The sequence below is a fragment of the Xenopus tropicalis genome, chromosome 3 (assembly GCF_000004195.4).
Source record: "Xenopus tropicalis strain Nigerian chromosome 3, UCB_Xtro_10.0, whole genome shotgun sequence".
Classification (NCBI taxonomy): domain Eukaryota; kingdom Metazoa; phylum Chordata; class Amphibia; order Anura; family Pipidae; genus Xenopus; species Xenopus tropicalis.
In genome coordinates this window covers 67415436-67559614 of record NC_030679.2, presented here as the reverse complement: position 1 = coordinate 67559614, position 144179 = coordinate 67415436, and the positions used below count along the sequence as shown (strand labels likewise).

Below are 144179 nucleotides of genomic sequence, written 5' to 3'. Positions count from 1 at the left end.
TTCGGACTTTAATGAATGGGTCCCTTGGGGTAGTTTTTCAAACAATGGCTTCATATTTTTGAGAATGGTCCTCAAGTAAAAGATGAAGGATAGACAGGTAGATAGAGATAAATATATACACATACCACTATGCTTTAGTAAAAAAAAAACCCATATGCAATGATGTATGCAGGCAAGAAAAATGGAGAAATACAACCTAGGGTAAGTAACCAAATGCGTTTCATGGCAAATTTTCCTATTATTTTGCAATTTTTTTAGCAAAGCAAAACGGGACAGATTCGCTCATCACTAAATCCTAACCATTTTAGTACCATTTGTACATTGATCATTACCTTCCAATTATACACAGTACATAACGGACTTTATTGTTAACCTTGTATGAGTGTACATGTACATGTAATAATTGCTTTGCAAAGCAATTTGCTATGTAAAATATGGAGTGTACTTATGTAAATAACATATATAACAATAAATGCAAGTGCTATTTGATTCTGACCATTAAATGTCAGTCTCTGGCCAGATGTAATGTTTTTGCTTTTTTTATGTAGCTGCTAGTAATCTGCCCTATTTTTTAAGTCAATGGGCTTTTTTCACAGTGATTTTTTTCATCATTGTTGACAAACTGTTATTCATATATTACACCAAATGGTAACTAAACTGCACGAATGATGAAGCTGCATATTGGTAGCAAAACAATATTATTGGCTTTATTAAATGTTTTTGAGCAAACTTAAAGGAATACTATTGTAGGAAAACATATATTTTTTAAAAAAAACATGAGTTCTACAGCAGAATCCTGCACTGAAACCCAATTTTCAAAAACACAGATGTTTTATATTTAATTTTAAAAATTCACATGGTGCTAGCCATATTCTTCATTCCCCAGGGTGCCACAACCATGTGACTTGTGCTCTGACACACTCAGAGCACACTTTACTGCTGAGCTGCAAGTTGGAGTGATATCACCCTACTCCCTTTACCTCCAGCAGCCAATCAGCAGAACAATGGGACGGTAGCAATATAACAGCTCCCAGTAGATATCAGAATAGCACACAATAGTAAGAAATCCAAGACCGGCTTGGGACTCCTCCAGTAGGAGTAGGAGAAACAATAGGTTACCTGAAAGCAGTTCTAATCTGTAGCACAGGCTCCTGCTGAAAGCTCAGACTCAGGTACAATGCCCTAAGATGGCTGCCTACACACCTATATTACAGATAAAAAATACATTTGTTGTTCATGAATAACATTTTAAATGGTAGAGTGAATTATATGCTATTTAAACGGTGTGATTTAGAAATGGTGATCCAAATCATAGAAAGATCCCTTTTCCTTAAAACCCCAGGTCCCATTTATTCTGGAAAATATATTCCATGCCAGTATAACTGATAGCTTCAACTGTAAGAATTTGAAACGCCTCACCAGCTGCTCTCTCTGCCACTTTGCCAGTCTGCAACCTTTCAGGATAAAATTCTGACCCGGACTATCCAAGAGATTCACAATGCAGCTCCACTTTCCATAGCTTAAATTATAGATAAATCTATAATTGCACCCAGCAAAACCTTTAGGGAGGAGCTACATGTATGTTACATTCATATGTAATATCAGTGAGAATTGCTTTTCTCAGTAATTCTTTATCTCAAACCATAAATAAATGTACTCATCCTATCTAAGAGAATAAAATCAATTGTCATGTAAGTAATCTTTACAAATCTTGCAAATCTTTTATACAAGTTGTACAAATCAATGATGGAAAATACATGTCTTTATAGTCATGACAGGAGAACAAAATTTAAAAAGAGACTCATAAGAAAAGCCTTCAGGTAAGTTAATTAAACTTGAATTGTTTTAGCAACACATCAGTGATTTTCATTTTATAATATTCTTTGCATGGTAGGTGTAGAAAAAGTGCTCATTTTTGATTAAGGTTTACTGATTGCCAACAATTTACTCCATACAATACATTGTATAATTAAGATACAAAAAGTAGTAATAAAATGGGGACAATCTTTTCAGGAAAGAAGATAACAAGCTCATTCTGCTAGGACCCCAGGGTCATTGGGAAAGCAATTAGATGTTCTCCTGGGGTACATTTTGAAAGAGAGAGTTTTGATGGGTGAATAGCCTTTTCATACTCCCCTAGTTTTTTAATGTTGTTGGTAGCTTTTTATGGAGAAACACACTGCGAAATACAAAATAGCTTTTATGATGTGACCCAAACTATGAATGTCTATTATTTACATGAAATATAAGACAAACAGCAACAGCAATTATATTCTTTTTCAAAGGGCATGGTGATCAATTTTAACATGTCGCTTTACCTGTATGTCATAAGGGAAGCGTAGCAAGCATCATTTTTAATGGATTTGTAATGGCATGTTGAAAGAAGATGAGAGTGGAAATAGCTGAATGGCCAAGGTTTCTCTTTAAATATAAACAATTCATCAATGGAAATAATTGCTCTGGATGCACACAGAGTAAAATTAAGCAATTACTATATTCAGTTGCTAAAACTGTTCCTAGAAAAGTACATTCGGCAAATGTAGACGAGATACATTGACAAGGAACAAAGGGGCTCTTCATTAATAGGGTTCTTAGATGCTGAGTGGAGTTATTTGCTGTAACATTTCAGCAGAGCTTTGAGATGGCTGCACAAAAATGCTAGGTTATACGCACACTCATTTACAAAGGGTTTTTAATTTGTTTTTTGTTTTGCCATGTTTGTTTTGATATCTACTTAATCTACATTTGGAAATCTATGTAATTTATTTATCACCTTTATAAGTTCTTCTGATGTTTTAAGACATGTATTTCATTTGTACTTTACGATACACAAATGTATTTAAAATAGTTTTAACCTTAAAGGAAAACTATACAACCAGAATGAATACTTAACCAACAGATAGTTTATATTATGTTCAGTGACCTTTCCATTGATCCACCATTTAGTGATGGGCTGGGTGCTCCCTCAGAGATCACATGACCAGAATTAATGCAGTTCTAACTGTAACAGGAAGTAGTGTGGAAGCAAAAGGCAGAACTCTGTCCATTCATTGGCTGATGTGGCCTAGCATGTATGTGTGCCTTGGCTTGTTTGTGTGCAATGTGCATCCTATGATCCCAGGAGATCACAGGCAGATGATCTGAATAAAGCAGCAACCCACCTCTCCTTTATCAATCTTGGTCTATACAAATATGCCAACTGTATTTCAAACTTTCAATGAAAGCAGCATTAAATAGTAATCAGCAGATCTGTCCCATTTCACATCAGCGAAACATTCACAAAACTGCTGAAAAGGTCCAAAAACACACTGAAGCCAATAGGCAACAATAGCAACTTTTTTGACTCTGCAACATTTTTGTCTTGGCGACTTTTTTGTGTTTGCCACATTTTTGTCTTTGCAGTGAATTTTTGCCACAATTTCGCTAAAAAAATTGTAGATGGTGAAATATGGAATTTTGCTGTGAATCCATGCCTGGTGAAAAAATTCATTTATTAGTTGAAATGTAACTTTGCCCTTCAAGTGCCTGTCACCTTTGAATTATTTCTATTAAAAACTTGCATACATTTTGCCTAGGACAACTCCCACTGACTTTACATTAACTCACAAGCTTTGCTCACGAGTCACTGGTTGGGGATAATTGCCCTACATAGTAGTTTCCAGGCTTGTTGTTTAATTCTACTTATATTTGTGGGGTTAAGCTTAACTGTACAGTATATCTAATTCAGAAATGTTAACACAATTTGTTTACATGTTGTATGCATTAGCATTTAAAATCCTTCAGCACTTTGGAGCTGGATCTCACCAACAATGTGATAAAAAGTACAGTACATATTACTATGTAGAAATCTAATGTTTAAGCTTAAGTTCACTAGGATCTGATTTCAGGGACTGTATAAATACAGTAGTGGGTATATCTGCGCATTGATACTTTTAGTGGCAATCAAACTATTTTCAGTTAGTTGACCAATGATGGTGAAAAAGCTATAGAGGAAACAAACCTAGCCAGGAACCCACCTTTCTTGTTTTCTTGGCCTACAGGGCACAATAAGATTAAGCTAAACCTACCTAGGCGGTCAAAATTTACTTTTTCTTTTAGTCGATGTTCATATTTACTTCTTCACATAAAGCAACATCGGCTGTGAAAATATTCTGTTTTTTGAAAATGGGAAATTACTGACAATTACTGTACATGCTCTTTTAACAATGGTTTGAGGAAATTAGCTTCTTATGTGACACAGAGAATGACTATGAAAAAAAATGGTATTCTAGAAACAGCCAAAGCGTCAGTATATTCATCCTGATTTATAAAATCATAGGCAATAGCATTATTCCATTAGATCTAAAGAACAGCTATAATTTTTGGTCTTACACAAAACTCAGAAATTAACATAAAAGACTTGGATGAAAAATGTATCAATTATTTTAAACACTGTGAAGCAATAAATAAAAAAAGGGCTTCTTAAGTAGGTCATCATGATGTCAGGTGGCATGTCAAATGTCATTTGCTTCTATTAAAACGAGGAACTCTTAAAGTTATAATACAGGTACATTTTTATTGCATTTAAAAGCTGCAATTAAGACTATGCTTTGTTCAAGTCTTCATAAGATAGACTTTTGTAATGCATTGTAAATTACTATTAATGTAATCCATGATTAACACTTAGGGCAACCCGAATGCTTTCACTCATTGTATCCCTGTAAATTAAGGCAAATTATGTGTGATTTCTTTTTGTTGTTATTTTTTGTATGGGGTCTTCAAGCTCAAGTTCAACAACTCTGACAATGCACACGCAGGCACCTGACCCTGTATCAAAATGGACTAAGACCAGCGTTAAATAGCCTTTTGTAAAAGCCTTGCCGTTTGCCATAACACATCATTTCACAAATAAATGTATAGTACTTTATTTCACATTATAAATTGTATCTGTCACTTGCTTTTTTAAGATAGCTACTTGAATAGATTCTACTCTTTAACTCCCACTATGTTAGTGAAAGATTTGTGATTTTTCTGCTCTCTAAAAGTTCCTACTTGTGTGTTCTCAAAGGCGCTGTAAAATCCTGACCATTCTCGTTAATTTCAATCAGCATTATAGCCATCAAAAAGAAGGTATTTTGCCATACGACTCTCGAGAGTTTTCTCTACTTAAGGTAGGAATGGTTATTCACATTACCACAACTCAGTTGGAAAATAGATAGTAAGTGAATAAAAACTATTCTGCGTTATTCCTCATCTAAGCTTCACATAAAAACAACTTTTTCATTTTTTATTTGAAATGGGACTTAAAGCTCAAGTTACCCATTTCCTCTACCACTGCAGCGCTTACATTGTATAGGTAGATTAAATAAGTAAACATGGCCAGATATTAGTCTATTTATTAATGTAACAGTTATAAAAAAGTATAATAAGTATAATTACTGCAAATAAAAATATATTGATTTAAGCCAAAATGTAATCAAAGAGCTAAGGAATTATATATTTATATATAGATTTTTTTAATGTGTCACATTATACTTCATTAGTGATGAGTGAATCTGTAAAATTTGCGAATGCTAGGAAAATTTGCGAAACGCGTGTCACGAAATTTTTTTGTCGTACACATCTTTTTTTTACTAATTTGACACAACTTTTTTTGACATGTGACAAATTTGTCCATGGCAGATTTTCACTGAAGTTTCATGAAACAATTCGCCAATGGCAAATGTGGAAATTCGCTGCGAATCCATGCCCGGCGAAAAAATTCGCTCATTACTATACCTTATTAAAATAGCAGAAATTTGTACTATACACTGTCAACAACATGGCCATGATAAGCCACCTTAGACAACATAAGACTGGAAAGCCAAAAGGAGGATTGTAGAATTATTTTCAAGGTGCATTGGTATCAAAATAAAAGGGTTTGTTTGAGCCTGAATACTATTAGTAACAGTCACATAAAGCAGTTTAGTTCTGGGGGAAAATAAGTTCTTAAATGCTTATAGTAATTTTTGAGTCACTTTTTTGCTTGTACGCAGAGTTTTATTTCCTAGTGTGCATGTCAAAGTCTGTCTTGCTTTTCCGCTGGTATATTATACAGTATATACGGGATCAAAGGAATGATCTCCCAAGACTCATGGCAAGATCTATTATCCTTTAACCTCAGAGACCCAATTTCAGCAATGCTGCCTGGAACACTTGTATATTCTTTAAAATATGTATTACATTTATTTTTACTGGGCATTTATGAAACTAGACTCTGGATGCTTCAAGAAGTTCTTTGGTCAGATTTATTGCCTATAGAAAAGATTTGTGCTCAATGATCAGCAACAAAATATGATTTTCCAATCATTATCTTTTATGGCAAAAACTGTTATGAGGTGTAAAGCTTCATGGTGGTGGATGCTCACAAAACCAAAGACAAAATGCTACTGATGACTTTTCAATATGAGCTCCTTACTTTCAAATTAGGTAATGCATATTTGCATTTAAAGGGACTACACAGAAAAAAGGAACATTTCTAAACACCCAAACTGACACATGTTTAGATTTCATGCTTCACCATGGTATCATTACCCAAATGGTGTAAAGTGATAACATTTGTAAAGAGGAATAAGCGTATAAATAGGAACAAAAAAACACATTTTACAATGTAATAATCTTCATTAAACAGAAACGATATTGCAAATGACTGCTTAAAGGCAGTATTTGTTTGGCATGAAAATGACATCCTTTGCTGTAAGAGATTTTATTAAATACAATGTGCAATTCCTTTTCCACTGCTGGATGGATCAGTTTTGCTATGTTAATTTTTTTTACAAATGGTGACATTTTTAGTAAATAAGAATATAGAAAATTTGATATCAGTTTGCAAATGTACAATCTATCTCATTCATCTGGCATGCTGAATTCTCTCTTTTTTTTATCTTGTTTCATTTTTGTTGCTTAAAGGAGAACTAAACCCTACAAATAAATATGGGTAGACATGCCAAATTGTATATACCAAACTTATTGCACTAACCTAAAGTTTATCATCTTGGTAACAGGAATGATCCAGGCCTTGAAGTTTATCACGGGAGCTCCCCATCTTGGACTTAAGTACACATGTCAGTGACACTCACATGCTCAGTGAGCTCTGAGTAGCTGTTGAGAAGCTGAGCTTAGGGGTCATCGCAAGCACAAAATGAGGTTGGCCTGTCATATAAGCTGATGCTACAGGGCTGATTATTACATTCTGCTGCAAGTTGCACTGGTTTCTGAGCTGCCATGTACTAATAACCTGCATTATTTATTAGCCTTATATTAGTCTTAGTAGCCTTTATCAGCTTTATATTATGACATTTATATTCTGTATATACAGTATGTGAGTCGGCCCCTAAGCTCAGTAAGTGACAGCAGCACTGAGCATGTGCAGTGAAGCAGCAGAAAAGAGGATGGGGGCTACTGGGGCATCTTTGGAGGCACAGATCTTCCCTGCTAAAGGGCAGTGGTTGCCTTGGGCTGGTACAGAAGCTCAAAACATAATGTGCAGCATTTCTACCCTACTTTTTTAGGTTAGCTTTAGTTCTCCTTTAAGGTAGCCATACATGACCTGATTTGTATTTTACCATCATGTAATCAGGTTCAAACTAATTTGAGCTTTTGTGTCTGTGTTTAATGCCTATTTTGAGAATATTTTAGGTATCTGGAAGGAAAAAACCACCATAAAATATTAAGCCCTACGTCAGCAAACGACCAAACGCTTGAATAAAAAAGGATAACATTTACCATTGCATTTTGATAAATGAAGTATACCAGATAAAACATTTAGCCATGATTGTGTTATATCAATAGTACGATGACAATGGCATTATTGCTGTTTATATATTAGTACCACACTGGCATTGATTTGCATAATATATTGTAGCTCCATGCTCTAGGGAGCTTCATTGTAACATATTGGTGCTTAATGAACTCTGAAAAAATTGATTTTCCACAGAGTAAATTAAGAAATGCATTATAGCTGTTAAAGCAATCTTAAGGGAAATCTGAGGCTTCCACTGCAGCACCATGCTTAGTAAGTAATAAATTACATGTTATACTTATTTGCCTTAATTCATGCTAATTTCGACCAATTAATGTATCACAGTAATTCAGAAGCCTGTCACAGGAGAGCTAATTATTTATTGGATTTTTGTGTTTGTCTCCCTTGGAGTCTACCAGCAAACAAACTTGCCACTGTTTTTTTGTTTGGCCTTCAGTGACATTTTTATGTCTTTCTGTAGGCTAGCAAAACGGCATATCCATTATTGGTAGAACAAGTGACCTATATATTTTTACTGAAATATTTTATCACAATGACAGAATGTTAGTACAGTAAAACCAATTTTATTTCCGAGGTCAGTGCAGGCTAACAGGCTATAGGTTTTCTAGTGATACATTGCCTTAAATCAGATATCGCAATCTCATTGCTCTGTGGTTGTTCTGAACTTGGAGGGTCGTAAGTCAGCGCTGAGAAAGAGAATCTAAATTTAGCCCTCACAGTAACAGGGTAGGCCCAATTATACTTGTATAGGCAGTTATGTATTAACACTGGGAAAATGTGCAACAGTCAAGGAATCAATAGCACACATGACAGCAAAGTAGCACTTGTATATTTTTTAGTGCATGTCAATAAAACAATTTTAAATACATGACACTGTAATTTCTACAGATGTACCGAATTCAAGATTTGGTACAAAGATCAGTTTAGGATTTGCCCAATTTCTAGAACTTTTATTACATCTAGATTTGGCCCACTGCTAAGTGTTCTGCCAAACTGAATCTAAACCCTTAAATATATCTATATATCTTTATCCACAGTGTTTGATAATAGCGCCAGTGATATAACATCCTCTCCAGTATAAGGGAAAGGATGCTGGAAATATTCCAAAGAACAGATGATTTTCTCAGTATTCTAAGTATTTCACAAATTTGCCCATCGTTCAATAGTAAAGGTTTGTCCAGGCTCTGCTACCTGTTCCAGAATTTGAAGGATATTTAAAAGTTAGTTTGGTTCTCAAACACATAATGACATTTGGATAGTATTTTTGGTGCTTTTGGGTTTATTCATTGTAAATTGCTTTCTGTAATTCAGCTGTCACAAAGCTATCTAGTTATGCATTCATGCTGTATATATATATATATATATAAACATCCAAAAATCACAATCTAGTCTTGCCCCATTTGACAAAAGCATCTAACAAATTACTCCTGCATTGTAAGCTTAATGAGGTTCTAAAATTATATCAGCACACTAACAAACCCAATATATATATATATATATATATATATATATATATGCCTTGTTAAAAAATGCATCAATAACACACAATAAACAGCTGGAATATTAATAACATGGTTGCTGTGCTGTTAATGTAAACTGTTTGCTCTTTCTCACATGCATTTTAAATCAGTAAACTCTTCCACCTGCTTCAACCCCCCTGGGCATTGTTTATGTTATGGTACCTTGTTCTGTGTTGCATTCTGCCTGACTGGCAAGAGGATATTTCATAATGGTGTCTGATGTATATATCCAGGTTTTCTCATTTGTTTCTGTCATAACATATTTATTGCTGCTAACATATGTATTTGTACTCCTTCTGACCAGGCAGCAGCAGCAGACAGCGCTTTACAGCGCTTTAGAATTGTACAATGAAGCTATAAAGCTAATTTGTACCAATTCAGTTGTCTAAAATCTGCATATACAGTATTTGAATCAACCTAAAATCACTGCAAAGAAATTGTGAGGCAATATGCAATATATAAAATTACTGTTCCTAATGTATTATGTAATGTACCATGCACATCTCTAACAATGTTTCATGCATACATTTTAATATTTTACTTTACTGAATAAAACTATTTCCATTATTCTTTGTACTGTAGGTTAGCTACTTGCCCTTGTTATTTAACATTCTCAGATGTTTTTTTAATCCCCCTCAACTGATTATACCCTTATTTGTTTACTCACTGAAGTAATGTTTAGCCCACTCCAAGAATGCCTCTGGTTGGATCTGTGAGGCTGAACATAAGACAAATACTGGCAGGGCTGATTTGGCACTCACCCTCACCACCTCACACTTACTTTTAAGTGTTGGAGTGGGTCATGGTGGGGCCACATCACTAAAAGTTACAGGCTTTTTGCCACCCCTAGTGACTTGTGGGTCTATGCCACCTGATACTAGTTTAAAACTCATGGCATCAGCACCCCTGTACATTGGGCAAATGAACAGTAAACCATAGCAAACCATCAGTAATTAGCTTTGTACAGTAAGCTGTATGAAGTCATGAAAGTCAAAGTTTGAGGAGTGCAGTGACATCTAGATAGTGCACAATGGAATGTGAAAGTAAATGCTCGCTCCATCTGTAGGTCTAAGGAATAGAGGTGGGGCAGGCAAAATATATAATTGATAGCTACGATTTTTAAATTGGGCTTGTTTATTTTTTTAAAAAAAGGAATTTTATTATGCAGCATTTTTATGTCTGTGTGAGAGGTCCCCTTCAAATTTCCTATTGACTTGAATGGGTTATCTCATGTCGGAGATGGTGTAAAATAACACATACATTTTAGAGGTCAGGCATTATACAATAATATACACATCATAAATACTGCAAAAGTTATTTTGGATGAATGATAAAAGGGATGACAATGTTCATTTTGTTTTCCCTTGAGAAAGGTCACAAGTAGTAATCGAAAAACTACTAAACAATACATTATTTTTTTGGATTAAAAACCTAGTGAGTGCTATACATTTGAACTTGCATAAACAATTGTTATTAATACCCAGGCAGGTAACTTGCACACTGCTCATTAGTAATTGTGGGCCACTTAGTCAAGCAGATATGCTTCATACCATTCAGATTAGTTCAATGACTCCTAAGTAGTGATGAGTGAAATTTTTCGCCAGGCATGAATTCACGGCGAATTTCCTCATTTCGCCATTGGCAGATTTTTTGTGAAACAGGCACAAGTATTTGGCACAGAAAAAATGTGGTGAGCGGCAAAAAAATTGATGCATGCATTAAAAAAAATGATGCGCGCCAAAAAAAGATTGTCGGTTGCGTAAAACAAATTGTCCCACACGTATTTTTTGTGTTTTGAGATTTTTTTTCCATTTCACAATTTTTTTGGCAAAGCGAAATGGGACAGATTCACTCATCACTACTCCTAAACACATCACATTCTTTGTTGGATTTAGATATGAGTGGATCACGGTTGGACTTTCCCTTTTTGTTCTTAAGCATTGCCAATGTTATTTTTGCCTTGTGCTTGAAATCATTATCTTTTTGAAACTTTCACCCAAGTTTCCAGTTTAGTAGACAAGTATCAATCCATGATTCCTTCTATTTTATCAAAATTCCCAGTTGCTGCTGATTAAGAGCAATAACAAAGCATTAAGCTATCAGCTGCCATTGTGTTCCTATTGGCTTTTGATCCTGCTCCCCTCTTCTTCTTTTCCTAACTTGTTTATCACTTTTCTTCCACTTATCCATTCCTATACTACCAATAAGTGTTCATAAATTGTTTTATAACGACTTATATTCAAAGCCACTTATCCATGGAACTAAAAAGCGGCTGCAAATCTGTCATCTAGTTTATATAACTGAACTATGCAATGTGTAATCATAGGCCAGCAGGTTTACATAGCCCATAAATCACAATGCCACAGCTCTGTTTGGGAGTATAAACAGAAGATAAGCCTCTCCAAGTACATTAAAATTTTAATAGCCCAATTAAATAACTGCATTCGATTACTATGGCATTTCTTAAATATTTACGCAGCTGCCCTACTAAACTCACAGGACATCATAAGTAACTTACCATGTACTGTATCTTTGCCATGCATATATTTGTTTCTCCTCTGCTACCATAAAATGCTACTTTAATTTTTGGTCAGCTGAAAAATTTTTGTCTGTTAAAAATTAAAAAAAAACAAGTTATAAGAAACTAGGCAAAACAGTAAATACAAATCTTTGAATTTCCTTAAAATATTTCCAGTTTTCCAATTACTGTGATTCTACTGAGTTCTACTGATTTTATAGAGTTCATAACCTGTATTTGTTATATCCATATAATTTTAATAAAGGTGAAGACACATGGAGCTACTAGTAGCAGCTACTTGTCATGGCTATAGACATGGAAAAAGACAATGCTGATCATTTACTGATATCTGTCTCTACATGTGTTTTAGCAGAGGCAGTTCTCAGTATTGTCTATGGCAGGGTATTTTCTGGCATTTAGTAGCTGTGACAAATAGCTGCTTCTAAGTAGCTCTGTGTGTGTCTTCACCCTAATGCTGTTGGGACCCATAGGGTTAACAATCCCTATGGATGTAAATCCCTTATTGAATGCTATTTCCCTAACTAATAGCCAGAAGTCAATATAGTGATTGTAAAGGGTTGGTTCTTTTTCTTGTCCTTCCATCCTCCCACCAGGGGAGCCTGGTGTCAACTAGGCCCAGTAAAAAGAGACAAAGATTCTAGTGAAAATCAGGTAATAGAACCCAGTGAATGAGTTGCTTTGTCAGGAGTACATTCTAGGAACATAAGAAAGTACAGCAAGCTAGAAAGAGCAGCATTGCCTCCACCTAAGGATTGATAGCTCGAAGCAGCTCTCCCTTAGACAATACTGGCCTAAAGTAAAGGGACCATAGTACTGAAGAGGAATTCAAGCTATTTCATCTCACACCCTGGTACATAAAGGGCTACTCAAAATTAATGTGTACAAGGCACCAGGGCCAGATGGAATACACCCTGGGGTACTGAGACAGCTTAGTTCAGTGCTAGCCAGGCCTCTATTTCTGATATTCTTAGACTCTTTTTCCTCTGGTATGATACCTATGGATTGGAGGAAAGCTGATGTAATTCCTATATTTCTAAAGGAATTTTGATTTCAGCCAGGATATTATAGGCCAGTAAATTTGACATCAGTGGTGGGCAAGTTATTTGAAGGCTTGATAAGAAATCACATTCAAAATTGTGTTCTGGAGAATGGAATTATGAGCAGTAATTAGCATGGCTTTATGAAGGGAAAGTCACATCAGGCAAATTTGATTGCTTTTATTATGAGGTTAGTAAAAAGCTACACAGTGGGGTTGCAGTAGATGTGATCTATTTTGATTTTGAGTTTGGGTTTGATACAGTACACTACAAACAACTGCTTTTAAAACTAAGGGCTGTTGGCCTTAGTGAAGTCGTTTGCACATGGATAGCAAACTGGTTATAGAATTAGGTACAGAGGGTGGTTGTTAATGGTACATTCTCTACTTGGAGTAAGTCTCTTAGTGGGGTCCTGTACTGGGTTCACTTTTATTTAACTTGTTCATTGACCATGGGGAGGGTATTGTAAGTAATGTATCAGTGTTTTGAAATTACACAAAACTCTGCAGCCCAATTAATTCCATCCAGGATGTGGCATCCTGCCCAGAAGGATCTTGACAAACTAGCAATCTGGTTAGCTAAGTGGCAAGTAAGAGTTAATGTGGATAAATGTAAGGTCATGCACCTGGGATGTAAAACTATGCAAACCACTTATAACCTTAATGGGAATGCCAATATAGGCAAATCAATAATGGAAATGGACCTTGGAGTTCTTGTATAAGTTTATTATCTTGATAATAAACTTGGCTGTAGCAAGCAATGCCAGGCAGCCGCTGCAGAGGCAAACTCATCTAGAATATGCCATGCAGTTTTGAATTACAATGGGTACAGAGTAGGCAACTAAGCTGGTAAAGGGTATGGGAAGTCTCAATTATGACAAAAGACTGGCCAAGTTGGGATTGTTTACACTGGAGAAGAGTAAGGGATAATAACTAACTAACTAACTATGTTTAAAATATAATAATCTCTCTAATGCTTTACCAATAGGTCCTTCCAGCACACTCAAGGGTACCCATTCATTATAGAAGAAAGGCTAGAAGAAAGGAGGTTCTGTCTGAGTAATTCAGAAAGGGTATTTTTACAGTGAGAGCTGTGAGGTTGTGGAATTCTCTTCCTGAAACACTTGTGCTGGCTGATACATTAGATAGCTTCAAGAAGGGTTTGGATGGCTTTTGAATTGCCATCTTTTTTCCCCCCTCTGCAGCAAATTAGAGAGGCATCAGAAGGGTTTTTTTGTCTAACCTGCAGTTAGGCAGGTTATATATAGGCACATAATGTTGAACTTGATGGACGTGTGTATTTTTTTAACCTTACTATGTTACTATGTAAGAAGGGGTTGGATGACCTTTTAGCAAGTGAAGGAATACAGGGTTATGGGAGATAGCTCTTAGTACAAGTTGATCCAGTGACTGCTCTGATTGTCATCTTGTAGCCCAGAAGAAATTGTTCCCCCTCTGTGGCAAATTAGAGAGGCTTTAGAAGGGTTTTTGCCTTCCTCTGGATCATGTAGCAGTGAAGCAGGTTATATACAGGCATAAAAGGTTGACCTTGATGTTTATGTGTCTTTTTTTCAACCTAACTTACTATGTTACTATGTTATGTTACGTATTTCAAAAGTGACTCAAATAAGTCTGTTACAGTTAGCATTAATCTGGCCTTATTGCCCAAATTAATCAACTAAGTGTGGGTTCAAACAGTAAACAGCCAATATCTGCCTTTGAAAGTACACCTAAGGGGGCTGATTTACTAACCCACGAATCCGACCCGAATTGGAAAAGTTCCGACTTGAAAACGAACATTTTGCGACTTTTTCGTATGTTTTGCGATTTTTTCGGATTCTTTACGAATTTTTCGTTACCAATACGATTTTTGCGTAAAAACGCGAGTTTTTCGTATCCATTACGAAAGTTGCGTAAAAAGTTGCGCATTTTTCGTAGCGTTAAAACTTACGCGAAAAATGCGCAACTTTTCGCGTAAGTTTTAACGCTACGAAAAATGCGCAACTTTCGTAATGGATACGAAAAACTCGCGTTTTTACGCAAAAATCGTATTGGTAACAAAAAATTCGTAAAGAATCCGAAAAAATCGCAAAACATACGAAAAAATCGCAAAATACCGATCATTACGAAAAAAACGCAATCGGACTCATTTCGACCCGTTCGTGGGTAAGTAAATCAGCCCCTTAGTCTAAAAACAAAATGAAAAGATACCATTAAGAAGTCTTAAAGCTTGGATCCCTCCATATGATCAATTAGTTTACCCTGGAGTCAAATGAAAAACAGCTTATTTAGCCACTATTTAGATGGCTAAATAAACCAAATATCTGGTTATTTGATTACCTTACCACTTCAAGAATAATATGTATATGGTCAGCCTTATATAGTGTTAGTAGCTAGCTGCTTCGGTCTTAATAGAAGAGCAAAGCATGTATCTTTAAACAGGTTTATATACTTTTTCTAATATAAAATATATATCTCCCAATTTGTTTTGAGTGGGGCTTCTAAATTAATAGTGTGTGTTAGTTTGCAGGTGTGTGAAAGTGTGCAAATAAGTGTGGTAGCATAGATGGGCTGGGCTGGTGGGACACCTAGGGGCTGATTTACTAACCCACGAATCCGACCCGAATTGGAAAAGTTCCGACTTGAAAACGAACATTTTGCGACTTTTTCGTATGTTTTGCGATTTTTTCGGATTCTGTACGAATTTTTCGTTACCAATACGATTTTTGCGTAAAAACGCGAGTTTTTCGTATCCATTACGAAAGTTGCGTAAAAAGTTGCGCATTTTGCGTAGCGTTAAAACTTACGCGAAAAGTTGCGCATTTTTCGTAGCGTTAAAACTTAACGCTACGAAAAATGCGCAACTTTTCGCGTAAGTTTTAACGCTACGCAAAATGCGCAACTTTTTACGCAACTTTCGTAATGGATAGGAAAACTCGCGTTTTTACGCAAAAATCGTATTGGATCCGAAAAATTCGTAAAGAATCCGAAAAAATCGCAAAACATACGAAAAAATCGCAAAGTACCGATCATTACGAAAAAAACGCAATCGGACTCCATTCGACCCGTTCGTGGGTAAGTAAATCAGCCCCCAGGTGTTGCCCAAGGATATATCTATGTAAATATGCATATGTATTTTTATATACACATGTACATGAATATTCATGGTTATAAGGGTTCTTTAATGAAAGAGATAGTTCAATAAAAAAATAAACATTTATTAACAAACACTACTGACACACATCTACAGAAATAACAAACATGCAAAATACAAAACAGCACTAAATGTAAATACAATATATAACTGATATTTACAAAGATAATTATAAATGATGATATGTTACATATAATCACACTGCCTCCCTTATACTCCTCCTTCCAAAGAGTCTGGCACCTCTGTCCTCCCTCCAGGAACTCCAGGAGCTCCCTAACTAAAACTTAACCCATGTTATTAACCTAGAGATTGACCATAGGTTCATATGTCAAGTTCTGATTGGTCAATGACTATTAAGTTAATTTTAGGGAGTTGGCCATGGATTCCTAAATCAGGTTGGACAATAGAATTTGGGAAAATACAACTGAGGACAAAAGGGATTGAATTTCCAACTACCCTTGGTCAAAGAGGAGGAGACTTAGCACTGTGTGCTAAATAGGATGTGTTTGCTTGCATCTGTTGTAACCTGATTGTATCTAATATGTAAATTACACAACATTCTTAAATACACAAGTCACAATGTATATATAACATACACACATATTCTATTTAATAAAAATATGACACAAGCAAGTCTCCCTGAGTTAACATCAGGAGAAAACCCCAGTCCTCATGGGCCCCCACCGACCCACACCTGCTCCCCTGGCTGTGCTGCCCAACAAAAGATTTCGAGTTGAAAGGAAAAAATTACACAATGTAGCATATGCGCGCGCTCACGGTGGGGGTGTACAACAGCAGGGAGGTTCTAAAGATTGTGAGGGGAAGGCCTTCAAGTCACAGGCCCGGTGCACCAGAGCTTCACCAGTCCGATACTATGTTGTGGTATTCTGGATAGTTTCTACATATGATCTACCACTCTTGCAATGTTTAGTACCCTTTTCATCCAGCACAGGTTGGGGGTGGTTAAGGAAAACTTCTGCTTTTTAGAAATAAGAGTTATTTGTTAGTGTTCTAAATTAAACTCAAAGTATTCTCTGTCTGCAAATATGTTTGAACTGTTACTAAAAATGCCCAGTGTTCCTGTTTGTGTATTTTTCTTTGCTGCTGAACACTAAAAAAATAACATAAAGCATATTATTCCTGTGTTTCTTCTTTACTGAATTCTAAAGCTGACAAATTCTAAATCTGACAAAACTTGCATTGTGTTTTATGAATACTTCTGTTCCATTGTACTTTTATATGCATGTCCTTTGGCTATGGGAAGAAATAGCCCTTAGGTGCTGTGAAAATGGAAGGCTCTTTGAAATGTCTGGCAAGGCTAGTGGAAAATGTTAATTTACTGTAGAAAGGCTATTTTGTTAAGAGTTATATTACCAAAACAGAGATTTGTGTTGTGAAGAACTGAAAACAATCCAACAAAAGATAAAAAGGAAATAACATGCAGTCATCACTATGTATGATTTCCTTCAGAACATAAATGTCTGACACGCACCATTTTATTATGTAAAGAGTCTAAGCAGGTTGCTTTGAAATAATTATCAGATATGAGTGTTTTCTTTTCTTGTATGTGTGGTTTACAGGATTAGAAAAAAATAATTCACAGCACATTTACAGAAGGCTCTCTTTTTAAAAGTCCCAAGTGGTGAAGGATTAAGCCTGTGGAACCAATGCTTTGGTCTTGGCAATCTTTCTCCTAAAAAAAGTTAGGGAGGATTAAGCCTATGACTGGGACAAATGCCCTGGTAAGAAGACACTTTTTCCAATAAATGCTACCATGCAGGAGGTGCCAGCTTATGAAAAATATGACCTGAGGTAAATAGTTAGGACCACCATATGGACAGCATTGGACTGTGCCGCTGGGGTACCGGGAAAAAACGCGCTGGGCCCCAGCCCTAGTGTGCCCTGGTGGCCCAGATCCGATCCCTCCAAGGGGGCTCCCACGATCTGCTGTCTCCCACCCCCGAAGGGGAGCTACTGGGGCATCTTTGGAGGCACAGATCTTTACTGCTAAAGGGCTGTGGTCGCATGTACAACATTTTTACCCTACTTCTTTAGATAAGCTTTAGTAGCTAGCAAAAAGCCAGCTTTTTCAATCTAATGTACATGTGGTAGCCCTGGGCAACAGATGAAGTGGAAGAAGATCTCTATGTGATGCTTCTGCAGATTTACCCCAGGCCATACACTTTCCTTCTAACAGGAGCACTAGCCCAGGGTATTAGGTAACCTATAATAATTACTGCAGGGTGCTAACATTTGGCACAGTAATTTTAACTTTTGTTATCCTTTAAAGGGGCATTAGGATGTTTTAACTAAATAGTAATATATCATTTTCATATAACATATAAAACATACAGTTGCAACAAATATCTAAAAAGTCAGATTGGAGAACTCATATTCTGTGCATACATTTATGGAGTATTTTTATAATTTTCCTTTTTTTAATTAGGTACCTATTTTGCCAGTATAAAAAAAACACTGATCCATTTTACAGCAAAAAAAGAAATGTTACAAAAGCAAATGAATTTAAATTACAAATTGTGGACAACTTTCTTTATAAGCAGACATTTCATGCAAGGCAGTTTGCTTAATAATGGCTTTTAAAGAAGGAATGTTCACTTTTATGATCATTAAAAATTCAGCTACCTACAAGGAACGATTATTTTCACCCAAAGAAATTTTTACTTGTATCCAAAACCAACAGGGTTTTCCCATTCTCAGGCAGTTGTATTACTGTGAAATGGTTGTTAGGAATCCATCGGCTTACTGTTATTTTTTATTAGCAAACATCTTTGGCAGGCACTGAACAGATCATATCCTTTCAGCGTGAAGTTTACTGAAAGACAAGAGCAAGAAGAATTTGTTTCACATGAACTGTTTTCTTTTAATGCACTTTACAGATAGCTAAAGTTATGTCATTTAATGAAAAAGTCAAAGATTAGTAAATATTTTATACTTTTATTATAAAGATCAGTAGTTCTTAGCATAAAAGCTCTTCTGCACTAATAGCTTATTTGTAGCTCCACTTTTAATTTCTTGTGATGGCATACAGAAATATGCAAAATGTTGTTAAATGTGAAAGTCAGTTTTCCTAGAGTTTCTCAAAAACAGAATCAAATGGGAAACGAGAACATTTTACAAATGCTTAATAAACGTACTGTAAATTGACAGTAATTACAATATTCCACACTTCCATAATTACAGCAAAAATATACAGATGAGAATTTATTCTAGGACTGCATATTACAAACAATTATATAAAAAATTATAGCTTCAATATCTCACTATCAATGCTCTTAAGGCTTAGTTACTATAGCCAGTGTCAGGCTGAGGGGTGCAGGGCCCACTGGTGCAGTCGCCCCCAAGGGAACCCTGCCGTGGCCCTCACACCCCCCCGGGGGCCCCCGCCACCTACCCAACCCCCTCCCCCAAGCGCACATACTTTATTGCGCCTCGGGAGAGGGGGCTCTTTAGGTTGGAGGAGTGATCAGGTCAGACTATAGCCCTTAAAGAGATAGCAACAACATATTACTGCGTATAAACCTATTGTTTCTCCTACTCCCATGTAACTGGAGGAGTCCCAAAATGGACTTGGATTTCTTACTATTGAGTGCTTTTCTGATATCTACTGGGAGCTGCTATATTGCTACATTCCCATTGTTCTGCTGATTGGCTGCTGGGGGGGAAAGGGAAGGGGGTGATATTATTATTACTATTAACATTTATTTATAAAGCGCCAACATATTCCGCAGCGCTGTGATATGACTCCAACTTGCAGCTCAGCAGTAAAGTTTATCAACGCACAGGTCACATGTCTGCCGCACCCTGGGAAATGAAGTATATGGCTAGCCCCATGTGAAATTTCAAAATGAAATATAAAAATCTGTTTGTGTTTTTGAAAAATGGATTTCAATGCAGGATTCTGCTGGAGAAGTGCTATTAACTGATGCGTTTTGAAAAAAACATGTTTTCCCATGACTATTCCTTTAAGCCTACAAAAAAAAATAATTTAAACATTAAATAAACACAATAGGATTGTTTTGCCTCCAATGAGGATTAATTATATCTTAGTTGTAATCAAGTACAAGGTACTGGTTTATAATTACAGAAAAAAGGAAATTACGGGCAGATTTTTGGAAGCATATTTATTCATTCCAAACACTGTTAGTACTTTGTGCAAATTGTATTAAATTCACAACTTCTGTTTAGATTGTATAACAAGATATTATTCTGGTTTTGTATGGCAGGTTCTCTAGTCACTCTTCATTCCTCATAGCTGCAACATTTTCATTTCTGCAATGTACACAATACCCTTCAATAGCTTTTAGTATTTGTGGTGGAATATATTAATCTTATGCCATTCTATACATATCATCATACAGTGTATCATTTATCAATTCACCAGTTCATATTAGAACATACAGGTATAGGACCCTTTATCCAGAATGCTCGGGACCAAGGGTATTCCAGATAAGGGGTCTTTCCGTAATTTGGATCTTCATACCTTAAGTCTATTAAAAAATCAATAAAACATTAATTAAACTCAATAAGATTATTTTGCATCCAATAAGGATTAATTATATCTTAGTTTGGATCAAATACAAAGCACTGTTTTATTTTTACAGAGAAAAAGGAAATCAATTTTTAAAATCTGAATTATTTGCTTATAATGGAGTCTATGGGAGACATGCTTTCCATAATTCGGAGCTTTCTTGATATCGGGTTTCCAGATAAGGGATCCCATGTCTGTACTAAGTGGGTATGATCTTTCGATTTACTTGATATGACCATCTTATATACACTTCCCAAGGCTTTTGGAAATTACCTGACATGGGAGGAGAAAAGAGGGGAAAATATCCCCAATACAACTCAAATGCACAACCCACATATTTTTTACAACGTTTATACTTGTAATCTTAAGAGGGTACATACAGAGAGCATCACGTGTATATACTGTATGTACATGTATATACTGTATACTATATACATGTATATACTGTATGCACATGTATGTGCCCTTCTCCCAGGGTCCCAGGCATTCCTAGCTCAGATTTATATTAACACATGCACAATAGACTAACACTGCAAGTAAACGATTGCCCAAGCTCACGAATGGATGACTGTGAGGTAAATAAATGCCAGCAATGGATTTGTAGTCACTGAAAACCTCTATATAAATTCCATCTCATTTATTTTATATTTTGACTCCTCCTTTCTTTTTCATTTACCAAAGTGTAGATTATAAATGCTGATGCCTTTATAAAAAAAATATTTTCTTTTAATAGTAAAAATATTCACCTTTTTATTTATTTCATTTCCTCTTCTTATCACAATTTCAACAATCACTTTTTGAAAGGTTCTATGATTAGCTATTATTCTTACACAGTTGGGCTCCCAATGTATAAATTAATTTATCTTACTTTGTTTCTATTTATCTACAAGGCATATCAGTTCATCTAATTTTCAGTAACTGAATGGCATTAATGGAGGTGTGCAAAACAGCTTTCATCTGATGCCTGAAAAGCCCGTGGGAAACATCCATATACCGCTTTCCATAATTTACCTACAATAATTAGATTTCCTAAAGATAGTGCATTTGCCTGCTTAGCTGTTTTTTGTGTACTTTATATAAAATGTATCAGTTTTATTTGCATGAACTTCAGACATTTGTGTTTTCTTTGGTTTCACATTTCTTTTGTAGATGTTCCTAAGTGCATCTAGCTTGTGTCACATGGAAATTAAGACATATTTTTCTATTAACTATATAAGTGCTATTCAGGGATGATAAAATGAACCCAAATCAAATGTAAATGTGACTTTATACCTAAATTCTTCTTTGTTTTAGTTTATGAGATCAAACTGCAATGTCATCTCAAAAATTGTTGTAACCCAAGATAAATACATATTTATATTTACAGAATTGCATGGTAATAGAGCAGACTTTCACTTTATTCAAGGGGACTCTGTTTTAGCCACTTATTTCACTGATTCAATCTATTACACTGATTTATGTAATCCTCTTTACTATTGCATTAGATTAGTGTTTTATCTCCTGTTGCGAGAAAGAGAGTGACATGTCCCAAATGACATTTATGAAAAATGCTGTTGCTCAGTTTGTTTTTAGTATTAATAAATTTATGTTATGGAATTGTTTCAAAATGTGAAGCCCAACAATCTCTTAATTTGAGAAATTCATGTATATAGTATTCTAATGTTATTATAATCCCCTCTAATGTACTTGTAAAGAACCATCATGTCCCCGCGCAAGCATCTTCTTTTTTCTCCAGAGAAAACAACCCCAACAGTCTTGACAGTCTATCATCATAGTTTGTTTACTCCATTCCATTTACTGGTTTCTTTGTCTCCTTCAAGACAAGGCAAGCCTATTTTACTAGGGCTGACAAACTGTTCGGCACCACCCCAGTAAAATAAATGGCTACGTTTTTTCCTGGCATGGTGCTGCCTTTTGGAGCTGAAGGAACAATAACACCAAAAAATTTAAATGTTTAAAGTAATTAAAATAGAATGTATTGCTGCCCTGCACTGGTAAAATGTGTGTGTTTGCTACAGAAAGACTACTATTGTTTATATAACCAAGCTGCTGTGTAGCCATGGGGGCAGCCATTCAAGCTGGAAAAAAGGAGAAAAGACACAGGTTACATGGCAGATAGCAGAGAAGCTCTATAAAATACAATGGGAATCAACTCAGCTTATCTGTTATCTGCTTTGTGACCTGTGCTGTTTCCTACTTTTTTCCAGCTGGAATGGCTGACCCCATGGCTACACAGCATATATATATATATATAAGCTATATAAACTATAGTACTGTTTCTAAAGCAAACACACAACTTTAACCAGTGCATTGCAACAGTACATAATATACTGTATGTCATATCAGCATAGTATTTCCCTGGCAACATTTGGCTTTGTGTCCACAAGACACCCTTAATTAATTCAATACACAACAAGGGACCGTGGAAGGTGACCAACCTATCTGGGGCATCAGACAATGCGAAACCATATGGGGCAGGAAACTGGGGCCATTGGTTTCTTTGATCTGTTGATCAAAGCAAGGCAAAGTGTTGACCTAGGAACAGCAGGGGGTGGAGCTAGGAGAAAACAGGGATTATAGAAAGGGATTCATATCTCCTTTGCTTTAAGGTTCACATCCTCATAAATCATATATTGGTTATGAGGAGGTCCCATGCTTCCCAATGATACCAAACAGGGACTGCCTATATCCACCAGTTAGGAGGGATAGTTTCTGGGGGACTGGTACATGAGACACCCCTCATGTTTGGTATCATTTTCATCACCCACATATGGGTTAAAACAAGTGCCTATTTTCATAATAATATTGGGTACTGGCAAGTACTAATATTATATGCCAAAAAACTGGCATGAGAATTGCAGCTCTCTACAGGGGGGGGGTCATGTGACAAGTTGCTGGACACTCCCTCCTCATGCATACGTTAATGAGGGAGGGGCGCAGCAGGGGATAAAAAGCACACATGCCCAGGTATTCTTCAGCTCATTCTGGAGGTCCCAACTTATGTTGGGGGATGGGCTCAGGATTTCCAAACTCTTACCTCAGGAGGACACAAAAGATAACTCGGTAACGTACATAGGATTTTCTCTGTGTTTTATTCCCTTTTATTTTATTTACTGTTTCTATGTATATGTCTCTTTTTGTAAAACCTTTTTAAATGCACTGTTTACCTTTGTAATATTAACTATAAAATTTAATATGTTCTGTCCTTTGGCTCTATAAAGATCCCCATGTACCTTGTTTATACGTGAATATATTAACTGCTTGGCTGTGTGTGTGTGTATTGAGTAGGGGGGGCAAATTCTGTCTAAAGGCTAATTAACTAGTTGACTGTTAGCAGGAAAGTGTGTTTGTAAAATAACCCTTTGGCTGCTAGTGTGCTTGTGGAATTAGTTTAAAGCTAACCCTACTTACAGTGAGAGGAAGTGTGTGACAAAGTTTGTGTATTGGGAAATAATACCTGTTGTAGAGAGCAGGGAGATATTTAGATTAGGTTTCTATCGCCTGTTAATGATAGATGGTGGCAGTGAATAGTTATTTGGGGCGGTGGTGTGTTTGGGGGTGCTTGATGTTAGTCTAACCTGTGTGAAAGGTGACTGAGTGTAACCCATTGTTGCTCCGTCCCCGTGTCATACCCGTCTGAGAGTGGTGTGTTTGTGACACTGTACTTATAATTTTGATACAATTTCATTTTTTGGTGTTACTGTTCCTTATCTACACCAGTTCCTAGAAAAAGTGTCTAAATGCTGTATTGGGTCAACACTGTATCTCTCTAAAACAGCAACTATGAGTAAGCACATAAAAAAAAATAATAAAAAAAATAATAATATAGTGTAGTATATTCGACTGATAATAACACCACACTGTGTAAATGATTATAAAAGTTTCACTAGATATTTAACCTTTCCAAATGAATTATACTGAGCAAAAAATCTGTGAATCCTCCACTAGTCATATGGTAAGCATGCCTATTGACCAGACATACAGAGGTAAATGCCAAATAATGTCCAAAGTGGGAATACAGAGGCAAATGATTTGCCAATAAGTGTGATACAGTTTTCTTAAATAAAATCCCCTGCAAAATGCAGGTTATTCACAAGCTTCTAAAGAATCACAAAGCCAAAAAAAACCCTGTTTTGCTTAAAGGGGAGGGCATTATTTAGCAGCTTTATGTCCAAAATGTCTTAATATCCTTAAAGTGATACTGACTAAAAAAACCTTTGTTCAAAATATGAATGTAAATTAAAAGTTCGCTATAGGTCACGTTGATCATTTTTCACTGATAGGGCTGCTTTTGTAAGTAATTGTTACTTGAACTTCCTAAACCTGATTGTCCCTTCTCAATGTGTCAATTATCCTTTCTAATGCTAAGGGACTACTCCTGCACAAATATGGCTGCCCCCTCATAAAGGAAAATGGGGGACCAGATAGGGAATGTAAAAGCAGCAGGCAAATACGTTTAAGGCAAAATTATAAATAGCAAGTAAATACAAAGTTATGCTAGCTGTAAAAAAAAAGGTTTAATATCTGGTGTCAGCATCTCTTTAATATATTGTATATGGGTGAGTGCAGAGGCTTTCTTGCCTTTGTCTGCATGAATTTTGAAGTCACACCCTCATTGCACCCCTGTGCAGATGGTTAAAGATTGTTTAGTGGTGAGCACAACTTTCCACATTTGCTCTAGTCTCTATCACCCCTGTCAGAGATGAGAAGAATGATTCTTTCCTAGCACCCCTGTAATAGGTTAACAAAGTGATTCTCTTCCTAAGAAGGTATGTCTCTTCATGTCATAAATCAGCAGAATTTCTTTCACCAGCATTCCCTAGAAACAAATTAGCACTCCTTATTTCTCAGAGTACTCCCTGCAATGAAAAAGAGCATTTTCTATAACCTCTCTCCCCTTGATAGTACCCAGCATACTAAATAAATACACTGGTACTGTTACTCTTAATTTGTTTTATTCTTCTGCCCCCCTATCTGGCTGGCAACGCTGTCAAAGTTAAAATACAATATAAATATGTTGGGATTATGCTAACGTTCAGTAATAAATCACCAGGTACCCCTGGTTAAACCCCTGTGGGTAACAAGTTTACAAGGATATTTCATAACTACAAACAAAACAAAAGAGTACCCTAAAAAAGGGCTAATTATTCAACTCACTGCAGGAGGTGCCCATTAAAAACACAACTATTGTAATAAAAAAGTTAAAAACCACATCTAATTATAAATTCAAGGCAAGGGAAACACCTCTAGTAAAGTTGTTGTTCACAACTGCAGTGCATTTCCATCAGAGGGGCAACATGCATCACTGGAATTACTGTCAACACACCACCACACATATCACACACATATACCCAGGTACTCACCCCAAAATATGTATCAAGTAATAATGTAGGATAAAATTGAATGAAATCAAGTAGGATATAAATAAACTAGACCAAATGTATCCTCAGTAGGCACCAACCCTTGTAGTTTGTCTTAGAGATGCAATGATTAAGTTAAAAAATTGTTGAAGATTTTCCTGTGCCCAGATGTCCTTTCCTGTACCTTTTTACAGAGGCCATTTCAAGAGCTTAACCGATACAAGACCATACAGTGACCATATTCATAGGGTGCAGGTGATGGCCAGCACACAGGAACACCCCTTAAATTAGCACTGCAAAAAATAGAATGCTTTGTGCCTGTTTTTGCCATTTGTAAATTGGCGATCCAAAAGTCATTAAATTTTTGTACCGAACCATTGCAAACAGCGGCAGAGCCTTTCCGAATGTTTTGCGCAGGCGCACAAAAAAATCGTGCAAGTGCTCAAAAAAGTCGCGCAAGCGTGAAAAAATCGGCGAGACTATGCTCGGAGCGTTCATATGTACGCTCCGAGCATTCGTGTCTTGGTAAATTTCCCCCTTAGTCTCTCCCCACCACCAAACTACTAAAATCTGTCTCCTAGCTTCCAGTCAAGTGGCACATTAAATACAAAATTCTTATCCTGTCTTTCAGAGCCCTTCATCATTCTGCTCCTCTCTATATATCAGCTCTCACCTCATGCACTCCCTCCCAGGCCTTGCGCTCAGCTCAGAACTATTTACTGACCATACAGTTCACCAAAACAGAGTAAAGTCACGCATAAAACCTTTTTCACTGATTGAGACCCGCTTCTGGAATGCTCTCCCATGTTGCATCAGGAAAGCTCCCACACACAACTTTTCTCTAAGCTCCTTAAAGGGATTCTGTGATGATTTTTATGTTGTAGTTTTTATTTCTAAATTACACTGATTACATAGCAAATAACTTATTCTACCATTTAAAATTTTATTCTTGAACCAGCAAATGTATTTTTTTTAGTTGTAATATTGGTGTGTAGGTGCCATCCCAGTGCATTGTGCCTGAGTCTGAGCTTTCAGAAGGAGCCAGCACTACACATTAGAACTGCTTTCAGGTAACCTGTTTCTCCTACTCCCATGTAACTGGAGGAGTCACAAGCCGGATTTGAGTTTCTTACAATTGAGTGCTATTCTGATATCTACTGAGAGCTGCTACCTTGCTACCTTCCCATTGTTCTGCTGTATCACTCCAACTTGCAGCTCAGCTGTAAAGTGAGACTGACGTTTATCAGAGCACAGGTCACATGGCTGTGGCACCCTGGAAAATGAAGAATATGGCTAGCCCCATGTGAAATTTTAAAATTTTGTTTTTCAAAAACAAATGTCAATGCAGGATTCTGTTGGAGAAGCTCTATTAACTGATGCATTTTGAAAAAAAACCTGTTTTCCCATTGCAGTATTTCTTTAAAAACCACCTTCTAGATGAAGCACTTCACTAGGCTTCCACTGCAGCAACACACCCTTATCCTATGCACGTATACCTCACACCCTTTTGGTTTCTGTTTGTTCTCTTCTTCCTAACAGATTGTACATTCTTTGGGGCAAGGGTAACATCCAAACTGTGTATTAAAATCTTTTTGCTCTTAAGCACTGATTTATATATTGTGACTATATAACATAATATAACTATACCCCTGTTTGTGGCCACACCTTGTAAAGTGTACATTGTGGTGCTATATAAATAAATACATACATAATAAAAAAAATAAAACACTGCATGGACCAGATTTCTGTGACAGTAACACTGCATAATTACTGGAAAATACATGCTCTTTTGTGACTTTTTTTTCATCATTTTGTAAATTCTTCTAAACTAATCACTTCATCTTTTTCTTCCTGTTATCTGTTTTAGGATTCCATAAAAAGCTAATGAAATCCCTTTAGTCAAAATACATTTCTCCTTAGCCATTTTTTATTAAAATGTCAACTTGTACAATACTTTTTTCCTACTACACAGTCTTAAAACTTATTTTAGCTTTCACATTATACTTTAATAATATTGCAAATCCTATGAACACTGGCTCACATCAGATATTTAGCCTGGATGCATAATACTTGAGAATCCACATTGATTCTCTTCACGGTTTTACTCTACATTCTAAGATTTATGAATATTAAGTTCTGCTTGCCCCAAAGCAAAAGTATACTCACTAAGATATTTGCTGAGATCAGGACTCTTGATTCTCCCTTCAAAAAAGCATTAATAAGGTGTCACTATAAGATGTGTGACATTCAAAATTATAAGGGAATTATGAAATCTGTTTAAAAAAATGAAAAAATATTGCTTAAAGCATTTGCTTTTTAAGGACTTGCTTTGCACATGAAACTGACAATGATTACAGCAATGTTTTCTCCCCTTAAAAAAATCTTGCAAAATAATTAAGTCAAAATGTGCTTATAAAATATAGATTTTCCAAGTAATGTGATATGTGGATGTAAGGGCTCCTTTACAAAGCAAGTGAAGGGGTAACGTTTACATGCAATGCCCTGTTTTTTCCCACACTGTGGTTTGAATGACATTGCTAATGGGTTACACTAAATGCCATCAAAGGTTTATTATAGTGCTGGGTGCAATACCAGATCCATAAGATCCAATAATGTTCAAGCAATACAATCGATATCTAGGTTCCTAGTGCCATTTCTAAATAATGGCTGTGTAGTCAATAGTCCTGTATGCTCTGGTTCTATGGGACATAGAGATAATCAGATTCATTGAGAAGCTACAATTGAAATAATAATAATGATAATAAAGCAGGATGGGCCGAAAGGTCATTCCCATCGTCTTGCTTAATGAAGGGTCATTTACCTTTTCACCTATTCAGCCTTTTATCTGCTGCTCCTGTGGAAAAAAAGGATGTTTCATACCCTGTGTGTAATTGTTTTTGTGTTCAAGCATAAAACCCTGGCCATGAAGAAATAACTGAATAGTTAACCTAGTGTTGATTGAATGAAAACTTGTATCTTATTGTTTAAGAACTGGCAACACCCAGCAACATCTATATTTGATTCTGGGCTTCTTCTGATGTTAAGCTACCTTTAAAATTATTTCGTTTTCCAAAGTAAGTGAACATTATTGTATTAAAAGCTTTTTTTGGCTTACAAACATGCACAAGCATTTACACAACATCTGCTTGCTCATGCTTGTCCTCTTCTCACATATTAACAATTATTCTGCCAGTTCTGACTATGACACACATTTGGGATATTTTTCTGCACTACCCACATGTATTATTACCATGTCTTAATGGAGAAAGCGTGTAACAGACACACTGGGGCTCATTTATCAATGCTGGGCAAATTTGTCATGGGCAGTTAACCCATAGTAGCCAATCTGTGACTGGCTATTTTTCAGCCAGCTGCAGGTAAAACAATAAATGCAACAGTTTGATTGGTTGTCATGTTTGTCCTGATCTCTGTAAGCATAATTATGTAGACCATGGAACACTGTAATCTAAGAGTCATTTTAGATAAGGCTGTCTCCCACAATAGCAGGTATTGGGACCACAGTGGCCCCAAAATGCAACTCTTATTATATAAAGTTAAAAATGCACTTCTACAATTACAAACAATGCATCATTCTAACAGGATATATTGAGTCAATGGCATTACATTCTTACAACCCTGTTAGTTAAAGTAAAAAGTGCAGCAGACAGAAGATAGACCAGGCAGGTGATTGTACAAGGAGAATTATTACTGAAAATGTTACCAGAAAGAGCTTGGTGACAGCTAAATCAGGCCTTTTCTCATTGTTCACAGTTCAAAGCTTATGAGCAACAGAGAATGTCTCCTTCATATGTTAATTTCTATAAATGACTGAATGTGTTACATTTTATTCTTTACACTTTAACGTCAATTGAATTTCTTTATGTGTGAGAATTCTTGCTGTGGAGTTGATTGGTTACACTATATCAGTCACAATCAACAATGTTTTTCCTTTTTCCTTAGTAATTGCAATAAGAAAGTCTCCTTCATTATTAGTGGGTGCTCCTGTGGAGACATGACAACATGCAGATGCCAAACAACAATACCAGTAGTGATATGATACTAAGGGCACTGGAATCTTGCCTCCACAAAAGCATTTCTGTTTTTCAACCAATGTTCAAAGAAATACTTTGGCATTGTAATGTGATTCTTGACAAGGGCAAGGTAAATTCATCATGCTAAATTGAAATGTTTCTGGCAGGTGTCTACTCTATAACAATCAAATCCTATGTACCGTAATATTCAAAAACCACAGTGCCGCTTCTGCAGATGCAAAAAAGTAATACTTTATTTATGATACATATTAAATTGCATATAATGAAATGAATGCATGCATTCCGCTGCCTATCTCTTACTAAAATGACTTTTAAATAAGCCTATAGATTGTGAAAACATTACCAGGCTTGACTGTTAATAATGGAAACGACTCGGAACACCTTTTGAGTAGTTCATGTCATGAAATGTCATCATTCTGTGTACAATAAATATAAAAATACCCTTGGTAGGAATATTGAGCAATTAAAGTAATAGGTTCTGGTCTTAAAGACAGAAATGAGACACATATCACAGTCTAACAAAAATCCTGCCTAGTGCCATATCACAACACAGCACACAACATTATTTAACTATTTCATGATATGCAGTATAAGCTCTTTTCATGACTTATATAGTATGTACCAATATTACTACTCCAAAGAAGAACAGGTGAAGGTACATTAGTGCAAATGAAAAACATCTTAGCTTAATGTCTAGCTTGATGCAAGTTTTCAGTAGGGCAGGATAAGCTTCTATCATGTTTGCAGAGCAAAATCCCCAGCCAAGGCAAGTGAAGAACCAACAGAACTTGGAAAAAATATAATGGACCCAACTTGAGGCCTGCCATACAGGCGTAGAGCTCCAAAGGGTTTGTATAGTCCCCAGCTTATTTGTATATTATTATACACTGTGTCTCAAATTTTATCATTTAGTATGGTAAGTTAGGTAATTAGCCTACTACATGTTAGGATCGCTAGCCGAAGAGCCCAACACCATGTAGAGGATGTCAGCAGAGCATGAATATTATGTTTGGAGCAGTACCTGCAATTTCAAAACGGCGGCCTTGGCAGAATATTGGAGATCAAACTGATATGTAAGTAGCACTGATAATAAAAAAAAGGGGGGTTGGTTAACCCCAGGGCTCATTAACTGACTGCTTGCATCTGGGGCATAGCTGCGCTCTGGCAATTGAATGGCATGCAAGCTAGGAGGATGGAGGACACTTACATTGTAGCGGGGTGCAAATGCAATAAACCTGCAATAAACCTGTCAAAAAGAAATTGACGCCCGACAATACATTAGACATGCGACAATTCTTTTAGACGCGGGGGACAATTCTTTTTGATGCAAGACAATTCTTTTAGACGCGGGGGACAATTCTTTTTGATGCAAGACAATTCTTTTGCCTGTTTCGCAAAAAATCAGCTAATGGCGAAAGGCAGAAATTCCACGCAAATCCATGCCTGGCAAATTTTTTCACCCATCACTAGTGTTATTCTCCTTGTTTTTAGGCTTTGGTTATCCAGAGAATCTGTCTTGCCACATCTGCATGACATTAAGCATATTGTTTGTCCTTTATTAAAGGAACAGTATTACCAAAATGTGATAGTGTTTTAAAGTAAAAAAATAATGTACTGTTGCCCTGCTCTGGTAACACTGATCTGTTTGCTTTAGAAACCCTACTATAGTTTACATAAATACCCTGCTGTGTAGCCATGGGGGCAGCCATTGAAAAGGAGAAAAAGCTCAGGTTACTTAGTAAATAACAGATAAGTCCTGTAGAAAATAATGGTGTTTTATCTGGGTATCTGCTATGTAACCTGTGCCTTTTATCCTTTTTTTCAGCTTGATTGGCTGCCCCCATGGCTACACATCAGGATATTTATGTAAACTATAGTAGGGTTTCTGAAGAGCCAATCAGATTTTACTTATTGACTTTCAATGGGGGAAGATCAACCTGATGCCATTCTCAGACTAAGAACGAGTTAGAAACCAGGTAACTGCGGTTCAAGGTTAGAAAAAGTGGGCAGAGCCACAAACAGCCAATCAGATTTCACCTATTGGGTTTTATTGGTTTGATGCCAGGGTTCCTAAACTTTGCACAGTCACTCACAGGGTGAGAAAGTGGGCAGAGCCACCAAGAGCCAATCAGATTTTACCTATTGACATTCAATGGGGAAATTCAACCTGCTGCCATTCTCACAGTATTAACACCAGGGTCCCCAAACTTTTCACAGTTGGTAAGGGCTGGATTTGTCTTCTGGGCGCACGAAGCCGCCCCTGTTGGTTGCCACCCCTCCACCCATGCGCATGCACGAACGCGCGACCCCCCACCTTCCCCGCCAGTCGTGAGTGTGCATGTGCTCCTTTAAACTCCCAACTGCAACATATTTTGTTGCAGCGGGGCAGCATGCCACCCCTAAACTTCTGCCGCCCTAGGCCATGGCCTTTGTGACCTCTCCACAAATCCAGGCCTGCAGTTGGTCACTAGGGGACTGCAGTTTTAGTCTTGAAAAAGTGGGCATAGCCACTAAAAGCCAATCAGATTTCACCTATTGAATTTTATTGGTTTGATGCCAGGGTTCCCAAACTTTGCACAGTCAGTCAGTGGGTGACTACGTACTCAAGGTTAGAAAAAGTGGGCGGGGCTGCCAAAAGCCAATCACATTTCTTTCATTGTTTTCAGTGGGGAAATTTTAACTGCTGCCATTCTCACATTATTTATGCCAGGGTTCCCAAACTTTGCACAGTCAGTCACTGGCTGACTACGTATTCAGGGTTAAAAAAGTGGGCAGAGCCACCAACAGCCAATCAAATTTCTGTAATTAATTTCAGTGGGGAAATTTTAACCGCTGCCATTCTCACACATTTAATGCCAGTGTCCCCAAACTTTTCACAGCTGGTCACTGGGAGACAAAGGTTTAAGATTAGAAAAAGTGGGCGGAGCCACCAACGGTCAATCTATTTCCACCCATTAAATTTCATTGGTTTATATTTAAACTGATGCCATTATTTAAGTATTAAGTCTAATGTTGTTAAACTTTGCAAAGTAAGTTACTGGGTATTTGCAGTTCAAAATTAGAAATAGTGGGCGGAGCCACCAACATTTCATTTATTTACTTTTTTTTTACACGTGAGTCCCCAAACTTTGCAGAGTTGGTCACTGGGGGACTGCAGTTCAAAAATAGGAAAAGTGGGTTGGGCCACTAAGAGCCAATCAGATTTAATTTATTGAATTTCATTGGCTTAAATATAAAATGCTCTCATCCTATTTATGCCAGGGTGCCCAAACTTTGCAGTTTGTCACTGGGTGATTTCAACTCAAGGTTAGAAAAAGTGGGCACACCCACCAATCACAATTCACCTATTGACTTTTATTGGTTTAAATTTAAACTGCTGCCATTCTTAAACTATTAATCTTAGGGTCCCTAAATTTGCAGTGACTGCAGTTTCAGGTTAGAAAAAGTGGGTGGAGCCACCAACCGCCAATCAGATTTCACTCATTGACTTTCAGTGTGGAAATTTAAATTGCTGCCTTTCAAACACCATTAAAACCAGGGTCCCTAAACTTTGCACAGTGGTTTTTACTTTATAAATGACTGTTGTTGGCCCAACAATTATACAATCAGATTTCATTCAGTGACTTCATGTTTTTTAAACCAACTGTAACTTACTGAGTGTCATTTAATTAGTTAAAGGAGAGAGAAAGGCATTTTGGCATTTTATTGCCAATAGATTAGTGCAAACTAGAATGCAAAATTTATTCTGCAGAAAGCATTACCATACCTGAATAAACAGCCCTAGAAACTCCTTCTGTTTGTTTAAGATAGCAGCTGCCATTATGCCATTAGCTTGGTCTCAGTAGCTTCTGTGCTGCAGCTCTGCTGTGTAATCTGAGCTACCTGCAGCCACAGTTAGCAGGTGTAGAGAGATGAAATGGGAGGCGGAAAGGGAGAAGGGATGGGGAAAAGCAGAGAGGAGCAGACTGAGCAGGCTCGTGCCATGCCCTCTGAGAGAAGGGAAGTGTGATACAAAAGAACATGTATACACAAAAGAAGAAAATAAATCCTGTGTTTCTTTTGTTTATGGTTTAATTTACATAGACCTTTCTGATAACGCTTACTTATTTTTTTACCTTTCCTTTTCTTTTAGAGCAAGGCAGGAGATGATAAAATAATGGATGTCTCATAAAGTAAAGGGGTTGTAGGAAATGTTCTAAAGGTACAATTGAAGTGAATTGAATCAAAAGATCAAATTTAGGATATAGGCATGAATGAGAATTACTGTGGGTTAACTGAGAGCATACAGTAATGAGGAAAAATGATAGACAATGAATTTAGTGTAAATGATGTTTTATATCAGATATGGTTAGGTTGGACCAATGATGGCGGATCCCTATGCTTGGTGCTTACTGTCACAATTTCAACTAAGATTTGGCCCCCTTCAGATTACCAGACAGCTACGACAGCTTAAAAAAATGTATGGTGTAACATTCGCATATAGGGGTATATTTATCATGCTGTGTAAGAAGTGTAGTGAAGCATTACCGGTGATGTTGCCCAGGGCAACCAATCAGCAATTAGATTTCAACAGGTAGAAAACCAAAGCAAAGCATCTGATATAAGCAACATCACCAGTAATGTTTTACTCCACTTTTTACACAGCATGATAAATATACCTCTAAATGTTTGTATATATAACTGTATAACATTTCCAGTGCTCCGTGAAGATTGTGTACTCATAAGACAGCAGAAAACCAGGTAACCAGAGGTGTATCTAACCAGAGTAAAAGGATGTAGCAGTGAAACCAAGATGGTTAGGATGAGAAGGGATAGAAGGGATAAAAGGAGCCAAACAGCCATTCACTGTGCAATACATGCAGTAATTTGCTTGTCTTGACATGTAATTCCCCAAGAAATTTTTAAAGCCTTTCATTTTTGGCTTACAGGCAGTGCTATGTGTGTAGCGTGAGGCATGGGAATGTCCTTGTGTTTGAAGAAGACTCACTACAGAAAATCTAGTCAGTCAGAGCCACACACAGTTGCCCCGGGCCCGGATGATCGTCGCTTTAAAGGGGCCCTGACCGTGATACAGTTAATTAGCTTTGGCCCCCTTTAAAGAATTACGGGCCCTCTCATTGGTGGTCAGCGGGTAATTCGATTGGTTGCACCCTGTGCGTACGTGTGACATCAGTATGCATGGGGTGCAACCTTATAAAAGTGTGCAGATGCAACGGGGAGCCAGGGGACAGATCAAGAGGACGCAGCTGGAGGAAGCTGCATGGGAGCTGAAGGATGCTGGGAAGGACGCAGGGGGTAGCTGGGGGATGCTGTGGGGGGGGGTAACTGGAGGATGCTGGAGTGAGTTTGAGGATGCTGGGGGTGGAGCTGGAGGATGCTGGGGTGGAGCTGGAGGATGGTGGGGGGGAGCTGGAGGATGGTGAGGGGGGCTGGAGGATGGTGGGGGGGAGCTGGAGGATGGTGGGGGGGAGCTGGAGGATGGTGAGGGGGGGAGCTGGAGGATGGTGGGTGGGGGGAGCTGGAGGATGGTGGGGGGAGCTGAAGGATGCTGGGGGGGATACTGGAGGATGCTGGGGGGAGCTTAAGGATGCTGGGGAGGTTACTGGGAAGGACGCTGTGGGGAGCTTGAGGATGCTGGGGGGGAGGCTGGAGGACATGGGATGAGCAGGAGGAAGTAGTGGGGGAGCAGGCCACAGTATGAGGACACTGGGGGAGGACCAGCAATGTCTTAGGGGGCCCTGTGCTGGCTAGCAATGTTTTAGGAGGTCCCTGCCCTGGAACTAAACCAAAACCTAACCCCTGGCTACCAATATTTGAGGGGGCCCTGGTTATCAATGTCTGTGTGTTCTTTGTAGTGATGGAAGGGGTCACTGGGGGAGGGGCCATTGGGGAGCAGGATGTGGGAGGAGAGGAGGGGGGGCCCAGAAAATTTTGTTGTGAGGGACCCCGTGACTTCTGATGGCTGCCCTGTAGTCAATATAAGGCATTAAAGTGTGTATCCAGGCCAAGGGTTGTGGCAGACAGACATTAAGGCAATTTGTGTAGAAACCAGCCAATTAATGTTTCCTTTTTCATAGACCCAATTCTAGTAATATAACTACTAACGCACTTGGGAGGATATTCAAAAGAGACTTGAACATGTAAAGGTAAACAAAGGTCCAGGACCGGATGGTATTCATAACAGGGTACTAGTTCTGTGATTACTAAACCTTTTCACTTACTTTTTAAGGATTCATTGAGGCCTGGCATAGTGATGAAAGATGGAAAATTGCTAATGTGGTGTTAAAAAAGGGATTCCGTTCTCAGCCTTAAAACTATAGGCATGTTAGTCTGACATCAATGGTAGGAATGTTTTGGAAGGGGTAATAAGGGATAGGATACTTGATTACAAACCACAGTACTGTGAGTTTTATGAGGAGGTGAGGAGGAACCTCAACTCTGGGAGGCAGTGGATATCATCTACTTGGACTTTGCTACAGAACCTGATATAGTATCGCACAAAAAGTTAATGACATTGGCTGGGAACATCTTATACTTATACTTGGATAGATTACAGAGAGTGGTAGTAAGCACTCTCTGTAATGGGACCAGTGTTGTTAGTGGAGTACCGCAAGGGTCAGTCCTTGGTTCTTCGCTTTTTTTGTTTATTAATGACCTGGAGGTGGGCATAGAGTACTATTTTTTCAGATACTAAATTTTGCAAAAAGGGTTGAACTTAATGGGCTTTCTTTTTTCAACCCGACATAGCTACTGTATGTAACTTTGTGGATAGACAAAAAGGGACAAAACCAGCAGAGAAAAGGCATCCCTGAAGAGTACTCTAGCAGGTCATTTAGCAAACTGACATCACAGGGGCAGAGATTATAATAAGGAACTTTAAATATACTTTACAAGGAGATTTGTGACCAACAGGCACTCTGCAAGACACATGCAAACATATAAGGCACACAAGTCAAGTGGTTGGCACAAAACTCTCATGACACATATTAACATTTTTACCTTTATGTGTAGCATTTAAGTACTCAGAATTTTGCATTTTCATTTAAAAATGAGTCCTGATATATGTCAGGGGCACAAGGTGAAGTACACATTGATAGTCTCTTCCTTCACTTGTAATACTTTTTGTCTACCTGCTTAAAAAAGAAATGAAAAATTTCACTTTCACTAAATTAACTATTTGCTATCATTGATAGCTAAAATGTTGCTATTATGTAGTAATCTGTGACCTTGATGCTAATAAGGGCTTTTCAACTGATAAAGACTGAACAAGAGTTCATACATACAATCTAACTCCTATCACAGTTACACATACTATTGTGAACTTTATCAGGAGCCATTTAACCTGCAAGTATGTTTTTTGTGGAAGGAAATCAAAGTACTCAGAATAATTCAAGGATGAAAATGCAATCTTCCTGCAGATAGTGCCCTGGCTGGAATAGAACCTAGGACTCCAGAACTGCATCATAAAGAAAGTTGATTAAGAGTTGAATTGTACTTGCTTTCCATAAATATAATGAAAAAAGTTTTTCTTTGGCAAAGACGCTTACATGCTATTTAAAACATGCTGAAGCATTATTAAGCAACATCATTCTTGATTAAGTCCATTAGACATAAGTCTTTTTTTTCTTTTAATAACTATGTATACACAGTAATGTACTAGTGTAGCTTAGTATAGCATGCAGCTTAGTTAAGAGCAAGTACAAGGTACTGTTTTATTATAACAGGGGAGATCATTAAAACATAGAATGATTTCCTTAAAGGAACAGTAACACCAAAAAATGAAAGAGCTTTAAAGTAATAAAAATTTAATGCACTGTTGCTCTGCACTGGTAAAACTGGTGTGTTTGCTACAGTAACACTACTATAATTTATATAATAAGCTGCTGTGTAGCCACGGGGGCAGCCATTCAAGCTGGAAAAAAGGAGAAAAGGCACAGGTTACATAGCAGATAACAGATAAGCTCTGTAGAATACAATAGTGTTTTATCTGTTATCTGCAATGTGCCTGTGCCTGTGCCTTTTCTCCTTTGAATGGCTGCCCCCATGGCTACATAGCAGCTTATTTATATAAATTATAGTAGACTTTCTGAATTAAACACACAACTTTTACCAGTGCAGGGCAGCAGCACATTATATTTTAGTTACTTTTATACACTTTCATTTTTTGGGGTTACTGTTCCTTTAAACTGGACTTTAATGGAAATTATTTTTTGTAATTCAGGGCTTTCTGGATGATGGGTTTCCAGATAAGGGTTCCCATACTTGTATATTTGTTAATCAAGCATCTGTAAATAAAGTATTGTGCCAATGATACAGATTGTATAGAGTTTGTAAAGAGTTTTGTACCATAGTTATGCAAGGAAATCTTCTGCAGATGGAAAGCACAGAGTTTTGCATCAGATTCATTTTCTCTTAGATATGTTTATAATTTATCTTACAAAATCACAACTTCAAATAAGACATATTGGGCCCGATTCACTAAAGTGCAATAAAACGTGCGCTATTTATAGCGTGCGGTAAAAATTTTATTGCATCCTAATTTTCGCGACTTTTTGCATGATTCACTATAAGCATACTTGCGCTATTTTACGAGTGGTATTTCATGCGATATTTTTGTCGCGATAAATAGCGTGCGCGGTATTTTTCGCATGCACGCTATTTATCGCATGCACTAATTGTCGCGACATTACGTATGCGACAATCGGCAGCATAAAACTGGCGACATTTTGCCCTGGGAGAGCACAGAGTGCTAGAGAGGTGCTGTATAAATGTTTATTTTCAAACCCCCCCCCCCCAAAAACCAATACAAATATAAGTAAGAAAAAAAAAGAAGTGCTAGAGTTATCACACTCGGCAGAAAATACGCTACGTACTAATTAACGCAAGTTGTTGCCCGCGACTATTATTTTTTGAAGCCTTTGTCAATTTTTGGACGTGTGGGGAATTTTTTTATGGGTTTTGCCATTGGCGGATTGTTTTGTGAAACGCATGAAAAAATTTGCTGCGGAAAAATTCACCGCACGTCCAAAAATTCACTGCGAATCCATGCCTGGCGAAACATTTCATCACTTGTAGCCGCATATAAATAGTCGCGCAAATGAACGCACGCCATGTTAGCCATACACGCCAATACTTTCGTAAAAATTAATGTATTAAAAATGACCATTTCCCTGCAAACTGGCGGCTGGTCACTCTAGGGGAAACACATACTTGAATAAGTAGCACTTCAAAGCCCATATTTTATTGGCAAAAGCTCATTTACTGTACTTTTCTATAATTATTATACCTAGTAATGTATTTTGTGCGACTAAAGATTCACTGCTATTGTACTGTATAATATCGCGACTATATATTTACCACTATTATACTGTATATTTTGGTGACAACATATTCACCGCTATAGTACTGTATATTTTGGCGACTAAATATTCACCGCTATAGCACTGTATATTTTGGCGACTAAATATTCACCGCTATTGTACTGTATATTTTGGCGACTAAATTTTTACCACTATTGTACTGTATAATAGTAGCGAAATTCCATACATGCCAAGACTTTAGTAAAATTGAGTAAAAAGACACATACTTGAATAAATAACACTGTAAGTCCATATTTTATTGCCAAAAACTCATTTACTGTACTTTTCTATAATTTTTTGCCTGCCTGTAGTAGGTGTTAATTTTCGCATAGCCGAATGCGATATTTAGCGCGCCTAAGTTATAGTGAATCATGCAATCGTATACTTTTCAACGCGGAAATTAACGCATGCGTTAAAACTAGCGAGAAAAATACTGCATGCAAAAATGGCGACTTAACGCACGTGATAATACTATGGTGAATCACGCGCTAATTATCGCAACTTATTTAACGCAAAAAGCGTGCAATAATTTTTATTGCACTTTAGTGAATCGGGCCCATTGTATTTAAATTGTATTATAAAAGATGCTGCATGCAACATTTTGCCTTACACTATATTTTAACATTTATTTAAAGGAAACAAAATGCAAGATATACCCAAGACACACAATGGGGTATATTTTTCTTTGAAAAATATATGCATCACACATAAAATTTTATTTTTGTATGGTATAGTATGTATACTACCTGCCAAAGTAGATAATGACTACGTTAGATTATATTATGCAGACATGAACTTATGGCTGCACGCAATGTGGCTACAGAGATATAAATCTTATATGTTTAAGTATATTTGCAGCAGTCAGTGTTCATTGATTCATAACATTATTTTTTTCTGTGCATAGAGTCAAATTGGTCGGTTTACAAATTTAATAAAATGGGAGTCTAGTAAATATTTTGCATAAAGTCAAATTGAGCAAGGCCATGCTAGGTGTTGTTTAGTGTCTGCCACTAGCTAATTAAGGAATATCTTTCCAGTGAAGGGAAACAAAGTAGTGTACATATGACAATCAAATATATAGTAAAATGTGTACAAGAGATTTGTTTTGAGAGGAGAATTTCATACTCCCAGTGTCATTCCCAATTAAGTTCTCCAGGTAATGACCCCATTTGCATAGAGAGCTGAACCCACATGTGGGAATTTTAATGGGCACACCACCTAAGTACACTAATTGAGAGTGACACTACTTGAACTAGTTTTATGCTTAGCCCACTGAAAATTCTACTCATATTATTTTTAATGTCAAGCTACAAGTCAAATTTCAAGATGATGGATTTGTTCTTTTTTAAGCACAGGGTGTGAATAAAGGAATCCTATTATACACTGCACATCTTTACTTACCGACTAGTAGATCAGAATTTGATCTTTACCATGATGGTTCAGCAGTATGCATTCATTTGTACACATAAGAGTTGTCCCGTCGCTAACAATTAGCAAATTAAAGGCGTTTCGTGAATCTTTATATTTGCTAATTTGTTTATCAGCAAGATCGTCTATAGCAAGACACCAATTAATTGTTTTCAGGAATTATGGTAAAGTTTGCCCCCAGGTGTCAATTTTTAGGTTGTTTTGATGTAATGAATGCGTAGTAGCTGCAACAGGAACATAAAGCTGCAGAATACAGGATAAAAGATACATGGAAATATATTCTCTATGATGATTTTGTCATAAGGAACACACACATTTTTTTTAATGCTTGACCACTTGTCCTGTCTTGATTTAGGTACAAAATTAACATTGGCTTGCCTACCTTTAAAACTCCTCAGGTCCTAGATACATTGTTACTGCACTAAATACTCAAAAATGAGGCATTACCAGGGATCTGTATAGAGGCAAAATATGTTTTCCCTTTTTTATGCAAAACAGTATTTGCTTTAGTAGTCACTGACACAGCCTAGAGTTACACCTTGTTATCCACAAAAATCCCCAGATCCTTCTCAATTTAGTTTTTTCCCAACACATTTACATTTAACATATAACTCACATTTATATTATTTCTACCAAAGTCCATAACCTTGCACTTCCCAAATTTGAACCTCATTTACCAGTTTGCTGCCTAGTTTTCTATATAGTCAAATGGCAGCATCCTGAATGGAACTTCTAATTTTCAATAATTTAGAATTACCAACAAAATCGGAGAGAGAGAGTACTTTAAAATGCTGACCTCAAGGTCATTAATAAACAAATTAAAAAGCAAAGAGACAAGGACAGATCCCTGCAGTGCTTTGCTAACAACACTGGTCCAATTAGAAAATCTTTCATTTACCATCACTCTTTCAAGTCTATCCTTCAGCCAATTCTCTACATACAAATATACAGGCTCATTTACAAGTGCAAGTGCAGTTTACTATGGGTGCAAGTCACCCTGTTTTGACTCTCAATGCATAATTGTAGCTGAATGCAGCCTTATGTTTGTCACAATTAGTTACATAGGGTTGAAAAAAGACCAGAGTCCATCAAGTTCAACCCATCCAAGTAAACCCAGCACACACAACCCACACCTACCAATCTATACACTCACATACATAAACTATATATACAACCACTAGTACTAACTGTAGATATTAGTATCACAATAGCCTTGGATATTCTGCTTGTTCAAGAACTCATCCAGGCCCCTCTTAAAGGCATTAACAGAATCTGCCATTACAACATCACTAGGAAGGGCATTCCACAACCTCACTGTCCTCACCGTGAAAAACCACCTACGCTGCTTCACATGGAAGCTCCGTTCCTCTAATCTATAGGGGTGACCTCTGGTGCATTGATTGTTTTTATGGGAAAAAAGAACACCCCCTATCTGCCTATAATCCCCTCTAATGTACCTGTACAGAGTAATCATGTCCCCTCGCAAGCGCCTCTTTTCCAGAGAAAACAACCCCAACCTCGACAGTCTAACCTCATACTTTAAATCTTCCATCCCCTTTACCAGTTTAGTTGCAGTCTCTGCACTCTCTCCAGCTCATTAATATCCTTCACTGCATACTCAAGGTGAGGCCTTACCAAGGACCAATAAAGGGGCAAAATTATGTTCTCATCCCTTGAGTCAATGCCCTTTTTTATACAAGACAGCACTTTATTTGCTTTAGTAGCCACAGAATGACACTGCCTGGAATTAGACAACTTGTTATCTACAAAGACCCCTAGATCCTTCTCCATTAAGGATACCCCCAACAAACTACCATTCAGTAGAAAGTTCGCATTTATATTATTTCTACCAAAGTGCATAACTTTGCACTTATCAACATTGAACCTCATTTTCCAGTTTGCTGCCCAGTTTTCCAATTTTTTCAAATTGCTCTGCAAAGCGGCAGCATCCTGCATGGAACTTATAGTTTTGCACAATTTAGTGTCATCAGCAAAAATAGAAACAGTACTTTCTATGCCCACCTCCAGGTCATTAATAAACAAGTTAAAAAGCAAAGGACCAAGGACTGACCCCTGCGGAATTCCACTAACCACACTGGTCCAATTAAAAAATGCCCATTTACCACCACTCTTTGTAATCTATCCTTCAGCCAGTTCTCTATAATATTCCTCAATTTGATCATTAACCTTCTGTGAGGTACTGTATCAAACGCATTAACAAACTCCAAGTAAATGACATCAACTGCCATTCCAGCATCGAGGTTCCTGCTCACCTCCTCATAAAAGGTGAGTGGCAAGATCTGTTACGCATAAAACCATGCTGGCACAAACTTATAGTATTGTGAACTGCAATGTATTCAAGTACCCTATCCCTTATTACCCCTTCCAAAAGTTTTCCTACTACTGATGTCAGACTAACAGGCCTATAGTTTTCAGGCTGAGAACGGGATCCCTTTTTAAATAACGGCACCACATTAGCAATTCACCAGTCTCTCGGCACCATGCCAGACTTCAGCGAATCCTGAAAAATTATGTGAAGAGGCTTGGCAATCACAGTGCTCAGCACATTTAATACCCTGGGATGAATCCCATCCGGTCCTGGACCTTTGTTTACCTTTACATGTTCAAGTCTCTTTTGAATTTCCTCCCGAGTGACCCATGCGTCAATAGCTAAATTACTAGAACTGGGCATATTAAAAGGAAAGTCTTCATTAGCTGGCTCCTCAGATATATAGACAGATGAAAAATAAGAGTTCAAAATTTCTGCTTTTTCCCCGTTCTCATCAACCAACTTACCCCCCCGTGATAATAAGGTTCCCATCCCTTCTTGCTTAATTTTTTTACTATTCACATAATTAAAAAATAATTTTGGATTCTTCTTACTCCTAGCTGCAATATCCCTTTCCATCTCTATATTAGCTTGCCTGATAGCTTTTTTGCATGCTTTATTTGCTTCTTTGTACCCGATGAAAGTTTCTCCTGTCCCAGCTAACTTGAATGCTTTAAAAGCACGTTTTTTCTTACCAACCTCGACAGTAACACTTTTATTCAGCCATAAAGGTTTTGCTTTGTGATGCCTCTCCTTGCTTACAAGGGGAATATACTGTTGTGTATACCTGCAAAGCAATGTTTTAAAGATGTTCCATTTTCCTTATGTGTCTAACCCTATGAAAAGCCTTTCCTAGCTGACACATTGCAGAGATGCCCTTATACTGGCAAAGTCTGCACGTCTAAAATTGAGCGTTTTAGTTACTCCCTTATAGAGCTGTCTCTGCAGCATTATCTCAAAGGAGACCATGTTGTGATCACTGTTCCCCAAATGCTCACCCACACAAATGTTAGAGATGAGTTAGTTATTACCAGGTCCAAAATAGTCATTCCTAGTAGGTTCTTGAACCGCCTGAAATAAAAAGTTGTCATTTAGCATATTTACAAACCTACTAGTTTTTCTGACTTAGCCACCCCATTACTACAGTCAATGTCCGGATAATTAAAGTCCCCCATAATAACAACTTGACCCAGTTGTGAAGCCTCCTCCATTTGCAACAATAGCTGGGTCTCATCCCCCTCATCTATACGGGGTGGTTTATAGCATACACCAAAGATCATTTTCTTTGTGACCTTCAGCCCTACTGAAATTTCTACCCAAAGAGATTCAATGTTTTCATTAGTAATCTCTATTACATGGCTTTAAATCTGACTTTACATAAAGACAAACCCCTCCACCCTTTTTAATCTCTCTGTCCCTCCTAAGGGCTCTGGCACACGGGGAGATTAGATTCAACCCGATCAACCACATGCCGAACCCTGGCACCAGGAAGACAGCAAACTGTTCGGTTGAAGCGATCCGCTCGACAGATTACCCTGTCCACTTTCCTAATGATTGAATACCCTATAACCACCATCTGTTTAGGCCTAGCTCTGCTCTTCTCCCCACCACTACTAGAGAAACTGGTCTCCCGGCTGTTAGAGAGATCAGGCTCATCTAGAACCGCCAGTCCAGAATTCACACTCCCATCTTCTTCACATCTGGCAAATCTGTTGGGATGCGCAAACCATGGAGCAGCCTCCCTTTTCCTTTTCCCCACACTAGATTGTTTAATTGTCACCCAGCTTACTGCCTATCATCCTTTCATTGCTCCCCTCCCCCCATACTATCTGACCCCGCTAGCTCTTGTTCAGTAAGCAAGAGACTTCTCTCAAGATTGTCAATCGAATGCAGTGTTGCAACTTGTTCCTCTAGTGCTCTAACGCGAGCCTCTAAAGTGGCAATTCGCTCACATCCACAACAGAGGAATGCACTTTGGAACTGTTGTTCCACAACTGCATACATGTGGCAGGCTGTGCACTGTATCAGACCTTCAATGTTGCTGCCACTCATTCTCCCAGTTACAGGAACAGTTAAACCAAAATAGGTGAAAGGACTTGTAGTAAATACAAACTTAGTACCTTGTTTTTAACTCCTGTGTTTCTAACTCCACTTATAAAGCCCCCACTTAAAGAGCAATCACTTACAGAGCACATACCACCAGAGCAAGCTCACTGGAGTGCCAGTGGTTCTATTTATACAGTTTGTTAAGGTCAACTAATCATACCCCACCCACCTCAAATTGAGGGTGATTACAAAGGAATGCAACTTCTGGCAAACCTGCTTGTAAGCCTTATAGTTCACCAAACTGTAAATTAGCACCAAAAACAATTACTTTTGGAAAAAATTAAACCCAACAGTTAAAAAACACAATGATTTTGAATAAAGTTAATAAAGAATACTTAACCCTTTTTTGTTGAATTCAACCAGCCACCAGCCTGTTAGTAAGCAATTGCATTATGTAAGCATTCATTCATGAATTGGTGCAAGTTTTAGATACATTTTCGTATTCTATATAAGAGGAAGGATGAAACAGCAGATGCTCAGCACAACTATGCCAAGTTGAAAGGAGAGCACCAATTCGTGCAATGCCAGCTTGAATGTTCTTTTACAACTGCGGTTATACAGTTGTCTATCTGTCTCCTGAAACCATAATCATTGTAGAAAATACAGAAAGAATGAGTATTTCAAAAGTTAAAATAAATTTCTTTATTTTAAAATTGTGTCTAGCATATGTCCAGTTACATACGATTAGAAAACAACATAACATTTAGGATCCTAGTAAAATGTTACTGTGTTCTACAGTTAAATAATAAAGTAAGAAAAAGTAACAGTAAGCAATGATTTGAGTTCAGCAAACCTGAACCCTTCATAAGATACATGTTCACATTTTTAAACTTTTAGTTGTATGCACATCTACTGTATGACAGAGTGCAAAAGACTCTATCAGAAGAAAACTAACTTGAAAAGTAAGAAGGCAAATATACTGTAAAAATTACATTATCCATACACTTGTATTCTCTGCTACAGAGACAAACGATACAATTTCTAATCATTCTAGAGAGGAACAGTAGCATAGTACAATTCAGTTGCTAGAAATAGAACAGTTGGTATTCTTATTATTTCTGAATCTAAGGAATATACAGTAACTTTATCATAGCTTAAAATATACAATTTTGGGACAAGTTTAATATGATTGTCTGTAAAAGAAATGCTATATGCTGTTGATAACAAGTAGTTACATACAATCCTAAAAAAAAGTATTTCATATCATAGATCAGAAATATAGTCCTATTATTGAATGCATTTATTAACTTTTTTGGTGTATTTTTTATACAAAGTTTTATACTTCAACAAGAATGTTTTTAAGGGGATTTAAACCTCTCTAATCAGTAAGATATTATTTTGTAGATGTTTCACCCTTTCATAAATGTGAAAGCTGTTACCCAGAAAATAATAAAACAGTAACTCGTACTTGACCCTAATTAAGCTGCATGAATCCATGGACCTTATTGGTGGCAAAACAATCCTATCAGGTTTACTTAATGTTCAAATGATTTTAGTAGACTTAAGGTATGGAGATCCAAATTATAGAAATATCCATTATCCGTAACACCCCAGCATTCCAGATACTGGACTGGTATATAAATATATACAAAGACAGAAAAATAAACATACACAAATACATACATGTACACACTCACATCTGTAAACTGGGAAACCCACAATCCAGAATGTGCATCCAGAATGTGCTAAAAACCAGCAATGCCATTTCCCACAGATCTTAAACCTTCTTAATCTGGTGCTCCTATGTACTAAAGAGGCCTATATGGTGCTAATTTGGATCTGTGATAAAGCTTGTGCCTTGCCACAGCAGCATCTACAGTTAATAATACTTCATCAATAAGATAGCAAAGTGCTGTAAATGCAATAGATCTCTGTATTTTTCACTAGTTGTTGGCCAGACATTAACTTTTTTTGCACTAACTAAATCAAATGCAAATACAGGCTGTGCAAAGGAACACCCATGCCCGTTTGACTTGGTTATTGACTATAATATTTCGGTAAATTACTTACAGCTGGTATATTATCCCATAGCAACCAATGAGATGCTTGCAGTAATCACTGCCTGCTAATGCAGCCCACACTTTTGTTGGGGAAAAAAATGCTATTTCTGAAAAAAAGTAGTGAGCCCTATGCCGCCTGCACCAGGAGAGAGCTTCTGGCACAGGCAGCCATGTTAGGATGCATGCATGCAAATGAGGCATAGTGTCCCAGCTTGATTATGTACATGTGTTTAATGTGCATAATGAGCCAGTAGGTTCTCTCATTAGGTGTAGTATTATTAAACATGGCCACCCACAGCAGAAGCTCCTTCCCAATGTGGGCAGCACAGCATTTGCTACTAGCATATTTTGCATAAAATAATATTGTTTCTATACATTTCCCCTGATACGTGCCTTTTAAGTAAGAGAAAAAACAAGCCTAACCATTCCAGCTGTCTGTAATAATGTATATGTATTGTGAAGTTACTGCTACTTTTTTTTGCTTTAAAGGAGAAGGAAAGGTAAAAACTAAGTTAGCTTTATCAGAAAGGTCTATGTAAATACAGCCATAAACACTCACAGAAACGCTGCACTATGCTCTCTTTAAAAAAATAAAAAAAAGAGACATGATTTATTTTCCACTTTTGTGTATACATGTTCTGTGTCAGAATTCCTTCTCTCAGAAATACTTCAGGGCATAGCAGGAGTCTGCACAACTTGATCATCTCTCCCTCTCCCCCTCTCATCTCAACTCACTCCCCCTCCTAACTGTGCTGTCTAATGTGAGCTACCAGCAGCTAGAGCTGCAGCACGGAAGGTACTTAGATCAAGCATGGCAGCTGCTATCTTAAACAAACAGAGGAAGCTTCTAGGGCTGTTTACTCAGGTATGGTAAAGCTTTCTGTAGAATAAACTTAGCGTTCTAGCTTGCACTACTGTGGCTAATCTACTGGCAGTAAAATGCCCTTCCTTCTCCATTAAAATTGGCCTTGCCTTAGAGAGATATTTTTTAATCCCATAATCATCCTTAATCCCTTTTACACTCATTTAATGACCTTGAAGGAGCAAATCTTAGAACTGGCCAGTCAAATAAAGCTGATCTGATTGGCCAAAGGCTGCATTTAAGACTTGATATAATCCTCAGCAGATGAGCAGTGTGTGCCATCCCACCGGCGACTTACATTTTCGTCGGTGGGATGGCAGTTCGGGGAGATTGTCACGGGTGACTAATCTCCCCGTGTGCCAGAGCCCTAAATCAGGCTGCCAATAGACTGCCAAACTGTGCACGAGTCTGAATGCCATGTCTTAGCGCTATGATCTACAGTACAACATCAATGATGTTATAGATCATAGTATCAGGGGAAGGGGAGGGATATTTTGATAAAATATGGGAGACAGCAAGTACTATGGAACCTAGTTATAAGCACACAAAACACCCAGGAGAAACTTCCCCAAGATTATAAATGGCATTGTAAGCCTAAAATGTCTAACAGAAGCCGGCAAAGGTGAGCCATAATATTCTAGTTTTATTTTGTTGTTGACCAAAAATCTAACACTGTGTGTAGCCCAGGTATTCCCTTACACTAGCCAAAATTAAACAAATGATATTTTGAGGTTCAAATATCTTTATGGCTGTCCCAGTACTTGCTTGTACATAACTGGCAGTTTATTTAAACTTTACCCTAACAATGTCATATTGAGGTCTGCTATATTTAAAGTAAATAAAGTGGAAATTATGAAGCATTATAGATGGCACAGTGACAATGTAATAATATATGCACCACCCTTTTACAGTAGAAACTTTACATTTAGCTTCCGATTCATTCGAAAACAAAAGAAAACAATTCTTTGGCATATTTTAAAGCAATTTGTATAACATGAGGCGATTGTTGGAGCCTGGTGTAAGTCTACAACAGCTGCTTGCTCTACCAGCGTGTCTGGTAAGTAGAACATAGAAAGTACTTTGGGTGCATCCTAGACATTTTCCTAGTATCTGACAGCTTGTGAACAAATATTAAACATAATTTTGCCTTTGCAGGTTTACAATTATTTTTAAAATGAGGGCAAACTTTTATAAAATGCATTTAAAAAATTAACAAGCACCAGTAGACAGGTGTGTGTGTTTGAATAATACTCTATAAAATGTAGCAACGTTGACAATACAACACACTGAAAGGTTACTATTAACATACATACCGTGTTTTATATTGTTGCTACAGATATCTGATATGCAGTTATGGTATAACACTATAAATGTTTTCAGATAAAGCCCTCAGCAAAATAATTCTGTTGTATGGTTCTCCAGTAACAAAAGAAATCATACAGGTAGCAGTGCAAGTAGGATGTTGGCAACATATCTGATCAAGTGTTTCTATAGAAAAATTGACTCCAGTTGTTACAAAGAAAGTTTTTCAGGATGGAAAACATATCCCACAGCATTCCATGCAGATTTCCAAACAGTCTGAAGATTCACAGCAGGCGTCCATAATTCCACAGTCCATGTCACAAGGGCAGTTACAGTCATCTCCCATTTCCTCACTGCAGCAGCAGCAGCAGGCTTCAGATGTACAGATGCCACAAGATGCTTGTCCCAGTACAATGTTACACAGTGTGAGAAACTCACAGAATAAGCAGGCTAGGATACAGTGAACACAGCAATCTTCACATGTTGGGTTATTAAGGAAGTTCCCAAGGTTGATCAATGCACATAATAGGAAAAATGAAAAAAGAAAAATATTTGTTAGAAAATATGATAAAATGGAACACAGTCTGTTAGAAAAGGGTGACTAGTGCAAGCTTGTCAGAAAGTAGTACATAGTAGCAGAGACAGTTTTAAAAAGGGCACCTCACATTCGCAAAACGTGCTTTCTATTTTTTGTTGCAATGTTTCTAAAACACAAGTTTTTAAAAGAAATTTGTTTCATTCTCCCTAGTCCAGGACTAGACTTCCTCAACTACTACTGGTATATATCAGAGAGGGGAACATAACTAATGTATTTTTAAAACAAAAATCTTAGGGGGAAAAAGTAAAAAAAAAATCTAAATATCTAAATTTGTATATATATATACAAAAAAAGGTAATTTGGAATTAAAATGTTGAAAGTTTTATTTTGTGAATGCGAACTGCCACTTCAATATTTCCTTCACTCTGTGATTAACATGTTATTACAGATATTGTAACGTTTTAGTAGCACTAAAGGGAACAATACAATGAGAAAGGCTTGCGTTAGATGTCCTGCAAACAGGCTACAGAAATACACATACCTAAAAGAATTATAAAAACAAAAGCATGTCAGATAAGGAAGCTAAGATCTGGTAGGAAGGTGCTCTATAAATATGTTTATCCTATGTCAAAGCATAATATATGGTAAAAAAAGCAAAGTGAACTATGTGATGTAGCAGCTGACACTTTTTTCCTTTCTTTCCTATATTCAAAGGAAACTGAGGCAACTTGGAAAGCTTCCTGCAATTATGTCAACAACAAAAAACAAACCCTTAAGACTTTGTTTAAGAAAATATTATGTATAAACTGTCAACGGAATTCTCAAATACTGGTAAAGGAAAAGGACAATTGAGAGTCATTTACTAACATTTGGATGAATTTGCACCAGGATATGTACCACTAGAAGACAATAGACAATAAACCTTGATTAGTCTGCTGTAGTTAAAACACCAGAGAGTTGCACTATAGCAATGTTGCCCAGTGTTACTAAAGTCATTTAAAGCTTATTTATCAAGGGGTGTATAGTCAATCTGACACAAATACATAATTGATAGATATGTGTATTTATTAAAATGTTAAAACCTTTCTTTTACCAACTCTTCTGACCTGGACACAACAGTGAATGGTGATCTTCCCTGTGTGATGCCTCTACCTTTTATTATGCAAACACATTGGGCTCATATACTAACACTGGTTTTTAATAGCACAAGTGCAGCTGCCAATAGCAAACAACAACTAGTTTTGAACAAAACTACAAATTACAAAATTAAGATAAAATGTAATTTGTCACTATAGGTAATTACACTGGTGCAACTTAGTACCCCATCTAGTCCATATGATAGACTGTAAACATGCAAATCTAAAGAGACAAAAAAAAACAAAAAAAGCCCTAAGGGCTGTGACAGACGGGGAGATTAGTTGCCATGCGACAAATCTCCCCGAAATGCCATGCCACCGGCAAGAATGTAAATCGCCATGTGCCATCCCACCGCAATTTACATTCTAGCATTCTACATTCTTGTTTATCCTTTATTTACATGTTATTTATTGTAAGACACAAAATCTACCCATAATTGCATGTAAAGCACAAAAGTGTTACAGCTAACCCTGTAATAATGATTTTACAACGCAATTTTATTCTAAACATGAAAGCAATACACAGGAAGTAGAATATGGACTGTAAATAGTCAATCACCATTCTGCTTAAAACCCAGAAAAGGTGTAGATTAGGTCCCAAAGTGACCGCCCTCATACATGTATTATGCAGATTTTTAAAGGATAACTAAACTCTAAAATTAAATATGGGTAGAAATGTCATATATTCTATACTGAGTTTAAATTTATTGCTCCAACCTAAAGATTCAGCATCTTTATAGTAATAATGATCCAGGCCTTCACAGTTGTCACAGGAGCTCCCTAACCTTAATTCTGTTAGAAGTGTACGTGACACTCACATGCTCAGTGCGCTCTGAGCAGCTGTCGAGATGCTAAGCTTTGGGGTTGTTGCAAATTATCAAGCATAAATTAAAGGACAAGGAAAGGCAAAGTCACTGGGGGGTGCCAAAATGTTAGGCACCCCCAAGTGACTTAAATCGCCTACCTTTTATCCCGGGCTGGTGCCCCTGTTGGGAGAGAACAACACCAGCCTGGGGTACCTGCTGTGCTTTCTTCTTCCTGGTTCACGAGCGCGCGCATGCGCAGTAGAGTGAAAAGCCGAACTTTAACAGAGAAGTCGGCTTTTCACTCTACTGTGCATGCGTCTATCGTATCGCAGCTTAACAAAGCAGGAAGAAGGAAGTGCATCGCTCCAGGTACCCCGGGCTGGTACAATGTAAGCGATTAAAGTCACTTGGGGGTGCCTAACATTTTGGCACCCCCAAGTGACTTAGCCTTTCCTTGTCCTTTAAAGTTTGCCTGTCATATAAGCTGATGCTACAGGGCTAATTTTGAAATTCTGATTTTAATTTCACTTGTTTCAGAGCTGCCATGTACTAATAATCTGTATTATTTTCTTATCAGTGCTATATTGTATATATATATTCTATATATAGAGTATATTGTGCATTTGTCCCTAAGCTCAGATAACTGACAGCAGCACAGAGGGAGGCACAGATCCCTTACTAAAGGGCTGTGGTTGCCTTGGGCTGGTACTGAACCCCAAAAAATAATGTAAAATACTTCTTTAGTAAAGCTTTAGTTCTCTCTTAATAGAGATAGTATGTATAGGTTCTGATTGTGGTGATCAAAATGCATCAACCCATCAGGTTACTGCCCATTGAATTAAATTCAAAATCCAAACAATCCAAAAATCTGCACTAGCAGGTTTTCTTGTGAAAATTTCCTGTGCTTGGTGCAGATGTTTCTGTGAGGGCATTCTGTATTGTAATGACCTTGCCAGACTGATCTGAAACAGCAATGTTTTTGTAAAACAGATGCTTACTACAATAAATAATGTTGATGTACCTGTATAGATATACAGTAGCTAATTAACTTCCTTTCCGTCACAGCCACGAGAGTTGTATTTAACTGCCAATGTACATGAATGCAAATAATGCAGCAATAACAGATCATCATTTTATGAAAGAAGATAATCAGGTTATAATAAATAATAAGAAAGCTTTTTGCTATCACAATCTACTTAGATATAGCTACTTTACACAAAGCTGAATGCACTGTACAGGTATGGAACGCATTATCCAGAATGCTCGGGACCTGGGGTTTTCCGGATAAGGGATCTTTCCGTAATTCGGATCTGCTATTTTAAATCTGCTAAAAAAATTATTTAAACAGTAATTAAACCCAATAGGATTGTTTTGCCTCCAATAAGGATTAATTATATCTTAGTTGGGATCAAGAACAAGGTACTGTTTTATTATATCAGAGAAAAAGGAAAAAGGTAAAATGGTTTCTATGGGAGATTACCTTTCCGCAATTTGAAACTTTCTGGATAATGGGTTTCCGGATAAGGGGTCCGATACCTGTACAACACATATGACTTATTATGACTAGTGCCAATTCCATACCTCCGTTTCATATCAGAAAAACATCCAGGACAGTTCTTTATTCTTCTATCATTTCTTTTCATACTGATTAAATTATCTTATTTTATCTTAGCTATTATTAAAAAAGTCAATTAAACACTATGAAGGAAAAGCTAAATTAATAAACACTAAGGAAAATAGTGTTCCCAAAAACTCTGCTTTCTACACCACAAGTGCCAATTGTTTAAAAAATGTTTACTCTTATTTTAAACACAGGTTTAAATAAGGCTGGTTTTAGATTTTTATAAAAGTTTAAGCATTTCAAGAGCATTGATATTTTTGCATTACTACTGAAATTTAAACAACAGTAACTTTTTTTTTGCCATATTGTATTGATTTTGTAGCAAGTGTTCTGCTATTCACACTATATTATAAATTATAGTTATAAATGTTAGATCTAGAACCTCTGTCATAGATGATGGGATTGCCTTTGGAAGTGAAAGATGTAGAAACTGTCTCACAACTATTGGCAAATATTATATTATTTTACACTATATAATAGATTGCTTTTACAAACAGATAAAATATTATTTATTCTGGTTTTAAACTACATTGTTTAGGAATACCACTTTCATATTTGAGGATCTTATAATCAATGTGACAACTCCAGGTAGTGTATTTGATCTGTGACAGTTAACCAAGTGTGAGATACCGAAATCTGAAGTGTTATGGTAAAAGCGATGACTGCAAATGAAACTCATTCTTACATGCTGTATCTAGAGATGCTTATCCTCTACTACTGTTTATGTTATTGGAAGGAAAGCACCACTGATTAACATGTGAGTAAGTAGTATTTTTGTGACTGGTCTTGTAGTGTAGTATTCAAGTTCCTTCCAACTGCATCATGAATCTAAAAGCTGATTTTTTTTTGCTACCAGCTTCGCATCTTTAGGGTTATAGCAGAGTGAGCTGTTTAGGGAGCCTGACATGCCAGAGATTATTACATATAAGCAGTCTGTTGCTTTACAAGCATTCTCTCCTGCTTGTTAAGGTGGCCATGCATGGGCAGATTTAAACTGCCGATTTGGGTTCTTCAGACTGATTTAGCTGCTTATTTGCTGTGAATGAGGCCCTCCGACTGGCCCACCTGACCAATATCTGGCCAGTTCATGATCAGGCAGGTTTGATTTTCCACATTGGATTGAGTATACCTTGGGCCCTTTAGTAAATTGGAAAATAACCCGTGTGCTAGTAAGGAGTTTCACACCAATAGAAAAATACAGACGCACTGATAACAGTGATTACCTTATGTATTAATTTCTATGCTTATGCTTCTAGTATCCTTAACGGGATACAAGAATCATAGGCAGTAAACCTTAACACCTTCCTTAAACAAATCTTGTTATTAAATTAACTAAAACAAATATGGTTAGAAATGCTATATTTTAAATACTGAGAATTTCGCACCAGCCTTAAGTTTCAGAATCTCTATAACAGTAATAATTCAGGTCTTCAAAGCTGTGAACAGGAGTTCCTCATCTAGAAATGTTTGTGACACTCACATGCCCAGTCAGCTCTGGGCAGCTGTTGAGAAGCTAAGCTTAGGGGTTGTCACAAATCACCAAGCAGAAAATAAGGTTGATGCTACAGAGGTGTTTATTACATTCTAATACATATTGTACTAAGCTACAATGTGAAATTGAATTAATCACTAATTAGCCTTGTATTGAGAGATTTGTATTCTACATATAAAGTATGTTGTGCACAGGTCCCTAAACTCAGTAACTGTCAGCAGCACTGAGCATGTGCAGTGAATCAGTGGAAAAGAAGATGGGGAGCTACTAGGGCATGTTTGGAGGCACAGATCTCCACTGCTAAAGGGCTGTGTTTGCTTTGGGCTGGTACAGAATCTCAAAGCATAATGTGCAGCATTAATCTACTTCTTTGCTGGGTTTTAGTTCTTCTAAAAGACAAGGACAATTAATGGGTTTAGACACCCACAAGAACCAGAACTCATGGCACCCACCTGTCATGTCAGAGATAAGTGGGTTTGACACAAATAAATAAAAAGTAGTAGAGCGGCGGGCCGAGTTGCATTTAAACTAAAAAGTTAGGATCAGCACGGGCACATAGTTAAAAATGTCCTAAAATTCATGTTAACTACTTCTTGTGTTAGGCTGTTCCCACAAAAACACACATGCGTAATTATATGAGTGCAGTGAAGGAATAGAAAATAAATGGTTTCATTTTTGGTTAGCTATTTCATGTTCATGCAAGTCTCACAGTAAGAGCATACACTCACTGATCACTGACATAGGTCATCTTTTGGCTAGCTATATTCACAGAGTTCAGAGCACTCAAAACAGATCTCTAGCCACTCAGCTGTTTCACAGCAAGAATCACAGAGAGAAAAGTCACAATCAAAGTGGAAGTTGAGGTCCTCAGCTGGAGTCTCCTCAAGGCCCACACAGGCATGGGAACAACATCCACAGCAGGTGTTACAGGTCTCATGCAGACAGGAGGAGCAAACCTGATGAGGGCCGAGGATGAACTCTGCGCACTGGCAGAAGAGACAGGCCAGAATCAAAGAAGCACAGCAGTCTAATTCAAACAAGAAAGGAAATGAACTAAAAGAATGATACAGCTATATCAAGAAAAAATGTATTGAAAATACAAGAGTTTATGAAACACTTACTCACAAATAAATGCATAGACATATTATTCAGTTATAAGAACTTTTGGTTTACCATATCTTAAGGCTGCTAAAAAATCCTCAAATAACAATTAAAACATAATGTAAAAGTTACGATTAGTTACTTAAAATGACCTTCCCAAAATTCAGAGCTTTCTGGATAACGGGTTTCTAGATAAGGGATACCAGTATTACAAAAGAAACAGTCCCCTTTTAAACACCCCATTGATGAGTGTTCAACAAATCTAAAAGCATCTGTAAATTAAAAAAACAGAAAAAATATTGTTGCAAGACTACCCCAGTGCAGTAACTCCATCTCCTTTTCTATTACAAAGTATACACTTAAAAACACATCTACTTAAAATTAGCACAACAAATAGGACTTGTGTTAAAAATGCATTCTGGTTTTTCTTTACATTTAAAGGGAAACGAAAGGTAAAGTCACTTGGGGGTGCCAAAATGTTAGGCACCCCCAAGTGACTTTAACCGCTTACCTCGTACCCCGGGCTGGTGCCCCTGTTGGGAGAAAACAGCACCAGCCCGGGGCACCTGGAGCGCAGCGCTTCCGTGTTCTGGCTTCCTCTTCCTGAATGCCAGCGGTGGGCGCATGCGCAGTAGAGTGAAAAGCCGACTTTAATGTTTAAGTTCGGCTTTTCTCTCTACTGCGCATGCGCGCGCAGCGAAACAAGAGGAAGGAAGCGCCTGCAGCTACCCCGGGCTGGTGCTGTTCCCTCCTCACAGGGGCACCAGCCCGGGGTAAAAGGTAGGTGGTCAAAGTCACTTGGGGGTGCCTAACATTTTGGCACCCCCAAGTGACTTTGACTTTCTTTTCCCTTTAAATAAATTTCTAAAAATGTCCTAATTTTGCCATTAAAAATTTACAGTCTGTAAGTAAGTAGGTGCTTTCTAAATATTTAACACTCAAAGGGCTTAGATGAAAAAGTATGTACAGTAAATCTCTAAATAAAACATTCACCAATAAAATAAAATTCTGGCAACTTTTCAATATACCTTCATTACTAATGTTAGAGGCTTTAAAGTTACTTATAAATGAAATAGCTAATGAAAGCAGTGTCTGTCCCTTACTACACTCTGCACTGGTGGATCTGACTATTAAATCAATGTAACAGAAGCCAACTGACTAAAAGACCCCTAAAGAAGCATGCAAGGCACTGTAGGAAATTAAGTCATGGATGGGCAGGGATCATTTCTGCTTTGTTGTTTCAGCAGTCAGACAGATACTTTTAATGAATGTATATTAGAAAGTTGTGTTTTTCTTTATTTGCCAAAATTTTATTGTTAGGTATACAACCCCTTTAAAAATAAAGAACACTGTAACTTATCTTGTCTCCATTATAACAGTGTGATGGTAATGTTTCTCACAAAAGGAAGAGCATGGCAAATTCACTAAAAGAGCAGTGACAAAAAATAAAATTCATTTTTAAATTAATCAAGCTACGGTAGCATATTTTTGCCAGTGCTTTCCTTTTAGAAATATCAATAGAATGTGTACAGCGAAGATGAAAAGGCACACTTCACTGTAGAAGTTTCAATTTGCATATCAACAAGCACAAATAAGTGCGAAATTGCTGCACTACTGTATGCATATTATGCTTACAATAATGCTTAACCATTCTTGAGACAAGATACAATTGAGAGCAGCTACATAACAAGTTGAAAGATGTTGCTGACCCAGGCTCATTCTCAGTAAATCTTACAAAGCTCTATTCAAATGAAGCCTTACAAGCAGAGATGACAATGCTGCATTGCTCACACTAGCAGAACAAGATCGAAGTAGATTCATGCACTCTAGTAGCATTTTCTTCAAATAAAAATGCTTTCAAATGTACAGATCTAAATTGGCATGTCCCCGTGGAAGGTGCCATTATATATATTCTCTGCAGCATTAGCATGTAATTGTTTTATGATTTGCACATACACTGAAAAAGATTAAAGAATTTAAAAGAAATAATAGGAAACATTAACAAAACAGTTTCTGCTCTCTGTCAGATTCCAATAAAGAAAAGGATATTGGTGATGTAACGGATATACCTAATGTTGAATGGTATTTCCATCTCTAACTACATGCCCTAAACTCTTTCATATAGCTACTGATAATAACTTAAAATATTGGATAAAAACTTAACAAAGGCGTAGGCTAAAATGCTATATGTATGTTTTGGGGTCTGTATATGACACAACAGTTTTAAAGTTAACATCTGTGTCTCTAAAGATGCCCCCTCCATTTTCTTTTCTGCCAATTCACATCAAATGCTCCAGGCTAGTGTCAGTTACCTGAGCTTAGGTACTGGCAATATACAGTATATTTATAACATAAAATCACAATACAAGGCTAATTGGTAACTGCTTTAGATTCTCATTACATGGCAGGTCAGACACCAGTGATATTAGCATTCGAACATTAAAATCTGCCTCTTTAGCGTCAACTTTTATAGCGGACAGCCTCATTTTCTGATTTATGATGTGACCCCTAAGCTTAGTGTCCTATCATTTTTGTATTGTATATTCAGTTTAGCATACAGACAGGAGCACAGCTGTATAACTCCACATAGAAAGTAGCAAGCAGTTAAAAGTTACCAATGAGATTTGCTGTGCCAAAAAAAAACAGCCAGAACTTTGGTTTTAGCAATAAAAATGGATGAAACATATAAAATTCCAGTATAGGATCCCTTATTCGGAAACCAATTATCCAGAAAGCTTCAAAGGCTATGCCCCATAGAGTCTATATATAAAAAGAGTCTAATTTCTGTTTTCTCTGTAGTAACAAAACAGTAGCTTGTGCTTAATGGTAACTAAACTATCATTGATCTATAATAATAGCAAAACAGATCTATTGGGTTTATTTAATGTGTAAATGTTTTTAAGCAGGCTTTAGGTAAGAAGATTTAATTTAAGGAAAGACTCCTTATCCAAAAAAATGCAGGTCTCGTCCAAAAAAACGCAGGTCCCAAGCATTCAAAATAGGGCCCATACCTGTACAATGTAATTACTGAAAGATAGTTTTTCGTATGCTGGTCTCGAATTAAAATAAAATGTTCTTTAGTCAAAGTGTCTCTTAACAAAAAGCTAAAAATAGTTACTAGACCCTAGCATGAACCCTGTTGCCACAAAGGGTTTCTCACTGGACTTTTACTTGTATTAAGCAGCTCCTATAAACCAGGAAGGAGACTTACTTTTAATGTAATTGTTTGTCCTGTTCAAAGCAAGAAATAACAAAAACAATCAATTTTTCTAAATTAGGTAAAATGTATTGTTCAGCACAATTAAAGTAATATTTTAACATCCTTAAGAAGCATCCCTAGGTGTATGTTTATATATATCTTTCCATCTCCTTAGACTTTTAATCTTTTTCTCAGTAGAAATAAAACAGTACCGTGTACTTGACCCCAGTTAAGATATAATAAGGGGCTTGTTTATTAATTTTAGAGTTTTAGAGTTTTTCTAAAACAAATAAACCTGCATATCGAACGGTCGCTTAATTTTTAATAAGATAAACACATTCAAACAAAAAATATCTCAAAAATTTGAATTTGAGAATATGGCTTGACCTTGCCAACTCCCATTGACTTCTATAAAAACTTGCAAGGCTAATATTTACATTTGAGTTTTAGAGTTTTTTGCACTTAATAAATACATGACATTCGAGTTTTCAAATTCAGAGTTTTTTTCAACCATTCAACCATGGATAAATCACCCCCTAAATCTGTGTTGGAGGTAAAACAATCCTATTAGGTTTGTTTAATATTTGAATGATTTTTTTTAGTAAATTTAGAGTATGGAGATCTAAATTACGAAAAGATCCCTTATCTGGAAAACCCCGGGTCCAGAGCATTCCAGATAACAGGTCTCATGCTGTACCTATTTTTTTTTTTTTTACTGTTCAGTCCATGGAACACTTACAACAAAAAAGTTTTATACACTCAAATTTGCTCACATTTTATACACTTATTTACTATGGTATTTGACAGTTGCAACATTCCTGGTTTTTGTAATAATGTTTAATATGAACAATACTTTATCTCTGTTAACACCACTCAGTCTACCATTGGATTCAAAACAGCTTTGTATGACACATTAAGGGAACGTTACAGCTCTACAGGATCATATTGCCAATACCGTTTTTAAAAGTGTACACAAAAAGTGGGTTACATTTAAATTTAGTGCCCTGTTATTCAAACCAATTCCCTGTAGCACTCACCATCTACTTTTATTTCTGATGTATGAGGAGAAAAAGAAGCATTAACAGGATAACAAGTAGAAGACAAACATTCACAGTATTATTTTGTACACATATTAAGTAGGTCTAGGTTGCCAACCTCCAAATCAATGCTGATAGAGAGAAGCAGGCTGACTATTCGTGCTCTATGTGCAAAATGAAATTCCTTATTGTTTCCTTTATTTTTCACATTCTAGCCAACTCAATAAATACATCCAACACTTTAAAGCATCGCACAGCTTCTCACAGATTGACCCCTACGGTAACTGGAAAACATAGATCCTAAGGCACTGGCACTTCTGTGTTAGTGCTATAGATTCTTTGATTCCTGGCATGGAAAGTGTTATCAGTACTTCTGTTCTGATAAATTCACTACAGAGAATTACCTATAATTTTTGTCTCTTACCTTCTGGTGAAGAGCTCGGTTTCTCAGAATACGCTGAACTCATTTTGCTTTTTTTGCTCCCATCGCTGCTTACAGACAAGCTGGACTGGATCTTCCTGTGCATTTTTTGCGAAACAGGAGCAGATAACTTTCTGTGATCTGCAGGAACATGTTTGACCCCATTGTGGATTCCATTTATATTACTCAGACCTACATGACCATTTTGTATCTTGCCAGTTTCTTCCTCGCTCTGTTCCATTGCTGAAGTATTTGGCTGAGGCAAGCGCTGAGGTTGGGCTTAAAAGAAAGAAAAGAGATGAAAGGATTAAACAGAATTCTGTAAAACCACAGCCAAAAGGAACTAGGCCAGAATACATTTTATAAAGAAAACAGAATTAAAAATGTTCAAAGAAAATGGTAATGGCTAAAATTTTTCTATCTATGATATCATTTTTGTCAACCATAGCTTTTAAAAATCCTTTGTTTAGTAAAAACAAGGCAAAAAATACATGTTATATATATGTAAAGCTACGCAGCTATAGAATAAAATGTGTTCTGTATTATTAATAGTAGCAGGTGTAGCAGTAAAACAAATAACAGCAGCCTAAAGAGCATTCACAGAAACAATTAATACATTTACGTAAAGTATCTAACAGGTTAGAATTAAACACAATGATCCTGATGTGATTAAGAAAAAAGTTCCTGAAGTGATTAAGACAAAAAGTTGTCTTTAGAAAAAAAGATTAAGAATTATAAACCATTATTTATAGAGTGAATAAAACTTAAAATAAAAATGATTGGCCTATATTAGTCGGATTTCATAAATCAAATCTACCCAGAGTAATTACCCTGTTACAAATACTCTGATTGTGTCACCTTTCAGCTTCACTTTCAGGAAAATATATGGAGTTGGACCCAACTAAAGCTTTATGACTGACAGTTGGCCCAAAACCAAAACACCGATTTGGCCAAATTTTGAAATTCATCTGGACTTCCCCCAAGCAAGTGTGCATAGATGTCTATTAAATAACTGTAATTCTGTTTTGCCTAGAAAAGTGGAACATTTGTCTTCATGTTATACAGCATTTATAACACATCAAAATTTACAATAACTTTAGGCAGCTTTGGCTGTTGAAACAAATAATGGATTCTAGATATTGGACACAAAACAAACAAGAAAAAATGTCACAATTTATAGAGGAATAAGATATACTTTACCTACCTTCTGCTAGCCGAAACATCTATGGTACCTGGCTTACCTAATGCTAAAAACCTCTGACTCTCACTGACAGGTATAAAACGTTGATATATATTTGAAATATTTTGAAAGACACTGTACTGCAAGAAATATTTGAAATATTTTGGAAGACACTGCATACAAATACAACATAATACATACAAATACACCATACAAATATATGTGTTATATCATTGTTATCCTAGAGAAAACAAAAAGCAGGTCCCCAGGGAGTTAAGAAGTAAGTCAGACCACAAAGATATTTAATATCAATAATGAACTGTGTGGTTTCAGTTTTAATATATGCTATGAATGAGTTACAGAACTTTACAAAAAGTTAGTAACTAAGGGAGAGATTTACTAATCCACGAACGGACCGAAAGTGTCCGAATGCGTTTTTTTTGTAATGATCTGTATTTTTTGCGACTTTTTCGTCGCCGTCACGATTTTTCGTATGTCCCGCATTTTTTCCGTCGCCGTCGCAACTTTTTAGTATATATTAGAGGGGATTATAGGCAGATGGGGGATGTTCTTTTTTCCCATAAAAACAATCAACGCACCAGAGGTCACCCCTTTAGATTAGAGGAAAGGAGTTTCCATTTGAAGCAGCGTAGGTGGTTTTTCACGGTGAGGGCAGTGAGGTTATGGAATGCCCTTCCTAGTGATGTGGTAATGGCAGATTCTGTTAATGCCTTTAAGAGGGGCCTGGATGAGTTCTTGATCAATCAGAATATCCAAGGCTATTGTGATACTAATATCTACAGTTAGTACTAGTGGTTGTATTTATAGTTTATGTATGTGAGTGTATAGATTGGTAGGTGTGGGTTAGGTGTGCTGGGTTTACTTGGATGGGTTGAACTTGATGGACACTGGTCTTTTTTCAACCCTATGTAACTATGTAACTATTTTCCGCGACTTTTTCGTCCTCGTTGCGAAAAAATCGGATTGGTTTTTCCGCTGTTTATTATCGCTCAATACGAAAAAATCACGATGGGGGCGAAAAAGTCGCAACAAATATGAAAAATCGCGACGTCGACGAAAAAGTCGCAAAATTTTCGTTTCCAATACGATTTTTTCCCTTTCGGTATTCAGATTCGTGGATTAGTAAATCTGCCCCTAAATGTTAGCGTTCTTTACTAAGGGGGCATTTACTAATGTTTGTATTTCTTTTTCCTGAATTTTTTTATTTGTGCTAAAATTCGAACAAATTTTTTTGTAATTTATTGAGCATCAAAAACAAAAAAACGAATTAAAAAGCTTTGCCATCTAAAAGCCGTCCAGGTCATGTAGCAGTCAAGTGGAGTTGACTAGTTTGAAGTCCCATAACTGCTAATGCGCAAATCTAAAGTGGACAGTGGGTTAACTGGGAACGCAAGTCAAGATGGTGCAGCAGTGCTGTAATTCAACTTTACTTCCCCAGGATGGTGCAGTTTTTACCTAACAGGAGCAACAGCCAGGGAAACAAACAATCAAACAAAAAAAAATATTCCAGGGGGGATGGATGCCTAACATTTTTTCACCCACCAGTGAATAGTGCTTTTCCTGTTCTTCAAAAATACAACACCTTGTACTTAAGGTTAAGTTAGGTTAAATCCATCTTTATCAGAAAACAATATTACTGCATTTTTGATAATGGTTTAAATGTTATAAGACACGGGGTGGAGCATGCAATTCGCGTTTCATCCCTAAAACACTTGAAGCATCATTTACATTTACAAATTTACCAAATTTAAATTGGACGCAAGGTTGGGTATAGACAATAGTTATTAAAGGCACTCACGTCCACATGCTCCTTGCATAAATGAGCTAAGCATTTGTTTGTTTGTCTTACCCCTCTTAAAGAATCATGTACAAATGCTCCCACTGATGTTGGGAAACCCTAGTGCTACTGTCTCTAAGGGGTATATTTATCATGCTGTGTAAAAAGTCGAGTGAAACATTACCGGTGATGTTGCCCAGGGCAACCAATCAGCAATTAGATTTCAACAGTTAGAAAACCAAAGCAAAGCATCTGATTGGGTGCTATGAGCAACATCACCGGTGATGTTTTACTCCACTTTTTACACAGCATGATAAATATACCCCTTAGGGGGGGGGGGGGCAAGCTGTATTCTGTGTAAAAAAAAAATTAAAAATTAAAAAAAAGCATGGTTTACATCCCAAATAGCAATTTGGACACTGTACTTCTGGCCATTTATTAACCTTCAAGTGTTAAAACTTTCCAGTTAATAGTTTCTATAACTGTACTGTTTAATCATGCATAATACCTGATAAAGAAAAGTTTATTCTGTTATAATTTACTTGTGTTATAATTTACTTGTGTGTCACAATTTAAGCTAGTTCAAGCTAACAAAACATTATATTAAAAGAATACTGTTGTGGGAAAACATATCTTTTTTTCAAAATACATCAGTTAATAGAGCTTCTCCAGCATAATTTTCCATTGAAATCTGTTTTTTTTAAATCACAGATTTGTTTATATTTAATTTTGAAATTTCCCATGGGGCTAGCCATATTCTTCATTTCCCAGGGTGCCACAACCATGTGACCTGTGCTCTGATAAACTACAGTTACACTTTACTGCTGAGCTGCAAGTTGGAGTGATGTCACCCCCTTTCCCCCCAGCAGTTGATCAGCAGAACAATGGGAATGTAGAAAGATAGCAGCTCCCAGTAGATATCAGAATTTAAGTACGGCTTGGGACTTCTTCCTGGACTTCTCAGGTTATCTAAAAACAGTTTTAATGTGTAGCACTGGCTCCTTCTGAAAGTTCAGACTATATATTGGTAGATTGAATTATTTGCTTTGTAAACAGTGTCATTTATAAATAAAAAGTACACCACAAAAATTATGACAGAATCCCTTAAAAATACAGTGTATGAAGCCCTTCATTTTTTTTGTGTATATCAGCCACACAAAAAAAGCCTAATTAAGAATAATAGTGTTCCAAACTAAAAGGTGCGAAGGTTAAAAACAGAAGAGCTAAGAGTATAATAAATGAAACTGATAAATGAAAAGAAATAAAAATGAAATTTTTGTTATATACAAAACAATAGCCAATTACTGAATGTTCATATTAACAGTACAGTGTATAAAGCTTCACACTATCTGTAAGCCTAGATGAAAAAAGCCCAAAAAAGCAAGTACTCCCTGTGGTTATACAGATAACATACCACCTGAAATGTGGAACTTCCATTGCACACCATTTATTTAATACTTACAGTGAAGAACAGGCCACATTTTATCAATCAACAGTACACCCTTCTAATACAAATTATATATTTAAATATGCTATAGTGCACAAAGTAGACATTTGGCATTTTCAGATCGGTACCTTTATTTCATCTCACAGAAAAATGCCATCACCTGTCTGTTTTATATAAAAAATAATATATGATGTAGGACTTTTGATTTGTTTTGAATTATTCATTTTTTTTTTACTATATTCAAAGCAAATTTTACAAACCCTGCATATTATGTGAAATAATCACTAACATTAAACATACCCTTTCGACAAATCTTTTCTCAAAGTGGCATATTTATATGAACTTTCAACGTCTGCTATATGATTCTAAAGAGACTATTCCACAATTCCTTTTACAAAAGATTTCATTTTACACCGCTAAGTGCAAGCTAAAAATTGTATTCTTACTAGTCAGTAACAAATGCAATATGTGTCAAAATGTAAAATAACATCTATGTGAAAACAGCATGAGCAATGGAAGCAGCACATACGCTCCGTTACGAAGAATTCACTATTGCATTCTTAGAAAAGCAGATTCCCACTTTGCATTCACAAAGAATGGCTTCAAATGGCTTATCAAAATCTTTAAAAAGAAACATGGTATAGCCAACTGATTTCAATTTTTTAGATTTTATGGACTGTACAGCAGCGTTTAGGTACTCTGAACTGATTTAAAGAGTTGCAGTAGTTCATTTGGCATTGTACAGCAAATGAAGTTTTGATAGCATAATTATGAAGAGCTACGTTCAGTTCAGTATGGCAGTGTCATTTATGTTGGCAGACATGTATATCTATATATACCCTTTATCTAGCAGAGCAGAGAATTTGATAAAACAAAAATTAAGCAAATTACCCTTCTACAGATAAGCCACTGTGCAATAAGCTGCCACTTAAATGAAAAAAGTAACAAAGGCTTCAGCTAATTGTTTGTTTCTACAAATGAACAAATTATGCTGTTTATAGGAGGAAAAAGGTGATGAATTCAGTAAAAAACAAAGCAGTTTTCATTAGTGCTTTACAATGGGTTAACATAGGGAATTTTTTAATTAAAAAAATAGGCAGAATACATTTTGAATAAGAGTCCTATATACTTCTATTTTACATTATTTTACATGGTTTAGTGCATTGTAAAAAGTTATGGTATATATCCCCTTTAACCTTTTTAGTGCCATAGGACGTAGATTCTACGTCCTAGGTACCAAGGGACCAAAGTGCCATAGAACGTAGAATCTACGTCCTACAGCACTAACGGGTTTACAAGCGCTGCGCTCGCTTTTAAAGCAGCGCAGCGCTTGTAAAGCCTGCACAACCCCCTAGGCAACGAGCATAAGAGGTCATACTTACCGATCCGGGTCCCCCAGCGCCGCCGATCCGGGTCCTCAGCCAATGACAGCAGTGGACACGCATTGATGACGTGTCCACTGCTGTCCCTTTAATTGTCGCCGCCCCCGCCGTCGCCTCTTCACTCTGCTGCCACGTGAGACTGCTGGAGCCCCCCTGCTGCCTTCCTGCTGCCTTCCTGCCAGATTGGTCGCCCTGATCGCCTGCCTGCATTGTGTAAGCTGAACTACAACTCTCTAACCACTGTTTATTTTGCTTATTTCTATCTCAACTGTCTAAAATTTTTTTTTTTTTTTCCATTTCTTCTTCTATCTTTGTCATTTTTACACTTTTGTACACATACACACTTATTTACAACTTTCCCAAGCACACACAGACACTTACACACACACTTACACTTTTTTTTTTTTTTTTCTTTCTTTCTTTTCTTTTCTTTCTTTCTTTGCTTTCTCTGGCAGTCTTTTTTTTTTACTAAAACTTTATTTCTGATCTTGCTCTATAATTATCTGATTTATTTGGTTGCATTTTAGTGTTTTTTTTGCATTTTCATAATTGATTTCTGTTTTTGAATTATTCTATTGCACTATAACTTTTGTATTGCTATTGGGTGCTGAATTTGCAGTGACGTTGGTGGATCCAGGGCTCTGACCACCGATTTCATTGAAATAATTGTTCTTCTGTTGGTTTGAGCGGTTTTTATTTGAATTTACTGATTTTATGGTGTTTTATCTTTGCATTGTTCTTTATTGTGTATTTAGTGCCCCAAAAAGGTTGCTTTTGCAGTGACATTGGTGGATCCAGGGCTCTGATCACCGATTTCATTGCAATTATTGTTCTTTGATTGCTTTTAGTGGTTTTATTCCATTTTAACTTCATTTGATTTCAGTTGTTCTAGAAAGGTCCAGAGGTGCTAAGATTGTTCTGGTAGTTTCTATTGCCAAGGGTTAGGCTGATGCCACACATGGCGTAGGGCTGATTTTTTCAGCAAGTGGAAAAACGCTTGCCGAAAATTCAGCCCTACGCCTGCTACTTGTGCCTGCACCCGAATGAATGGAATACGCTCGGGTGCAGGCACATGTAGCCGATATACGCATGAAAACGCGAGACTTTGCATTCTCACGCGTTTTCATGCGTATATCGGCTACATGTGCCTGCACCCGAGCGTATTCCATTCATTCGGGTGCAGGCAAAAAAAAAAGGGGTGCATAGAGTGCAGCCCCAATATTATGCATTTTCAGGTTTGGCGGCCATGTACTTATGTGCACCCATACATATGGGGTATCGTTTTATTCAGGGGAACTTGCAGATTTATGGTTAGTAAGTTTTTGGTAGTTGCCATGGAGATTTTGGGGAGAAATCTAGGTTTGTATCTGGTTTTTCCTTGATTTCTGACCAAAGCGTGACTTCTGCAAGGGACTGCGGCCACAATTTTCCATGTAGAAAGAGAAGAGTGGTGTCTCTGAATAGCTGAAGGTGTGCACTTTTTGGAAATATATAGTTTGCGGGGGTTATTTCACAGGTATGGGGGTGTTTAGACTAAATAACTGCAGGTAGAGCAAAGCCCCCCGTTATGCATTGCCCCTGTTAGGGGGCATTTGGTGGCCACGTCTTTATGTGCACCCATACATATGGGGTATCGTTTTATTCAGGGGAACTTGCAAATTGAGGTTTAGTAAGTTTTTGGTAGTTGCCATGGAGATTTTGGGGAGAAATCTAGGTTTTTTATCTGGTTTTTCCTTGATTTCTGACCAAAATCTAGGTTTGTATCTGGTTTTTCCTTGATTTCTGACCAAAGCGCTGACTTCTGCAAGGGACTGCGGCCACAATTTTCCATGTAGAAAGAGAAGAGTGGTGTCTCTGAATAGCTGAAGGTGTGCACTTTTCGTAAATATATAGATTGTGGGGGTTATTTCACAGGTAGGGGGGGTTAACACTGAAAAACTGCAGGTAGTGCACATAGAGCGCAGCCCCCAAAATTTCAACTGAAATTGCCCTTATGCATTGCCCCTGTTTTGGGGCATTTGGTGGCCACGTCTTTATGTGCACCCATACATATGGGGTATCGTTTTATTCAGGGGAACTTGCAGATTAATGGTTAGTAAGTTTTTGGTAGTTGCCATGGAGATTTTGGGGAGAAATCTAGGTTTGTATCTGGTTTTTCCTTGATTTCTGACCAAAGCGCTGACTTCTGCAAGGGACTGTGGCCACAATTTTCCATGTAGAAAGAGAAGAGTGGTGTCTCTGAATAGCTGAAGGTGTGCACTTTTTGGAAATATATAGTTTGTGGGGGTTATTTCACAGGTATGGGGGTGTTTAGACTAAATAACTGCAGGTAGAGCACAGCCCCCCCCTTATGCATTGCCCCTGTTTGGGGGCATTTGGTGGACACGTCTTTATGTGTACCCATACATATGGGGTATCGTTTTATTCAGGGGAACTTGCAGATTGATGTTTAGTAAGTTTTTGGTAGTTGCCATGGAGATTTTGGGGAGAAATCTAGGTTTGTATCTGGTTTTTCCTTGATTTCTGACCAATGCGCTGACTTCTGCAAGGGACTGCGGCCACAATTTTCCATGTAGAAAGAGGAGAGTGGTGTCTCTGAATAGCTGAAGGTGTACACTTTTCAGAAATATATAGTTTGTGGGGGTTATTTTACAGGTAGGGGGGTTAACACTGAAAAACTGCAGGAAGTGCACATAGAGCGCAGCCCCCAAAATATCAACTGAAATTGCCCTTATGCATTGCCCCTGTTTTGGGGCATTTGGTGGCCACGTCTTTATGTGCACCCATACATATGGGGTATTATTTTATTCAGGGGAACTTGCAGATTGATGTTTAGTAAGTTTTTGGTAGTTGCCATGGAGATTTTGGGGAGAAATCTAGGTTTTTTATCAGTTTTTTCCTCGATTTCTGACCAAAGCGCTGACTTCTGCAAGGGACTGCGGCCACAATTTTCTATGTAGAAAGAGAAGAGTGGTGTCTCTGAATAGCTGAAGGTGTGCACTTTTCAGAAATATATAGTTTGTGGGGGTTATTTCACAAGTAGGGGGGGTTAACACTGAAAAACTGCAGGTAGTGCACATAGAGCACAGCACCCACATTTTTAGCTGTAATTGCCCTTGTGCATTGCCCCTGCTTTGGAGTGTTTGGTGCCCATGTCTTTATGTGCACCCATACATATGGGGCATCATTTTATTCAGTAGAAATTTGTCTTTCAAATTTGCCTTTGTTAGAAAATTTTTATGAGATTTTTTTTTGTCAAATCCACATTTGATCATGCGTCCAAGTTTACGTTTTAGAAAAAAAAAAAAATGTCAAAAAAACTTCCAAATTTCACAATGCACTGACAAAAGGTATTTGGCTTTTTAGTGAAAACTACATTGCACCTAGAAACCTGAAGGTCTGTAGTTTCTAAAGATACCAAACATGAGGGGATATTTTAGATTTACATATAAGTTATGCTGCATCAACTGTTACAAGCGCTTTTCCGCTTTGTTCTGGTGTGATATTGTACTAAGTATTGCTTTAGTTTGGGGGTTACTTCTGGACAGGAACTGTGGGGTACCACCACATATTTGGTATCGTTGGACTTGGGAGTATCAGGGCTTTTACAAACAACAAAAAAAAGTTTGTAAAATTAACTTTTCTATGGAAAAAAAACTCAAAATATACAGAAATTTTTCATAATTTTATTTTTTTTTTACATAATTCACCCAAAATACACATCATATCTCCAGAAAAGTTATAAAATTTGGTATGTATGTCGAAGCCCAATTAGTGACGAAAAAAACGATATATAATTTCCCTAGTTTCATGGAGGTTTTCCTACCAAAAAACATTGTTAAAGCGAATGAGTACAAAATGCTTAAAAAACGTCTGGCACTGGGGGGAACCGAAATGACGAATTCGGCTGGCACTTAAAGGGTTAAAAAGGGGTGTATACCTAAAATGTGTAAACAAAGTTGTATCTGGCCATTAAAACAAAAGTATAGTTTAGTAAGTTATAGTCTCGAATTTAACATTAAAACCTGCCAAATTAAATGATCTTTTATTAAAGCAAGCAAATATTTTCTGGTTTTGTGATGGGAGTGAGGGGGGAACCTGGTCTTCAGTTTTATGGATCATCACCATTGTTTACAAATGAAAAATATGCATAGAAAACTGCAACACATTTTGGACCAGTGAAGTAAGACTGTAAGGATCTGCAGTTGTTTGTCAGTTAAAATGAACTACAGATGACAGAAGCACAGTCTTCATTTGCATACCACCACGGGCCCTCCACAGGCAATCTCAGCATTAATTAGACAAATTATGTTCACACTTACAACATCCCATCAGCAAACAAACATAGGTAGGAATGGAGCCAGCACACCAGTTGACAACTCTTAACATCTGGGAAACACATGCAATATCTAACTAGGCATCATCAGAATGACAGAAAGAATAAAAGAAAAAGCTGAAAAGCTGATTAAAAATATTCTGTTAGTTGTCAATGTCATATAAAGCTATTGAAGTAAAAATAAGAACAGTTTAAATATTACTATATACCTATGTTTCATTGTCCAATTATTTTTGCAAAGATTTTTTTAATTTTCACTAGCTTATTTAACAGAAAGTAGAAGGTACTGTTTTATTATTCCACACAAAAAGCAAATCAGTCAAAGATAAACAATTATTTTAAGGCATATTAATGACAATGCTGCATTTAAGACATAAACAGGAAAAAGTTGAGCCAAACACCACCGATTTTAATGTATCTTGCTGTTGTAATAATGGACGTTTAACAGTACACCCCTTTGATATGAAAGTATAACACTGGTGCCTAATGTTGGTTCTGGAACTTTCACTGAAATGGTGTTGAAAGATCAAGAGGTCCTGAAAAAGTGTCTATTGCACCACTCACATGCACTGTACAAAGAGTGGTAAAAGGAGATTTATGGGGCTGAAAGAAATGAACAGCAATGTGACTTCCTATAGAAGAAGTTATTAAACCATACTTCCCAACATTTGAAAAATGAAAAGAGGGACAAAATTTTTGGCCACGCCCACTTTGTGGCCATGCCCCAATTACCACACCCCATTTTTTAAATTCATTTTAAATGCCCCCATAGAAAGTACCCTCCATACACAATGCCCCCATAGAAAGTGCCCCCAATTGCCCCCATACACAGTCCCCTCATACACAGTGCCCCCCATACACAGTAGCCCTCCTTACACAGTGCCCCCCATACACAGTGCCCCCCATACACAGTGCCCCCCATACACAGTAGCCCCCCATACACAGTAGCCCCCAATACACAGTAGCCCCCCCCATACACAGTGTCCCCCATACACAGTAGCCCCCAATTGCCCCATAGAGAGTACCTCCAATAGTAAATGTCCCCCATACGCAGTGCCCCATGCAACATTACACGGCAGAGCCTTTCCGAATTTTTCACGCGAGCGCTCGAAAAAATTGTGCGTCCGCGCGAAAAAGTTGCGCGAGCGCAAACAAAACAGAATATGCTCGGAGCGTTCGGGTCTTGGTAAATCTGCCCCCAAATATGGATTTTAAGAGGGTACTAAAGAAAAAAGCAAAAAATATACCATTGACACAGAGTATCAATGAATGAATATAAAACCCCCAATTTCACTGAGCACTTATTTGTTAGGCCACCCATCTATTGCTGTCTCTTTAATGAAGTTACTGTATGTATTTCTTGGTAATGTACCATATGGCATTAATGCCTTTGGCATACTAGGCATTTTTGACCATTGTGGATAAATTGCCATTTCTGTCTCAATTACATCTGCCATAGGCAGAGCATTTTTAACATAGGTAGTGGTGCTTTCTCTAAAGGTGGCCATACACAGGCTGATAAAAGCTGTCGATGGACCATGCTGGCAGTTTATTAACCTGAGTATGGGGCCCTCCAACAGTTATCTGGGCAGAAATAGGCCATATATTGATTGGATAGGTTTAAAAATCTTGCCAGAGGGAGCAACACACTAGCTCATTGATGCAGTCATCGTCATAACAACCTGTATCTGTCAATCCTGTCTTTGGAATGATTGGACTGTATGGTCAGCTTAAGGGTGAATACACATAGAGCTACTAGTTGCAGCTACCTGTCACGACTACAAGAACAGACAATGATGACCATTTACTGATAATTGTATCTATGTGTGTTTTAGCAGAGTCTATTCTCAGTACTGTCTATGACAGGGTATTTTCTGGCGTTTAGGAGCCGGAACAAGTAGCTGCTCAGTCTTCACGCTAAGGCTACTATGCAAGTCAAAACACATGCTATAAGCATAAAGATATGGCAACCCCATGAGCATGTACAGGTTAGTGTACATCAGTTTTATATTGCATCCCTGCCAGAATATCCTGCAATATCTTCCTGAAGCCCAGATATTATGATGACTTGTGCTGGTTACACATGGCAAAGTCTAAGGCTAAGATTTTTTTTTTCTCCATAAGAATAAAAAGTTTAGCCACTTCGACACTCTTAATTTCTTAATAAACACTGCAAGCTTGCTGAATGCAGGAGTACCTTCTCTGATCATTTATGAAAAAAAGGGGGGAAAAGGATCAAGGCAAAACCTGGCACAATACCTATTTTCTACTTATTCTTTTGAACTAATGAATAGTTGCCCATTGCATGTGTCTTTAAACTACATCAATAGGTAGATGTGCATAGCTATCTAAAACATTAACATTCAGATTACAAGATATACTTCTGAGAGGGCCTGTGAAGTGGCTTTTGTCAGCAATTATTTTTGAATATATTCAATGTAGTAAATAGCATGTACTGCATCTTCTATAACACAGAAAGCATACATTAACGTAATAACTAGGCACAATCCTTTAAGTCATTTTTCTAGTCACTGAATTTTTTATGCTTTTCTGATCTTAATAAGAAAACAAAGCAACGGTAACAGAATCACCCAGAAATGTGTTAGAAAAAAAAAAAAAGATTCTTGTACAATAGAACAGTAACGTGAAAAAACTTTTCAGATTGTTACAGAAATATTTTGTGCTTTATAATAAAAATACAGCTTCAGCAGCAAGATTCAAAAGCTTCCACATTTTCATCAAAGCACTGCTGTAACAACTGGTTGATATTATGACCAGAATTAAGCTGGATGTGCACCATTTTAATAAAGCAAAACATACAAAATATAAAAGCTTGTCCTTAATATAGAAACAGGTTTTAAACACACATGACACTGTAGCAAGGTTTTGACTCACTGGAACTTTTTCACATAATACTATTCATCTTACCAAAGGGTAATGTATTTGATTAAGCTTTGGCTTTAGGAAGATCTTACTGAATTTGCAGAGTTCTTCCAAAACCAATTTTGCAGTTGCTTGACAACCAATGCCTGCTGCCTTTTGAAAAAAATACCTTTACCTGTAATACCAACATGGTCTGTAATGACTGAAAGAGCTACCTACTTTTCCACTAGGCAGGGAATGGGGTCAGTACAAGATGTATTAATACAAGATGAATTAAAAAAAAAAAGATATACATAATTATCCTTAACACAGTGGGACACCAGTGATTGCAAACATATACCTTTTCTATGAGAAGTCTATGGGAGCCATTTACTAACATTCAAATTTTTTTTTTTCAGGATTTTGGCACCAAAACTTGAGATTTTTGTGAAAAAACAATTTTTTCACCATTTATTATGTCAATACAGGTATCGGACCCCTTATCTGGAAACCCATAAAACTCCATTTAAATTAAATAATTCACATTTTTAAAAATGCTTTCCTTCTTCTCTGTAATAATAAAATAGTTACCTTGTATTTGATCCCAACTAAGATATAATGAATCCTTAATGGAGGCAAAACAAGCCTATTGGGTTTAATTACTGTTTAAATAATTTTTTTAGTAGATTTAAGGTAGGAGATCTGAATTATGGAAAGACCTTTTATCTAGAAAACCCCAGGTCCCGAGCATTTTGGATAACAGGTGTACCACAAAAAACACTAATGTAAAATTTCGCCATCTAAAAGCTCAAGGTCATGTTGAACTCAATGGGAGTTGTCTAGCAAATTGTAACAATTTGTGTAATTCATGGTTTTAAATTTCTTCGGGGTTTTTTTTTTTTTTTTCTAATTGAAAGTCCATGAAGATTTATGGAAATCGTAAAAACCATAAAAAATTTGTGGATTTCCTGTTCTTACCATTCTTTCCTTCTTTCTCACTTAATAAATGACTAGACATTCATGGTTTTAGTGGAAATGAGTTTAGTTGTGGTTTTAAAAATCTCTAAAACCATAAAAATTGGAACGTTAATAAACAGGCCTCTATGAGAAAAAAAAGTTTTTTTTCCTGTTTATGATATGTAAAACTTCCAAACGCTTTTGGCTGGCCACAATACCAATAATGTCAAACTAGAACCGAAGTCAGTAATAGAGCTATAACACAATACAACAAAGCACTGTTTTGTCATACATTATTTTATATCCCAAAAGGTGACAATATTTTGTTAGCTGTTGATTTATACTAAGGGCAGATGTAAGGAGAAGGGTCACTCTTAGAAAAAGGTTGTCTGGGTAAAGCCAGATTTTAAATTCCTTCTCTCACTTGTACTTTATAGGGCTTGTAAAAATAAAAAGTACAGCACAATTTTCCATGTTTTTAACAGATAATGGAGTGTTTCTCCCACAAATGTCAGCATTTTTAGGGCTGACCACAGCAAATGCAACTGTGGGTGCACATAATAAAAAACTGGATGCATTCGGGTTCAAAGTTTGTTCCAAGAGTAGGGATAGCATCCTTTCTGGTGCTTTATGACATGGGAATGTCATGGGAGCCTACAACAAAATTGCTTCAGGCATAGAGGCTGGGCAGGCAATAAATGATTGACAGCTCAGATGTTTAAATACATTTTTAACAGGTATGGATGAATTAATTAAAAAAAAGAATTTAGGTTTCATTTTTAAAGAACTTTTAATATACTTTGTATGTGTTGGTGATAGGTCCCCTTTAAATCAAATGCATTTTGCTCATATGATTTTAATATTGTTTGTCCTGCAAAACTAAAAATTAAAATGTGGAAAATACTTATAAATATGTCTAAAGAAGTTGGAGTATTTACTCCAGTGTTTCTAGCTTTCAGAAAAAATCAAACTAATAAACATGCAGAAACTGTTCCTCACAGCATTTTAAAAGCCTTATTATTCCTCTGACGGCATGCAGACTGCTAAAGATTTAATACACTATGCAAGAGGCTTCTCTAATCAGTATAATGACTGTATAAGGAGCCCTCTGTCCCCTCTTGGTCATGCCAATGTGCTGGGCTCTGGGGTGAAAAAAAGCACCATTTCCGACCATACACAGTGATATTTCAAAGAAGAGTGGTGGCAATTTGTTTGCCGCTTCTCACCACCACTGACTGTAATGGCAAATCTCTTACCAAAATATTACAACCACGTCTAATTTTATTGTAGGCTCCCAGATATACCCCTGGCTAACTATAGCTACTCTACCCCCAATATTTTCATTTTCCTTTAAAAGGAACTCCCACTGCCAGTACCATATCCTGACAGGGGCATGATACAATATACAGTCAAAACATCCGGACAATTGCAGATCATACTCTGAAAAGAAGTTTGTAGTTCTATTTACTGCTACAACTGCTTATACTCTTCTGGGGATGGTTTCCTCAAGATGCTGAAACAGTGCTGCAGTTCAGCCAAAATGACTTTATATTTGTATAACAATCCTACTGGGTTAAATTAACATTTAAATGATTTTAAGTAAACTTAAAGGAGAAGGAAAGGCTAAGTCACTTGGGGGTACCAAAATGTTAGGCACCCCAAAGTGACTTAAATCACTTACCTTGTACCCCGGGCTGGTACCTGCAGCGAGTGCTTCCTTCTTCCGCATTTCTTCAGCAGCGAATTCCAGCGGCCGGCGCATGTGCATTAGAGTGAAAAGCAGACTTTCTTGTTAAAGATCGGCTTTTCACTCTACTGCGCATGCGCAACGCGCCAACAAGGAATTAAGAAGCGCTCGCAGCTACCCTGGGTTGTTCTCTCCTAACAGTGGCACCAGCCCGGGGTACAAGGTAAGCAATTAATGTCACTTGGGGGTGCCTAACATTTTGGCACCCCCAAGTGACTTAGGCTTTCCTTCTCCTTTAAGGTAAGGAGATCCAAATAATGGTAAGATCCCTTACCAAAAAACCCCCTGGTCCTAAGCATTCTGTATAATAGGTCACATACCTGTATTTTTATTATACCTTTGATTTTTCTCCCTGTTTTTTATAAAGATGTTAAAACCTCAGCTTCCAGTATAACCCTTAGATAGACTACCACTGTCTTCCAGGCTAGCTGACCAGAGGCTTATTGCCTCCTTCTACTCCACTGGTGGGGGTTATTATATATTTTATGTTGTCACACATGAGCACTGGCCTCTGTGATAAACTGTGGCTGCATTGTATATTACTCTCCTTTAAGAAGAAATTTCAGTAATTTGAGAAGCACAGAGTTTTTCACTCCTGGCACAGATTTTACTAGCGTACACTAGCAACCCAGCTGGTGCATTCCAGAGAAATGAGGGGGGTGTCAGCACTTAGCATGATATCCATATGCTGAAGAGAGCTGCAGGGCATAGAAAGGGTCAGCCTTGTCCATTCCTATAGGGGTAAATAAGAGCACAACCCACAATGCAAATGTTTTTCCTTACAATTCAAAGAAAACTACAGTTATGCGTTCTTTCAATGAGACATTGTGCTGAAAATCTTCTGATATTGCCATTTCCAGCGATCAATGTGCAAATTAGGTCTGTGCCAAGTTTGCTGCATTGATTTGCCACAGGCCTCTGTGGGAAAAGCAAGAGCAATAACACCAAGGTTCCTCTTTACAAATAGGTACACTATTGTGCAATTAGAGGAGGAGGCAGGAGGAAAATAGTGGTACTGAGCAATGCAGAAGTGCAAGGAATGGCTTTAGACACACGTACTGTACCATTAATGATTGGCATACATTCTATGCCAACTAAGGAAAACTTTGTGCAACCACAACTGTCCAGAGTACTCATAAAGCTCTTATGCCTGCTCTAATAAACTCATGGCACAAGGGGCACTTCTTCCAATGTCTTTCAGTTGGTTAAAAAACACCCGTGACCGTGTTAAAGTGTCTCTCTTGTACTGAGTTGCCCAAAAAACAATGCATAATATCACTGAGGAAGCCAGCACTTAGATTCCCCTTTACAAAAAAAAAAACTAAGGGGCATATTTATTATGCTGTGTAAAAAACGACAAGAAAATTCGCCACACATCGCCAGGTTTCGCTGTGTAAAAATGGCGTAAAAAACGGCGTAAAATCGGCGTAATTGTTTTACGCGTTTTTTCTTCCACCGGAACGTATGGAAAATAACGGCCTAATATCCGGCGTTCAGATGGCGATCTTTTCCATTTATTTTACACAGCTTTTTACTCCGTTTTTTCGGCGAATTAGTTTTACACAGCATAATAAATATGCCCCTAAGTGTACAGTGGTCCTTTGAATAAACAGTACAATATGGTGCTTTTATAATTCATAATAAATATTTGCTGCTTTAATGAATTTAATATTGTTATGGCTTTCCTAAAAGCAGGTCTTTCTGTTCTTCAGTTGCTCTTTGCAGCCATGCCAGTCAATGGGCCAGGCCAGTGCTACTATCTTAGCTAAGATTTGCCTTTGCACGATGAGCCCTGTGTGAGTGTGGAAGAAAATAATCAACTCCTCTTGTATCTAGGCAGAGATCATTTACTGATCGTTGCTATGGATTACTGCACCTGAGCAAACTTTATTACATAACCCCAACAGGGCCCTGTAGAGATCATACACAATAAATCATGACTGGATCAGACAGTTGGAAAGGGATAACTTCTGTTAAAGGAGAAGGAAAGGTAAAAAACTAAGTAAGCTTTATCAGAAAGGGCTATGTAAATACAGCCATAAGCACTCACAGAAACGCTGCACTGACTTCTCTAAAAAAAGATTCATTGTGTCTGTAATTCCTGTGCCACAGACACGCAGCTCTCTCCCCTCTCCCTCAAGAATGCCAAGAACTCCCTCCCCCCATTAGGAATTTGTGATCTGAGCCAATCAGCAGGAAGCTTCCGCACAGTCTAACTAACTGGCACATGTACAGGGGTCTTGGTCTTGGTGCAGGCAAGTGAGTGAGGCATTATGAGAATTTTCTTTACAGAGCTCAGCGTTTTTTTTTTTCCTATGATGCTTCTGATCATCTGAAGCATCATCTCCTTTAAGTGATGAGAGGTGCATCATTTCATCATGCCCTTACTGAAGCATTTGGGGAAGGGCTTCCTCTTGATGCCCTACTGCATAGAGAATGTAAATGATGCGGTGCATAGCTTTTTTTTTTTTTCACCTGGCTGAGCACATTTTCAACATAAGGCCTTTTTAACTGACATATTGAGTTGGGACGGTCTCCTTTTAAACAATTAAAAACAAATCTCTATTTTGTTTAACATATATTTACAAATTAACTGATGTGTGCGCTACACAACACTTTTTGTTTTGAAAAAAAGAATAAAATTATAAATTACAACCCCCCCGCTCCCATAATTCAGATTTTGCATGAAAACAAGCACCCTCATTATTGCCACATTATAATCTACACTTTAAAAGATATATATCAAATACATACAAAATGTGTTACATCACAGACCCTTTCATCTGTGAAGAAACAGGTAGCTCAAACAATTCAAACACTTTACAATTCAAATCAAGTGATATAGACAAATTTTACTAAATGATAACTCTAAAGCTGCTGTATTTGAACAACAAATGCGCAATTTTATTGCAACTTGCAACATTAAGTGGGGAGGTTTAAAATATATTAATGGTTTATCTATGGTACATACAAAAAGTAGAAATTTTCCTTTTAAATTTCTATTTCAGGATAATGCTAACAAATGCAAATACATTACCTTTGATGGGTTGGCTATTGCTGTTATCTTCCAATATGGACCGTTCTTCTAGGTCAGTTTGAACGCATTTGTTCCTATAAAGACTTGTGTCTTCTATATCCATATTTTCTTTTTCACATTTTTCTGGGGTAAAAATAAGAAAAGGAGAGTAGTGTCATGATTAAAGACTAAAAAAGAAGAATCCAAATTGGATTATGATAATACATAGGTAATATTCTGATACTATCTGAACATTGTCTAACTAAAAATTCTCTCCACACTTTTCCTGTTAAGATTTACCTTTTTTATTGTTACCAGATGTGCATGTTAATCCATGGCTATTCACTACAAATAACCATAGAACATGTACCTCCTGGTGTTTTGGAATGCAAGTGCCAATTGTGCCTTTGGTGCAGTATAATCACAAGACCCAATGTGCTTGGGGTCAAGGAAGTCATATACAAAACCCATTAAGGAAATGTGGGTATCATGTACTAAAACTAAAACTATAATACTAGGGGGCCACACTACGGTGTGTCTGTAGTGTAGTTTGTGAGGGAAACATTTACCTGGCATCTACATTGCCTTAATCGAATGAATTCTTCTTTAAGAGCAGCCATAGGCAGGTGTTAAATACAGGGTTTCATTACAACACTGCACTGCAACAGGTTCTAGCTCTTAGGATATTGGAACAACACAAAAAAGAAGCATACAAATGGACACCTGTTTACCTTGCTCATGCTAGCCCTTAAATGGCATAAGCAATCTGCACCCACTCTTTACTATCAGGATAGGATTGCATTGGGATGTTTACTTTTCTGTTTTTTTACTGTTTTTCTAGAAATAATTTAAAATGTATTATATGCTCAGTAAAGACTCCTCTGACTGACTAGCAGTCAGAGAGGAACCACAGCACACTAAAAGAGGCAGAAATTTAAGCTAGTAGAGGCTTATCTGTGCTTATGTGCTGGGAAACAGGTCAAACTGGATGCTGAAAGTGAAGTATGCAATTTTGTTAGCTATTCTTAAACTCAGCTGTTATAATTGATACAATAGTTGCTAAGAGTCTACAGATGCTGCTGAGTATGTATCAATTAATGTAGCAAATTTATGTGTGCCTGGATTACTGAGCTGCCAATCTGAAAAACTAGAGAACATTCAAATTTGTAAAATTAAAAAATACAAAGCAACTTAAAAAAGTTATTGTACTTTCTGAAACCAACTGAACTGAAAAAAAGTGTTTAGAAGGTGAACAAACCCTTTAAGCAAGAGTTGCACATGGATGTATTACTATATAGGATTACAGGAAACAAATAAACTCAGCATTCGCAGGATTTAGTGAAAAGTGCAAAAATATTCTTTATTGTGCAAAAAATATTCTTTATTGTGCCCTCCCTCTATTACATAGGTTGCTATTTTTATAGCTATCAAAAAATGGCTAATTAGCAAAAGCAAAATGACAGCTTACACCTACATGTAATACATTTTGCACGTGCAAATATGCATTGAAGAAACCTCCTCTAACGGTGAAGACACACTGGGCTACTAGTAGCAGCTACTTCTGCCATAGACAATACTGAGAATTGCCTCTGCTAAAACACACATAGAGATAATTATCAGTAAATGATCAACATTGTCTATTTCTGTAGCCATGAAAAGTTGCTGCTACTAGAGGCTTGAGAAAAACACCTTTTCACTTTTGCAACAAGAATGTGCTGCAGTTTAATTTCATTGTGATGTTCGTCTAAACCCTTGGCAAGGGATTTTGTGACTGCTTAGCACCCGGCTGAAAAGTCTATGGCAAGGTGGTAGAAGCACACGCCAATCGAGTGAGTACTAGTAGCTGTGTGTCTTCGCCCCAAAATAAACAAATCTAGAGAAGAAAAATAACTGCACATTAGTAGCTACTTAAGAACACAGAATTGTCTTCCCTTCATGGCCTCTGCAGCTTTAGTTTTAATACTGAAATGTGTCTAAATGTTCTTAACGGGTGTGATAGTGAAACTACTGTTCACACAAAACTTTAGCTGTAAGTTCCAGGAAAGGTTTTGCATCTGTAATGAAATGTCATGAAGATTTCTGCATATGACTCATAGCAGTGGAACGCAGTGCGTCTAACAGAGGCAGCTAAATGAGCTGGTAGTTAGGGTGTTGTTTTCTAGTTAAAATGAAAATATTAACTGCAGTATGTTAGCTAAATGTTTGCACTCAGCTATTTAGACATTAATGTTTTTATATTATTTGTAAATATATAAAACTACAGTAAGACTACCTTTGCTTCTAATGAATATCAAACAAAAGTACAGCAAGTGTATACGCACACACGCACAAACATGTTTGCAACCAAACACTTAAACTTAAACTAATTTAAATATGTGTATCCTCAAAGCTGGATATCAGAGGGTTTTTGCTTACTCGTGATAGAACTATAATTTTTTGTTTTTAGACCTAAATTATGGTAGTGTCCATAGACATTTGGTTGCTACAGCTGAAGATATTCCTGGATTTATAGGAGGACAGTTTAAAATACCCAAATTTTTGCTTGGCATTGATGATTTTATGCAAATGTTTGTCCTAACTGAACACCAACTATGGCTCAAACAATCAGACCTGTTCCTAGAAACATTGGGGCATGTTTATAAAACAGTGAAAACAGCTCACCACATTTTATCAGAGGAAATCTAATCTATTTACACTTATTACACCTCTAAAAATAAAAAGAAATGAATAAAGATCGGCAGTATTTCTACTGTTATGAACTGTGGTGACTTTTAGTTTTGCTGTATAATAAATATGTTAGAATGACTGTACACAATTAAAAAACCCAAAACATAGATCATTTAGAAAGTGAGAAGTTCAAAAATCACATGCAATGTACGCACAAAATGCAGCGTTATGTTTACGTAGTGCAGTAAAAGGAAGAAGACAGATGGGGAGATTTGTTGTCGTGTTTTTTAAAAATCTGATCGCAGCAACACAGAGTTCCATACAGAGTCGTGACAGAAATATGCAGTGCGAGAGAAACTGTTATTGTTCCCGCTGTTGCGATTAGTCGCCATGATTGGATTTTTAGAAATCAAGGTGACTAACGACCCTGTCTGTTTTTACCCTAATTGTAGGTAACTGCAACTTGTGGTAAACTTCAAAATAGGCTTTCATTTCAGAGCAAACTTGCTACCTAAACCCATGCTCCTTCTGCAGCAAAGTGCATACAAGGAAAAGGTACAGAGGAGTCTGCAAGATTTAACCATCTTTGAATAGGTTTCCAAGGATGCAGTTTGCTCTTTGCATATTGTGCTAGTAAATGAGTATTTTAACTTTTGCTATTGCAATGTAAATCAATTATCACAGCTATATAAAAGAAAAATAACCATAATGCACTGAAATATAATGCATAAAATAAGATGTTTACACCACCACAGAAATAATGAAAAGAAGGATCGGGCTCTTCTTCTCTGCCCATGAAATATTTGTGTGTGTTCTTTGTGCGTGTTTGTTAAAACTACTAATCTATATTTATCCAATGTAAATCTTTATCATGTTATTATTTAGTATTTAGCGTCAGTCTATAGATGTTAAGAACAAATCTTTAATTAAAGTGCTGGTGAAAGTACAAGCAAAGTTTTAGTCACCGGGGCTGGACCCTGCAATGATTATAATTGATAACCTTAGCTATTGATAACCTTTGCTTAAAAGGCACAAGACCAGGGTAAATTCTTATTTTCTCATCTATTGTGATCGCCCACGGCATTAAGCATGCACAGCACAGCAAAAGTACTAATTTCCAGTATTAATGGTTCAGGTGGAAAAAAAAACATGTCTATGATACTCAACATTTTGCACATGTAAAGCCTAACTTCAAGAGGAAGGCAAACAACTGAAGCTCTTTTCAATAAAAAGGAGAAAAATGTGTTACTGACTTCAACTGGACAAACCTTCTGTTGCTGCCAAACAATTGCATAAAATGCATTAGTGGTTTTCTGCAGTCAACTGCTTTGGCTCACATGCCAAAAGGGTTTTTTAAAAAAAAAAAAAAAAAAACAACTACTTTTTTCCCAACGTAAAATCTGGCAAACTTTTCAATTTTGGCACAAAATCTGCTTGCAAAAAAAAAAACATTTGGAAGCAAGCCAAAACAATCCACTGCAAAAAAATAAATAAATAAAAAATTCTGCATTACTAGTTTATACCTTCCTTACAGAACGCCACTTCAAATGGGATCTCACTGGCCCTGCTACATAATAAAGTGTAACATATGAATATATGCTTGCTATTATTATTGCTGATGGCCAAAGCTCGTGGTCAACATTTAATGAAACCAAGCATGTATTATGGTGAAGTGAAGTAAATATAATTCCCACAAATCTTACAACAAATAAAGTCATGAGTGATATATAGTAAAAATAACCACAAATTCACAACAGAGAACAAAATTAATTTCAAGTGATCATATGATTATACACAGCTAAATTGCATATCTAAAGGCCACAAAAATGAAATAAAACCAAACACAGGGTTTTCCGCAGACTCCTTTTAAATAACCACAAATTTTACAGAGAAAAAACAGATCCTGATTAGTTACTATAGGATCAGACACAATATGACTCCAAAGGCCACAGAATATAATATGAAGGCCAAAGGGACAGTACAGAATACAAACTCACCACACAAATGAATGATAAGCCATGTAAATGGGGATGGATTTAAACCAACACCAACCAACAGTTTATATTTTACATATAAACAGATTACACAATACTTTGAAAAAGCCTGTTCCTCTTAAAGGATAAGTAAGCCTTTTATTTTAAAATCCCCTAAAGTTACTCTGAACATTTCCCAGAACTTTTTCCCTGAATGCAGAATTATGTTGTTTCTCTATTACAAGCAGCTGAACTTTATCTAACCTAGGGACTGTCTAGCAAGAAGCTCTGCCCTTTTGCTTTCTGAGCCCTCCTTCTTTCTTTGACTAAGAACAACTCAAAGAGGTGGGATTTAATGCTAGACAAGGAAGTCAGTAAAAGAGATACAGTTCAGCGGGATCCCTGGACGAGGGAGAAAGGTATGTTATTCTGCAGAGATTTAAAAAAAAAAAAAATTACTTATTCTTAAAGATTTTTTTAAATGAAATTGTTTTATCTGATTCATGCTGGCGATGTGTACAAATGTATAGTTCAGAGCTACACAATCTTACCACAAAAAACATCTATTCTCCCAGTCTCCCCGTGGCTCTGAACCTTTACAACAACTTCCCTCCACTCCATAATATCTCTTGCATAATCTCTCTCTCTCATAATATCACTTGCATTATAAAAAGGGCAGTATTTAAGTCCGGTGCCACTCTAAGCACCGGACCTAAATGCGCCCCCGACCCCCACCCCCTTCTCAGGTTGCAGAAGTGCGTTTATTGACATTACTTCCCTTGAGTGCAAGGTCAATTTTCTTTCTTCACTTGCCCTATAGTCTCTCACACTCCCCTGCCAGATTTCAATAGGCTTCCTGTGGCAGCTGGAGAGGTCTTTTTTTATTTATTTAAATTTTGATTTTATAGGCACCAAGGGCAACCACCCTTAAGCTGCTATCCTAGGCACAAGCTCTCCGGAAACCCGTTATCCAGAAAGCTCCAAATTACGGAAAGCCTGTCTCCCATAGACTCCATTATAAGCAAATAATTCAGAATTTTAAAAGTGATTTCCTTTTTCTATGTAGAAATAAAACCGTTCCTTGTAATTGATCCCAACTAAGATATAAATAATCCTTATTGGATGCAAAACAATCATATTGGGTTTAATTAATGGTTTATTGATTTTTTAGTAGACTTAAGGTATTGAGATCCAAATTACAGAAAGACCCCTTATCCGGAATACACTTGGTCCCGAGCATTCTGGATAATGGGTCCTATACCTGTATATAAATATGACAATTATAAAAGATTAAAGTAATGCAAGTGTAGGGACCCATAGGGTTAATATGCCCCTATGGCATTAAACCCTACCACTTCCTTCTTTATGCTGTTACTGGGCAAAGACCCATGTATCTAGTTTATCCTTTGCACTTATGCCTTTTTGGTTATTTGGCTGACCACACCCTTTGCACTCTCATATAGTGTTTTGCAAAGGGGTGGGTCTTCCTCTTTGGCTGCATCTGTTGACTCAGGTAGAAGTTCCATTGAGCCTGGGATCGACAGGGCCCCAGTAAAGCCAGCCTACCCTAGAGAGACCATATAAACTCTAGTGAAGTCGGTGAACAGGGACCCCGTGAATGAGGAATAGCAAGCATAGTAGAACATCTTAATAGCACTTTCTAGGAAAGTGAGATAGATAGCTATAGATAGTAAGAGCAGTTTCTGGCTCCAACCAGGAGGTTAGCTGGAAGTACCCTTCCTTACACATATTGTTCCCTTAGAATAGGGCCATGGTTAAGACGCAGGATACAGGCTAGTACCTAAACCCTGATCCATAGTCGGCTGTAGGCAGAGTTGCATGTACCCCATGCTCTATTACTAGCTGGACAATTTGACTATTACAGCCAAATAGGGGTTACACAACTCAAACTTCATTCGCTAAAATCTCAAACGTTACTAAACAAAACCTTTATCATACTTATATAAATATTCATACCGCTACAAAATCCAACTCTTCCCAAACACAAACAGCCAAACACTCTTTACTATGAGCCTTCTTTTGTGCTTATCTCCTCCTTCTCACCCACACGCAAACTGATCACTTCCCTCAATAAATCCTGCACCCTTTCCTTTTGTGCTTACTCACAAGCCTCACCAAAAGCTTTGCCCAGAACATTCCTCACATCTCCTACACACCCAGCTCATTACATCTTCATATTACATAGCGTACAAGGATAATCAGAACTCAACATGCCAGAACATATATTTTATTGAAAAAATATAGAACTATCCAATAAAATAGAAAGCCATCAAAGTCAAATGTATAGATAAAGTTTCCTTGAACAGTATGTAGGATGAATTAGCCCTATATTGTCTCCTATTGTCTCTGTGTGCTTATATATCTTCAGTTCCTGTTTTAGAAACTGTAACATTATGAAAATTCCTGATGAAGAGATGTTATTGCTAATAACCTCGGAAAGGGCTATGTGGCCCTGACACTTGATTATTTAGGATATGGTACAGAATGATTAAAAAATATAAACAATTGATGGTCTCACATTTGTTTATTCTTTTATACAGTCATGTGAAAAAGTAAGTACATTCCATGGCAATTGTTGAGTTTTTAAAAAAAAAAAAATCCAGCAATTCAGCTTAAAAACATTGTGGTGGAAATTATATGATTTGTGACTGCTTTGCTGCATCAGGTATAATTTTTTCAGTGAACCAGAGGGTGCTTTAGACCATTCCAAAAAATCCACCAATCAATGGCTAAAAAACAGAAATGGAGGATTGTGAAATTGGCAAGGCAAATCCCATGAAGATGTTGTGGGTGGGAAATATTTAAACCATTCATCCAAAATATCTGCAGCTAGCTCATTTTCAATTTTGCATTTTATACTGTAAGCACAAATACATTTTTTCTAAAATAACTGATACATTGATATAAGAGGGTGACTAGATTTTTGAGCCTGGGTTTCTTCTGTTCCCTCAAAAATTGATATTCATTTTGTAAACAGGTGCACATTTCTTGTAATGGTAATTATAAGTATTTGGTAGCTAGTTATGACACACATTTTTATATGTACAGTGGATATCAAAAGTCTACACACCCCTGGTAAAATGTCAGGTTCCTGTTCTGTACAAAAATGAGACAAAGATAAATCATTTCAGAATTTCTTCCACCTTTAATGTGACCTATAAACTGTACCACTCAATTGAAAAACAAACTGAAATCTTTTAGGCGGAGGGAAGAAAACCAAAAAAAATTAAAATAATGTGGTTGCATAAGTGTGCACACCCTTAAACTAGTACTTTGTTGAAGCACCTTTTGATTTTATTACAGCACTCAGACTTTTTGGGTATGAGTCTATCAGCATGGCACATTTTGACTTTGCAAGATTTGCCCACTCTTCTTTGCAGAAAAACTCCAAATCTGTCAGATTGTGAGGGCATCTCCTGTGCACAACCCTCTTCAGATCACCCCACAGATTTTCAATCGGATTCAGGTCTGAGCTCTGGCTGGGCCATTCCAAAACTTTAATCTTCTTCCGGTGAAGCCATTCCTTTGTTGATTTGGATGTATGCTTTGGGTCGTTGTCATGCTGAAAGATGAAGTTCCTCCTCATGTCCAGCTTTCTAGCAGAAGCCTGAAGGTTTTGTGCCAATATTGACTGGTATTTGGAACTGTTCATAATTCCCTCTATCTTAACTAAGGCCCCAGGTTCCAGCTGAAGAAAAACAGCCCCAAAGCATGATACTGCCACCACCATGCTTCACTGTGGGTATGGTGTTCTTTTGGTGATGTGCAGAATAGTTTTTGCACAAAACATATTTTTTGGAATTATGGACAAAAAGTTCAACCTTGGTTTCATCAGACCATAACACCTTTTTCCACATGTTTTTGGGAGACTTCAGATGTGTTTTTGCAAAATGTAGCCTGGCTTGGATGTTCTTCTTCGTAGGAAAAGGCTTTCATCTTGCCACTCTACCCCATAGCCCAGACATATGAAGAATCCGGGAGATTTTTGTCACATGTACCACACAGTCAGTACTTGCCAGATATTCCTGCAGCTCCTTTAATGTTGCTATAGGCCTCTTGGTAGCCTCCCAGTTTTCTTCTTGTCTTTCCATCAATTTTGGAGGGACGTCCAGTTCTTGGTAATGTCACTGTTGTGCCATATTTTCTCCACTTGATGATGACTGTCTTCCCTGTGTTCCATGGTATATCTAATGCCTTGGAAATTCTTTTGTACCCTTCTCCTGACTGATATCTTTTAACAATGAGATCCCTCTGATGCTTTGGAAGCTCTTTGTGGACCATGGCTTTTGCTGTGGGATGCGACTAAAAGAATTTCAGGAAAGACCAATTAGAGCAGCTGAACTTTATTTGGGGTTAATCAGAGGCACTTTAAATAATGGAAGGTGTATGCTAACTCACTCCTATTTAACATTATTTTGAATGTGATTGCTTAATTCTGAACATAGCTACATCCCCAGTTAGAAGAGGGTGTGCACACTTATGCAACCACATTATTTTAGTTTTTTTGTTTTTCTTCCCTCCACCTAAAATATTTCAGTTTGTTTTTCAATTGAGTGGTACAGTTCATAGGTCACATTAAAGGTGGAAAAAGTTCTAAAATGATTTATCTTTATCTCATTTTTATACAGCACAGGAACCAGACATTTTACCAGGGGTGTGTAGACTTTTGATATCCACCGTACATATAAAAATGTGTGTCATAACTAGCTACCAAATACTTATAATTACCATTACAAGAAATGTGCACCTGTTTACAAAATTTGAGGGAACAGAAGAAACCCAGGCTCAAAAATCTAGTCACCCTCTTAAATCAATGTATCAGTTATTTTAGAAAAAATTTAATTGTGCTTACAGTATAAAATGCAAAATTGAAAATGTCCTACAAGTGCTAAATGCACATGGCTGGCCTTGTGTACTAGATAAACAGGTTATGCACAGTTACATAACATGATTTTGTTTTAATCTGTTACCCAACTAAAGGCAAAAAACACACACTGTGTAAATGTAACTCAATAAACTAAAATAGAACAAGTTTCCACATTGTGCCAGCAGCACTGTACCAAAGTGACAATAATAATAGTTTATATTCATCAGAATTAGTAAGGTGGGAGCATTTCATGCACATTATAATGCAATTACTCTCCAGTGCTGCTGCCTCTAGACCTCTGGCTATGTCACATATAACCAAAAATAAATAAAAATAAAGCATTATCACTCACCTAAATCACTCACATCAGCCAATTATACCTCAGTGAAAATAATGATTATTTGGGGGAGCTAGGACTTGCTTCATCAGGTCAAAAAAAGATGCAGATAGGATGAACATTGAAACTATATTACTACCATATTTGCAAAAAGATCTGTATTCATGACTTTATGGGAAGGGGGGAGGGTGTTTCTCCCACACCCTGAATCTAGGAGATATAAAGACTAAATATATGGTTTGAATACTGGACAACAAACATAGGTCATAGCTCAGAGACAAATATCTAGTCAACCAAGTAACAACCAATAGGTTAACTAAAGCTCTGTTTTCTCTGTAATTATCAGAGCAATCATCCTCTACTAAAATGTCAAATTTCTCCACACAATATAGGAAATTACAATACAGCCACTTCTGAACTTTTAGGCACTTTTTGTTACAGAGGTGTACACCATCTGTAACTTCAGAAAGTAAATGTATACACCTTTCTTTGAATAAAAATACACTGTCTATAATATCTAATTAATGTTATAAACCCAATTGTTTTGGTAATTCTTGGTTTTGCTTAAAGGAGAAGGAAAGGTAAAAACTAAGTAAGCTTTATCAGAAAGGTCTATGTAAATACAACCATAAGCACTTACAGATACGCTGTACTGAGTTCTCTGTCAAAAGAAACAGGATTTGTGTCTCTTTGTTTTCCTGTGCCAGAGACACACAGCTCTCTCCTCTCTCCTGCTCCCCCCCTCCGTCAAGAATGTTAAGAAGCTTCCTCATAGTCTTACAAACTGAGCATGTACACCAGTCTTGGTGCAGGAGCGAGGCATTATGGGAACTTTCTTTACAAAGCTCAGCGGGTTTTTTTTTTTTCTATGAGGCTTCTGATCATCTGAACAAGAGAAATATGGGGAGACTTAAGGGCACTATTGAGAGAATTGAGATTAACTCTTTATTAGCCTTTCCTTCTCCTTTAAAGAATACTGTCACTGGAAAACATTTTTTTTTTCAACATGCATCAGTTACTTCTCCAGCAGCATCCTGCATTGAAATCTATTTTACATGGGGGTAGTCATATACTTCATCTCCCAGGATGCCGCAGCCATGGGACTCTTTACTGCTCAGCTGCACGTTGGAGTGATATCATCTCCCCTCCTTCAGGGAAAGGAGCGAATATCAAAATACATCATTTACATACCTCAATCCCACAATAAAGTCTTTTTCTCCTTGAAACTTAACTCTGCCACTTAAACCCAATGCAAAATGTTATGCTACTCAATTCATGGAAAGGTAACAAGATTACGGCTCCCTGACACCTCTGCTAAAAGATTCAGCTGCCTGAATTTATAGTGCCTCCATGGGCTTATAGCACTGCTGATACTGTCCTAAATTTTAGTGAGTGCTAAACAGGCAAAATTGCTTAAACAGGTATAAGACCTGTTATCCAGAATGCTCAAGACCTGGGGTTTTCCGGATGAGGGATCTTTCTGTAATTTGGATCGCCATACTGACAGGCTTTACTCAGCAGTAGCAGGGAAAACCCCTTCCAGTTTCCTACTTCTGTGTCTCTCTGCTTGGGCTGCTGTTGGGGGGGGGGGGGGGTAAAAACTACTAAAAAGTTATAAGTATTGTTATTAAGTAATGTTAGTCTTTACTTTGCTATACTTATTTAACACTAATGAACTTAAGTGTTTGAAAGGTGAAAGTGCTCCTGTCATTCCACCTCCACACTCACCCCACTGGGGCTGTGGACTGACACAACCCCTGCTGCTAGACCTGGAGTTGCTGCTATGCATGTACAATGCCATGCCACTTAGCTGGCAGGGCCAACAGTTTCCTGAATAACAGGTTAACTTCAGTGTACTCTATAATATAAACTGCTCTAAGAAATCAATGTAATTATAAGCCCAATTTATACATGGATATGTATAAAGAAAGAACACAGGGAACAATCTATGCTTTAAATAACCATAAGATTAGGTGTGGTCTTTAATGATGTTTTGTTTCACAAGCAATCTCTTGCAACATTACTAAAATGTGTTACAAGCAACTAAGCAATGTTTTGTAAAACATTTAGCCTTTTGCCATTTAACAGAAACTGCTATCTTACAAGACTGACAAAACAAACAGAATTAGGAATAGACCCAATCCATAATTGTCTGTATTTGCCTGGACCCTGTCTCAGCTCTAATGCCATTTAGTGCTTCTGCACCTGCGCCTCCCAGGGTTGTTAATGACCCCTAAAGGATATAAAGGGTTGTGGCACAACAACATGAAAAAATAATACTGACCTAATAAAGCAGCCAAAATACAAAACTGAGAAAATTAGTACATAATAAATAGCAACCTACCAACACTGCAGAGCTAAGGAAAGACATCCTCATGTCTCATAATGGTGGGGGGGGAGGGGTGCACAGGGTCCGACTGGTATGGAGGGGGTAAAAAAAGGAGAGAACTCAAAATGTTTAGGGGGTATAGTTCCACAACTCAGGAACTGCACCAGTGTGGAAATGTCAATATACTTTGTATGTGTTATTAGTTCAAATAATTCTAACGTGCTGATTCATCAAAGTACGAGTTCAAATTCGGATTAGATATGATAGTTTCTGATGATCAGAAATATCACGAAAATGCTTATGAACAAATCGTATTAGTCACGATAATTTCGTATTGGCGATCCGAAAGTCACAAAATTTTCGTATCCGAACTATCGTTAACGGCGGGAAAACCTTTCTGACTTTAATCCGTATGTGGATGTTTTTGGAAGCCTCCCATAGGACTCAACGGCACTCTGCAGCTCCAACCTGGCCCAAGGAAAGTCACGATACTGAAACTTGAATGAAAGTACGGAAAAGTAGCGCAAATTAACGAAAAAGATGAAAAAAATACACTCAGTATGAAAATGATTTTTTTGTATTTGGAAGCAATCGTACTTTGTTAAATGGGCCCCTTAGTATTTACAGGTACATCAACACAGAAACATTTGTTCATCAGCATTCTGCAGCAATGCTAAATATCACAGTGGGGTGGGGAGCCACATCATGTACTGCAACAAATGTTTTCAAGACTAAAACTCTCCAAATGCTTCAATAAGCAAGCTCCAGAATGTTTCCAATAGCAGGAATAATAAAAGGGCCAGTGACGCATTTCATAAAATAAACATTTTTATGATTTCACTTTCTAACAAACAGCTCTAGATTGCTGTTTGATGGTAATATGACTGGTTTCCATAGCTGCAAACCTCCATATTTATGGACATTAACTATACAAGGTGCTTCTTTTACAGGCTACATTCTAACATCTGGCACTTCTGCTTTATAATCAGCGAGTAGAAAAGCCAAATTCATCCACTTATGACTTCACCCTGTACATCATTAATACTGCCAGAGGGGCCTGACTACATAAAAGGGGGTTTGCTGAAATTTCAGTCCTTCTTCCACTAGACAACAAATTTGAACAAATGCAGTATCTTACAAGCAAAAGCATTGTGCAGTCTATTTATTGATGAATGCTCCTAAATAGAATGTTGAAATTCATCCTGAGACCAGACACCACTATGTTTTCAACTGTGACAAGAGGTGCAATTGCATAGTACTTTGTATTCTGGAAAGTAATCAAAGGCATTAACTGAAAACAGAGCCGTAACTAGGGGTAGGCAGAAGAGGCACCTGCCTAGGGCGCAACAGCGAGGGGGGGCACCAGGTAGGTGCCTCTCCTTTCACTTACCCCTAGTTCGGTTCTTGTGCAGGAATGTAGTGTTTTTCTTTCTGCAATTGTAACACTCCCCATTTAAGCCACTAGGTTCTATTTTAGCTTCATCCATCCACAAAAATATTCTTAAGTATCCTTCTGGTTTGTCCACATGATTTTGAGCAAACTGTAGACGGTCAACAATGGCTTTCTCCTTTCTTCCTGGCCATACACACCATTGTTGTTCAGTGTTCTTCTGATGCACATCAACATTTGCCAATTACTTCAGTTGCTTAGAAGTTACCCTGGGTTCCTTTGTAATCTTTTGGACTACTAGACATTATTTTTATATATATTTTTATATATTTTATATATATTTTGATATATATTTTTGATTTATAATTATATAAATTGATAGTTGACCACTTCTGGGTAAGGCACCAATGGTCTTGAATTTCCTCCATTGTACACAACCTAACTGGTAGAGTCCAAACAGTCTTGTAACTTTTTCCAGCTTTATGTGAATTAACAACTCTTTTTCTGAGGTCCTCACACACCCACTTTGTTTTAGCCATGATACACATCCACAAATGTGTTGGATTCGTGATCAAGCTTTGCTGGATTCCCGTTCTTTAAATTATAAGATAATCCTTAGGATTCAGTTACTTTTGTCATATGCAGTTATGTTATTGATTGAAATATAAAAATTTTTAAAGGGTTCACAAATTTCGAGAACACTGTAGTTTATTTTTTCTAAAAACTGTTCAGGATTTTGCAGAGTGCAGTATGTGTAAATGCATATAGGACATTTAATGGCATTACAAGCCCCTTAATATGGTGACACATCTTAAATGTACTAAATAACCCCTAGTTGTTGACCTAATGCTTTTGACCAGTTTAGCATGCATTAGTAAATGCATGGCACTATCTGCAAATCTGAGAAGCCTTTGGGGGCAGGCCACTTGATAGCAGATCTGTTGGGGACCACCTTACAAGCCTAGGTTATTCATGCATGTAGCAGTAAAATATCTTCTGCTATTTTTCAATTCTATGGGTTTGTAGGACAAAATTGTTTGTTTGTTTTTTTTAAATACTGACTTTAACAACACTTAAATAGGCGGACAAAGCCTAAAATGTAAAGTATATGTTTTGTGAGATGATATCATTTCCACTCAGGAAGCACACTTGCTCCAAGTCACATAAATTATCTAAGCAGGTTATTCATGGTTCTTGTTTTACAGCTGCACATTTCAGGAAGAGATCCACATTAGTCACATTAAGTTCTTAATATCTACTTAATGTGCTACAGGAAGCCAGTAAAGGTTTATAATAGACAGTTTCTATCTCATCTATCCCAAGTATTTAGGCCAGTTTTTTATCTGGCTATACAGATTTGGTAACATGGTAGACTGTAATGGTGGATGGGAGTGAGGCTGAATCAACAGCAAAAACACAGACAATGGAGACACAGAGTACCGGATTCCAGTGTAGAAAAACCAGGCAGAGGGTCTGAGTAATAGGCAGACTAAAAACCAAACGTCAAGAAGGTAAAAGGCAGCAGATTTCAATGTGCATTTAAAGGGCCTGGTAGCAGGAGCCAGCCCAGACAAAGAAGCACAATGAAAGTTCCCCTTCAAAGAAAACCTGGTGTTAAAACATGGACCCATGCATCAGAAGTGGTTTCATTGTATAATGGATCATATTTTCCACTCCGTGCAGAGGTCCACTCTGATGCTGGAACACACACTGAGGAGATGGTGAGAAGGCACATATGATAAGTTTTTTTGTTTTTTTTTCAAGGAGAGCGCAATTTATAAAGCTGTAAATTAGAAATGATGTTTAGAAATACTTGTGACCAGACTGAATACATTATGAAGCAAAGTTTAAGACAGATCAGGAAGTGGTTAAAAGAAACACTGGCAGCTTGGCTAGAAAGCAGGATTTACAGAAGCTGAAAAAGAGGATGTTAATGAGATGTCATCCCACACCAAAAATATGACAATGAGCTTATACAGCTGAGCATACAAAGAGCCATGCAAAAATGAACAAGGGAATTTTCAAAAATCCACAACAAAATTCCTGTAGACTTGTAAGCTGTATACAGTATATTTATGCTATATGAAAAAAATAAATATAACTTGATTGCACTATATAAATAAAAGCTTATAATTGCCCATATAGGGGAACCCAGACTTAGCTTCTCTGTTGCTCCATGAAGCTCGACATTACATTAAAACTAGTAGTCAAGCACATCACAATATCCCAGTGAAAGCCAGATCAGAAAATTTTCAATACATACCTGACCCTGATTCATACTCAACATACTCCCGGAATTGTTCAAGAATTTTTAACCCCCACAAACCCAAACCACTTCAATAAAGTCTCAAATGGTTGTGGTTGTAATGGTAATGTCACTGAATTAGGGGTGCATAACAAAAGGAGAGAGCCTGCTTGAAGTCTGACCCACACATGGGGTTCCATGACTGACATTATAAACCAAAAGGGCTTGTTTACGTTTTGTAAGAATTCTGTGTTCTGGCGTTGCTTTGAATCTGCATGTACCAAGTTGGAGAGCATAGAAAATTGTTTGAATTTGGAAGCTTTAGGGGCTGATTTACTAACCCACGAATTCGAATCCGAATTGGAAAAATTCCGATTGGAAAACGAACATTTTGCGACTTTTTCGTATTTTTTGCGATTTTTTCGGCGCCTTTACGACTTTTCGGAAATTATCGCGACTTTTTCGTTACCAATACGATTTGCGCGAAAAAACACAAGTTTTTCGTAGCCATTCCGAAAGTTGCGACTTTTTCGTAGCGTTAAAACTTGCGCAAAGAGTTGCGCTTTTTTCGTAGCGTTAAAACTTAAAAGGCGCGACGTTTTGCGCAAGTTTTAACACTACGAAAAAATCGCAACTTTTTGCGCAAGTTTTAACGCTACGAAAAAATCGTAACTTTCGGAATGGCTACGAAAAACTCGCGTTTTTCCGCAAAAATCGTATTGGTAACGAAAAAGTTGCGATAATTTTCCGAAAAAATCGCAAAATACCGATCATTACGAAAAAAACGCAATCGGACGCATTTGGCCCGTTCGTGAGTAAGTAAATGGGCCCCTTAGTGTGCAAGTGTGTTTGTGAATAACAAAAACATACAGAACATTTAAATGACTCTTGATAATATCATAATGCATGTGAATGTGATAGAGACCTTAGATTTTATGATTCATTGAAGCAGAGACTGATGTGAAGGATTTATTTTCTTAGCAAAAAGACTATATACATGATAATAATTACAACCCTATAAATAATAAGTGACTGGCAGTAATCCCCAGAGTTTGTTCCATTACCATTTTGAAAAGATATCTGTATACAATATGTCTATCTGCTTTGTGTGAATACATATCTATGTACCTATTTTTCTGTATCTCTCTTTACCCACAGAGCATACATTCAAACCCCTGCAGCACCACTAAACAAACTTTTCCCCTGCTTATAACTACAATAAACCCACCCATTGCAAAGATCCAAAAAAAAAAAGTTGAGAGGACAGAAACTTCTAAAACAAAATACTTTGGTTTATACAGGGTTCCCAGTTGTACTTCTGGAATATTATAAATACTATATGACATCCTGGGTATTATGAGTCATAGATAAAGTCAAAATAAATACATATATATAAATAATCTTTCTTTAGGGACCTACCATGTGGGAGGGGGACCAAAAGACTTTCTTCTGTTGCATTTACTTGCTCAGGCCCTTCAGGCCTTGGAGGAAATGGCTCTCTCTCTTGGGACATCTGCTAGGCCTCTCAGCAAGAAATATAAATGTAATTATCAACAAATCACGAGGAGACACTGAAACAAAATCAAAATAACATGTGAGTGATTACTCTGCAAAGTTATTGAAAACAAGAAGACTATGTAGTGAAGTACATAAAAAACTGTTTGTGCCCTAAAGTAAAGAAGTGCAATGTGATAATAGCAGAAATGAGGCAGCTAGAACACTATCTTTAAAAGGGGTACAGTCAACACAAAATTAATACCCCCTTTAATAATTCCATTTACTTTTTTTTTTTCCAATGGCTTTATTTTGGTTTTATTAGAGGTTTATACATTTGAATAGTTCAGAGGTACAATACATCTGTTTACATAACTCAACAAAAGCTGACCATACACTTGAGCTGGACAATATCAGATTGATCCAATCGTTTGGCCTAGTGTCAACGATGGTAAATAATGTCTGTTGGGGCTAGGACCTCATCAACAGGCCGATGTAGTCCTTGCCTCAACAGGGTTTATAAGCCTACCCAAAAGGACCAAGTCAGCAGCTTTAATCAATAATAAAAAGGCCTTCACTATCTCTTTCACTCTCACTGTTAAAGGGATTCTGCCATCAGAAGGTAAATTGTTTACATTTGCCTGAATCTAACATGCAATTTTGTGTATTGTAATATGGTTTTGGTAAAATAGCTTTGCATTTTTTTCTGTAAATGTTATTGTCATTTTTTGTGCTTATATGAGGGAATCTATTTCCTGGTACAGGTATAGGACCCATTATCAAGAATGCTTGGGACCAAGGGTATTCCGGATAAGGGGTCTTTCCGTCATTTGGTTCTCCATACCTTAAGTCTACCAAAAAATCAATAAAACATTAATTAAACCCAATAGCATTGTTTTGCATCCAATAAGGATTAATTATACCTTAGTTGGGATCAATTACAAGGTACTGTTTTATTTCTACAGAGAAAAAGGAAAGGAGCTTTCTGGATAATGGGTTTCCGGATAAGGGATCCGATATCTGTAATTATGTGTCTATTTCTGTTTCATTTCTGACAAGCAACAGAAGCTAAGCTCATTTTGAGTTATATTAGGTATTCTGCATATACCTGAAAGAAGAACAATACTGTGCCAATAAATTGTACTCATCTATAGAAGTAATGTGCTTTAATAAGGAGTGTTTTGGGCTGAATTATTGAAAATTTCTCGATACTAGTCGTGCCCATCTGTTCCACTTCTTTTTGTCTCCTTTTTCAGGCTGTGCTGGGGGGCTGGTGGCACTCCGCATCTCGCACTGTAGGATTGGAACCAGTCAGCAGCTAGGCTGACCTTAAGCCTGTCTTTGCTTGTGTGACTGCAGGGCTGTGATTGCCTACTCCGCTTCTACTGTGCTTCTGGCTGGGGACTGTTAGTGCACGCCCACCCCTCATTTGAAACAAAGACAGGGACCTGAGAGGATCAACAGGGTGTGCCAATAAAGGGGCCATTTTTACAGTTTTTCGTTTATCCTATATGTCTGCTTTTAAGGGGTGGTTAACCTTTAAATTAACTTTTAATATTTTATAGATTGGCCAAGTCTAAAAAACTTTTCAATTGGACTTATTTGTTTAGTTTGTATAGTTTATGTATTATTTGCCTTTTTCTTCTAACTTTTTCCAGCTTTTAAATGGGGCTCACCGACCTGATCAGCTAAATAACTTTTGCTTTGTGGGGCTACAATTTTATTGATATTGTTCTTCATTACTAATCTTACTATTCAGGTCCTCCTCCATTCATATTTTGTCTCTCCTTCCAACCACTCCATGGTTGCTAAGGTAACTGGAACCCTAGCAACCTGATAGCTGCTGAAATTCCAAACTGGATAGATTAATTGCAGATTGTCTCATAATATTACTCTCTACATCATACTAAAGGTTAGCTGAAAGGTGAACAACCCCTTTGAGGTTTAGAGCCTGCTAGGAATGCCTGTGGTTGATTTTACAATAAGAGTCAGACTTCTGTCACTATATACTTCACTATGTACAGTGGAGGAAATAATTATTTGACCCCTCACTGATTTTGTAAGTTTGTCCAATGACAAAGAAATGAAAAGTCTCAGAACAGTATCATTTCAATGGTAGGTTTATTTTAACAGTGGCAGATAGCACATCAAAAGGAAAATCGAAAAAATAATTTTAAATAAAAGATAGCAACTGATTTGCATTTCATTGAGTGAAATAAGTTTTTGAACCCCTACCAACCATTAAGAGTTCTGGCTCCCACAGAGTGGTTAGACACTTCTACTCAATTAGTCAACCTCATTAAGGACACCTGTCTTAACTAGTCACCTGTATAAAAGACACCTGTCCACAGAATCAATCAATCAAGCAGACTCCAAACTCTCCAACATGGGAAAGACCAAAGAGCTGTCCAAGGATGTCAGAGACAAAATTGTAGACCTGCACAAGGCTGGAATGGGCTACAAAACCATTAGCAAGAAGCTGGGAGAGAAGGTGACAACTGTTGGTGCGATTGTTCGAAAATGGAAGGAGCACAAAATGACCATCAATCGACCTCGCTCTGGGGCTCCACGCAAGATCTCACCTCGTGGGGTGTCAATGATTCTGAGAAAGGTGAAAAAGCATCCTAGAACTACACGGGAGGAGTTAGTTAATGACCTCAAATTAGCAGGGACCACAGTCACCAAGAAAACCATTGGAAACACATTACACCGCAATGGATTAAAATCCTGCAGGGCTCGCAAGGTCCCCCTGCTCAAGAAGGCACATGTGCAGGCCCGTCTGAAGTTTGCCAATGAACACCTGAATGATTCTGTGAGTGACTGGGAGAAGGTGCTGTGGTCTGATGAGACCAAAATAGAGCTCTTTGCCATTAACTCAACTCGCTGTGTTTGGAGGAAGAAAAATGCTTCCTATGACCCCCAAAACACCGTCCCCACCGTCAAGCATGGGGGTGGAAACATTTTGCTTTGGGGGTGTTTTTCTGCTAAGGGCACAGGACAACTTATTCGCATTAACGGGAAAATGGACGGAGTCATGTATCGTGAAATCCTGAACGACAACCTCCTTCCCTCTGCCAGGAAACTGAAAATGGGTCGTGGATGGGTGTTCCAGCACGACAATGACCCAAAACATACAGCAAAGGCAACAAAGGAGTGGCTCAAGAAGAAGCACATTAAGGTCATGGAGTGGCCTAGTCAGTCTCCGGACCTTAATCCAATAGAAAACCTATGGAGGGAGCTCAAGCTCAGAGTTGCACAGAGACAGCCTCGAAACCTTAGGGATTTAGAGATGATCTGCAAAGAGGAGTGGACCAACATTCCTCCTAAAATGTGCGCAAACTTGGTCATCAATTACAAGAAACGTTTGACCTCTGTGCTTGCAAACAAGGGTTTTTCCACTAAGTATTAAGTCTTTTTTTGTTAGAGGGTTCAAAAACTTATTTCACTCAATGAAATGCAAATCAGTTGCTATCTTTTATTTAAAGTTATTTTTTCGATTTTCCTTTTGATGTGCTATCTGCCACTGTTAAAATAAACCTACCATTGAAATGATACTGTTCTGAGACTTTTCATTTCTTTGTCATTGGACAAACTTACAAAATCAGTGAGGGTTCAAATAATTATTTCCTCCACTTTATGGCATCAGTCTGTCAGTGCGCACAAAAGCCTGAAAAAAGTCATACCAAGGGTGTATTTATTAACATAGCAGACAAACACCTGTGATGTTGCCCATAGTAACCAATCAGATCTTTGCTTTTGTTTTTCAACTTTTACGTGAAAGTTAAATTCTAATTGCCGGTGATGTTTGTCTCAGAAGTTAATAAATACACCCCCAAGTGTGCATTTTTTCAGGTTGGAAGCATATTAGCGTTTTCAAGAGAAGGATAACAGTTTGTAGCTGAGGCAAAGTAACCAGATACATTGAAGTTAACTATATAAATATATGAAATCTGAATTTTTTTCATGTGAAATAAAGCAAGAAAACATTAACAACTTGTGAATAAATATTAACTGTGTTGAAATTAAAGGAAGCACAGTTTCTTTAGCTTAATATCACACTGAGCCAATGTGCTCAAATTCTTTCTCTTCCTTGTCCAAGACATATTGTTGGCAGATATTGGTGTAAAAATGCATACTTTTGCATTAATGTGAAGATATACACTCCATGGGGCAGACTTATCAATATGTGAGATTAGTGCTCACTACAGAAAATCTGACCCACTTTGTATTCATTCCTATGGGATTTTTAGAATCGTATTTATTAGCGGATGATAGCTACAATTCACCATTTGATAAATACACTTATAAAAATTCCATAGGACTGAACAGAAAGTGGGTGAATTTTGATAAATCTGCCCAATGCTGTGTCAGAGCAGAAACACAGAAAAGTGGATGGTAGTGCATCGGCTTTTCTCCGCCAACGTGCCATTAACCTTAAACCATCCACAGAATCGTATTTATTAGCGGATGATAGCTACAATTCACCATTTGATAAATACACTTATAAAAATCCCATAGGACTGAACAGAAAGTGGGTGAATTTTGATAAATCTGCCCAATGCTGTGTCAGAGCAGAAACACAGAAAAGTGGATGGTAGTGCATCGGCTTTTCTCCGCCAGCGTGCCATTAACCTTACACCATCCACAGACATTTTAAACAACAGTACAGTAAATGATTAAAATTATTATGAGGCTTTCAGATAAATGTTAGTTGATCCTTCTTTCCCAGGGGGACAGTAGGTCTGCTTGTGGTATTTACCCAAAATTTTTGGCATAAAGGCAGGCTTTTGTTGTTTACTTTATGGCAAACTGAAATAATTATCTAAACATCAGAAAATGATTCCCTCATGCAAGAACAAATGGTGCAAATAACTTTTGAAGCCATAAAGTAAAACATGTTTCCAAACTGCACTAATTCACACAGTATTGGACATTGTTTTAGCTAAGCCATAATAAATTACATGCCAGTATAAGTGAAGGGAAGTCAGTTTTTAAAGGGGACCTAAATCTCTGGGTTAATTTTTATTGTTATTGGGTTAACTTTTATTGACTAAGATAAAAGTTACAAACTTCATAACATCAGTTTTTTATGCAGGAATGTAACTATCTCTGAACTATTACATTTAGTAAAAGTAACACTTTCAACCAGGAGTAAGCTACTAAGTCTGAACTAAGTCCCAGAATATTGAGAGCCCAGTGCCTGCTGTCACACAGACCTGTCCATTACCTGTTTATTTTTGCAGAGAGACCAGTGAGCAATTTTCTCTAGAATTCCTTTACTTACTAGGTAAGGTAGTGCAATGACATAATGAGTTCAGCTGAGACATGTCCCCCTTTCTTTCTTTCGTTTACCTTGCATGGAAAGAAGTTTGTTTCCTTTCCCCTCTCACTTACTCTTCTCTCTCGGTTTCAATCCCAATTTTTCATCATTTCCGGAGCCTCATATCCCCCCCTTTGGCAGACAGACGCCCGCCCTAAAACACACACAAAGGAGGCGGCTTCAGGGGGGCTGCCCCCTCCCAGTCCCTGAGTCAAGCTTAAAGCAGAAGCGCCAGATGTGACACTTCTATACATTCATCCAGAAGTGGCCCTGCCCAAAGCCTGGGGATGGGGTGGGGGAGAGCGCACCTTCACATAAGCCAGCGAAGTGCAGGCTTTGCTCCTCTTACAGATGATACATTTCCCCACACCCATAATGGTTTTGCTCAGTTCATGCTGCCCACAAAGTTGGACTTAATATGACACTGATCCACTGAATAACCAGCAGCTCCACTTCTTTCCCTTAATCTGAACTTTTCCCTTTTTATTTTGCAATCTGCTGCCTTGTGCTTGCACTGCTTATGTTTCTAATACACAGTATGATACAGCAAGGCAGTGAGTGATTTCTACCTGTGCATGTCTCATCCTGCATATACATTAAAACCCAGAGAAGCCCAAAATCATTGCCACCATACTTTATAAAAAGGAAGAAAAGTCTGCCTTGGCCCCCTAGTCTAGCATTCAGGACACATAGCTGCTCCTATCCAGCTGTTCACTAACCCCAAGTTTGTGATACACCTCCCAGCTGTAACCGGGACAGTCTCATCCGGTATATACATTAACTCACACATGCCCATGCAGGTCCCTCAGCACAGGAAGCTCTACATGTTATTTTCCAACTCGAATATCTTTAAATGCTGGAGAAAGCATCTCACGAGTGAGAGTGGCTACTTTTGTAATTGTCTTTATCCCCTTCCCTGGTTCCTATATTAATAATGTTATTAGCTAGGGTAATCATGTCACAGGACCTATTTCTACTTTGCGGTTACAAAACGAGTTACACTAAAGCTTTTATTCTATGTGTGTGTGTTAGCTCGGCAGGAGAAGGGAATGGTTACAGTGATAAGATGCAGCAGCAGCGCCGATACCTCACTCAAAGTCCAGATGCCACAGCACGATAGCCAGCCAAGTAGAAAGAACTCCCAATGGCACCAACACCGATATTTTAATGAAGGCTTGGGGAGGCTAAGCCTCCCCAAACCAGCAGTGTAAATTTCCTTAAAACCAAGGGATCTGAGTGACGCATTCCACCTTCACACTGTTCAATAGAAAGCAGTGACTTAGTTTCTACTTGCTGCCTCTGGAGTCTGTGGCGGGCTATGAGATCAGCTGACTGAGGAACAGGAGGAGAAGGAGGCGGGGCCAGCAGCGCTCAGAGCTGATCTGTCTGGTAGCGGCAGCTAATCAGCATGTGCATAGACCGCTGCCTAAAGTATACTTTCTAAGTACTACATACAGATATAAATATATATTTTTTTCCCTCATATGCCACGCTGCTAGTTTCTTTTATGTATTTATATTCACATATTTTAATGTCTTGACTTTGACTTACATTCAGAAAGCTAGGCTGTCACAATGGAATCCAGAGTATAGGGAGGAGGGAACGTATACTTTCTTAAGCAGAGCCGTTACAGTAGATGCAAAAATTGTATTTCAGAAATATAGGGTAAAACTTTATATGAAGCCTAAGAAAAGTAGTGTAATGGTGATACCGTTATTGGCCAACTAACATGATAATCACAGCATATTTTAGTGACTTTTTCAAAATTGATGTATGTAATCCCTTTTTGGCCAAACAGTGTTTAAGGTGCTTAAGAAGCAGAGCATGGTTACACTATAACCTTCTCCCTTAACTGGGCCCTCCCATTAGTGTGTGGAAAGGAAGTGGAGTTGTTAGACTACACCTTCCAAAGATTCTGAACAATAAACACAGACAAACATAAACACACAGAGGTAGTACAGACCTCTGTACAAACATAAACACAGAGGTAGTACTCACCCATTGCAGTGTTGGCATAAGATTTATGAGTTGTAGTGATAATCATTTACAGAACACTGACACACTGATACAACTCCAGAGACAAGCCTGGCAGATGTCACGCTTTATTAGTCTGGACCACTTCTTTAAACTGTTAATAGGATCAGGACTTGACTGGCAATCCTTGGGTTCTGGCAAATGCCAGAGGGGCTGTTGTAAAATGCCATAGACAGTCACTATGTATTGGGCTGGCGGGGGGCGCTGTTTGAATCTCTGTCTCTTTCGTTACTATTAATTTAAAGATAACTTTACCCATAGCAATTGTCACATTAATAAAACTGGGGTGTGGGGTGGGGGGGCAGAAATTATTATTTCTAATAATCTTTTTCCTAATGGAGAAATACATTGAAGTGATCTAAAGAGGTGTCCTTTTTCTTCTAAGGAGGGTTGCCTTTCTTTTATTCTTAATTTCTACTCCCTCAAAAGGTACTACTCCCTCAAAAGGTATTCTAATTCTTGGGATGTAAATTGATTATTCTGATTAGGTAAACATTTTTCTCTTTAGTATAACCCAGGGCTAGAACTAAGGGCTGACAGAAGAGGCCAGGGCCCAATGTTAAGGGGCACTAAGCACTTCCCTTTTCTGCCTGTGATCCCCTTATGTTCAGCCCTTGTCTGAGCCCCACACTGAATCCTCCCCCCACTTGCCAATGCACACTCTGTGGGGGCATTTGGTATGCATAGAAGGCATAGAAGCAGGCAAGCAGTCCTGCCACTGGGACTGGAGTAAGGGGCTTTGGTGTCAGGTGGGAGTTAATCTTGGGCTCCCTCAGCTGTAGGCCCAGCACTGGTGTAACCTGGAAGAGCTACCTCCAGTCTATCAACCTTATTATGGACCTCAGTACTGCTTTTTCTAGCTGGCCTGTCTGTTTGTTTACAGCACTAGAGCGTATTATAACAGTTGCCATTCTATCACTATCTAATAACCTTGTTCACAGGCCCCTGTTCCATAATTTACCTTGAAGATATGGTACCTTAATGGCACTCTTTTTAATGGGGCCTTGTTATCTCATGTTCCCCATCAGACATCCACCCTGGTCAGCAGGTGAGGGCCAAAGAGGAAGAGGCATGAGCTCTCTGTCACTAGAGTAAACTTGGCCCAGTCATAACCTCCCTGGGCCAAGTATGTAGGTTCAGAGGCCAGGACTTAGCAATAAGAGGAAAATCAGACTAGTAGGGGATTTTACGCTATGGACCCCTAAACCTATATTTATACTTGATGATTACAATGTATATATTTTGCCAGGTATTTCAGGGTGTTATACAGAGAGAGAGAGAGAGAGAGATACCATTCATAAAAGAATACTCTAAACCAAACCTTTGGTTTAAAGGGCACCTATACCAAAAAATATTTTCTTCAACTGGAGGTGCAAGCTAATAGAGCCAGCACCATGTTAGGGAACATGCATAAATGATAAATGCCACAGCTCCCTCATTATATATGTGTGTGACGTAGGATTATGTTATTATTAGCTCCAACTAGCAGTGGCTAGAGCAATTAATAAGGTTTTTTTTTTTAGAAAAATTCTATTGTTTCTTTAATCCATTGCATGGGCTTTATTCGGTAATAGGTACTGTTTAATTAACCTTCCCAAAAGCAAAAGTCACCCTCAGCCTATTTCTGTCAACTCAGGTCTTTTTTGCTAGGAGCTTATGGTTCCATCGGATCAGTAGTAAAACCTAGATCACATGATTTTCCTCTTTCACGCAAAATTATTGTTTACTTACCATTTGCTTCTGCAGTGCTAAACCCTGTTTGGCATGTCTAAGAACAACTCACTAGGTCAGTGGTTCTCAACCTGTGGGTCAGGATCCCTTTTGGGGGGACCCTTTCACATGGGTCGCCTAAGACCATCGGAAAACACATATTTCCGATGGTTTTAGGAATAATTTTATGGTTTGGGGTAACCACAACATGAGGAACTGTATTAAAGGGTCACTGCATTAGGAAGGTTGAGAACCACTGCACTAGGTGATTCACAGGTTTAGATTATAGGTATTCTGCAGAACAGCATCTATGTATTTTTAGCACAGCCTAAATATCCAATAGGCAAGTTTTTAATTACATAGTGCTTGAGAGGCCAGTAATTTTGCAGCCATTACATAACTCTCATCAGGAGGTCTTAATATAACTACATGCTGTCATAGGAATTTCCCATGCGCCACCTAGTGCCCAGTGGCACTCACAGAATGGAGTAGCTGCAAGCATTTTACACACTTTGTGAAGCGAGTTTGGAATATTTAACAATCATTTGTTATTTGATGTAATATTTCTAGTTAAGAATTAATATAAAGGATGGCCAGAAACTATTTCTAAAGATGCCTACAAAGGCCCCACTTTCAGCCTCCAACAACATTTCCAGAAGCGAGTGTTGCCAATGTTATGGATAGTCCTGCATATTTAGAATTAGTGATTGTTACAAAATTTCCTTACACTAACAACTCTTTACAAGTGCCTCATTTGTGGCAGTTTTTGTTGCTATGCATATGTAGCAATATTTGAAGTTTGTTTGTTTAGGTTTAAAAAAATAGGGTTTGTCAGCAGATTCCTTGCTTGTGCTTGTATGTGATCACTGTCATCTGACTGCTTATCTTAGTTATCATTCCTCACTAAATAAACTGGTTTGTTGCTGACCATAGTTCCATGAGCAGGGGAAGTAAAAAAATAGTAGGCTGTAGGCTGAATGTAAGGTAAACAATACAATGCTTATTCACAAAAATCAATTTTATTACAGACCTGCCTCTCAACATTCCAAAACAAAACCCAAAAACCTATATAGCAGCCAAGGCAAAACTGAGTACCTGGTATCATAATTAAGCAAGTGCCTAGAGTAGGCCTTTTGCCCATAAAACATTCCAAAACATGTTCTCCTATATATTTATATATATATATATATATGTATATATATTATATGGTCAGTTATTGGGATTTTCACGCACAACCATTTCTAGGGTTTACAAATAATGGTGTGAAAAGGGAAAAACATCCAGTATGCGGCAGTCCTGTGGGCGAAAATGCCTTGTTGATGCTAGAGGTCAGAGAAGGGTATTAGTATGGTGTTCCTAATAATCCTTTAGGTGAGTGTATATATATATATATATATACTGGTAATTTATTGAACTGATGTTTCTAGTACTGGCCCCATCCTAGGCTAGCATTTTACCAGCTAGTGTGGTTGCCATCAGTCTGATTTTTACCCAGACAGTCCAGTTTTCTGAAGGGCTGTTTGGGTGAAACCTGCCTGTCCGGATTTCCAAAGGGCTATCACTGATTGCTGTATCTAACGAGACACTGCCTTGCCCATCAGTTGTCACCCACTCCCCCCCTGATTACACACAGCCTGTCCCCCTGACATCATTGACCCACCCCCAACACGGACTTTAACTAGCCAACAGTTATCAACCATATCAGCAAGGCTGGTGAAATACTTTCCAGGTGACTACCCTAATTTTATTCAAAATATAAAGTTATGTGTGTAAAACAAACTGTCTCAAAGCAATCACAGAAACAAACCTAAGCTAAGCTCTCTTATATACACACACATCAGATTTTCCTTGCACTGCTTCCTTCACCTTCCTCATCCCTGTACTCAAGTTATAGCATCCGGATTAGGCATCGGGACTAGGGATTTTCTGGACATGGGATCTTACTGTAATTTGGAGCACCTTACCTTAAATCTGTTTAAATCATTTTATCATTAAACAAACCTGGTAGGATGTTTTGCCACCAATATGGATTCATACAACTTAGTTGCCATAAAATCAAGGTACAATTGTATTATTAAAGACAAAAAAGAAATCATTTTTAAAAATTTGAATTATTTGCTTAAAATTGGAGATGGTCTTTCAAAAATTTAGAGATGTCAACCTCGGAAAGCCGGTGGACCATAATCACTGGGGAATTTGGCTTGTTCTAATATACACGGGACATGGCCTATTGTGATGTTACAGTATTTTTAAACAGGCCCTTTCTCTTGTTTCAGAATGCTCACATGGGCACAATTGGCTTGGATGGAGAAGTGGTAAGAACTAGGGGAATGGCATATAACAATGACGGGGGGGGGGGGGGATCCAAAACCAGGTAACACCCAGGGGAACCCAGATATGGGATCCTATATACCTGTACTTAGTTAGTGAAGAAGTTTCAAACCTGCCCAATAGGTACAGGTGTATAGCCAATTTTTGGCCAGGTAGATCTATTTGTGGCAGTCAGGCAAGGCCCATACACAGGCAGATAAGCTCTCATCTCAGTCTGAAGAGGCAGCTTAAATATGCCTGTTTATGGCCAGCTTAACTCACTGCTGGCCACTGCTGAACAACACCAAGTTGGAATGTGTCACTCAAATACCCTGGTTTTAAGCAATTTCAATCTGCTTAGCATCCCCAAGCCTTCATTAAAAATCACCCATGAATTTTGGGCTATTGCTAGATGGGACTGTTTACAATACTTAGTGAGATCCCATCATTTTTATTACCACTCAGTACAATTACCTTGTGAGCACCAGTTCTAACAGAGGGAAAATTTGCTTAGTCCTTTAGAAAATGTTTCAACTTCGTATCTATGAATGTAAAAAGTATATATGTTCAATATCTATATAAGATATATATAGTTTTCCTTTAATCAAACATATCTTAAAAAATAGCATATTTTGTTTTACCTTATTAGGTTAAACGGTTGCAACTGTATTATTTTCTTTCATACTTCTCTTTATTGCAAAGATCAGAACATGTTTTAAATACCATCTTAAATGCTCTATCTAATTTATTTATTCACTGTTCTACCTAAGCACCATCAGATGCTAGGCAGAGTTGGACTCAAAGGGAGCTTTCACGATGCAGAAATTTGGCAGCAGTAGCTCTTGGCTTTAATACAGAAACATCTTTAATATAGTACTTCTTTAAGGGCTCATTGCCCGTTGCAAACTTTAAAGGAATTTTTCTTGTTCAGCCACTTACTTATCTAACATGTTAGGGCCTGTTAGAAACTACAAAGTAGTGCTTTATGAAAATACATGTAGATCAAAATTTTCTTGGTCACAGGTCATTGTGTTATGTAAGTTACTAAGCAGTATTCTTTTTTTCTCTTGCACACGTGGATCACTGTCTACTCTTCATTCTCTATCATACTTTCACATATTTTTTCACACATTCCATGCAATGGAATGTTATCTGATGACTGTCACGGTCTTGCATAGGTAACAACCATCAAGCTTAAATTCTTATATAGATACACATCTATTATCTATTTGGAAATCCATCCAAGTTGCTATATAGGGTAATGCAAATTTCTCTACAGGAAGATCACAATTGTAACTGATTCTGACTAATCCGGCACGCTTTAATGTTAATGGCAACAGCCCTGTAATTTTTTTTTAATATTTTGTAGCCTTTATGCATGGGGCTTCGCATAAGAGAAAACAGTGTTATCTGAAAAACACTATGGGGGGGATTCACAAAAGTGGTGATATTGAGAAAAAATAAAAGTGGAGATAGATTTGTAGGATTTTCCACCTAATTCACAAATCTCTATCTCCACTTTTGTGAATTTGTCTGTCTAAACAAACAGTTTTTAGAATTTGTCATTTTACCAACATTTTTTTTATGAATTAGCCTTTGGCTCTTAGTAAATCTGTCAGTGCAATCAAACCCAGTCCCACAGCTACATGAGACTTGGGATAAGGATTTTACCAACAGGATTTTGCATTTCATATGCCATTTGGAATTTCACTTTGGGGGCATTTCCTGAGGGGTAAATTTAGTTTGCCCAGGGAAACTATACATCATTTTTTTCAGGACAAGCTGGGATTTTTAATATTTCCTATATTCCTGTGTAATTCCACTTCTGTAACAAGATTTAATGGTCTACATACCTTCTTCTCTAGCCCCTACTCATTACTGGTCAACAGCAATCTGGCCCACACACCAACATGCCTGGTGAAAAGGGACTAGCGCCCACCGAGTCTTTAAAGGACAATGAAAGGTTAATATAAATTAAAAGTAAGTCTAAAGGCATTCTTTTTAAGTACTTACTGCATATCTAAATTACCAGATCCCTGCTTGCTTCTCTGATATATGCTGCTGGCAGCCTACAGCAGTGTGAAGACAACAGTAACATCACTGAAATCTCTCTGTCCTTCCTGTAGGCTGCCAGCGGCAGCCTTCCTATTCTCTGAACATGTGTGTAACTTGATCCTGTCTCCTGTTCTGAGCTACACATGCCCACCAGCCAATCAGAAGCGGATCTGGCAGAGGGGAGGTGGGGGATGGAATGAAACACATGTGCAGTATGAAGCAAGAAGGAAAAGGAAGGGAGAATACCTTTTTAGAGATGGTTGCCTGTTCTGGAACATGTGAAGTAAGTGTGACTGAGTAAATATTTGATTAGGTGAGCCGAAAGTGTTTTTACTAAACAATAGGAGGACTATTGGGCAGTATGCTTTTTAAATTTTGACTTGCATTCTCCTTTAACCGGTGCCTTGTTGGGCCAGTCCCACCCTGTACCCCAATATCTTAGTTTGGGTGCCAGTGTGTATGTGCTGTTTGCTGATCACCAAGATAGCTTCTGGGAGCAAAAGGGGTGCAGCTAAAGGTGGGGGCAGCTCTGTAGTTCTGGACATGCTATGGGGGCACCAATAAGTTGGGGCAAATGTCAGTAAAGTGATTAAAGAGGGGGCACTGCTGCTAAAACTAAAAATTTGCCTGGGAGGTTTTACTTTTCCTTTAAATAAAAATGTATACAATATATTCACTCAAAATTTTATGGCAATGTGAGGTAAAAACTTTTTATATATAAGATATAAATTAAACTTTTTTTATCAGTATTTTACTTGTTTATAAAATGTTGATGAGGCTTTTTGCATCTACTTGTTCCCTAACAATAGGCTGCTAATCCCCATTAATATGTTAATGATCCCCAATGTGGCCCCTACCAGAGATATGAATTGAAGACTGGGTGAAACAAAACAGAAGAGCTTAGAATTGGTCTGACAGAGTTACACTGAGCTTTACTTCATTTTGAAAATGTCGGAAAAAAATGTCGTTAAAACGACATATAAATGTCGTTTAAATGACAAATTCTCAAAAGTGTCTGTAAACTGTCTTTCTTTCATCAAAAACGGAAAAGTGGCAGTTGAGTTGGAATTTAGGCGGATTTCTGTTTGTGAATCTAAAGAAAGTGTTTTCCACCAGTTTTTCCACCACTTTTACTCCAAAAAGAAAGTCTCTCTCCACTTTTGTGAATTCGCCCCGATGTCTTTAGCATTCCAAATTATAGATCCAAAGTCATGTTCTGCACAAAAAGTACTTTTTTTCAGAAATTCTTTGAGAGGGTAGTGTTTATATTTAATGCAGTTTAGTTACATTTAGGTACATGTACTATAAATAGTACAACATCTACATGATGTCAAATAAGTTTTCTTGGTATAAAGAATAAGATGCAAAGGGGTCCCATTTATTGCACAGTGCTGCTGAATAAGTTGGCATTATGGGATAATTGGCAAATATAGGATAGCAATAAGGCAGCTGGAATAAATTGGCATGGGCTTTTTTAAAGGACATGTAAACCCCACACACAAAAATGTAATCAGTGAACAGCCTCTTAGAAATCTTTCAATACCTGCCACACTGGTTGTCCAGAGGTTAAAGTACAAGAAAAGGCAAAGTCACTTGGGGGTGCCAAAATGTTAGGCACCCCCAAGTGACTTTAATTGCCTGCCTTTTACCCCGGGCTGGTGCCCCTGTTGGGAGAGAACAGCACCAGCCCGGGGTAGCAGCAGCGCTTTTCACTCTACTGGACATGCGCCCACCGCATAGTTGCAGCTTAATGAAGGATTAAGCGCATTGCTCCAGGTACCCCGGGCTGGTGCTGGCACCAGCCCGGGGTACAAGGTAAGCGATTAAAGTCACTTGGGGGTGCCTAACATTTTGTATTGTTGTATTGTTACAGTTAAAACATTGTACTTTCTTAGCCCTTTTTACACTATTTAAACTATGTAATAATGTTTAACAAACTACCATAATTGGCTCAATTTAAACAGCTCTCTGGTGGAAATCGCTTGCGAATGTGTCAGTTAAAACATGTAAGTGAATAACCATAAAAGTGAGAGTATGGCTAAGTGTGTTGGCATATTGCTCTTTTTCATATTTTTTGGCATTGTTGAAGTAGCAGGGACCTTAGCACAATTGTTCAGTGGAACAGAGATTCTGTTAGAAGACATTTTGTTTATATGTTTTAATTCTGCTGCATTTTCAGTCATGCATGCATCAAATATCCAGAATATATGATCCTTATCCCATACTAGGGATATCATACATTTAGTATTGGTAAACATGTAGGTTTGGTCTGGGAAATATGTAAAGCAATTAGAATAAAAGATACTGAAAAATGGTTAATAAAATATAAAAGGGCATAATTAGCAAGTAAAACTATGCTCATATTGTGCAACTAGTGTCTTTTTTTAGTAAATGCAATAATTTCTGTGTTTTATATACTAGATGTCCACAAAGCATTGTTTAATATTTCATGCACTTGGAAAGTAACTGGTTAAGTAATCTAATTAATTATTGAGCCCATGAATGTGGAACATGTATGATATAAAAATAGAAACAATTTACAAATCCAGTAATAAGTTTAGCTTATTTAGTTTACCTAACCTATGCGGAATAGAGCACTGGCAAAAAATAGCAATTGTTACATTCTTTTGAGATGTGACTAAACTAAATCTAAATGCTCATTGGGAAACTATATATAACATTCCCCGGATGCTGTTTAGTATTTGACTACTTTCTTCTAAAGTACATTGCAAATCAGATCAAATACTCTAGGGATGTTGATGCCATTTCACATCTGTACAACATAGCCCACTTAAATAAATATCTGCTGAAAATATAAACCAGTTATTCCAGCTATAATTGCTTATTTAAGTGACCTACTAAGAATTCATTTTTTTTCTCATAATAAAAATCAACCACAGAGCAGTATGCTAGTGTTAACTGTTTCCTACAAATCAAACAAAGAACTTAATGTTTCAGAAAACATTAATTGTTGTATATACACAGAAATGTATCAGAAATCTGAAATATTTCTAATCCATTTTTTCCATTGCTTTCCCTTTTTTACACAGCAAATTTCCTTTTTTCTGAGATTTATTCTTATTGATAAAAATATTTACACTGTATTTAAAATGATCAAAAATCTGCTCTCACTAAGCATACAGTTTCCATACTTGTACATTGTGACAATTTTTTATTGCAAATATTTTTTAGCATCTAAAAAATATCTTGATTTAACTGTTTTTAGAAAAAGGATATAATTTTTTTTTTTTTTTTTAAATGTAATAATTTGCCTAAAATTAGATCTATTAGAGATGACCTTCCCATAATTTAGAATTTTTTTTGGATACAGGATTTCATACCTGTACATCTCATGTTTAATGTAAATACATATTTGTTGATGGCCCTCATTAATCTTTGAACTTTTCCCCAAATCTTGGAAGTTACCAACAGTTTCGGACTGGTACATGCCCCCACCGTGCACCCCTAACCCCCTCCCCTGCAGGGGCCTCCCCTAAATGAGCGTATGTGATCGCATCAGGGAGGACATCGGTGGCCAGTGGAAGCACCAACAGGGTCGGGTCTGGGCCGTTGGGGCCCACTGGGTATTTTCCTGGTGTCCCGGCGGCCCAGTCCGACCCTGGTTACCAAGATAATATTAAAGGTCTTTTAATTAATGAGCGTGTATTTATTGCCACATGGGATCCTTTTGTGTAACAATGCTTTGACTGGGGATTTCCTTAAAGGGGTACATGCTTCACCGTGCACCCCTAACCCCCTCCCCTGCAGGGGCCTCCCCTAAATGAGCGTATGTGATCACATCAGGGAGGACATCGGCGGCCAGTGGAAGCACCAACAGAGTCGGGTCTGGGCCGCTGGGGCCCACTGGGTATTTTCCTGGTGTCCCGGCGGCCCAGTCCGACCCTGGTTACCAAGATAATATTAAAGGTCTTACTCCTTTGAAATTTACCCCAGGCTTTGTATCCATAAGGGGATTTTTAATGGTATCTTTAAGCACTGTCCTATGTAACTTCACATGCTGCCTTGTACTTTTGTACAAAACATATTCTTTTTCTGATTTTTTTCTGTCCTTAATAGAGACTTCAAAGCTGACATGTTTAACAAAGATTTAGAGAGTAGCACATAACTCTTGTAGGTAATTTTGTTTTAAAAATATTGTCTCCTGTTTAAATCAAAGTGGAAAAGTGCAAAATACAATTAAATCTGGACAAAAAAAGACTCAAGTAAGAAGAGGTATAGTAGAACAAAGGAGTTCAAGAAAAGGGTGGGAAAACTGTAGACTGAAATACTGTATGGAGTAGAGATAAGTCTAACGCAACTTTGCTTTCTACATAGTCTGGGAAAGCTTTACCACTCATCCAAATTGCTTCTTTAGCTCAGCTGTGTGGTAGGGAATTCCCCGGCACTTTAAACCCTTAACAATAACACCAACATCCAATCACCATACTTCAGATAGATATTAAACACTTGCCTCAATAAGAATAATAGTACTATTTTGGCTAGATCACACTTGCACCCCCCAGCTAATACTTACCTCAGTAACTTTTTTTTTATATTTTTTTTTATTTTGTTTTGCAATAATTACAAAATAAATCAACATTTGTCACAGTAGGTTAACCTTAATTCACAAATTGAACATTTGGCCGCAAACCAGGTAGTTATTTTTGAATTCCTTACTTGGTGGCAAGTTTTGGTTGAATAAAAACAAGATTTATTACCAAATAAAGCCTCCTGTAAGCTGAGAGTGTGCATAGAGGCTACCTTAAAGGCTACCCAATGGCTTTCTGACTCTTATTTGGCACCTCCATGAACTTTTATGATGCTTGTGTTGCTCTCCAAGTCTTTTTACATTTGACTGTGGCTCACGAGTAAGAAAGGTTTGGGACCCCTGCCTTAGAGCAACTTTAAACACAGAGGTTAGCCTTAACACAAATCTTGTATCAGCCTTCAACATAGTACAAATAAAAGAAAAAAATAACAAAAAGCAAATAAAAAAGGAAACTTAATTGTAACATTAGTAAAAAATATCTTCCATGGGTCCAAAATGAAGTAAATATACAGATCTTTCAGCTAAAACATGTTAGTGGGGACATCATCAGTTAAGCATAAAAATTTGCACTGTCAAGACAGTGTGACAGACATTATAACGGTCCATTGCAATGCTAGTGAGGTGCTCTATTACCAAATAGCCATCTACACTGATTTTTACTTGTTGAATATCTAATAAAGATGTTTTCCATCCTTTTGCAATTGTTTGTTTTGCAGTTAAGAATATATTTTTAATTAACGAGCGTGTATTTATTGCCACATGGGATCCTTTTGTGTAACAATGCTTTGACTGGGGATTTCCTTAAAGGGGATACATCCCATACATTTTTAAAATGCACTAAACCATGTAAAATAATGTAAAATAGAAGGAGGTGTTTTTATTTTAATACATTTCAAATATGTCCATAACTGCTTGAAAACTGTGCTCTATCCAGCCCTTTTGCAAGCTTCCTGATTAGACTCTTCAGTAAGTGGCTGGGGCTGCTGGACCTGATAGACTTCAGTAAGGCAGCCTCAGCTACTTAAAGTGCAGTGAATATGCATAGGGTGGGCGGGGCTTTGAGATGTCACAGGCAGTCTGTTCCTGCTCTACTTGCTGCTCTCCCCCCCCCCCAGCAGCACAAGCAGAGAGACACAGATGGAGGAAACTGGGAGGGGTTTTCCCTGCTACTGTTGAGTAAAGCCTGTCAGTAAGTGCAGTGACCACTTCCTGATTTCCTGTGGGAGACTTAAGCGACACTCCCATCTTTCAATTCGCTCTGGCTTCTAACTTGAGAGGTTGTCTATGCAGCTCTCATAAAATGACAGTTCTAGGAGGTAAAATGGTTTCAATCCATCTTTCTTTCTGCATCATTTCACATTTTGAGGGAGGATGAATATTATAACTGAAAAGGAACTTTATATAAAATGTCTCCTTTAATATAAGGCCTGTAACACTAATTATCATAATGTAAATCCTGGTCCAGAACTGGGTCACTTTTTGGTCACCTCTTCTGTCTTTTAAATTTGTGCCAGCTGCACATGCACAAGGAAGAGAAGCCGCACAATGGCTTTCTGACTCTATTGCACATGCGTGGACCTGGGATCTCAGCAAAATGACAAGGGAGGAAGAGGATCGCTTGTCTGAATATACCCTGGGCTGGTGTGATTTTCTGCAAATAGGCGCACCAGCCCAGGGTATCAGGTAAGCGACCTTAATCACTGGGGGTTAATTACTGTGACTACAATTTGGCACCCCCTCTTTTAAGGGTTTAAAGTGCTAAGGAATTTCTTAGCACTTTGCTGAAATGAAGAAGGCACTGGATGAATTAAATCCACCATAGATAAATTAAAATGTGTTACAATAGATATAAAACACAAACTATAACTCTGCTGTAGTATCTGCTAATAACTGTATTTATTTATAATTGTATGTTTAAATATGTTTACAATATTTACTTTGACCCTGGGACAGGTTTTTGCTTTTAGATATACATGTATGGGACCCGTTATCCAGAATGCTCAGGACCTGGGGTTTTCTGGATAATTCAGATCTACTACCTTAAGTCCCAATAGGATTGTTTTAGCTCCAATAAGGATTAATTACAGTATATCTTATCTGGGATCAAGTACAAGGTACTCTTTTATTATTACAGAGAAAAAGGAAACCATTTTTAAAAATATGAATTATTTGATTAAAATGGAGTCTATGGGAGATGGTCTTTCCGTAATTCTTCTTTTCGTAAAACTTTCTGGATAATGGGTTTCTGGATAAGGAGTTCGATACCTGTACTTTAAACTCTAATTCCTTTGAAGCCAGAATTGCCATACTTACTGTAGTTTGCCAGTTTGTTATAATGTAATGCAGGCATTTTCCATTATGGCTCTACAGTCAATTTAATGAATTATTTCCAGAAGATTGAGGGTAGCTGCAATTTTCTATTTGTTGGCAATGACAGTTACGGTCTCATTAAATATATAGAAAAGCAGAATGGACAAGGCTGTTTCAGGATTTTCAGAGTTTCTTGTTTTGGAGTCTCTTTTATGTATGTGAATACAGTTTGACAAAAGTTCCTTGATTGAGGGTCATGCTACCACATATCGTATATCATCATTCCTTGTTGATCACATTTTCTCCAGCATTTGTCTGCATAGTCAGTATTTTGTAGGGAAAGACATATTAAATATGTTTCTAAGTGGCTTATTAATGCTTCTGCTGTGCTTCTAACACATAGGTCTCGTATCATATCAAGGCCCTTTGAGCTCCATGTTTGGATATTGAGATCTGGAAAAAAAATACATTGTTTTGTTTGTTGGATTAAGGCCAATGGACACTTTTCAAATTTCTAGATTTTTTTTTTAAAGTAGGTATTGAATGGAGGTTTTTTTTAATTCAAACTGCTATTTCGTTTCCAGTGTTTCTAGTTGTGCATGATATATGTTAATTTGCATTTTTTTTAAGTGTTGACCTTATACCACAAGATGTAATTAAATTGAAATAATAAATAAACAGAAGTAAACAGAAATATTAAATTTGTTACAGATCTTCTGTGCCTTTGACATCATGGAAAAAAGCAGCCTGGACTACGGGGTCCCTTGACATGTCCCACTAGCTACTGGCTGGAGTATAAAGGGTTTATATAACATCCTGCCTGGGTTTGAACGAATGACCTGACAGTTATGATGCAGAGTGTTATACCTCTGCTTTGTATGACCAGACAGCTAAGGTTCACTGCTTTGCAGTCTATGGGTTTGCAAATATGCATGGCTTGTTTCAAGCTGCTGTTACAGGTTCACTGTGTTAAACATAAGCCAGTCTTTAAAATCCATCATATAGGTCAAGCTTGCTTCCTATGTGCTCTTAAAGGAGAAGGAAAGGCTAAGTCACTTGGGGGTGCCAAAATGTTAGGCACCCCCAAGTGACTTAGATCGCTTACCTTGTACCCTGGGCTGGTGCCCCTGTTAGGAGAAAAAAACACCAGCCCAGGGTACTTGTAGTGAGCGCTTCCTTCTTCCTTTTTCTTCTGCCCGCGAAATCCGTGGGTCGGCGCATGCGCAGTAGAGTAAAAAGCCGACTTTCTTGTTTAAGTTCGGCTTTTCACTCTACTGCGCATGCGCGCGCAAGCGAATAGGAAGTAGGAAGCGTTCGCTGCTACCCCGGGCTGGTGCTGTTCTCTTCGTACAGGGGCACCAGCCCGGGGTAAAAGGTGAGCGATCTAAGTCACTTGGGGGTGCCTAACATTTTGGCACCCCCAAGTGACTTAGCCTTTCCTTCTCCTTTTATATTGTTGTTTTTGCCTGCTTCCCTGGTACTGCCCCTTGTGTTATTTTCTGGTTTGACCCTGGCCTGTTCCTGACAAGTTTGTCTCACGATTCTACTGTTGTTATATGGTTCTTACAGTACCTGGCCTGTCTGACTGCGTCTAGCTCTTTTCTTACTGGCTCCATACTGGTATAAGCCTAGTTTTTCAGCACCCAAAATGTGCTGAAAAAGTCACCCTCTGCTTATATTTGAGTCAGGTGCTATGGGTCCCTCCAAACTAACACCCTCTGTCCTTTGTGTGCAAATTAGGCCACCCACAACCAGGTCCTCCAGTGCCCTGCCCCACTCCCAAATTCATCTTCATCTACCATCCTCACCTGTCCCATTCTGCACTAGACATTGCACTTTATATTCTATATAAACTATATATAGTTTGAAGAATTTAAACTCTTTGTGTTTTAGCTTGGTTGCTGATTGAGCTAAGGGGGTAGTACTCTTAAAGGAGAAGGAAAGGCTAATAAAGAGTTAATGTCAAGCTGCAGGCATACCTTCAGTTGTCTCAATAGTGCCCTTAAGTCTCCCCATATTTCACCTGTTAGAAGATCAGAAACCAAACAGGAAAAAAAAACGCTGAGTTGGGTAGAGAAGATTCCCATAATGCCTCACTCCTGCACAGACCCTGGGACCTTAGATCCTTAGCTTGCACATGCACACACATCAGGAGCGTCTGGTTACTATGGCGATGCAGACCAGGACAGCCGGCAGGAGGAGAAGCAAGAAGCAGGAAGGCAGCAGGTGCGGGGAGCCCAATTCAGTGCCAGTGTGACTGTGCTGTAATATGCTTTAGGCTGCCCTCTCACTAACGCACAGTTTTACGTTGGCGAACAGCCAACAGGTCCCCTCATTAGATAATTGGCTAGAGGGCGGGGCGGCTGCAGTAGCGGTGGTTTATGACCCGCCTGGTGCTGTGATAAGAGTGGGGGTGGGGGGGCATGGGGGTGCGGCAGCTGTAGCGGTGGTTTGTGAGCCACCGGGTGCTGTGATAAGAGCGGGGGTGGGGGGCGTGGGGGTGCGGCGGCTGCTGTAGCGGTGGTTTGTGAGCCGGCCGGTGCTGGGATAAGAGGGGGGAGGGGGGGTGGCTGCGCTAGTGGTGGTTTGTGAGCCGGCAGATGCAGGGATCAGAGCAGGGGGTGGGGGATATGGGTTTGTGAGCCGACAGGTGCTGGGATCAGAGGGGGGGGTTGTGCTTTTTAGCAACAGCCCATACAGGCATGCTGGACAAGATGGCGGTGCCGTTCACTGCAACAAGTATGTAGTTTCTAGCATGTGTATCTCTGTAATTCTTTCATTAGGCAACCCAGAAATATAGCATTTTTACTCAGCAATAGTAGTACTATTTAATAGTGTGCTTAATAGATTTTGACTTTCCTTGTCCTTTAAGGATACCATAATGTTTTTGTTAACCCTCTTCTCCACTTACAGAGCCAATTTACTGTTTTCTTTGACAAAAACATATAAAAACATATACCCCACTGATGCCTCATTTAGCGTTTTTTTATTGGTATTTATTTTGATTATTGAACCTTAGCAGAAGCTGCTGCATTTCCCACCCTAGGCTTATACTCGAGTCAATAAGTTTATCCAGTTTTCTTAGTTAAAATGAGGTACCTCGGCTTATATTCGGATCGCTTATACTCCAGTATATACAGTACTTTTGGCTCCCTTGTCTACACCTGTTAGAGTTACTGAATTCTCATGTGGTAAGTCGTTGTGACACCTGAATAGCTGAGGAGCAGAACCAAAGCCAAAGGTGGCTGTTATAGGCAGAAAAGCACGCCTATGAATCAATATACTCCCATGGGATTTGGATTTGCCATACATGACATTTTATAAGAAGTTTGTATATGTAATTTAAGGATTTAAAGATTTACATTTTGTTTCTAATTGTTTAATCAATATTTCTTCTCTTTTCATTGTAATCTCTTTAGCTAATGTTCTGCTGATATTATTGTGAATTATTGCTTTCTAAAGTGTTTCATGGAAAATACTGTTTACATATTTGTCTTTGCTTGTTAAAATGTTATTTAGCCTGCATGGTTTGGGATGTTAAATTTGAATGTTATTTTTTGGAATGCTTATTTCTATAGGGGCATGATTGGGCCAAGTGCTTATTCCTATCCTGTGTGTGTGTGTGTGTGTGTGTGTGTGTGTATGTAGTGGTCTGTGGAGCTGCTAGAAGAAGATCTATTCTAGTATGTGTAAGTGAAGAAGATCTATTCTAGTATGTGTAAGTGTGTTTTTGAGTAAAATATGTACATTTTGTAGTACTTGGTTGTTTGACTCGCCATACATTAATAAGTGAATGATTGTATAGGACACCTCTAATTTCTTTATCTTATTTGTATTGGGATTTAGCTATATCTGTGTTGGAAGTTTTTTGAATATCTATTTGTCGATCTAGTGTAGCATTGGAATCACCTTTTACTATGTATTTACCTTGTTTAAATTGTAGCCAATAAATATAGAATTTGTAGGTTGAGATGCATTAATACTGTTGATTAAGGTTAATTAAAATGTGGTATTATCTATGACTGACCACAGATTAATTCCTGTTGTTTGTTCTGGAGTCTAGGGGAAAGAGCTATTTTAATTTACTATCATTTTACAGTTTCAATGTCTTTTGTATCAAAACCGATTACTGTAGGGTGGCATGGTTATTTGCATGTAGTATTAATCTAATGGGGGATAATGAAATAAAAAAACATTAGAATGCAGCTACATTTATGTTTTTTAGCTATTTGCTATTTCTTCTGTAATTTCCTAGAAAAAGGGGATTTTTAGTACAGTTTCCAATTTTGTTTTCTTTACTTCTTCTGGTGCTTTAAGCACTGCAAGGATTCCATTTTTGATAACCTGAAGTTTATCAGTGGTATGCAATTTTGATTTTGAATCCAGTTTTTTGAGCCTTTAATAAAAACCCTTTTAACGCCCTAGGACCCCTCTAGAGACCACCATCCACCCATTCCTAAACTGCTCATTAAAACTAGAGTACTATAACAGTTTTGATGTCTACTATCTCAGACTATTTAACTTTCTAGCTTAACACTAATGCAGTTCAGTAAACATTATGCATTTTTTTTTATTTAACAATAAAATTGTAGCCTCACAGAACAATCGTTTTTGGCTGCTGCATAGATCACCATTGGAAAGTTCAGGAAACAAAAGTAAATATTATAAAATGTTATTTAAGGCAATATACTTATTCATTTAATATACTTCCAGAAAAATGGAAATTATGATGCAAACAAATAAGATATTCTATGATCATATACAAAATCATGCAGCTATTTCTAAAAATGAAATGAATACATGAATGATTTTTTTTTCTTTTCCGCAATGAATTCCTGCATTTCTCTTTGCAAAGTGTAACCAAGTTTTGTCCTGTTAATTTTAAATGTCTTTCCCCCCTTGGCTAATGGATATATGCTAACAAGTTCACACTTAAACAACTTGATACATATGTATGCATTATATATGCAATGGAAATCCATTGATTCTGAAATATTGCTAATATCTGTTAAAATAAGTCCAGAAGGCATTGCTGGCAAATGTTAAATGTCTCATAACTGCATAATATTTAGTGTGACATTCTTGCTTGTAATCTGTAGTTTATATTGTTCTCTGAATACATTCATGTATTCGTTTGAAATATTATAAGGCATGAAAATAAATATATTTTAGAGAGCAGCACAGCTTTAAGCACTTAGGAAAGTGCATGATTTACATGTCTTGGTTAGCTGCCAGTCAGTCAGTCATCCATTATATGTAAGTGTGTTTTACATTTGGCTTACAGTGTGAGAGATACCAGACACTACAATATTATATTCTCAGTGTTAATAGTTATGCTTTGTAATATTCCTGAGTACTAAAACAGCCCTAAATGCATCACCCTAAAGAAGATTTAAAATGTCATCTCATTATTATTGGAACATGATATGATCTACCTAAATATTGGTTTGGGCTTAATGTTTTTGTTTGTTTTTGTAACATGGGCATAAATTTATCTAAGGGACCACGGTATTTTTACAATACTGCTTTTCCCATTATACTTTAGAGCCTGGAGGCATTTATGTTGAAAAACTGATACAGGTGTGAGATCTATTATTCTTAAACCTGAAAGATCTGTAAAAATTTCCATGTGCCCAAGTGTAATGTCTAAACATATACAATATTTTCCAATTTACAGTTTCTCTGTATAGTAACAATACCTTGTTATAAATGTTTAATTAAGCAAATCATTTAGATATGTTTAATAAAAATTAAATGTGTTTTAGGCATAGTGTACCACAATTCATATTTTGTTATGCTTAGTTCTCATAGACTAGATACACAAATAAATCTCCCAATTATTGATAAGCGAAACTGCCCCAGTATGATCTAAAGAAAAATCCCAGAAACCATGGAATGAGCAAAATAGCAAAACATGCAGGAGAGACTCCTATTCAGTTGGCAAAATGTTGCCGTTTTGTGAAAAATTCAGTGAACCAAAACAGGCCAGTTCCGCTCATCACTAGTGTGCTCTAGGGTGAGTTTGTCCACTAAAAAAAATAACATATTACAAAAGTATTTCAGGACAAAGTAATATGTATATATTAAAGGTGTCATTTTATGTTTGATTTTTATTTTGATGTTTCATGGTGATTTATTAAAGGAGGTCCATAGTGGCTTAATGTAGAACCAGACTAGCACCCTACAGAATCAGTTTTTCAAATCCTAGAAAGCACAGGATTCACATGGCTTCAAGTAAAATGCCAAATTTATCTACAGTTCACCATCCCGCAAAAGTATACTATAAGATCATCCCTCAGTCCCAAAACAACCATGGCTTATAGACCAGTGCTAATTTGTTTTGAAAATTGCACACAGTATAATTGGTACGGTGAGATTGTACCAACCAGATCCCTTGGTGTAGGTAAAATAGCTAATTTCTTCAGGAAAATAAATGTATATTGCTTTGTAAATCAAACAAACGAAGGAGAGCTGAGGAATTTCAGATATGAAATATCTGAATATGCTGATGCCTATTCTCAGCTTCTGAAGGCTTTGTCTTTCATAACTAATGAGGTGGCACAAAGTACCTGGATAACATTAAATCACAGAAAAATCCGTAGAAAATATATTGTTGGGTAATTGTATGAAACTGCTTTCCTTAAGCAGAATCACACATTGATTTTAAATAATGGTGTCACATCAATTTAAAGATCACCCTGTAGATTTATTGACACTGCCATTCTGTGTTGGAAAATAAGAATAAAGTGTATCCAGTAAACCAGTATTTTTAAAGCAAGAACAAGAAAACATTTTGGTGTCACATATTTTAATCTCCGCCAGACCTAAAATCACTGAGCTAAATAAGTGGATGCATAGAAAATAAGAGGTGCAAGCATGGCCGCATTCTAAATCTGTAACCTCAATGTTACTGCCAGTAATTAATGTTTATACAGGAATGGAAGATGAATATGCGGTGTTCCTTTAGAAACAACTTTGTTATATATGTAAAAAGTAAATACACACGACAAAAATGAATTTTTAAATATATACATCTGACTTTCGTTTGTAGCCAAAGATATATTTAAAAATGGATATGAACATCTATATAAATTATGCTATGTAACTGGCTAAGGATGTTTAATTAAAGTTGTATGACATATCAGTAATTTTAACATCTCAATAACAATGCAGAGGCCTATAAACCTTAATGAAAGTCACTTGTTATCTTACCAATATTTTATTGAATGTCCTCATCAATTAAATTCCTATTAAATTAACACTAGAAAAAACCAGGGGATGATCACTAACATTGAAGAATATAAATTAAAGCAGCAGTCCAGTAAAAAAATAGCAAATTTTATTTAGTAGAAGGCTAAAGATACTGGGTTAAATGTGTTTTGGGCGCCGTACCATTAATCATAGGTATAGGTATCATAGACCTTTGATTAGGGCTAACTTGTAGAGAAGAGCTTGGAGCAGGCATCATATGGTTAGGTTTAGTGCAGCATTTGGGCAACTGAATTGATGATTAATACTATATTAGTTTTGTTTAGACCAGTGTTAAGTAAATTTGGTCTGGTTAATTCCAAGTCAGAAATGTTTTTGTTGACAATTCTGAAAGGTGTGGTTCAACAACATATTGAAGGCTTCCACTTGCCAACCACTAATCTAAAAAGCTAAAGGGGCAACCATACCCCCAAACAATCTAGGTCTTTATATAATTCTATTTCATAAAGCAGATTATATATGTAAATCCCTTATGTATGTGCCATTGGTTAATCCTAAATAGAAACTTGCCCTTATATGTACTAAGGGCCACCGCCTGAACTCACAGGGCACACAAACAAACCAAGGACATACATGTTAGATGACATCAACCAATTAATGGACAAAGTTCTGTCTTGTAGTTAGAGATGTAGCGAACTGTTCGCCGGCGAACTAATTTGCGCGAACATCGGGTGTTCACAAGTTCGCGAACTTTTAGCGATGTTGAATTTTGGGTTCGCCTTAGCTGGAGCCAAATTTTGACCTCTCACCCCAGAGCCAGCAGATACATGGCAGCCAATCAGGCAGCTCTCCCTCCTGGACCACCCCTGGACCACTCCCTTCCATATATAAACCGAAGCCCAGCAGCCATTTTACATTCTGTCTGTGTGTGCTTGATGAGTTAGCATAGGGAGAGAGCTGTGCAGGGGTTTGAGGGACAGTTTAGGTAGCTTTGCTGACTAGTAATCTACTTTCTACTGCTCTGTATGTAGCTGCTGGGGACAGCTGTCCTGCTGATCTCAACTGCTGTAACCCAATAGTCCTTGTAAGGACTGCTTTTATTTTCTGATTACTGATTACAACAATGTATTTTTCAGAGAAATTTTTGCCCTTGATCCCCCTCTGGCATGCCACTGTCCAGGTCGTGGCACCCTTTAAACAACTTTAAAATCAGTTTTCTGGCCATAAATGGCTTTTCTAGGTTTCAAAATTCGCCTTCTCATTGAAGTCTATGGGGTTCGCAAAGTTCGCAAAAGTTCGCACTTTTTGGCAGAAGTTCGTGAACGGGTTCGAGAACTTTTTTTGTGAGGTTCGCTACATCTCTACTTGTAGTTTCACACTTCTTCCTGTTACACTTAGAGCTGCATTATTTCTGGTCAGGTGGAGCACATCACAAAATGGTGGCTCAATGGAAAAGATGTAATAGGGCAATATTTACTGATTTTGGATAAGATTCTTTAATAGGCCACTTAATATGATATAAACTATATGTTAGTTATGTATTTTTTCTGGGGGGTATATTTTTTTCTTTAAGCAGGTCACTTTAGTATTTTGATAGTGTTTCTTATAATACACAGGCCTCAGTGGTTCAAATGGCATAACTGGCAACACTAAACAGCAGTGTTAATTGATAACCCCATGAAGTTGAATTTAAAGGAGAAGGAAAGGTAAAAACTAATTAAGCTTTATTATAAAGGTCTATGTAAACACAGCCGTAAGCACTCACAAAAAGGCTGCACTGAGTTATCTATAAAAAAAACACAGGATTTCTTGTCTCCTTTTTTATAAACATGTTCTTCGGTATCCGACTTCCTCTCTCAGAAAAATCCTTCATTCCGTGGACCGAAATCTGCACAGCTCTCTCCTCTCTCCCTTCTCCTGCTCCCACCTCCCATAAGAATTCACTCCCTCCTCCTCTAGGAATGTGTGATCTAAGCTACCAATGGCTAGACCTGCAGCAGGAAGCTACAAAAACCATGCTTAAATGGCAGCTGTTATCTTAAACAAACGGAGGGAGCTTCTAGGGCTGTTTACTTAGGTATGGCAAAGCTTTCTGCAGAATAAAAATAGCATTCTAGGTGGCACTAATGTGGCGAATCTATTGGCAATAAAATGCCAAAATGACTATCCTTCTTCTTTAAGGGATATATTTTACAGTTTACTAAAGGACCTAATTTATTATATTTTTTTAATTTGGCTGTAAAGTGACAACTACATGGGTTTCACATAGATAGATGTAAGTTGCAACATGTTATATCAGAATATTCTGTGCCTGTCTGGGCTTAGATTTTTAAATTTGCAATATTCAGGTTATTGCACCCTTGCCTGCCAGGGACTTTGACATTGTTGTATGTTGCAGTATGGATGTCCAGTTGGGCAACCCTGTTATAAGTCGCTGAGGTGTTCCAGCATTACAGCAGGCAGACTATTGACAGCCAACATCTTTGATTTAATGATATACTGTATGGTAGGTAAGCAGTAAAAAAAATATGTGCTTTCATTAGTGTTGCCATCTTTTATAGAAAAAAATACTGACCTTTTTTCTTTTTTCTCTTTTATTAACATTGGCTTCAAGCATTATTTTTAACGGTCAGCCAGTAAAATACCTGCAACCATAGCTTTCATCTCTATCTCTAACTGAGTAAAAATCTCTGTAACCTCATTTGTAAAATCAGAGATTCTGTCTTCAGTTTTGGTTTGCATAAGTTTGCCGTAACCTTGGCTCCTGCTGCCTGAGGTCATGTCTGAAGCCCTGGCTAATGCAACGTACTCCCATAACCAGTATCCAGTCAGCTCCTGTGCTGGATGTCCTGTCTAAAGCTTTTGGGGGAAGGGGGTGTTTCAAGCCTCCCTTTTTTAGACTCAAAATGAAACTATGTGAAACAGTAAGTGGGCCAGTTTTGACAGAGAAAAGATGTAATGGAAGTAGCATTTTTCAGGGCAGCCACAGCACCACAATCTTTATCTACAGTTTCTCCCCAAGGGCTTCACTTCAACACTTGGCTGAATTGGAAAAGACCCCAGCGCACCCTCTCACACATATCTTGATTAATGTTTTCCCTATTGCAAATAATGGTTTGCAGCTGTTCCTTTTTTGTGCCAAAGAGACTGCTCTAAAATCTGTTCAGTCTGTCTGACAAGTATTTTTTAAATATATATTTTTTAGTCTGAATTGTTTAAACAGACTAATGAATTGTAAACAGCACACAAATGTAACAGGGGGATTGTTGTAGAATTAAGTTACATTTCTTGCTTTGTAGAAGAGATAGCTTAGACAGCCCCAAACTGCTTTTTATATGTCTATTGATTTGTGGCCTTACAGTTATATATACAGGTGAGGTGTAGGATCAATTATCTTGAAACACGTTATCAAGTAAGCACCAAATTATGGGAAGGCCATCTCCCATAGACTTGACTTTAATGTAATAAAAAATGTTTTAAAATGTTTTCCTTTTTCTCTGTAAGAATAAAACAGGGCCTTGTACTGGATCCTAACTAAGATATAATGGGGCCGATTCACTAAAGGTTGAAAAAACGATTCACTAAAAGGACACTTGTCTGAATTAAGAAGCAATGTTCTTAGCGTTATTTATCTGGCGATGAGCAATATTTTAACGCATGCGTGATGATTTATATATTTTGCCGCACTTGATATTAGTGCATGCTATTACGCACGTAGAAGTTACTTTCTGAAAACTACTGTTCTGAAAATTACCATTTCCCTACAAACACAAGCATGCATCACTCTAGGAAGATCACATACTTGAAATAATCCGACTGCAAACTCCATCTTATCACCACAATCACCAGCTGCAATTTTGTTCAGTAACGCCTACTCCTGGGAGGCGTTAAGTTTCACAGTAATTATCGCCACATTTTAAGCATTTACCGCTTCATGTGTTTGTGAATCATGCGTTAGTATTATTTCTACGTGATAATTACCGCAATGCGATAAAAATAAAGCCCAGCCACACTTATATTTTGCTCAAATACAGAGCACTGGCTGGAGATGGGACACGCAGAAAATTCAGTGCGTCCTGTCCCAGTGCTCCATATGTAAGCTACAAGGATTGCGCAGGTGCGGAGAATTGGGGCAGTCTATGGGCGCCCTCATAAGAAACCTGGTGCTGTTTATTAACATTGGAAACAAACATCACCTGTGATGTTGGCCATAGCAAACAAGAGGTTTGGAGATGCCAATTGCAGAAAGACCCCTTATCCAGAACACCCCAGGTCCTGGATAACAGGTCCCATACCTGTATATAAATATATATATGTAAAACTTTGGGGTTCTGAGTACAAATTTATTTGGTGGGCTTTCTACTGGATACACCAGTGTTGCCTACATTCCAAAATGCAAAGAAAGAAAACTGGTTCCTGATAAACTTGACCATAGTACAGTATGTAGACCTAATAGGCAGGGCTGTATTTAGCGTGGCATTGGACCTAAATAGGCCCCCTACATTGTGTGTGTACCTATGCTACACTGTGATGTCATTTCCGCCAGGTGACCTAACCCCCAACCCTCCAACTCCATCGCCGGATTTCCTATGGAAATCTGTGATGGAGGCTGGGGGCATATTTTATTTATTTATTTTAATTAAAAAACAAATATATCTGCAATCAAGGGTTGCTCCCCAAAACCTGCCGCCCTAGGCACAGGCCTTCAGATGCATATATATAAATTTGGTCCTGAGACCTAAAATTGTAAGCACCACTGGGGCAGGGACCAGTATGAATGATGATCAATCTCTTTAAAGCCCTGCTTAACTTGTCAGTGCTGCATAAATAAAAGATTATAAAACTCTCACAAATTTTACACTAGATTCTATAAATTATGAGAAAAGTATTAGGAATGCACTGAAATAAATGTCACCAACTAAAGCGCTCTGCTCCCATAGGGGATCTTATCCTGCATGACTATTGCACATTCATATGCAGATTAGTTATGTATCTCAGCATTTTGATGCATACATAAATCTTTGTACATATAGACATTCAGAAGTTGCTATGGTAAAGCTACACTTTAAACCACAAAAGACAGTTATTACCTAAAAACTAGATCTTTTTGAAACAAATGAGTCTTCGTTCTTACTCAAGGGAATTGTTCCTAAGAGATTCTCGAACAGGTACATTTAAACTTTGTAAGAAATTATAAATCAAAATTATTTTAATGATGTACAGTAACTTGAATTTATTTAATGCATAATTTTCTGCACCTTTGACTATTCTCTGGACGAATAATTTACAGGTATAAGGATTATGTGCTAGCCCCCTTATTTATCTCATTTCATCAATTGTTCAGTATATGAAGGAAAAACCACTGGCATAGAATATGAGGTTGATTTAGTCCATTAACATTTTGAAATATAACATGTTTGAATATACTTTCCCTACTCACTGGTCCATGAGTAATTGCAGAACTTCAGTCTGCATATAGCCACAATACTGCTGTGGACACCTCCTCATCAGAATAAAATGCTTGGGATTTGGGGTGAAAGTTTATAAAGTTATCTCTAATTTCAATAAGCTCATCGCTAGAGACTAAAGCATTGTTCTGACCAGTACTCTGCTGATGATTACATCATTAGAAAAAGAATTAGAATTAGAAAAAGTTCTATAATTTATTTATACATCGCTTACTACGCTTTGTTTATATGGTGCTAACATGTTTACTCAGCTCTTTACAGAGATTCTTCATAACTCACATCAATCTCTGCCCCAGTGGAGCTTACATTCTGTTTTCCAGTAATAATGTGGGGTCCGTGTGCACAAGCTTCCAACCTTCTCAACCAGCCATTTTGATAAGGGTAGAAACTAGCAGGAACACATGAGTAAGCCACTAAATAAAAATGTGGACTTTAATACAGGAACACACACACAGCAAGCCTATGATTAATTGCCCAGCAGCACACAATGCATACAGCTTGGTGTAAGCAAGTCTTTCAATATTAAAACACCAATTTTTCTTCTGCGTGTTTTTCTGTACATAACAGTAGCAATTTTTAACATTTTAAGCCCATTATGGACCATAGTGATGAAAAGCAAGGGGCTGGTATTACAAAATAGGGTAGCTAACTTTGGCAACCTTAACCCAACTGGCAAAAACTTTGGGGAAGTCATAGACTGGAACCTCAGAAATAAAGCAAATATTATTTTGTTTTCTGATCCTACTGATCATGTCACTGCACTTGTGATGGAATGGGGGAAACAGGTAAAATAGCCCTCATAGGTGGCTGGCCTACTCTGTCTTCCAATTTTTTAATTCAGTATCTGTCCCCAATTATGTACTGTTCATTTTTTCCACTATACCTCATATTTCTTGACACAATTATATGAGTACATTTGTTTAGATTTTAAAGTTCAAGATATTTCCAAGGACAAAAAAATGCCAGAAAAAATAAAAAATGAATAACAACTGTCCCTGTAAATTAGCGATAACTGGCCACTGTACTGTAGTCTTAATTAAAGGAATAAGACTGAAATAGAAAGTAACCTGTTAGCAAAATGATTGTCAATTTCTTTATAGAGGTCAGCAACCAAATCTTTCACATAGTTGATAATACAAAAATGTAATTTTAATGACGCTTTTGTATAAAAAAAAATATTATGATAATATATTGCAACAGGACTTGGTGACAACACTGTGACCCTTATCTTATTTGCACAGTAAGCCTGAAGTCATGGAAAAACTGAAAAGCTGAGTCACTACAACTTCCACTGACCTGATAAAGCATACTTTTTAACCTACAGCTCCTACATATTTACACTACATAGATTTTACGAAGGTTTTGCAAATCCACAAAACAATTAAAGCGAAAGTAAAAAAGATCTCTATAGAGGGGTTCTTAAAAAATATGCTACCTTCAAGCAAGTCTTAATACCTGTATAACTATAATAAATAAACAATAGAAGGTTCTAAATTGTAGAGTCAGTGGGGGATTAACCATATCTGCCATAAGGCTAATGACAAACAGGTCATTTTCTCTGTTGTTTTAGATATGCTAGCTCCTCTATCTGTGTACACTGACAGTCAGGGGATCTGACTATAAGTGCACCCAGAGCAGAATTTGATGCAAAAATGCATACTTTTAGTATTTCTGCACCAAAATCTGCTCTGTGTGCAATAAAAGGCAGATTACTGTTTTTGTCACTGCACATAGAGGAGATGGATGTCATGACATCATTTAATGAGCTTTAATGACATCATTTAATGAGCTTTTTCTGTTTAAATACCATGTGCCATTAGCCTTTCTATGCAATATATAACAGGGATGAAAGGTCCTTTACACTGAAATTCTAAGTAGACTCAGAGAGTGAAAACCTATAAAAACTGTATAGTTTTTTGGGTTTTTTTCTAAATTGCCATTAATATACTGCCAAAATGTAGTCTTGTTCTTAAAGGGTCACAATTACTTTCCCTTTTTCTGTCATTTAAAATTATCCTTAAGTAGCAAAAAAAGGATGGCTAATATACCCCCTTCTACTTCTACTGTATATAGCTGATGCCAGTTTCCATTTGTTGGCATTTTTCTTGCAGTACCATCTTTTTCTTCAGTATCTGTCCTTTAGACATGCATGTTGTTGTCTATTGCAAGTATATAGGTTATCTGTTCAAAAAATTAAAGACCATAGGGTTGATTCACTAAAGTGCGTTAACGAGTGCTATTTATGGCATGCGTTAAAAATTTTATTGCGTCTTATTTTTCACATCTTAACACATGATTCACTAAAAGCATACTTGTGTTAATTTAGACGCGATGCTGTTTGCGTTATTTAAGTCGTGAAGACTATTTTTGTGCAGTATTTGACGCAACGCCCGCTAACAAACTGTCGCCGCGTACAAAAAATGCACACCATATTAGCCATACACACCATTACTTTCGGAAAACTACTGTTCTGCAAATGACCATTTCCCTGCAAACTGGAGGCTGCATCACTCTAGGGCCAACACATACTTGAATAAATCCCACTGTAAAGTCCTTATTGTGTTGCCAAAAGCTCATGAACTGTACTTTTCTATAATTACCGCCTGCCCCAAGTAGGTGTTAAATTTCGCATAGACTAATGCGATATTTAGCGCGTCTAAGTGTTTGTGAATCATGCATTAGTATTATTTCTGCGCGAGAATTAATGCAATGCATTAAAATTAACGCATTCGGTTGTGCGCTATTTAACGCACGCGATATGTGACTTAACGCATGCGATGATACTTAAGTGAATTGCGCGTTTTTTTCACGTCAATTTTAATGCAAAAAAGCATGCGATAACGCTTATCAATCTTTAGTGAATCAACCCTCATGTCCTAAATTTCCAGAGTTCACAAACAAATGAACCATGTCTGTAGGAAAAGGGTAGTAATGCTGCACTGGCAACTTTCCATATGTAGCATTGGTTGCAAGTCCTGCTATTCTACTTAGTTTCCAGTTCCAGTATGAAAATAGATACATGATTATTTTCTTGGTCAAATCTGTATTGGAGGAGATTTTTCCTTGGAAGCCTGGCTTTATGAATGTGATTTTAAATTTATGAAAATCTTTTGTAGGCATGCTGGTCCCTGTCTGTATGGCCTGATTTGTTTGAGATGAAAGCTATCTTATCTAAAATATGTTGTGAAGTATTCGCTATATCTTTGATATTGGTATGCAATGACTTCATCTCAAGTTCAGGGTGTAGGCAATCTACTTGAAAATAATTTAAGTCTTAATTAAACCAAATAGGATTTTTTGCCTCCAATGAGGATAAATTACACCTTAGTTGGGGTCAAGTACAAAGTACCATTTTATTATTACAGAGAAAAAAGATATCATTTTAAAAAAATGTTAATTAGTTGATTAAAATAGAGTTTATGGTAGATGGTCTACCTGTAATTTGGAGCTTCCTGGATTACGGGTTTCTGCATAACAGATCCCATACTTGTATGAATATTATAATTGCACTCTGTACATGCATGTTAAAATCTGTACTAAAATATAGTTTTTGCCAGAGTGAAAAATAATAACTCGTGTATTAAATAATATTTAGTACTCTGTCCTCAGCATGCCTTTGGCAATATTAGTATGGCCTTTATTCACAATTACCAATTAGCTTTGTTAATTGCATTGATCTTCTGAGTCAGGCAGTACAGCTTTATTTGACTTGGTTCTTATTAAAGCCTTTTTGTGCAAAGTCCGTGTGATGTCAGAATCAAGACATGAAATAACAAATCATATTTTCTTCACAGCGAAGAGGAGCTAAACTTCTTTCTTTTTTGATTAATTCCACGCCTGACTCAGTCAGAGATTAAGCTCTGACACAATTTATAATTAAATATTGAAATCATGAAGTGCAAAAATGTTTAATTTTTAAATTATGAGTTTTAATTTACCTCTTACAGAGAATAGCTCTGGTCACCTGTGGAGATGCATTACACACTACATTGCCTAATGTATGATGCCTGAATAAGACTGAGCATACAGTGAAAGTAAACTAATGCAATTTACTGAATAGCAGTCAAATATTTATCCAGTTGATGAAACAGGTTTTATATGGAGCGCAGAACAATAATTAAGGGAAAGGCCTTGCTTTATGCTCAAACTGTATGTCCATAGAAATATGATATTTCTGGTATTAAGAGGGTAAAATGCCCTCTACATTTTAACATATGCTGTTTTGCTATAGCAGATGGATGATATCTGGTTTATCATATTCATGGCTGAAGATAGGATGATACAAAAGGGTTTATCTATGGCATTCAGATAGAACTGTACAGAGGAAGGTCTTATATCATCTAGTTGTCCTAAAGAACACTTGTTTGCTTAAGGCAATTGAAGGCCGGCAATATATGCAGAGAAATGTTTGTACACCTCCAGTGCTTCATCTTTTTACAAATAGAATGTTTGGTGATCATACTGGTAAATATTTATGTGACCGGTTATTTAAACACTTGCACAGTTACTTATTCTCTTTCAGAATAAAACAAACCATTTTGATATCCACAATACGCATTTTACTTGGTTATGCAGTATACTTGCTTTTTTTTTTTTTAAAGAAAAAACAAACATTAGTTACTATAACAGGGGTGATGCACTAAGCCCATCTTATGAAGTGTAGAATGAAAATCTTCTTCTTTCATGACCTATTCTTTGTTGTTGACTTCATTCTAAAAACACTTCTTGGTGTTGATTTAATTTTCAGTGGTGTAAAATGCATTTTTCACAGTGCTGATTTGTGATCCAAAAAAATAGACTGTGGATCAACAATATTTAAAGAAGAATATTACAATTTCTTACACTCTTATATGCACCATTAACCAGATTTCTATTGTATTCTGGCTGCTCACATATAAGAAATGTTGGGTCCCTTTCGTAGATTTTTCTTATATTTACTACTTTCAAGACCAAACTGCCTAAGGCAATGTTTTATAGCAAATGAGTTTGATGACCAAAGCACATGTTCTCACTATCTGTTCTGCAGTGAGTTTTCTGCATGTGTTTGCTATAATGATATTGGAAGGATTGTTTCTGAGTCAATAAAACAGATACTCAGTGCTGTAGACAGGCTGCAACTGCCATATTAAATATACTTTAATGTGTTTCATTTAGAAATGTCAGTATCTGATAGACAGTAATCTATCTATAAAACACTTTTGGCAAAGGGAAATTGTCCCACACCCTAGATTGTAGAATTCTGAATGCTTACTATCTATCACAAGATACTTCTTGGTTGTTTTATACTGAAATTGTTAATACTAGTGTTTCAATTCTAGTGTATATTATAATGAAACCTCACCCAAGATAAAAAGATAATCACTATATCACTACATCACTACCTCTTAACCGTCAACCTTAGAAAAAAACATAACTATTTCTAAAACCATAAAAATACCTGGGAGGGTTATGGGGCAGTTGATGTTGAATGTGTATTTTCTCAGGCTCCATTCAACACAACAGACCAAGGTGGCTTTGCTTAAACAACAAATACAAACATCACTCAAAATATAAATAGGTTCATGCTCTGCGTGTTCCTTTCAATCTTTATGTAATGGTCACTTGCAGCTTCCTTTTCTTCTCACCTCTGAACAGACTTCAATGTAGCGAAACTATAAGAAATTGCTTAAAAACATGGGGAAAAAACTGAAACATGTCTAAAAAATGTGTATGTAATGTATACTTGCCCCAATAATTGAGGCACTATAACTTTGTGCAATGAAACCACAGTGTTAGTGGCCAATAGAAGCTAAGGAAAATCCCCACCACTCACATAGTGATTCAGCCTGCTCACAAGACCGTTTCATGGTTAAGGCTCATCTAAAAGTCCAAAGCAGAAATGTACAGTCTGTCCAAATTCCATTCAAATCATACTGTAGATAAAAACACAAGTATAGTTAAAAAAAATGATATTGGAAAATATCCTCTGCTCAATACAGACTACTTACAAAGATCCACTTACAAAAATAAGCACGTGTATTACCATAACTTAAAGGAGAAGGAAAGGCTGATAAAGAGTTAATCTCAAGCATACCTTCAGTTGTCTCAATAGTGCCCTTAAGTCTCCCCATACTTCACCTGTTCAGAAGGTCAGAAGCCAAACAGGAAAAAAAAACGCTGAGCAGTGTAGAGAAGTTTCCCATAATGCATCGCTCCTTTCAGACTTGGCGACTTGTTACTGTAGGCGACACATGCGTACACAGAAGGAGCATCCGGTTGTCATGGCGACGCAGCATCAGAGAACTCTGTGACATGCAGGTGGGGGGAGCAGGGGGGGCAGGTGCGGCGAGCGGCGGAGAGTTTGTGGCAGGAGCGGGGAGCGGGGGAGCTTGGGGGGGTTTGTGGCAGGAATGGGGATCGGCGGAGGCTTTGTGGCAGGAGCTGGGAGCGGAGGGGGGCTGGCTTGTGCTTTTCAGCCCATACAGACATGCTGGACAAGATGGCGGCACCGTTCACTGAAACAAGTATGTAGGTTCTAGTATGTGTATCTCTGTAAATCTCAGAAATATAGCGTTTTTACACAGCAATAGTAGTACTATTTAATAGTGTGCTTAATAGGTTTTGACTTTCCTTCTCCTTTAAATAAGAATCTTTAAAACCCACCCTCTGTGATGTCACCCCGAGGTGCGGACTTGTAAACTCTGACAGTGCACCCGACGTCACATGTCATAGTGCATGCACAGGGTGACAAATAAAGCCTCCAGTCATCCACCCCAGACCAGACACAGGGGGGTGCCTATATTAAAGAGTAATTTAACAAGTACACATGCTTAGACTAATGTAAATAAAGAATCATTTTCTTCTTCACAATAACGCTGTTAAGATTATAAACATACCAATGTATAAATATTTATAAAACTTACATGCCTACACCAATATAAATACAGAAAATCCCTAAAAACATGTTATGAAGTTATAAAAATGCATTCCATATGAGAATTTATATTTCTGTCTAAATCCATAGAGAAATAAGTATCATTATTCCCCATATAATTTGTCACATCACAATACCAATTAAAACCTCTGTATATAAAGGAAATAAAGAGAATAAAGAAAAGGAAGGTTAAATAATTACTGTAACCCACAAACCTAAGGGCAATTGAGTACATAGCTGAAACGCTGCCAGATCTAAATCAATATGAAGGCCATAGGGTATTAAACTATTTAGTTTAAAAATGTCTCTTGCTGGCCAAGTCTTATATAATGCTCACCACCTTTCAAGTTAGATGGTGTCTGATTTAATCGCATTTATGCTAAATCAGTCTGATTATCCCTATGAGTATCTTTAAAGTCTTGGGGGACACTGCGATTTAGTTAGAAATAAACAGTGTGTTAGTTCAAATTAATCATCTTCATTTTATTAACACATTTGCTTAGTGTGATGAGAAAAACCCAATATTGGTTTTCTCCATGGAGACAGCTCAGTGGAGCTTTGTGTTCTCATCCTTGTGTTGAAAAACTATCATATAATGAAGGGTTAAAATGAAAATGTCATTTTGGTGTTATCCTCCCATAAAATATTCCATTCGCATTCTTAAATGTGCAGTGGAGGTGTAGCACTGGCTTGTGCAGCATGTCATGGTTATTATCATCTTCTAATTAAAAACAGAAATACTGTGCTTTTCCAGCTCTGTTTATCAAGATTTTGCTGGATTCTTGCATTTCTGCAGTTGCCCAGTCATCTTTCTACTTATTTACTTCTTTCCAACTCATTTCAGTCGTATGTAATAGTGATATGCCAGAAATAACACCAATCAAGCAAAAATTTTGTAAAGAATTATTAAAGCGGACATGAACTTTAGTAAACATTGTACTCAAATGACAGAGCGCAATCCTTTATGGGTGCCCACTATTATGCTAGAATTCTAGGGGAAAATGCTACATTGTAGGCAAAAAAAAATGAAAACATACACTTTAATTTTGCCATTGCATTGGCATTAATTGAGTCTCTATATACATTTATAATAAATTTACAATTCTGCAAATTTTTCTGACTTGTTTCCTATTTTTTACATTTACATTTACTACACTATGATTTAACCAAAATGAGACTTCATTCAGTTGTAAATATGATTAGATGCAAGGAAAGAACTGTCAAAGATTACTGCCCAGCAAATTGGAAGCATTGATAAATAGATCACTCCAGGTTCAATCATTCAGCCAGTTATGTATCTAAGCAGAATTCATTTGTCATAATTAATTTCAATTTGAGAAATTGCAGGCTTGTGAAATTATTCTTTGTATTTGTAAATGCTCACGCTGCAAGGGCATTTTTACAAAAAATATGTGTTCTTTGCCATTTGCATGGAGTGAAAATGAACTTTCAGTTTAGCAAGACTATCCTTCTGTAATAAACTGAAAAAACTATTGTGCTTTCAGTTTTCTATAGTATAGCTACTACTTACAAATGGGGCTCATTTATAAACACTGGGCAAATTTGCACATGGGCAGAAGACCATAACAACCAATCAGTGATTGTTTGTCTTTAGATAGCTGCAGGCTGAACAAGAAAGCAAATGTTTGATTGGTTGCCTTAAGTTACTGCCCAGGTGTAAATTTGCCTACTGTTCATGAATGAGCCCCATGTTTAATTTAATAAGAGGCATTTATGAACCTATTAGTTACATCTGCTGAGCAGGATAACAATACATATTTCCAACTACTGCAGCCTGGGGTCAACACCAGCAATAAGGCCATGCCACGATGCCAAGGAATTTTAATTGTCACAGTCCTCTAAGGTGGGACCAGGGTAATGTTGACCTGGCTTTCTTACTACAGTGAAACAAATTAGATTGTGCCCATTGTTTGGGTAAATGGCATTATTAATCAATGATAATGCAGGTCAAACAGGTGGTAAGTGAATGCATTTTATGCAATGTGTTTTGCTGTAACAGATAATTTGGTGAAAGCCAGAGTATCAACTAAGTTTATACCTAACAGCTTTTTTTCCTACAAAATGATTTGTTTTGATGGAAAGATTGGTCTCTATACCTTGATTTACTCAAATGAAATATGAACAGCAAAATAAGTCATATGTATATTATAAAAAATCTTCATAACAAAAGTTCACTGTCATGCACTAAATTCAACCTATACACTTCCATAGGAATGTCTTACAGCAGCATTTTTCTTTCCTGACATATTAGGGTGCATTTGCTTACAGGGGAGCAGTGAGCAAAGTGCAATTTTGGGGGAAATCTGCATTTTTTTTCCCACAATGCAATGTTTTTTTCCCAGAATTATGATTTTACAGACGCAAATGGACAGTTCTCCTGATGCAATTGCACTGTGGCTAATGCAGTTCTGTCCAATTCACTATTGATGCAGAGTGCTGAGGGAACCCGGACCTACCACATGGTCTGGAGGTAGTGGCACCTCTAAGTTTCCCCTGCGTCAATAGGCACAGCAACACCCAATTCAGAATGGAAGGCAGGAAGGACCAAGAGGCGCCAAGTGCAACTATTTGAAAGTGCATGGAGTGCATTTTGATGCAAGTACGTTTAAAAGTGGTTTTACGTACTCACTGTCGAGAAAATCAAAAGTTGCCCACTGTGCTTGCAGACATGAATAGGCCCTATTGTCTTTCTCACAACTCAATGTACCACTGCTTTTAAGCGTGATAGGAGGTAGCATGTGTGCTTGTTTGATAAACCCCAATGTGCCTGTAGAAAAGGAACATGTACTGTACCCTTGGTTTGATATCACTTTATTAATGTTGAGTAAAGCATGAGTGGAAACTGCCTCTAAAACAAATTTTAAATGAAATAGCATCTTCTAGTGACCAGATTGTTCTGCAAGAGGCAGAAATGTTGATTTAAATTTGCCAAGAAGATGGAATTTTAGGAAGCAACATTGTCATTGTTTTCATGCATACTATTTAGGGGGCTATATAATAGAAGGCACAACGTTTCACCTATAGCAAGCAATAAGCATATACTGGCCATCTGTCTGAAGGCAAACTCCTTAGCAAGTGTTTGTCTTCAAAACCCACAGTGGGCCAGTGCAATTTCTTTTTAACAATGAATTGAACCTAACTGACACTAAATTACAACTGCCATTCAATAAGCTTGGGCAATTGCTTGGACCAATACAGTATCTGCACCATTTTTGGCAGATACAGATTTGTGCAGCTTTTAACACATACTGTAAATATTTCTGAGAATTGTGAGAAGATTTGCTTTGGAAATCTATGTTTTGAATATAGTTTCTTACTTTGGGGGTGAGCAAAAAATTCCAGATGGGAATATTATCCTTTAAAACAGAAACCTTATTACAGATCGCAATAACCTCATTAAAAATATCTTTAGGAATGAAATGGCACAATGTGTAAGTGATCTGTACTGTTTAACCTCATGGATTTTTTAACCTTGTTGCTGAATGTATTGTAGATCAATGGTATGTGTTTTTCATAGATCACATACAATGATATTCTATGAAAAAGTAGTGTGTTTAGTTGTTTTATTCATGCAAATTAATCATTTCACTAAAATCTTTGAGCCAGTCCCTTGGTTAAGCCATTTACAATAACAACTTGCCTAAATTGCATAAAGCTCCTATTTTATGAACTGAGGAAAAGTAAATAGTATTCCCCCACAAAGAGCTGCATTTAGAAGGTTATTTTAGCATGGCGTAATGCTTGAATCTAAGTGAGGTTTGAACCAGAGAGTCCGGGGTATAGCTTATTACCGTCTTTCTGCTCTGAAAATAAAAGATTCCCTTTGATGCTGTAGAAGATACTGACAATATAGTGTATCCTTTCACACTTTCATAATACTTAATGTCTTTTCTTAAAGAAAAAAAATATTCAGAAACTATGGATAGTCTCTGATCTCGTCGTGCCCATGGGACTATCTTTTTCCTGTATCTTGTTGCAACGGTTTCTAGCCTTGGAACATGTTGAAGGAGATTTTAAAGAGAGGTTATGAGAGAATTGCCAGTGTTTACATAGGGACTGTTTCACCGTAGACATATTATATATTAAGAAATTACTAAATGTACATACTGTACATAAGTACACAATTTTATCATTCCTGCTATACTTTACACTTTACACATTAGATTTAAGCTTGATTTATATTATTCCTAATTTCTATTTATCTGACCAATGCAATCTATAGGCAGCACAGAGCAATGTATTCATTTCCTAAACATACGCACAAATTATTTATTGAATCTGGCCCTTTATGTGATGAATACCTTGTGATTTATGAAAACACAGGGTGCTGGGTTATTCTGAGAAAGTTATCCAATATGATTAAATATACTGGCTGCAAGTTGGGCAAATGGCTATTAATGTATCATTGCTATTAAAGCAGAAATCCTGCTCTATAGTTAACAAATAAAACAGTTATAGCAAACTGACATACTGACTGGCAGATTTATGAAACCTCAGACTAGGGATTTCTAAAGAATTTCAAGCAGTCCAATATTTTTACCATTTACCAAAACTTTACTGGCTGTGGGGAGCACTCAGAGGCAGCACTTACCAATGATTTTGAAGCCTCCAAAATGTAACAAGTATTGTGGAAAAATAAATTTTAATCAAGTTATTTGAGGAGTTATGAATTCAGGAAACTATCTTCCACAGTGGAACGAATTATTGCAGCTCAGAAAAGAGTTGTCACACACAGTATCCCAAAACCCAGAACAAAAGCCAAGGTCCTGGTCTGAGCTCACTCTTCCACCTATAACAGCCACCTTTCACTTCGGGAGGAGCCCTCCGCTACTCGGGTGCCACCAGGACTTATTGTGAGAGGACCAGGGCAAATGTTCTGGGCAGAAAAGGGAACCTAAGCGTTAACGCAAAGTTAGGGAGGAGAGACAATGTGGAACAAGTCGAGGTCAAAACCGTACAGGCAACGAGGTACCGAATTGAGATCCAAAAAAAAGCATAGTCAGTAACAGGTAAAGGGTCAGCACAGGCAGCAAAACAGCAAGGTCAGGCAAGGGTCAAACACAAATCAGTAATCAAAATAAGCATAAACAGGAACCAGAAAGCGAAACCGAAGTTGGGAAACGAAATTATGCGCAGGCGCCTATAAATATTTGAAATGGCGATGACGTCACATGCCGCGCTGGTTTAAAAGGAAGCACGCACACTTCCGCGTGCCAGAAGAGCAGGAGGCGCGCATGAAGAGGCGGGCGTCCCCACCGCCCCGCTAGACCACCAGGTACTCTTACAAGAGTTTGTCAAAATCTGAACTGATATTATAGATATAGTTCAAAACTCTTCACCATAATCTTATAAATACGAGACTAATAGATTTGAAGTAATGAGAGTGAGCAGAAAGCTAATAGCTGTGAAATCAAAAAAAATGGGGAGGAGAGACCCTGTAAGTAAGCAAATTTGCATTTTTTCTACTACTACTTCCCTTGAGGTAGCCACAAGCAAAGACAGGCGAGATGCCGAAAGCTGCAATCATACAAATTATTCCCCAGAGCCTTACTGTAAAAGGAGAGCAAACTACACTAAATGACTGCAAACTGATGGTGATCTGCATTAAGAGAAAATGGACAGTGAAAAATGAACATAGTGTACATCAACAAGGGATCTCTCCTGTATTACAAGGTATACAGACTGTGAACCCCAAACAGCTTATGTACCTTGGACAACAATATAGATATATTGTGAAAAAATGTTGATATCCTCTCCAGTTTTAAATATTTCAATCTGGGACTTCTAATTCTGTTGGAGATGCCACTGAAGGAATTGGAGCAGGGCAGGAAGATATTTTATTTAGTCACCTTTAAAAGTGTGATGGATGGCAGTGGGTTTTCTTTTCTGATATCTAGTTGGGTTTTTCATTAATGCTAAATTAATAGAAGACATTTATTAAGTATAAGTATGGAAGTTGAAGAATTTCGTGGGAAATTCCCATTCATTTTTACGTCCATGAGAAGGAAAGGAGTGGAAAACTTTATTGCTATTATTCACATGCAAAAGCATAATCTTGGTAAAAGTTGGTCTTTACTTCTGGGTATCCTGAGGGGACTAGCAGGGCTGGAACTAGGAGTAGGCAGATGAGGCAAGTGCCTAGGGTGCAACAGCAGGGGGGCACACATACATCTTCAGCCTACACCTAGTGCTAACCCTCTACAAATTTTTAGTGCTACACAATTTCTTATCCCTACCAGCTCCCACAGGCAGAAGCATCTTTCACTGCCCCTGCTGAAATTATTAGTCTTTATTGTAAGACAGGGATCCCCAGCCTTTTTTACTCAAGAGCCACAATCAGATGTAAAAAGTGTTGGTGAGCCATGCAAGCATGAAAAAGTTCTTTAGGGATGCCAAATAATAATGTGCATGCAGGAGGCTCAGTTTTTAGTAAAACTGTGTCATTATGCTTCCAAAACTTTCCTCCAAGCCAGAAAATTTAAAATAAGCACCTACTTTAAGGCCACTGGGAGCAACATCAAAGGGGTTGGTGAGCAAAATGTTGCTCGGTGGCCACTGGTTGGGGATCGTTGTTCTAACACATAATCAGTTATGGATTTAATAGGTTGCAGTGCAATGACTAGTCTTATGGGATTCTCCACCTTCTATTTTTCTGATTTCACACCTGTTAGTGGCTCATTTTTATTCTTCAAACTTTAGGATTAGAATTGGTTTAGTAATTAATTTGTGTATCATATAAAAGAAATAGGAAATACTCATGTAAGAATTGACAGTTCATAATAATGGTTTATTCAATAGCCTTCTGAACCAGGAGTTGTTCCTCTTGTCAATTTTTTTTTTATTCCGATTTGGATTTTTCGTGCTAGAGGTTGCAAAAAAATAAATTGTGACTTTTCTAAGATTTACTATGCTTCAAAATGGTTAACAATCCAGCTAAAACTTGCCACAATCATGTAGAAGTCAGATGTCTCTTGCTTTCCCTGAAGGACCCTTCTTTGATTGAAACTTTAGAGGTTTTGGATTTTTTGTGTGACAGTTCAAAAAAAGTTGCAGTTGCATTTGTAGAAATTAGTTTGAATTCAAATTTAAAAAAAAAAGAGAAATGTTAGAGTATTAGTAAATCTTCCCTGACTAATGTTAGCCACTCTGCTTCAATCCTATTCAATCAAATCAACTGAAGTGGAATGTTTGAGGAAAAAGTCCCATAAATACTATAATTTCCTTTTAATTGGCATCCTTCATACCATAATTCAAAAATACTAACTGATGTGGAAATTGAACTTCTCACACAAACTACCCCTGCCTTGGGAGCATGCAATAATGTTTATTCTTACACTTTTGAGTTGAATGCATCTTTAGGATATTTGATCAATTATAACCCGACTATTCTGATACTGTTTATTTTAGTATTACACGTGGGTGGGTAATACAAACTAATTACATCATAACAGGGTCTTATGCAAGGGTTCATGGGTGTCATTAAACGTTCAAGAGTTTTGTTTTTT

General features: G+C 37.4%; 1 protein-coding gene across 5 annotated transcripts; it reads right to left on the bottom strand.

Moving 5' to 3' along the window:
- Positions 1–45830: 45830 nt before the first annotated feature.
- On the bottom strand, positions 45831–103474 carry mdfic (MyoD family inhibitor domain containing). 5 transcript variants are annotated; one of them, XM_031898968.1, is made up of 6 exons: positions 103183–103474; positions 96701–96852; positions 79474–79596; positions 60731–61006; positions 55926–55996; positions 49764–49850 (listed from the first exon to the last, which is right to left on the bottom strand). In XM_031898968.1, the coding sequence occupies exons 2-6, from the start codon at positions 96792–96794 to the stop codon at positions 49827–49829; spliced, it is 588 nt and encodes a 195-aa protein (XP_031754828.1). In that variant the 5' UTR covers positions 96795–96852; positions 103183–103474; the 3' UTR covers positions 49764–49826. The 5 variants fall into 5 exon arrangements, with proteins under 5 accessions (XP_002932863.1, XP_004913038.1, XP_031754827.1 ...); XM_002932817.5 differs by lacking the exon at positions 55926–55996 and having other exon boundaries at positions 45831–49850; positions 103183–103467; XM_004912981.4 differs by lacking the exons at positions 55926–55996; positions 103183–103474 and adding an exon at positions 102128–102226 and having other exon boundaries at positions 45831–49850.
- Positions 103475–144179: the final 40705 nt, after the last annotated feature.

What these genes read in the sequence shown, in the direction of transcription:
- mdfic (XM_002932817.5), bottom strand. Translation starts at nt 96,794, where the DNA reads ATGTCCCAAGAGAGAGAGCCATTTCCTCCAAGGCCTGAAGGGCCTGAG. An exon ending in TTTGGTCCCCCTCCCACATG is followed by an intron (nt 79,597 to 96,700) that starts GTAGGTCCCTAA and finishes TTTTTACCCCAG; the next exon opens with AAAAATGTGAAAAAGAAAAT. An exon ending in ACCGAGCTCTTCACCAGAAG is followed by an intron (nt 49,851 to 60,730) that starts GTAAGAGACAAA and finishes CAACATGTGAAG; the next exon opens with ATTGCTGTGTTCACTGTATC.